Consider the following 144,179-nt stretch of genomic DNA (forward strand, 5'->3'; position numbering starts at 1 on the left):
AAATCGCTGAAAAGGCGAAACGTTTGGATTTATTTCGTAATTTTTGTAAACGTTTGGCTTAAATTGCTAAAAATAGTTTCGTAACATTTTAAATGTTTGGATTAGTTTCTTAACGTTTGGCTCAAATCGCTAAAAGGGTGAAAATTTTGGATTTGTTTCGTAACGTTTGTAAACGTTTGGCTTAAATCGCTAAAAAGGTGAAACGTTTGGCATAAATCGCTAAAAAAGGTGAAACGTTTGTAAACGTTTGGATTAAATCGGTAAAGAGGTGAAATGTTTGGATTTAAATTGCTAAAAAGGTGAAACATATGGATTTGTTTCTTAGCGTCTGTAAACGTTTGGCTTAATTCGCTAAAAAAGTGAAACATTTGGATTTGTTTTGTAACGTTTGTAAACATTTGGCTTAAAACTCTAAAAAGGTGAAACATTTGGTTTTGTTTCGTAAAATTTGTAAGTGATTGGTTTAAATTGCTAAAAAGGTCAAACGCTTGGATTTGTTAAGTACCGTTTGTAAACATTTAGCTTAAATCGATAAAAAGGTGAAACGTTTGGTTTTGTTTCATAACGTTTTTAAACGTTAGGCTTAAATCGCTAAAAAGGTCAAACGTTTGGATTTGTTTCGTACCGTTTGTAAACGTTCGGCTTAAATCGCTAAAAAGGTGAAACTTTTGGTTTTGTTTCGTAACGTTTGTAAACGTTAGGCTTAAATAGCTAAAAAGGTGAAACGCTTGGATTTCTTTCATAGCATTTGTAAATGTTTTGCTTATCTTGCTAAAAAGGTGAAACTCTTGGATTTGTTTCGTAACGTTTGTAAACGTTTGGCTTAAATTACTAAAAAGTTGAAACGCTTGGGTTTATTTCGGAACATTTTTAAACGTTTGGCTTAAATTGCTAAAAAGGTGAAACGCTTGGATTTGCTTCGTAACGTTTGTAAACGTTTGGCTTAAATTGCTAAGAAGGTGAAGCATTTGGATTTGTTTCATAACCTTTGTAAACGTATGGCTTAAATCGCTAAAAAGGGGAAACGTTTGGATTTGTTTCGTAACGTTTGTAAACATTTGGCTTATATCGCTAAAAAGGTGAAACGTTTGGATTTTTTTCGTAACGTTTGAAAATGTTTTAGTATAAATCGCTAAAAAGGTGAAACATTTGGATTTGTTTCGTAACGTTTGTAAACGTTTGGCTTAAATTGCTAAAAGGTGAAACGCTTGGATTTGTTTGGTAACGTTTGTAAACATTTGGCTTAAATTGCTAAAAAGGTGAAACACTTGGATTTGTTTCGTAACGTTTGTAAACGTTTGACTTAAATTGCTAAAAAGGTGAAACGTTTGGATTTGTTTCTTAACCTTTGTAAACGTTTGACTTAAATCGCTAAAAAGGGGAAACGTCTGGATTTGTTTCGTAACATTTGTAAATGTTTGGCTTAAATCGCTAAAAAGGGGAAACATTTGGATTTGTTTCGTAACGTTTGTAAACGTTTGACTTCAATCTCTAAAAAGATGAAATGTTTGGATTTGTTTTGTAACGTTTGTAAACGTTTGGCATAAATCGCTAAAAAGGTGTAATATTTGGGTTTGTTTCGTAACGTTTTAAACGTTAGACTTATATCGCTAAAATGGGTAAACGTTTGGATTTGTTTCGTAACGTTTGTAAACGTTCGGATTAAATACCTAAAAAGTTGAAATGTTTGGTTTTGTTTTGTAACGTTTGTGAAACGTTCGGCTTAAATCGCTAAAAAGGTGAAACATTTCGAATTCTTTCGTAGCGTTTGTAAACGTTTGGCTTATATTGCTGAAAAGGTGAAACACTTGGATTTGTTTCATAACGTTTGTAAACGTTTGGCTTAAATCACTAAAAAGGTGAAACTCTTGGATTTATTTCGGAACGTTTTTAAACGTTTGGCTTAAATTGCTTAAAAGGTAAAACGCTTGGATTTGTTTCGTAACGTTTGTAAATGTTTGGTTTAAATTGCTAAAAAGGTGAATCGCTTGGTTTTGTTTTGTAACGTTTGTAAAGGTTTGGCTTAAATCGCTAAAAATGGGAAACGTTTGGTTTTGTTTCGTAACGTTTGTAAACGTTTCGCTTAAATCACTAAAAACGTGAAACGTTTAAATCACTAAACGTTTGGCTTAAATCGCTATAAAGGCAAAACGTTTTGATTTGTTTCGTAACATTTCTAAACGTTTGGCTTAAATTGCTAAAAAGGTGAATCGTTTATATTTGTTTCGTAACGCTTGTAAACGTTTGACTTAAATCGCTAAACAGGTGAAACATTTGGATTTGTTTCGTATCGTTTGTAAACGTTTGGCATAAATCGCTAAACAGGTGAAACATTTGTATTTGTTTCGTAACCTTTGTAAACGTTTGGCTTATATTGCTAAAAAGGTGAAACGCTTTGATTTGTTTCGTAACGTTTGTAAACGTTTGGCTTATAATACTAAAAAGGACAAAACTTTGGATTATATTGCTAAAAAGGAGAAACGTTTGGATTTAATTCGTAACGTTTGTAAATGTTTGGCTTAAATTTCTCAAAACGTGAAACGTTGGTTTTGTTTCGAAACGTTTGTAAACGTTAGGCTTAAATAGCTAAAAAGGTGAAATGTTTGGTTTTGTTTCGTAATGTTTGTAAACGTTCGGCTTAAATCTCTAAAAAGGGGATACCTTTGGATTTTTTCCGTAATGTTTGTAAATGTTTGGCTAAAATTGCTAAAAAGGGGAAATATTCGGATTTGTTTCGTAACGTTTGTAAACGATTGGTTTTGTTTCGTAATGTTTGTAAACGTTTGGGTTAAATCGCTAAAAATGTGAAACGTTTGGATTTGTTTTGTAATGTTTTAAACGTTTGGTTTTGTTTCGTAACATTTATAAACATTTGGATTTCCAAACGTTTGGCTTAAATTGCTAAAAAGCGGAAACATTTGGATTTGTTTCGTAACGTTTGTAAACGTTTGGCTTAAATTGCTAAAAAGTTGAAACGTTTGGATTTGTTTCGTATCGTTTGTAAAAGTTCGGCTTAAATCGCTAAAAGGTGAAACGATTGGATTTCTTTCATAGCGTTTGAAAATGTTTGGCTTATATTGCTAAAAAGGTGAAACGCTTGGATTTCTTTCGTAACATTTGTAAACGTTTGGCTTAAATTACTATAAAGGGGAAACGCTTGGATTTGTTTCGGAACATTTGTAAACGTTTGGCATAAATTGGTAAAAAGGTGAATCGCTTGGATTTGTTTCGTAATGTCTGTAAATGTTTAGCTTAAATTTCTAAAGAGGTGAAGCATTTGGATTTGTTTCATAACCTTTGTAAACGTTTGGCTTAAATCGCTAAAAAGGAAAAACGTTTGGATTTGTTTCGTAACATTTGTAAACGTTTGGCTTAAATCGCTAAAAAGGTGAAACGTTTGGATTTGTTTCGTATCGTTTGTAAACGTTTTAGTATAAATCGCTAAAAAGGTGAAACGTTTGGATTTGTTTCGTAACGTTTGTAAACGTTTGACTTAAATCGCTAAAAAGGTGAAACGCTTGGATTTGTTTGGTAACTTCTGTAAACGTTTGGCATAAATTGCTAAAAAGGTGAAACGTTTCGATTTGTTTCGTAACGTTTGTAAACGTTTGGTTTAAATTGCTAAAAAGGTGAAACACTTGGATTTCTTTCGTAACATTTGTAAACGTTTGGCTTAAATTACTAAAAAGGTGAAACGCTTGGATTTGTTTCGGAACATTTGTAAACGTTTGGCTTAAATTGCTAAAAAGGTGAAACGCTTGGATTTGTTTCGTAATGTCTGTAAATGTTTGGCTTAAATTTCTTAAGAGGTGAAGCATTTGGATTTGTTTCATAATCTTTGTAAAGGTTTGGCTTAAATCGCTAAAAAGGAGAAACGTTTGGATTTGTTTCGTAACATTTGTAAACGTTTGGCTTAAATTGCTAAAAAGGTGAAACGTTTGGATTTGTTTCGTATCGTTTGTAAACGTTTTAGTATAAATCGCTAAAAAGGTGAAACGTTTGGATTTGTTTTTTAACGTGTGTAAACGTTTGGCTTAAATCGCTAAAAAGGTGAAACGCTTGGATTTGTTCGGTAACTTCTGTAAACGTTTGGCTTAAATTGCTAAAAAGGTGAAACGTTCGATTTGTTTCGTAACGTTTGTAAACGTTTGGCTTAAATTGCTAAAAAGGTAAAACATTTGGATTTGTTTCTTTTCCTTTGTAAACGTTTGGCTTAAATCGCTAAACAGGTGAAATGTTTGGATTTGTTTCGTATCGTTATTTGGATTTGTTTTGTAACCTTTGTAAACGTTTGGCTTATATTGCTAAAAAGGTGAAACGCTTTGATTTGTTTCGTAACATTTGTAAACGTTTGGCTTATATTGCTAAAAAGGAGAAACGCTTGGATTTAATTCGTAACATTTGTAAACGTTTGGCTTAAATTTCTAAAAAGGTGAAACGTTTGGTTTTGTTTCGTAACGTTTGTAAACGTTAGGCTTATATAGCTAAAATGATGAAATGTTTGGTTTTGTCCCGTAACGTTTGTAAACGTTCGGCTTAAATCGCTAAAAAGGGGATACCTTTGGATTTGTTCCGTAACGTTTGTAAAGGTTTGGCTAAAACTGCTAAAAAGGGGAAACATTCGGATTTTTTTCGTAACGTTTGTAAACGATTGATTTTGTTTCGTAATGTTTGTAAACGTTTGGGTTAAATCGCTAAAAATGTGAAACGTTTGGATTTGTTTTGTAACGTTTTAAACGTTTGGTTTTGTTTCGTAACATTTGTAAACGTTTGGCTTAAATCTCTAAAAAGCGGAAACGTTTTGATTTGTTTTTGTAACGCTTGTAAACGTTTGGCTTAAATTGCTAAAAAGTTGAAACGTTTGTATTTGTTTCGTAACGTTTGTAAACGTTTGGCTTAAATTTCTAAAAGGTGAAACGCTTGGATTTGTTTGGTAACGTTTGTAAACATTTGGCTTAAATTGCTAAAAAGGTGAAACACTTGGATGTGTTTCGTAAAGTTTGTAAACGTTTGACTTAAATTGCTAAAAAGGTGAAACGTTTGGATTTGTTTCTTAACCTTTGTAAACGTTTGGCTTAAATCGCTAAAAAGGGGAAACGTTTGGATTTGTTTCGTAACATTTGTAAATGTTTTGCTTAAATCGCTAAAAAGGGGAAACGTTTGGATTTGTTTCGTAGCATTTGTAAACGTTTGACTTCAATCATTAAAAAGGTGAAATGTTTGGATTTATTTCGAAACGTTTGTAAATATTTGGCTTCAATCGCTAAAAAGGTGTAATATTTGGATTTGTTTCGTAACGTTTTAAACGTTAGGCTTATATCTCTAAAATGGGTAAACGTTTGGATTTGTTTCGTAACGTTTGTAAACGTTCGGCTTAAATACCTAAAAAGGTTAAATGTTTGGTTTTGTTTTGTAACGTTTGTAAAGGTTTGGCTTAAATCGCTGAAAATGGGAAACGTTTGGTTTTGTTTCGTAACGTTTGGCTTAAATCGCTAAAAAATGTGAAACGTTCGGTTTCTTTTTGTAACATCTGTAAGCGTTTGGCTTAAATTGCTAAAAAAGTGAAACTCTTGGATTCGTTTCATAACGTTTCTAAATGTTTGGCTTAAATTACTAAAAAGGTGAAACTCTTGGATTTATTTCGGAACGTTTTTAAACGTTTGGCTTAAATTGCTAAAAGGGTAAAACGCTTGGATTTGTTTCGTAATGTTTGTAAATGTTTGGCTTAAGTTGCTAAAAAGGTGAATTGCTTGGTTTTGATACGTAACATTTGTAAAGGTTTGGCTTAAATCGCTGAAAATGTGAAATGTTTGGTTTTGTTTCGTTACGTTTCTAAACGTTTGGCTTAAATCGCTAAAAATGTGAAACGTTTGGTTTTTTTCGTAAAGTCTGTAAGCGTTTGGCTTAAATTGCTAAAAAAGTGAAACACTTGGATTTGTTTTGTAACGTTTGTAAACGTTTGGCTGAAATCCCTAAATAGGTGAAACGTTTGGATTTGTTTCGTAATGTTTGTAAACGTTTGGCTTCAATCGCTAAAAAGGTGAAACATGTGTATTTGTTTCGTAACGTTTGTAAAGGTTTGGCTTAAATTGCTAAAGGGGTGAAACGTTTGGATTTGTTTTGTAACATTTGTAAACGTTTTGCTTAAGTCGCTAAAAAGGTGAAACGTCTGGATTTGTTTTGAAAGTTTGTAAACGTTTCGCTTATTTCGCTAAAAAGGTGAAACGTTTGGTTTTGTTTCGTAACGTTTGTAAATGTTTGGCTTAAATCGTTAGAAATGTGAAACTTTTGTTATTGTTCCGTGGCGTCTATACACGTTTTACTAAAATCGCTAAAAAGGTGTAACGTTTTCGTAATGTTTTTAAACGTTTGGCTTGTATTTGTTTCGTAACCTTTGTAAACGTTTGGCTTAATAGCTAAAAAGGTGAAACGCTTGGATTTGTTTCGTAATGTTTGTAAACGTTTGGCTTAAATTGCTAAAAATATGAAACGTTTGGATTTTTTTATAACGTTTTAAACGTTTGGATTTGTTTCGAAACGTTTGGATTTGTTTTGTAACGTTCGTTAACGTTTGGCTTCAATCACTAAAAAGGGGAAACGTTTGGATTCGTTTTGTAACGTTTGTAAACGTTTGGCCAAAATTGCTAAAAAGGTGAAACACTTGGATTTGTTTCGTAGAGTTTGTAAACATTTGGCTTAAATCGATAAAAAGGTGAAACGTTTGGATTTATTTTGTAATCTCTGTAAACATTCGGCTAAAATCGCTTAAAAGGTGAAACATTTGGTTTTGTTTCGTAACGTTTGTAAACGTTAGGCTTAAATAGCTAAAAAGATGAAATGTTTGGTTTTGTTTCGTAATGTTTGTAAATGATTGGTTTTGTTTCGTAACGTTTGTAGACGTTCGGCTTGAATCGCTAAAAAGGGGATACCTTTGGATTTGTTCCGTAACGTTTGTAAATGTTTGGCTAAAATTTCTAAAAAGGGGAAACATTCGGATTTTTTTCGTAATGTTTCTAAACGATTGGTTTTGTTTCGTAATGTTTGTAAACGTTCGGGTTATATCGCTAAAAATGTGAAACGTTTGAATTTGTTTTGTAACGTTTTAAACGTTTGGTTTTGTTTCGTAACATTTGTAAACGTTTGGCTTAAATCGCTAAAAAGCGGAAACGTTTGGATTTTTTTCGTAGCGTTTGTAAATGTTTGGCTTATATTGCTGAAAAGGTGAAACGCTTGGATTTGTTTTGCAACGTTTGTTAACGTTTGGCTTAAATTACTATAAAGGTGAAACGCTTGGATTTGTTTCGGAACGTTATTAAACGTTTTGCTTAAATTGCTAAAAAGGTAAAACGTAACGTTTGTAAATGTTTGGCTTAAATTACTTACAAGGTGAAACGCTTGGATTTGTTTCGTAACATTTGTAAACGTTTGGCTAAAATCGCTAAAATTGTGAAATGCTTGGATTTGTTTCGTAACGTTTGTAAATGTTTGGCTTAAATTTCTAAAAAAGGGGAAATGTTTGGTTTTGTTTCGTAACGTTTGTAAACGTTAGGCTTAAATTTCTAAAAAGGAGAAATGTTTGGTTTTGTTTCGTAACGCTTGTAAATGTTTGGCTTAAATCGCTAAAAAGGTGAAACGTTTGGATTTTTTTCGTATCGTTTGTAAACGTTTTAGTATAAATCGCTAAAAGGGCGAAACGTTTGGATTTGTTTCGTAACATTTGTAAACGTTTGGCTTAAATTTCTAAAAAGGTAAAACATTTGGATTTGTTTAGTAACCTTTGTAAACGTTTGGCTTATATTTCTAAAAAGGTGAAACGCTTTGATTTGTTTCGTAACGTTTGTAAACTTTTGGCATATATTGCTAAAAAGAAAAAACGTTTGGATTTAATTCGTAACGTTTGTAAACGTTTGGCATAAATTTCTAAAAAGGTGAAACGTTTGGTTTTGTTTCATAACGTTTGTAAACGTTAGGCTTAAATAGCTAAAAAGGTGAAATGTTAGGTTTTGTTTCGTAATGTTTGTAAATGTTCGGCTTAAATCGCTAAAAAGAGGATACCTTTGGATTTGTTCCGTAACGTTTGTAAATGTTTGGCTAAAATTGCTAAAAAGGGGAAACATTCGGATTTGTTTCGTAACGTTTTTAAACGATTGGTTTTGTTTCGTAATGTTTGTGAACGTTTATGTTAAATCGCTAAAAAAGTGAAACGTTTGGATTTGTTTTGTAATCTTTTAAACGTTTGGTTTTGTTTCGTAACATTTGTAAACGTTTGGCTTAAATCGCTAAAAAGCGGAAACGTTTGGATTTGTTTCGTAACGTTTGGCTTAAATTGCTAAAAAGGTGAAATATTTGGATATGTTTCTTAACCTTTGTAAACGTTTGGCTTTAATCGCTAAAAAGGTGAAACATTTGAATTAGTTTCTCAATGTTTGTAAAAGTTTGGCTTAAATCGCTAGAAACAGGAATTGTTTGGTTTTGTTTCGTAACGTTTGTAAACATTTGGCTTATAACGCTAAAAAGGTAAAACATTTGGATTTGTTTTATAACGTTTGTATTAAATCGCTGAAAAGGCGAAACGTTTGGATTTATTTCGTAATTTTTGTAAACGTTTGGCTTAAATTGCTAAAAATAGTTTCGTAACATTTTAAATGTTTGGATTAGTTTCTTAACGTTTGGCTCAAATCGCTAAAAGGGTGAAAATTTTGGATTTGTTTCGTAACGTTTGTAAACGTTTGGCTTAAATCGCTAAAAAGGTGAAACGTTTGGCATAAATCGCTAAAAAAGGTGAAACGTTTGTAAACGTTTGGATTAAATCGGTAAAGAGGTGAAATGTTTGGATTTAAATTGCTAAAAAGGTGAAACATATGGATTTGTTTCTTAACGTTTGTAAACGTTTGGCTTAATTCGCTAAAAAAGTGAAACATTTGGATTTGTTTTGTAACGTTTGTAAACATTTGGCTTAAAACTCTAAAAAGGTGAAACATTTGGTTTTGTTTCGTAAAATTTGTAAGTGATTGGTTTAAATTGCTAAAAAGGTCAAACGCTTGGATTTGTTAAGTACCGTTTGTAAACATTTGGCTTAAATCGATAAAAAGGTGAAACATTTGGTTTTGTTTCGTAACGTTTTTAAACGTTAGGCTTAAATCGCTATAAAGGTCAAACGTTTGGATTTGTTTCGTACCGTTTGTAAACGTTCGGCTTAAATCGCTAAAAAGGTGAAACTTTTGGTTTTGTTTCGTAACGTTTGTAAACGTTAGGCTTAAATAGCTAAAAAGGTGAAACGTTTGGTTTTGTTTCGTAACGTTTGTAAAAGTTTGGCTTAAATTACTAAAAAGTTGAAACGTTTGGATTTGTTTCGTACCGTTTGTAAACGTTCGTCTTAAATCGCATAAAAGGTGAAACGCTTGGATTTCTTTCATAGCATTTGTAAATGTTTTGCTTATCTTGCTAAAAAGGTGAAACTCTTGGATTTGTTTCGTAACGTTTGTAAACGTTTGGCTTAAATTACTAAAAAGGTGAAACGCTTGGGTTTATTTCGGAACATTTTTAAACGTTTGGCTTAAATTGCTAAAAATGTGAAACGCTTGGATTTGCTTCGTAACGTTTGTAAACGTTTGGCCTAAATTGCTAAGAAGGTGAAGCATTTGGATTTGTTTCATAACCTTTGTAAACGTATGGCTTAAATCGCTAAAAAGGGGAAACGTTTGGATTTGTTTCGTAACGTTTGTAAACTTTTGGCTTAAATCGCTAAAAAGGTGAAACGTTTGGATTTGTTTCGTAACGTTTGAAAATTTTTTAGTATAAATCGCTAAAAAGGTGAAACATTTGGATTTGTTTCGTAACGTTTGTAAACGTTTGGCTTAAATTGCTAAAAGGTGAAACGCTTGGATTTGTTTGGTAACGTTTGTAAACATTTGGCTTAAATTGCTAAAGAGGTGAAACACTTGGATTTGTTTCGTAACGTTTGTAAACGTTTGACTTAAATTGCTAAAAAGGTGAAACGTTTGGATTTGTTTCTTAACCTTTGTAAACGTTTGGCTTAAATCGCTAAAAAGGTGAAACGTCTGGATTTGTTTCGTAACATTTGTAAATGTTTGGCTTAAATCGCTAAAAAGGGGAAACGTTTGGATTTGTTTCGTAACGTTTATAAACGTTTGACTTCAATCTCTAAAAAGATGAAATGTTTGGATTTGTTTTGTAACGTTTGTAAACGTTTGGCATAAATCGCTAAAAAGGTGTAATATTTGGGTTTGTTTCGTAACGTTTTAAACGTTAGACTTATATCGCTAAAATGGGTAAACGTTTGGATTTGTTTCGTAACGTTTGTAAACGTTCGGCTTAAATACCTAAAAAGGTGAAATGTTTGGTTTTGTTTTGTAACGTTTGTGAAACGTTCGGCTTAAATCGCTAAAAAGGTGAAACATTTCGAATTCTTTCGTAGCGTTTGTAAACGTTTGGCTTATATTGCTGAAAAGGTGAAACACTTGGATTTGTTTCATAACGTTTGTAAACGTTTGGCTTAAATCACTAAAAAGGTGAAACTCTTGGATTTATTTCGGAACGTTTTTAAACGTTTGGCTTAAATTGCTAAAAAGGTAAAACGCTTGGATTTGTTTCGTAACGTTTGTAAATGTTTGGTTTAAATTGCTAAAAAGGTGAATTGCTTGGTTTTGTTTTGTAACGTTTGTAAAGGTTTGGATTAAATCGCTAAAAATGGGAAACGTTTGGTTTTGTTTCGTAACGTTTGTAAACGTTTGGCTTAAATCACTAAAAACGTGAAACGTTTTAATCACTAAACGTTTGGCTTAAATCGCTATAAAGGCAAAACGTTTTGATTTGTTTCGTAACATTTCTAAACGTTTGGCTTAAATTGCTAAAAAGGTGAATCGTTTATATTTGTTTCGTAACGCTTGTAAACTTTTGACTTAAATCGCTAAACAGGTGAAACATTTGGATTTGTTTCGTATCGTTTGTAAACGTTTGGCATAAATCGCTAAACAGGTGAAACATTTGTATTTGTTTCGTAACCTTTGTAAACGTTTGGCTTATATTGCTAAAAAGGTGAAACGCTTTGATTTGTTTCGTAACGTTTGTAAACGTTTGGCTTATATTACTAAAAAGGAAAAAACTTTGGATTATATTGCTAAAAAGGAGAAACGTTTGGATTTAATTCGTAACGTTTGTAAATGTTTGGCTTAAATTTCTCAAAACGTGAAACGTTGGTTTTGTTTCGAAACGTTTGTAAACGTTAGGCTTAAATAGCTAAAAAGGTGAAATGTTTGGTTTTGTTTCGTAATGTTTGTAAACGTTCGGCTTAAATCTCTAAAAAGGGGATACCTTTGGATTTGTTACATAACGTTTGTAAATGTTTGGCTAAAATTGCTAAAAAGGGGAAATATTCGGATTTGTTTCGTAACGTTTGTAAACGATTGGTTTTGTTTCATAATGTTTGTAAACGTTTGGATTAAATCGCTAAAAATGTGAAACGTTTGGATTTGTTTTGTAATGTTTTAAACGTTTGGTTTTGTTTCGTAACATTTATAAACATTTGGATTTCCAAACGTTTGGCTTAAATTGCTAAAAAGCGGAAACATTTGGATTTGTTTCGTAACGTTTGTAAATGTTTGGCTTAAATAGCTAAAAAGTTGAAACGTTTGGATTTGTTTCGTATCGTTTGAAAAAGTTCGGCTTAAATCGCTAAAAGGTGAAACGATTGGATTTCTTTCATAGCGTTTGTAAATGTTTGGCTGATATTGCTAAAAAGGTGAAACGCTTGGATTTCTTTCGTAACATTTGTAAACATTTGGCTTAAATTACTATAAAGGTGAAACGCTTGGATTTGTTTCGGAACATTTCTAAACGTTTGGCTTAAATTGCTAAAAAGGTGAAACCTTGGATTTGTTTCATAATGTCTGTAAATGTTTGGCTTAAATTTCTAAAGAGGTGAAGCATTTGGATTTGTTTCATAACCTTTGTAAACGTTTGGCTTAAATCGCTAAAAAGGAGAAACGTTTGGATTTGTTTCGTAACATTTGTAATCGTTTGGCTTAAATCGCTAAAAAGGTGAAGCGTTTGGATTTGTTTCGTATCGTTTGTAAACGTTTTAGTATAAATCGCTAAAAAGGTGAAACGTTTGGATTTGTTTCGTAACGTGTGTAAACGTTTGACTTAAATTGCTAAAAAGGTGAAACGCTTGGATTTGTTTGGTAACTTCTGTAAACGTTTGGCTTAAATTGCTAAAAAGGTGAAACGTTTCGATTTGTTTCGTAACGTTTGTAAACGTTTGGTTTAAATTGCTAAAAAGGTGAAACGCTTGGATTTCTTTCGTAACATTTGTATACGTTTGGCTTAAATTACTAAAAAGGTGAAACGCTTGGATTTGTTTCGGAACATTTGTTAACGTTTGGCTTAAATTGCTAAAAAGGTGAAACGCTTGGATTTGTTTCGTAATGTCTGTAAATGTTTGGCTTAAATTTCTTAAGAGGTGAAGCATTTGGATTTGTTTCATAACCTTTGTAAACGTTTGGCTTAAATCGCTAAAAAGGAGAAACGTTTGGATTTGTTTCGTAACATTTGTAAACGTTTGGCTTAAATCGCTAAAAAGGTGAAACGTTTGGATTTGTTTCGTATCGTTTGTAAACGTTTTAGTATAAATCGCTAAAAAGGTGAAACGTTTGGATTTGTTTCGTAACGTGTGTAAGCGTTTGGCTTAAATCGCTAAAAAGGTGAAACGCTTGGATTTGTTTGGTAACTTCTGTAAACGTTTGGCTTAAATTGCTAAAAAGGGGAAACGTTTCGATTTGTTTCGTAACATTTGTAAACGTTTGGCTTAAATTGCTAAAAAGGTAAAACATTTGGATTTGTTTCTTTTCCTTTGTAAACGTTTGGCTTAAATCGCTAAACAGGTGAAATGTTTGGATCTGTTTCGTATCGTTATTTGGATTTGTTTTGTAACCTTTGTAAACGTTTGGCTTATATTGCTAAAAACGTGAAACGCTTTGATTTGTTTCGTAACGTTTGTAAACGTTTGGCTTATATTGCTAAAAAGGAGAAACGCTTGGATTTAATTCGTAACATTTGTAAACGTTTGGCTTAAATTTCTAAAAAGGTGAAACGTTTGGTTTTGTTTCGTAACGTTTGTAAACGTTAGGCTTATATAGCTAAAAAGGTGAAATGTTTGGTTTTGTTCCGTAACGTTTGTAAACGTTCGGCTTAAATCGCTAAAAAGGGGATACCTTTGGATTTGTTACGTAACGTTTGTAAAGGTTTGGCTAAAATTTCTAAAAAGGGGAAACATTCGGATTTTTTTCGTAACGTTTGTAAACGATTGATTTTGTTTCGTAATGTTTGTAAACGTTTGTGTTAAATCGCTAAAAATGTGAAACGTTTGGATTTCTTTTGTAACGTTTTAAACGTTTGGTTTTTTTTTCGTTACATTTGTAAACGTTTGGCTTAAATCTCTAAAAAGCGGAAACGTTTTGATTTGTTTCGTAACGCTTGTAAACGTTTGGCTTAAATTGCTAAAAAGTTGAATCGTTTGTATTTATTTCGTAACGTTTGTAAACGTTTGGCTTAAATTTCTAAAAGGTGAAACGCTTGGATTTGTTTGGTAACGTTTGTAAACATTTGGCTTAAATTGCTAAAAAGGTGAAACACTTGGATGTGTTTCGTAAAGTTTGTAAACGTTTGACTTAAATTGCTAAAAAGGTGAAACGTTTGGATTTGTTTCTTAACCTTTGTAAACGTTTGGCTTAAATCGCTAAAAAGGGGAAACGTTTGGATTTGTTTCGTAACATTTGTAAATGTTTTGCTTAAATCGCTAAAAAGGGGAAACGTTTGGATTTGTTTCGTAGCATTTGTAAACGTTTGACTTCAATCATTAAAAAGGTGAAATGTTTGGATTTATTTCGAAATGTTTGTAAATATTTGGCTTCAATCGCTAAAAAGGTGTAATATTTGGATTTGTTTCGTAACGTTTTAAACGTTAGGCTTATATCTCTAAAATGGGTAAACGTTTGGATTTCTTTCGTAACGTTTGTAAACGTTCGGCTTAAATACCTAAAAAGGTGAAATGTTTGGTTTTGTTTCGTAACGTTTGTAAAGGTTTGGCTTAAATCGCTGAAAATGGGAAACGTTTGGTTTTGTTTCGTAACGTTTGGCTTAAATCGCTAAAAAATGTGAAACGTTTGGTTTCTTTTCGTAACATCTGTAAGCGTTTGGCTTAAATTGCTAAAAAAGTGAAACTCTTAGATTCGTTTCATAACGTTTGTAAATGTTTGGCTTAAATTACTAAAAAGGTGAAACTCTTGGATTTATTTCGGAACGTTTTTAAACGTTTGGCTTAAATTGCTAAAAAGGTAAAACGCTTGGATTTGTTTCGTAACGTTTGTAAATGTTTGGCTTAAATTGCTAAAAAGGTGAATTGCTTGGTTTTGATACGTAACATTTGTAAAGGTTTGGCTTAAATCGCTGAAAATGTGAAATGTTTGGTTTTGTTTCGTTACGTTTCTAAACGTTTGGCTTAAATCGCTAAAAATGTGAAACGTTTGGTTTCTTTTCGTAACGTCTGTAAGCGTTTGGCTTAAATTGCTAAAAAAGTGAAACGCTTGGATTTGTTTTGTAACGTTTGTAAACGTTTGGCTGAAATCCCTAAATAGGTGAAACGTTTGGATTTGTTTCGTAATGTTTGTAAACGTTTGGCTTCAATCGCTAAAAAGGTGAAACATTGGTATTTGTTTCGTAACGTTTGTAAAGGTTTGGCTTAAATTGCTAAAGAGGTGAAACGTTTGGATTTGTTTCGTAACGTTTGTAAACGTTTTGCTTAAGTCGCTAAAAAGGTGAAACGTCTGGATTTGTTTTGAAAGTTTGTAAACGTTTCGCTTATATCGCTAAAAAGGTGAAACGTTTGCTTTTGTTTCGTAACGTTTGTAAATGTTTTGCTTAAATCGTTAGAAATGTGAAACTTTTGTTATTGTGCCGTGGCGTCTATACACGTTTTACTAAAATCGCTAAAAAGGTGTAACGTTTTCGTAATGTTTTTAAACGTTTGGCTTGTATTTGTTTTGTAACCTTTGTAAACGTTTGGCTTAATAGCTAAAAAGGTGAAACGCTTGGATTTGTTTCGTAATGTTTGTAAACGTTTGGCTTAAATTGCTAAAAATATGAAACGTTTGGATTTTTTTATAACGTTTTAAACGTTTGGATTTGTTTCGAAACGTTTGGATTTGTTTTGTAACGTTCGTTAACGTTTGGCTTCAATCACTAAAAAGGTGAAACGTTTTGATTCGTTTTGTAACGTTTGTAAATGTTTGGCCTAAATTGCTAAAAAGGTGAAACACTTGGATTTGTATCGTAGAGTTTGTAAACATTTGGCTTAAATCGATAAAAAGGTGAAACGTTTGGATTTGTTTTGTAATCTCTGTAAACATTCGGCTAAAATCGCTTAAAAGGTGAAACATTTGGTTTTGTTTCGTAACGTTTGTAAACGTTAGGCTTAAATAGCTAAAAAGATGAAATGTTTGGTTTTGTTTCGTAATGTTTGTAAATGATTGGTTTTGTTTCGTAACGTTTGTAGACGTTCGGCTTAAATCGCTAAAAAGGGAATACCTTTGGATTTGTTCCGTAATGTTTGTAAATGTTTGGCTAAAATTGCTAAAAAGGGGAAACATTCGGATTTTTTTCGTAATGTTTCTAAACGATTGGTTTTGTTTCGTAATGTTTGTAAACGTTCGGGTTATATCGCTAAAAATGTGAAACGTTTGAATTTGTTTTGTAACGTTTTAAACGTTTGGTTTTGTTTCATAACATTTGTAAACGTTTGGCTTAAATCGCTAAAAAGCGGAAACGTTTGGATTTTTTTCGTAGCGTTTGTAAATGTTTGGCTTATATTGCTGAAAAGGTGAAACGCTTGGATTTGTTTTGCAACGTTTGTTAACGTTTGGCTTAAATTACTATAAAGGTGAAACGCTTGGATTTGTTTCGGAACGTTATTAAACGTTTTGCTTAAATTGCTAAAAAGGTAAAACGCTTGGATTTATTTCGTAACGTTTGTAAATGTTTGGCTTAAATTACTTACAAGGTGAAACGCTTGGATTTGTTTCGTAACATTTGTAAACGTTTGGCTAAAATTGCTAAAATTATGAAATGCTTGGATTTGTTTCGTAACGTTTGTAAATGTTTGGCTTAAATTTCTAAAAAAGGGGAAATGTTTGGTTTTGTTTCATAACGTTTGTAAACGTTAGGCTTAAATTTCTAAAAAGGAGAAATGTTTGGTTTTGTTTCGTAACGCTTGTAAATGTTTGGCTTAAATCGCTAAAAAGGTGAAACGTTTGGATTTGTTTCGTATCGTTTGTAAACGTTTTAGTATAAATCGCTAAAAGGGCGAAACGTTTGGATTTGTTTCGTAACGTTTGTAAACGTTTGGCTTAAATTTCTAAAAAGGTAAAACATTTGGATTTGTTTAGTAACCTTTGTAAACGTTTGGCTTATATTTCTAAAAAGGTGAAACGCTTTGATTTGTTTCGTAACGTTTGTAAACTTTTGGTATATATTGCTAAAAAGAAAAAACGTTTGGATTTAATTCGTAACGTTTGTAAACGTTTGGCTTAAATTTCTAAAAAGGTGAAACGTTTGGTTTTGTTTCATAACGTTTGTAAACGTTAGGCTTAAATAGCTAAAAAGGTGAAATGTTAGGTTTTGTTTCGTAATGTTTGTAAATGTTCGGCTTAAATCGCTAAAAAGAGGATACCTTTGGATTTGTTTCGTAACGTTTGTAAATGTTTGGCTAAAATTGCTAAAAAGGGGAAACATTCGGATTTGTTTCGTAACGTTTTTAAACGATTGGTTTTGTTTCGTAACGTTTGTAAACGTTTGGCTTCAATCGCTAAAATGGTGAAACGTTTGGATTTGTTTCGTAACGTTTGTAAATTTTTGGCTTCAATCGTTAAAAAGGTGAAACTTTTGGATTTGTTTTGTAACGTTTGTAAATGTTTGGCTTCAATCACTAAAAACGTGAAATATTTGGATTTGTTTCGTAACGTTTGAATACTTTTGGCATAAATCGCTAAAAAGGTGAAACATTTAGATTTGTAACGTAATGTTTTAAACGTTTGACTTAAATCGCTCAAATCGGTAAACGTTTGGATTTGTTTCGTAACGTTTGTAAGCGTTTGGAATAAATTTCTAAAAAGGTGAAATGTTTGTATTTGTTTCGTAAATTTCGTAAATGTTCGGCTTAAATCGCTAAAAAGGTGAAACGTTTTGATTTGTTTCTTTACGTTTGTAAACGATTGGCTTAAATTGGTAAAAAGATGAAACACTTGGATTTGTTTTGTAACATTTGTATACATTTTACTTAAATTACTAAAAAGGTGAAACGCTTAAATTTGTTTCGGAACATTTGTAAACGTTTTGCTTAAATTGCTATAAAGGTGAAACGCTTGGATTTATTTCGTAACGTTTGTAAACGTTTGGCTTATATTGCTAAAAAGGTGAAACGCTTGGTTTTGTTTCGTAACGTTTGTAACTGTTTGGCTTAAATCGCTAAAAATGTGAAACATTTGGATTTGTTTCGTAAGGTTTTAAATGTTTGGTTTTGTTTCGTAACGTTTGTAAACATTTGGCTTAAATCGCTAAAAAGGTGAAACGTTTGGATTTGTTACGTATCGTTTGTAAATGTTTGGCTTAAATCGCCAAAAAGGTGAAACGTTTTGATTTTTTCAGTAACCTTTGTAAACGTTTGGCTTAAATTGCTAAAAAGGTGAAACACTTTGATTTGTGTCGTAACATTTGTAAACGTTTGGATTAAATTGCTAAAAGGAGAAACGCTAGGATTTGTTTTGTAACATTTATAAACGTTTGACTTAAATTGCTAAAAAGGTGAAACGTTTTAATTTGTTTCGTAGCATTTATAAAAGTTTGGCTTAAATCGCTAAAAAGGTGAAACGTTTGGCTAATATCGCTAAAATGGTGAAACATTTGGATTTGTTTCGTAACGTTTGTAAACGTTTGGCTTAAATTGCTAAAAAGGTAAATGCCTGGATTTGTTTCATAACGTTTGTAAATGTTTCGCTTAAATTGCTAAAAAGGGGAAACGCTTGGATTAGTTTTGTTACGTTTGTAAACGTTTGGCTTAAATCGCTAAAAAGGTGAATTGTTTGTATTTGTTTCGTAACGTTTGTAAACGTTTGGCTTAAATCGCTAAAAAGGTGAAACTTTAGGATTTGTTTCGTATCGTTTGTAAATGTTTGGCTTAAATCGCTAAAAAGTGAAACATTTGGATTTAATTCGTAACCTTTCTAAACGTTTGGCTTATATTGCTAAAAAGGTGAAACACTTTTATTTGTTTCGTAACGTTTCTAAACGTTTGGCATTAATTTCTAAAACGATTTAATGCTTGGATTTGTGTTGTAATGTTTGTAAACGTTTGGCTTAAATTGCTAAAAAGGTGCAACACTTGGATTTAATTCGTAACGTTTGTAAACGTTTGACTTAAATTTCTAAAAAGGTTAAACGTTTGGATTTTTTTCGTAACGTTTGTAAACGTTTGGCTTAAATTACTAAAAAGGTGAAACGCTTGGATTTGTTTCGTAGCGTTTGTAAACATTTGGCTTAAATTACTAAAAAGATGAAACGCTTGGATTTGTTTCGCAACGTTTGTAAACTTTGGCTTAAATTGCAAAAAAGGTAAAACGCTTGGATTTGTTTCGTAACGTTTGTAAACGTTTGGTTTAAATTGCTAAAAATGTAATACATTTGGATTTGTTTTATGACCTTTGTAAACGTTTGGCTTAAATTGCTAAAAAGGTTAAACGTTTGGATTTGTTTCGTAATGTTTGTAAACACTTGGCTTAAATCGCTAAAAAGGTTAAACGTTTGGATTTGTTTCGTAACGTTTGTAAAGGTTTGGCTTAAATCGCTAAAAAGGTGAAACGTTTGGATTTGTTTCGTAACGTTTGTAAATGTCTGGCTTCAATCGCTAAAAAGGTGATAACGTTTGGATTTGTTTCGTAATGTTTGTAAATATTTGGCTTCAATCGCTAAAATGGTTAAACGTTTGGATTTGTTTCGTAACGTTTGTAAATGTTTGGCTTATAATTTCTAAAAAGGTGAAGCATTTGGATTTGTTTCATAACCTTTGTAAACGTTTGGCTTAAATCGCTAAAAAGGAGAAACGTTTGGATTTCTTTCGTAACGTTTGTAAACGTTTGGCTTAAATCGCTAAAAAGGTGAAACGTTTGGATTTGTTTCGTATCGTTCGTAAACGTTTTAGTATAAATCACTAAAAAGGGTGAAACGTTTGGATTTCTTTCGTAACGTTTGTAAACGTTTGGATTATATTGCTGAAAAGGTGAAACGCTTGGATTTGTTTTGCAACATTTGTAAACGTTTGACTTAAATTACCAAAAAGGTGAAACGCTTGGATTTGTTTCGGAATGTTTTTAATCGTTTGGCTTAAATTGCTAAAAAGGTTAAACACTTCGATTTGTTTCGTAACGTTTTTAAATGTTTGGTTTAAATTGCTAAAAAGGTGAATTGCTTGGTTTTCTTTCGTAACGTTTATAAAGGTTTGGCTTAAATCACTAAAAATGTGAAACGTGTGGTTTTGTTTCGTGACGTTTGTAAACGTTTGGCTTAAATCGCTAAAAACATGAAACGTTTGAATTTGTTTCGTAACGTTTGTAAACGTTTGACTTAAATCGCTAATAAGGCAAAACATTTTGATTTGTTTCGTAATGTTTGTAAACGTTTGGCTTAAATCGCTAAAAAGGTGAATCATTTGTATTTGTTTCGTAACGTTTGTAAACGTTTGGCTTAAATCGCTAAAAAGGTGAAACGTTTGGATTTGTTTCGTATCGTTTGTAAACGTTTGGCTTAAATCGCTAAAAAGGTGAAACTTTAGAATTTGTTTCGTATCGTTTGTAAATGTTTGGCTTAAATCGCTAAAAAGTGAAACATTTGGATTTAATTCGTAACATTTCTAAACGTTTGGCTTATATTGCTAAAAAGGTGAAACACTTTTATTTGTTTCGTAATGTTTCTAAACTTTTGGCATTAATTTCTAAAACGATTTAATGCTTAGATTTGTGTTGTAATGTTTGTAAACGTTTGGCTTAAATTGCTAAAAAGGTGCAACGCTTGGATTTAATTCGTAACGTTTGAACACGTTTGGCTTAAATTACTAAAAAGGTGAAACGCTTGGATTTGTTTCGTAGCGTTTGGAAACATTTGGCTTAAATTACTAAAAAGGAGAAACGCTTGGATTTGTTTCGCAACGTTTGTAAACTTTGGCTTAAATTGCAAAAAAGGTGAAACGCTTGGATTTGTTTCGTAACGGTTGTAAACGTTTGGTTTAAATTGCTAAAAAGGTAATACATTTGGATTTGTTTCATGACCTTTGTAAACGTTTGGCTTAAATTGCTAAAAAGGTTAAACGTTTGGATTTGTTACGTAATGTTTGTAAACCCTTGGCTTAAATCGCTAAAAAGGTTAAACGTTTGGATTTGTTTCGTAACGTTTGTAAATGTGTGGCTTAAATCGCTAAAAAGGTGAAACGTTTGGATTTGTTTCGTAACATTTGTAAATGTCTAGCTTCAATTGCTAAAAAGGTGATAACGTTTGGATTTGTTTCGTAACGTTTGTAAAGGTTTGGCTTCAATCGCTAAAATGGTTAAACGTTTGGATTTGTTTCGTAACGTTTGTAAACGTTTGGATTTGTTTCGTAACGTTTGTAAACGTTTGGCTTCAATTGCTAAAAAGGTGAAACGTTTGGATTTGTTTCATAACGTTTGTAAATGTTTGGCTTCAATCGCTAAAAAGGTGAAACTTTTGGATTTGTTTCGTAACGTTTGTAAATATTTGGCTTCAATCGCTAAAAAGGTGAAATATTTGGATTTGTTTCGTAAAGTTTGTATACGTTTGGCATAAATCGATAAAAAGGTGAAATGTTTGGATTTGTTTCGTAATGTTTTAAACATTTGACTTAAATCGCTAAAATTGGTAAACGTTTGGATTTGTTTCGTAAGGTTTGTAAGCGTTTGGCATAAATTGCTAAAAAGGTGAAATGTTTGTATTTGTTTCGTAAATTTTGTAAACGTTCGGCTTAAATCGCTAAAAAGGTGAAACATTTTGATTTGTTTCGTAACGTTTGTAAACGTTTGGCTTAAATTGGTAAAAAGGTGAAACACTTGGATTTGTTTCGTAACGTTTGTATACGTTTTACTTAAATTACTAAAAAGGTGAAACGCTTGAATTTGTTTCGGATCATTTGTAAACGTTTGGCTTAAACTGCTAAAAAGTTGAAACGGTTGGATTTGTTTCGTAACGTTTGTAAACGTTTGGCTTATATTGCTAAAAAGGTGAAACGCTTGGTTTTGTTTCGTAACGTTTGTAAAGGTTTAGCTTAAAACGCTAAAAATGTGAAACATTTGCATTTGTTTCGTAACGTTTTAAATGTTTGGTTTTGTTTCGTAACGTTTGTAAACATTTGGCTTAAATCGCTAAAAAGGTGAAACGTTTGTATTTGTTACGTATTGTTTGTAAATGTTTGGCTTAAATCGCTAAAAAGGTGAAACGTTTTAATTTGTACAGTAACCTTTGTAAACGTTTGGCTTAAATTGCTAAAAAGGTGAAACGCTTTGATTTGTGTCATAACGTTTGTAAACATTAGGATTAAATTGCTAAAAAGGAGAAACGCTAGGATTTGTTTTGTAACATTTGTAGTTTGACTTAAATTGCTGAAAAGGTAAAACGTTTGAATTTGTTTCGTAGCATTTATAAAAGTTTGGCTTAAATCGCTAAAAAGGTGAAACATTTCAATTTTTTTCGTACCGTTTGTAAACGTTTGGCTAAAATCGCTAAAAAGGTGAAACGTTTGGATTTGTTTTGTGACGTTTGTAAACGTTTGGTTTAAATTGTTAAAAAGGTGAAATGCTTGGATTTGTTTCAAACGTTTGTAAATGTTTCGCTTAAATTGTTAAAAAGGTGAAATGCTTGGATTAGTTTGGTTAAGTTTGTAAACGTTTGGCTTATATTGCTAAAAAGGTGAAACGCTTGGTTTTGTTTTGTAATGTTTGTCAACGTTGGGCTAAAATCTCTAAAAAGGTGAAACATTTGGTTTTGTTTCATAACGTTTGTAACCGTTGCGTTTATATCGCTAAAAAGGTGAAAGATTTTTATTTGTTTCGTAACGTTTGTAAACGTTCGGCTTAAATTGCTAAAAAGGTGAAACTCTTGAATTAGTTTGGTTACGTTTGTAAACGTTTGGCTTAAATTGAAAAAAAGGTGAAACCTTTGGATTTGTTTCGTCACGTTATTAAACGTTTGGCTTAAATTGCTAAAAAGGTGAAATGTTTGGATTTGTTTCATAACCTTTGAAAACGTTTGGCTTAAATTGATAAAAAGGGGAAATGTTTGGATTTTTTCGTAACGTTTGTAAACGTTTGGCTTAAATTGCTAAAACGCTGAAACACTTTGATTTGTTTTTAGCGTTTATAAACGTTTGACTTAAATCGCTAAAAAGGTGAAACATTTGCATTTGTTTCTTACAGTTTGTCAACGTTTGGCTTTAATCGCCAAAAAGGTGAAACATTTGGATTTGTTTTATACTGTTTGTAAACGTTTGGAAACGTTTGGCTTAAATTGCTTAAAAGGTGAAACGCTTGTATTTGTTTCGTAGCATTTGTTAACGTTTGGCTTAAATTGCCAAAAAACTGAAATGCTTGGATTTGTTTCGTTACGTTTGTAAATGTTTGGCTTAAATTACTAAAAAGGTGAAACGCTTGGTTTTTGTTTCTTACCGTTTGTAAACGTTTGACATATATTGCTAAAAGTGGGAAACGTTTGGATTTGTTTCGTAACATTTGTAAACGTTTGGCTTCAATCGCTAAAAAGGTTAAACGATTGTATTCGTAACGTTTGTAAACGTTTGGCATAAATCGCTAAAAAGGTGAAACGTTTGGATTTGTTTCTTAACGTTTTAAACGTTTGGCTAAAATCGCTAAAATGGGGAAACATTTGGATTTGTTTCGTAACGTTTGTAAATGTTTGGCTTAAATTGATAAAAAGACGAAACGTTTGGTTTTGTTTCATAACGTTTGTAAACGTTGGGTTTAAATCGCTAAAAAGGTGAAACGTTTGGATTTGTTTAGTAACTTTTGTAAACATTTGGCTTAAATTCCTAAAAAGGTGAAACCCTTGAATTTGTTTTGTAACGTTTGCAAATGTTTTGTTAAATTACTAAAAAGGTGAAACACTTGGATTTGTTTCAAAACGGTTGTAAACGTTTGGCTTAGATTGCTAAACTGTTGAAACGCTTGGATTTGTTTCGTAACGTTTGTAAACGTTTGGCTTAAATTGCTAAAAAGGTGAAACGCTTGGTTTTATTTCGTAACGTTTGTATAGGTTTGGCATAAATCGCTAAAAATGTGAAACATTTGGTTTTATTTCTTAACGTTTTAAACGTCTGGTTTTGTTGCATAACGTTTGTAAACGTTTGGCTTAAATCGCAAAAAAGGAAAACGTTTGGATTTGTGTCGTAACATTTGTAAACGTTTGGCTTAAATTGCTATAAAGGCGAAACGTTTGGATTTGTTTTGTAACGTTTGTAAACGTTTGGCTTAAATCACTATAAAAGTGAAACGTTTAGATTTGTTTCAAACTGTTTGTTAATATTTTTCTTAAATCGCTAAATGTTTCACCTTTTTAGCGATTTAAGCTAAACGTTTCACCTTTTTAGAGATTTAAGCCAAACGTTTACAAACGCTACGAAACAAATCCAAACGTTCCCCCTTTTTAGCAATATAAGACAAAAGTTTACAAACGTTTACGAAACAAATCCAAGCGTTTCAACTTATTAGCAATTGAAGCCAAATGTTTACTAACTTTACGAAACAAATCCAAGCGTTTCACCTTTTTAGCAATTTAAGCCAAACGTTTACAAACGTTATGAAACAAATCCAAACGTTTCCCATTTTTAGCAATTTAAGCCAAACATTTGAAATGCCACGAATAGAAAACTGCATTAAGCATTGAGTATGATCACTAATTAAATGAGAAAAAAATAATTGATACATGCATTTAACACATTTATCACGACATTAAATGATTAAGGTTGAATGCAACTCTTACGGGATGAGAGCTGTCATCACCCTGGTGCACAATTATGTAAAAATAAATTTTATCAGTAAGATTTTTTAAGAAAAAATGTTGTGTTATAAACTCGTGCGTTATATTGTGAAAACGGTGTTTAAAAGGTTATTAAATTTCAAACGGTTTTGAAATTTTTACTTGGTTGGAAACTAGACAAATACTCTGTGATGATGGTGGTGATTTAAGAGAAATTGCAATGTAAGGGTTTGTTTTATATTGATGGAGTATCCGTATTTGATAAATAAGAGCTATGGTTATAAGGTTGCACTCGAGGTTTAGTTGTGGTAAGTGCGGGAAAAATATTGAGTTCGGATTAAAGAATTGCATCAGCTTAGAATATATAATTTGAGGATTTTTGTTTTGAGGAAATTGGTTATGCTCTGCGTGCTAATTTACACTAAAAGACTTAAAAGGAATTTTGCTTTTACAATTCGATTTTATTTAAAAAATATCGGTACTAGTATGGGAATATTTTATAAACGAAGAGCTTCTTATTTGCAAAACTTTATTTTGTTGAGAAAGAGGTGAAATTTTGTCAGTTTTGACTAAAAGTGGATTTTAAAGATTCTTCTAAATAAACGATTTTATAAATCGTGATTTTTTTTGTGAAAGTAAGGTTTGGTTATGATTTCAAAATGAGACTATTTTATTATATGGGTGCGTTTATGAAACTAGAAGAATTTTTCAACGAATTAATTATTTTTGGTTAAAAATGAAATTAAACTGATGACGTTAGTAATTTCAAATTAAAGGCGGATGGTATTATTATATATTTTGTGGTTTCGAAAAGCATTTTCTATAATATTTTTGTATTTGATCTAAATGATCTTCGGTCGGATTCGAGGTGTTAGTAATTTAAAATTGGAGGATGAAAATTTTTGTTATTAGATGTTTGAATTATGTATTCTTTAGATTGGTCGAACCGTAACGATTTAAAAGGTGTTTAGTTTTCAGCCGTTATTTGTGAGAGCATATTTAATCAGGATGACATTTAGATTTGCTGTTAAGTTTTCTCATATGAGGTATCTAGTGTTGTGACCATTATAAGAGATATATGGATATAGACGTTAAGGAATGTAAGATTTTTTTTCAGTGGAGAGTGTTTGAAGATTTTCAGTTTGTAGCATTGGAGTTTGACTTAGTAAGTTTGAATTCTGGGTTTGACTTTACACTTGTAGTGTTCATTTTGATAGTTGAGTTTATTTTCTTGAATTTTTTTCTCCTCGTTTAACGTGTTGGTTATTTTCCGGTTGGAAATAATTTCTAACCCGTTTGTACATGATGTTTGAGAAGTCGTCTGAGGTAACAAATTGTTGAGCTTAGAATTTTTCCTGTTTACGTGTGGTGATCTTTCGAGTTTTCATATCAGTTTTAAATTCAGGGTCGTATTTATTTAGGTTAAGGAGGATGTAACACCCCATTTATTTTCAGCGTATTTTCTGTTAAATTATGTTTGTTTTGCTTTGACTCTCCTAAGTCGTCATTATGGTAGGATTACACTTGGGTAAGAGTTTGGTTTAATCTATTGAGATTGCGGTGGTGTTTTTGCTTAGGTTGAACTAAGCAGTTTTTATTTAGTTTCCGTTGAATTATCTCCTAACCGTAAGGTGATTTGTGGAATCGGAAATTGTTATGCGTAATTATTCTCTTTTGTTTCGTTAAGGAGCGTTACTCTGTATTTTGAATTACGTGTGATTTTATGCGTGCTATAATTGTTTTTATTTGATTTTGGTTTTGTTGTAAATTCGAGAACGGATTTTTAATAAGTTGGGGAGAATGTAATATCCGTATTTTTGAATTTTTTTTTAAATTTTAAATTTTGCATTACGTCGAGTTTAAGTAATATATTTTTACTTAATATTATTTGAGTCGTTCGTTGATTCAGTCGTAGTTCGATTCATGTTCGGTTTGTATTATTAAATTTTGGCCCATGCATAATGTTTATTCAAAAATAAAAAGAAAATAGCCCATGCATAAAAACCCATGCAATTTCTTTATTAAAATTTCACGTATTAAATGGCCCAAGGCCAAATTCATTAAGCCTTATATTAGTTTCATCAATTTAGTAGCTTTAGCCTTACTCTGCAATACCTTTTTTTCCCTCTTATTTTGTTGGATTAAAACCGTTGTTTTACCCTAATATTTCATCATACGTTAATCAAACCCTACTCGTCCTTCTTACTCCAAAATCTCTGAAATTCCTTGTGTCATTCATCCTTCAAAACTCTGGCGTTATCGGTAAGTCTTTGTACTTAATAATTTCAGTTTGCTTATAATCAACACCTCCGTATATTGAATCGTTCTCTTTCGTTTTAGCGTTATATTTGAATCTGTTTCGTCCTAGTTGTAATAGACACGTGCCTCTACGATTCTCATCTTTGTTTTTGCCGATCGGTACGTAAATCACTTCGCTATCGTCGCCGTCGTCTCAACGTCTTTATTTATTATTAACTACCACTATTTTGTATTGTTCCGCCGAATCCTTAATTTCTTTGGCCATGATTTGTTACTTAAATGATATTAGTTTCTGTTTTGGGTTGTTAATTGTTTATGCATTCGGTTGAAATTGTCTCATCGTAAGTGGAATTTAAATTTTAGTTATGAAATTGTTATTGTTTTAAAACCTGTGTTCGGTGTTGGCTCTGTATTCTCTTTTGTTTAAATTTGTTGAAGATGGTATTGTTTATGTGTTTGGCGGGCTGGGCTTAGTTCAAAGGAGAAGTCAAGTTGTTATGGGTATTTCCACCTTGGAAATAATTGTTTCAAAATAATGTTTTAATTGGACTTATTTGTTTATAACAGAAAGTGGTGACTAAATGGCAAATATGGTCACTTATTCTTTTACTTTTAAACCAATTTATTCCTTAAGTTAAATATTACCTATTGATTACTGATTTTTATTTTAATTTGAGAATTTTCATTTTAAATTGAAAGTTTGACAATTTGATTATATTATTTTTTAAAATATAAAAATAATTTTTATTTATTATTAAATTAATTATTATTATCATTGTAAATGGAAAAGTGGATATTTATTATTAGTCTAAAATTTTATAAATTCTCGATTGATAATTATTATTTTGAGACTTGGGCTTACCGTGCCAATTTGGCTAAATTTATAATTTAATTTTTAATTGTTTATTTAGTTATTTTAGCGAAGTATTTTGTCGGTGTTTTTCGATTACTTGAGTTTCAAGCTATTGAGTTCCATTTGAATATTTGATTAATATTTTATCAAATTATAATTATAACTATGAATTATAATTATGGATTAATGGTTGGGTCGGGTTAGACTTGGGTCGCCCGACATGTGGGTTAAGCTTGATAGTTTTTTTTTGAAAATCGGCTAATCCACTATTTTGAGGAATTGGTTTTAATTACTATTTAAATATTATTTGAGTAATATTTTCAGATTGGATTTTAAGTGTGAACTCAATAGACTTGAATTGTTTCACAGCATTATAAATTATTTGAGAATTGTGTTTTCGTGACTCTTATCTGTCTTATTTATTTTGTGCTAGTCCCATGTGGTGTCTAGTACTCTCTAGAGTTAGGGGTTGATTTTAATATTGGTTTTACTTTGTTCTTAGACTCGTCGACTATGCATGCTTCGGAGTCGATTAAGGTTTTGTCGCTTGCAAGGTTTTCACGTGGATTAGCAAGCTGTGAGTTATAGTGCTATTTACCGCTTTATTAAGTACCACAATTTATTTTAGTATTATAAAGTTTTCGAATTGTTTTAAGCGATTATGGATCTGGAGTGAAACGAGCTACTCGATAGGCTTGTATCGAGACTGTGTGCACCGGTAAGTACTCTGGGATCGGCAAACTAATGTTTTGCTTACGCTGGTATATGACGAGGATTTGTTCCCGTCCACTTTGGGTTTTTCAGTATGCTATGTCATACTTACGCTGGGATCATTTCAATACTGTTATTCCATAATCTTACATATATTAGTATAAAAGGATTTTGTAATACCCCAAAATGTTTAATTATCTAATTGGACCACGTGTCCAGTTTGGATTTGTCAGAGTGGCGAAATCGGAAAGATTTTGATAAAATTAAGATAAATAACTTTTAATAGGTCGGTTTTAGGAAAAACAATTAGGCGGAAATCAAGGTTATATTTCAATTCTAAAGTTAGAATTGGAATTAAAAGGAAAAATGTTAAGAGAAGTTCAAAATAAAGTACAAAGACCAAAGTGGTAACTTAGCCACTTCGTGTCGAAAATGGAAATTTGTAGGATTCGACGGGAAAATAGTAATATTGAGTTTCGTATTATTTATTGGATATAAATAATACGTATAAGTTATAATAAAAGGATTTATCGATTTAGTTATAGATTAAATCGTACGAAAGAAAAGTTTAAAAGATAAATGATAATGAATAAAAAGAACAAGGATCAAAGTGAGATTTTGACCTTAATATATAAGGTTTGAGATATGAATGAAGGAAACAGAAGAATGATCGAGAGAATTGGAAAGTAATCGCCGAATATCGTCGTTTCGTCGCCGTTTCGCCGTTCGACATCCGTTTCGAGCGATTTTCGCGGCAAACTCTTCGGAATTGAAAGCTCTATCAATCCTAACCTCTTTTTCAAGGTAATATTTCATGGTTTGATGTTAAATTCGAAGGATAGTGGGCTGTTTTGTATAGAAAATTGCGTTCGAATCGTACGGTTAGGAATCGAGTTGTTTTTAACGTTTTTGAGTTGTAAAATGATACGATAAGTGTTTAAATGAGGTGGGTATGTATTGGTGTGAGTTTAGGGAGTTTTAGAGCCCCGGAAATGGTCCGGAAGCGCTGGAAAAACGCTGCACACGTTGGTGCACGACGTGCTGCACTTTAGCACGTCGTGCTGGTGCGCGACGTGCGCCACAAGGGTGAACGACGTGCACCACAAGGGGTGCACGACGTGCACCATGAAGGGCACGACGTGCCCTTCATAAAAATTGAAGGGCACGACGTGCCAAGCTGGCACGACGTGCCCCACTTCGACGCCGATCTCCAGGGGACTTCCGGGAGCGAAAATGAGCTCCTGATAGCTTGATTTGAGTGTGGAACTCAATCAAATGTCCTGAAATGGATGTAAAATATTATAGAATTGAATGATAATATGATAAGTAAGAAGTCGGTTAAGAAAGTTATTTAATTCCCAAGTACGAGGAGTAGTACTCGATAAGTCGTAAGTACGACTAAGGATCATCGAGTTTTTAAGCAAACTAGAAGTGGAATCTAATCAACTTAAACTTAGAACTTAAAAATATTATACATATAAACATGAAATCTACGTCTAACTATTAGAAGTTTTATCAGACACGTCAGCAAGCAGTGGGGTCAGCATAAGTGGATTAGTACGAGCATACCACCACATCGACTTCATAATAGAGTGGATAGCGGTCACTGTGAGTTGCACTTTACTTTCGTGTATTATCGATTAATATTATTTTGATATCATATTATATATATATATACTGTTTATATGCATCACACTATATATATATATATATATATATATATGAATTGTTGATATGCTACATGTTTTGAATAAGTTTTATGTACGAGAACCTAGTATACGATCCAACGAAACTAGCTACCTATTGGGTGTCAATAGGCTGTGTGATCACCAGTAATTGAGTCAGTCTAGCGTGTCTGACTATGAGATATGATTTGAGATGCATGCATGATTTGATTATGAAAGCTATGATATGGATGCGATACGAGAGTGAACTCGGTTACAGTGTAACCTGAGCCCCGTATCTAGTAGGTTGGACCTACCAGTGGGTTGGACCCACTACTTTGGGATTAAGAGATATGTCCTGACTGACGTGGTAGAGTGTGAGCATTCCCGGTCGGACTATTGGAATCAGTATGATTTGAACAATAGAGAATTATGTTATGTTTCAAAATTTTAGTTTCGAAAGGATCGAGTACTTGTTCATATGTATTTTTATATTGATATTGATTTGAAATGCGATGCTATGTTTTTATAATAGTATCGTTAGTAAACTGCGAACTCCCTCAGTATTTTCTCAAATACTGACCCCTCACCTTTGATGTCTTTCAGGTACTTAGAGTGTGAACTTAGCTAGAAGCTAGTTTTGGGATCCGGAAGTCAGCCACGTATGTATAGTTCTTTGACTTCCGTAGTGCTGTAGTAGTGGTCCCGCGTAGACAGAGTCGTAGCCTAGACAGCAGTACATTTTGATTGTACATATTATTTGCTGTCTAGTTTATGTTTTTGTAGGCTACGTGTATTATATGTGGTTCACGGCCCCAGATGCCGGTGACATGATCTGAGACACTAACTGATGTATATAGTACCGCGAGGCCAGTTCGTACGGGGTACGGTAACTAGAGCCCGCGAGGTTAATAGAACAGTTAGTGTAAATGTTTTTATATATATATATATATATATATATATATATATATATATATATATATATATATATATATGTTATAAATGTGATTGCTTCCGTGATTATATATTATTTGTTAATTATTGCGAAAAAATATTAGTGATTTGAGGCTTGCTATGGGTTCCAGAACTCAATCAAATATTTTGGGTCGTGACAGATTTGTTTAAAGGGTTTTGAACTTAATAAATGTAAATAGTATTATGAACTCATCTCAGTATATCTTACCCCCGTTGTTTTCCCATTTTCAAGGTTTATTATTTCGAGCGAGTTTGCTGATCTCCGAATCTTTTTATTCCCTGGAGTTTTATTTTCTTTTAATAAATTGTCAAACTACTTTTATTTTTAGACCGCAGTAGTAAATTAAAAGTCTATATTATTCTTGTCTGTTTGTCGGATTTGTCTGACTGGCTTGATTTTATGCTTTGGCACTACTATTGTTTAACTCTGTTTTTTTTAATGGAAGTACTTATATTTAAACTGTTAGTTTAGGTTGGAGTCTCTGTTGCCCCCGATCATTGGATTTTCTGCAGGTTTATTAAATTGGTTGTTTTCCGCAACGCATGCTACAGGTTTCAGTATGACCATACCCATACCCTAGCGCCGGTCGCGATCCATGAAATTGGATAGTGACAGTAAAGTTTTAAACGTTCGGCTTAAATAGCTAAAAATGTGAAATATTTGGTTTTGTTTCGTAACGTTTGTAAACGATTGGCTTTGTTTCGTAATGTTTGTAAACGTTTGGGTTAAATTGCTAAAAATGTGAAACATTTGGATTTTTTTTGTAATGTTTTAAACGTTTGGTTTTGTTTCTTAACGTTTGTAAACATTTCGCTTAAATCGCTAAAAAGGTGAAACATTTGGATTTGTTTCGTAACGTTTGTAAATGTTTGGCTTAAATTGATAAAAATTTGAAACGTTTGGATTTGTTTCGTAACGTTTGTAAACGTTCGGCTTAAATCGCTCAAAAGGTGAAACATTTGAATTTCTTTCGTAGCGTTTGCAAACGTTCGGCTTATATTGCTAAAAAGGTGAAACGCTTGGATTTTTTTTGAAACGTTTGTAAACATTTGGCTTAAATTACTAAAAAGGTGAAACGCTTGGATTTGTTTCAGAACATTTGTAAACGTTTGGCTTAAATTGCTTAAAAGGTGAAACGCTTGGATTTGTTTCGTAACGTTTGTAAATGTTTGGCTTAAATTGCTAAAAAGGTGAAGCATTTTGATTTGTTTCATAACCTTTGTAAATGTTTGGCTTAAATCGCTAAAAAGGAGAAACGTTTGGATTTATTTCGTAACGTTTGTAAACGTTTGGCTTAAATCGCTAAAAAGGTGAAACGTTTGGATTTGTTTCGTATCGTTTGTAAACGTTTTAGTATAAATCGCTAAAAAGGGAAAACGTTTGGATTTGTTTCGTAACATTTGTAAATATTTGGCTTAAATTGCTAAAAGGTGAAACACTTAGATTTATTTCGTAACTTTTGTAAACATTTGGCTTAAATTGCTAAAAATATGAAACGTTTGGTTTTGTTCCGTAAAGTTTGTAAACGTTTGACTTAAATGGCTAAAAAGGTGAAACGTTTGGATTTGTTTCTTAACCTTTGTAAACGTTTGGCTTAAATCGCTAAAAAGGTGAAACATTTGGATTTGTTTCGTAACATTTGTAAATGTTTGGCTTAAATCGCTAAAAAGGGGAAACATTTGGATTTGTTTCGTAACGTTTGTAAACGTTTGACTTCAATCTCTAAAAAGGTGAAATATTTGGATTTGTTTCGTAACGTTTGTAACGTTTGGCATAAATCGCTAAAAAGCCAAACGTTTTGTTTTGCTTCGTAACATTTTATACGTTTGGCTTAAATCGCAAAAAAGGGAAAACGTTTGGATTTATTTCGTAACGTTTGTAAACGTTTGGCTTAAATTTCTAAAAAGGTGAAACATTTGTATTTGTTTCTTAACCTTTGTAAACGTTTGGCTGTAATTGCTAAAAAGGTGAAACATTTGAATTAGTTTCTCAATATTTGTAAAAGTTTGGCTTAAATCGCTAGAAACGGGAAACGTTTGGTTTTGTTTTGTAACGTTTATAAACATTTGGCTTATAAAGCTAAAAAGGTAAAACATTAGGATTTGTTTTGTAACGTTTGCATTTATTTCGTAATGTTTGTAAACGTTTGGCTTAAATTGCTAAAAAAGGTTTCCTAACATTTTAAATGTTTGGATTAGTTTCGTAACGTTTGTAAACGTTTGGCTCAAATCGCTAAAAGGATGAAAATTTTGGATTTGTTTCGTAACGTTTGTAAACGTTTGGCTTAAATCGCTAAAAAGATGAAACGTTTGGCATAAATCGCAAAAAAGGTGAAACTTTTGTAAACGTTTGGATTAAATCGGTAAAGAGGTGAAATGTTTGGATTTAAATTGCTAAAAAGGTAAAGCGTATGGATTTGTTTCTTAACTTTTGTAAACGTTTGGCTTAAATCGCTAAAAAGGTGAAACATTTGGATTTTTTTTGTAACGTTTGTAAACATTTGGCTTAAAACTCTAAAAAGGTGAAACATTTGGTTTTTATTCGTAACATTTATAAGTGTTTGGTTTAAATTGCTAAAAAGGCGAAACGCTTGGATTTTTAAAGTACCGTTTGTACACATTTGGCTTAAATCGCTAAAAAGGTGTAACGTTTGGATTTGTTTCGTACCGTTTGTAAACGTTCGGCTTAAATCGATAAAAAGGTGAAACGTTTGGTTTTGTTTGGTAACGTTTTTAAATGTTAGGCTTAAATCGCTAAAAAGGTGAAACGTTTGGATTTGTTTCGTACCGTTTGTAAACTTTCGGCTTAAATCGCTAAAAAGGTGAAACTTTTGGTTTTTTTCGTAACGTTTGTAAACGTTAAGCTTAAATAGCTAAAAAGGTGAAACATTTGGTTTTGTTTCGTAACGTTTGTAAACGTTTGTCTTAAATTTGTAAAAAGTTGAAACGTTTGGATTCGTTTCTTATCGTTTGTAAACGTTCATTTTAAATCGCTAAAAAGGTGAAACGTTTGGATTCCTTTCATAGCATTAGTAAATGTTTGGCTTATGTTGCTAAAAAGATGAAACTCTTGGATTTGTTTCGTAACGTTTGTAAACGTTTGGCTTATATTACTAAAAAGGTGAAACGCTAGGGTATATTTCGGAACATTTTAAAACGTTTGGCTTAAATTGCTAAAAAGGTGAAACGCTTGGATTTGCTTCGTAACGTTTGTAAATGTTTGGCTTAAATCGCTAAGAAGGTGAAGCATTTGGATTTGTTTCATAACCTTTGTAAATTTTTGGCTTAAATCGCTAAAAAGGGGAAACGTTTGGATTTGTTTCGTAACGTTTGTAAACATTTGGCTTAAATCGCTAAAAAGGTGAAACGTTTGGATTTGTTTTGTAATGTTTGTAAATGTTTTAGTATAAATCGCTAAAAAGGTGAAACATTTTAATTTGTTTCGTAACGTTTGTAAACGTTTGGCTTAAATTGCTAAAAGGTGAAACGCTTGGATTTGTTTGGTAACGTTTGTAAACATTTGGCTTAAATTGCTAAAAAGGTGAAACACTTGGATTTGTTTCGTAACGTTTGTAAACGTTTGACTTAAATTGCTAAAAAGATGAAACGTTTGGATTTGTTTCTTAACCTTTGTAAACGTTTGGCTTAAATCGCTAAAAAGGTGAAACGTTTGGATTTGTTTTGTAACATTTTTAAATGTTTGGCTTAAATCGCTAAAAAGGGGAAACGTTTGGATTTGTTTCGTAACGTTTGTAAACGTTTGACTTCAATCTCTAAAAAGATGAAATGTTTGGATTTGTTTCGTAACGTTTGAAACGTTTGGCATAAATAGCTAAAAAGGTGTAATATTTGGATTTGTTTCCTAACGTTTTAATCGTTAGGCTTATTTCGGTAAAATGGGTAAACGTTTGGATTTGTTTCGTAACGTTTGTAAACGTTCTGCTCAAATACCTAAAAAGGTGAAATGTTTGGTTTTGTTTCGTAACGTTTGTAAAACGTTCGGCTTAAATCGCTAAAAAACTGAAACGTTTCGAATTCTTTCGTAGCGTTTGTAAACGTTTGGCTTATATTGCTGAAAAGGTGAAACACTTGGATTTGTTTCATAACGTTTGTAAACGCTTGGCTTAAATTACTAAAAAGGTGAAACTCTTGGATTTATTTCGGAACATTTTTAAACGTTTGGCTTAAATTGCTAAAAAGGTGAAACGCTTGGATTTGCTTCGTAACGTTTGTAATTGTTTGGCTTAAATTGCTAAGAAGGTGAAGCATTTGGATTTGTTTAATAACCTTTGTAAACGTTTGGCTTAAATCGCTAAAAAGGGGAAACGTTTGGATTTGTTTAGTAACGTTTGTAAACATTTGGCTTAAATCGCTAAAAAGGTGAAACGTTTGGATTTGTTTTGTAACGTTTGTAAATGTTTTAGTATAAATCGCTAAAAAGGTGAAACATTTGAATTTTTTTCGTAACGTTTGTAAACGTTTGGCTTAAATTGCTAAAAGGTGAAACGCTTGGATTTGTTTGGTAACGTTTGTAAACATTTGGCTTAAATTTCTAAAAAGGTGAAACACTTGGATTTGTTTCGTAACGTTTGTAAACGTTTGACTTAAATTGCTAAAAAGGTGAAACGTTTGGATTTGTTTCGTAACGTTTGAAACGTTTGGCATAAATAGCTAAAAAGGTGTAATATTTGGATTTGTTTCGTAACGTTTTAATCGTTAGGCTTATTTCGGTAAAATGGGTAAACGTTTGGATTTGTTTCGTAACGTTTGTAAACGTTCTGCTCAAATACCTAAAAAGGTGAAATGTTTGGTTTTGTTTCGTAACGTTTGTAAAACGTTCGGCTTAAATCGCTAAAAAACTGAAACGTTTCGAATTCTTTCGTAGCGTTTGTAAACGTTTGGCTTATATTGCTGAAAAGGTGAAACACTTGGATTTGTTTCATAACGTTTGTAAACGCTTGGCTTAAATTACTAAAAAGGTGAAACTCTTGGATTTATTTCGGAACATTTTTAAACGTTTGGCTTAAATTGCTAAAAAGGTGAAACGCTTGGATTTGCTTCGTAACGTTTGTAATTGTTTGGCTTAAATTGCTAAGAAGGTGAAGCATTTGGATTTGTTTCATAACCTTTGTAAACGTTTGGCTTAAATCGCTAAAAAGGGGAAACGTTTGGATTTGTTTAGTAACGTTTGTAAACATTTGGCTTAAATCGCTAAAAAGGTGAAACGTTTGGATTTGTTTTGTAACGTTTGTAAATGTTTTAGTATAAATCGCTAAAAAGGTGAAACATTTGAATTTTTTTCGTAACGTTTGTAAACGTTTGGCTTAAATTGCTAAAAGGTGAAACGCTTGGATTTGTTTGGTAACGTTTGTAAACATTTGGCTTAAATTTCTAAAAAGGTGAAACACTTGGATTTGTTTCGTAACGTTTGTAAACGTTTGACTTAAATTGCTAAAAAGGTGAAACGTTTGGATTTGTTTCTTAACCTTTGTAAACGTTTGGCTTAAATCGCTAAAAAGGTGAAACATTTGGATTTGTTTCGTAACATTTGTAAATGTTTGGCTTAAATCGCTAAAAAGGGGAAACGTTTGGATTTGTTTCGTAACGTTTGTAAACGTTTGACTTCAATCTCTAAAAAGATGAAATGTTTGGATTTGTTTCGTAACGTTTGTAAACGTTTGGCATAAATCGCTAAAAAGGTGTAATATTTGGATTTGTTTCGTAACGTTTTAAACGTTAGGCTTATTTCGCTAAAATGGGTAAACGTTTGGATTTGTTTCGTAACGTTTGTAAACGTTCTGCTTAAATACCTAAAAAGGTGAAATGTTTGGTTTTGTTTCGTAACATTTGTAAAACGTTCGGCTTAAATCGCTAAAAAACTGAAACGTTTCGAATTCTTTCGTAGCGTTTGTAAACGTTTGGCTTATATTGCTGAAAAGGTGAAACACTTGGATTTGTTTCATAACGTTTGTAAACGTTTGGCTTAAATTACTAAAAAGGTGAAACTCTTGGATTTATTTCGGAACGTTTTTAAACGTTTGACTTAAATTGCTAAAAAGGTAAAACACTTGGATTTGTTTCGTAACGTTTGTAAATTTTTGGTTTAAATTGCTAAAAAGGTGAATTGCTTGGTTTTGTTTCATAACGTTTGTAAAGGTTTGGCTTGAATCGCTGAAAATGTGAAACGTTTGGTTTTGTCTTGTAATGTTTGTAAATGTTTGGCATAAATCACTAAAAACGTGAAACGTTTAAATTTTAGTTCGTAACGTTTATAAACGTTTGGCTTAAATCGCTATAAAGGAAAATTGTTTTGATTTGTTTCGTAACATTTCTAAACGTTTGGCTTAAATCGCTAAAAAGGTGAATAGTTTATATTTGTTTCGTAACGTTTGTAAACGTTTGGCTTAAATCGCTAAACAGGGGAAACGTTTGGATTTGTTTCGTATCGTTTGTAAACGTTTGGCTTAAATCGCTAAAAAAGTGAAAAATTTGGATTTGTTTCGTAACCTTTGTAAACGTTTGGCTTATATTGCTAAAAAGGTGAAACGCTTTGATTTGTTTTGTAACGTTTGTCAACGTTTGGCTTATATTGCTAAAAAGGAGAAACGTTTGGATTATATTGCTAAAAAGAAGAAACATTTGGATTTAATATGTAACGTTTGGCTTAAATTTCTTAAAAGGTGAAACGTTTGGTTTTGTTTCGAAACGTTTGTAAACGTTAGGCTTAAATAGCTAAAAAGGTGAAATGTTTGGTTTTGTTTCGTAACGTTTGTAAACGTTCGGCTTAAATTGCTAAAAAGGGGATACCTTTGGATTTGTTCCGTAACGTTTGTAAATGTTTGGCTAAAATTGCTAAAAAGGGGAAACATTCGGATTTGTTTCGTAACGTTTGTAAACGATTGGTTTTGTTTCGTAATGTTTGTACAACGTTTGGGTTAAATCGCTAAAAATGTGAAACGTTTGGATTTGTTTTGTAATGTTTTAAACGTTTGGTTTTGTTTCGTAACATTTGTAAACATTTGGCTTAAATCGCTAAAAAGCGGAAACGTTTGGATTTGTTTCGTAACGTTTGTAAACGTTTGGCTTAAATTGCTAAAAATTTGAAACGTTTGGATTTGTTTCGTATCGTTTGTAAAAGTTCGGCTTAAATCGCTAAAAGGTGAAACGATTGGATTTCTTTCATAGCGTTTGTAAATGTTTGGCTTATATTGTTAAAAAGGTGACACGCTTGGATTTCTTTCGTAACATTTGTAAACGTTTGGCTTAAATTACAAAAAGGTGAAACGTTTGGATTTGTTTCGGAACATTTTTAAACGTTTCGCTTAAATTGCTAAAAAGGTGAAACGCTTGGATTTGTTTCGTAATGTTTGTAAATGTTTGGCTTAAATTTCTAAAAAGGTGAAGCATTTGGTTTTGTTTCATAACCTTTGTAAACGTTTGGCTTAAATCGATAAAAAGGATAAATGTTTTGATTTGTTTCGTAACGTTTGTAAACGTTTGGCTTAAATCGCTAAAAAGGTGAAACGTTTGGATTTGTTTCGCATCGTTTGTAAACGTTTTATTATAAATTGCTAAAAAGGTGAAACGTTTGGATTTGTTTCGTAACGTTTGTAAACGTTTGGCTTAAATTGCTAAAAGGTGAAACGCTTGGATTTGTTTGGTAACGTTTGTAAACGTTTGGCTTAAATTGCTAAAAAGGTGAAACGTTTCGATTTGTTCCGTGACGTTTTGTAAACGTTTGGCTTACATTACTAAAAAGGTAAAATATTTGGATTTGTTTCTTTTCCTTTGTAAACGTTTGGCTTAAATTGCTAAAAAGGGGATACGTTTGGATTTGTTCCGTAACGTTTGTAAATGTTTGGCTAAAATTGCTAAAAAGGGGAAATGTTCGGATTTGTTTCGTAACGTTTGTAAACGCTTGGATTTGTTTTGCAACGTTTGTAAATGTTTGGCTTAAATTACTATAAAGGTGAAACGCTTGGATATGTTTCGTAACGTTTGGCTTAAATTGCTAAAAAGGTAAAATGCTTAGATTTGTTTCGTACCGTTTGTAAATGTTTGGCTTAAATTACTAAAAAGGTGAAACGCTTGGATTTGCTTCGGAACATTTGTAAACGTTTGGCTTAAATTGTTAAAAAGGTGAAATGCTTGGATTTGTTTCGTAACGTTTGTAAATGTTTGGCTTAAATTTCTAAAAAAGGGGAAACGTTTGGTTTTGTTTCGTAACGTTTGTATACGTTAGGCTTAAATTTCTAAAAGGAGAAATGTTTGGTTTTATTTCGTAACGTTTGTAAACGTTAGGCTTAAATCGCTAAAAAGGTGAAACGTTTGGATTTGTTTCGTATCGTTTGTAAACGTTTTAGTATAAATCGCTAAAAAGGTGAAACATTTGGATTTGTTTCGTAACGTTTGTAAATGTTTGGCTTAAATTGCTAAAAAGGTAAAACATTTGGATTTGTTTCTTAACCTTTGTAAACTTTGGCTTAAATCGCTAAACAGGTGAAACGTTTGGATTTGTTTCGTATCGTTTGTGAAAGTTTGGCTTAAATCATTAAAAAAGTGAAATATTTGGATTTGTTTAGTAACCTTTGTAAGCGTTTGGTTTATATTGCTAAAAAGGTGAAACGCTTTGATTTGTTTCGTAACGTTTGTAAACGTTTGGCTTATATTGCTAAAAAGAAGACATGTTTGGATTTAATTCGTAACGTTTGTAAATGTTTGCCTTAAATTTCTAAAAAGGCAAAACGTTTGGTTTTGTTTCCTAACGTTTGTAAACGTTAGGCTTAAATAGCTAAAAAGGTGAAATGTTTGGTTTTGTTTCGTAACGTTTGAAAATGTTTGGCTTAAATTACTAAAAATGTGAAACGCTTGTATTTGTTACGGAATATTTGTAAACGTTTGGATTAAATTGCTAAAAAGGTGAAACGCTTGGATTTTTTTCGTAACTTTTGTAAATGTTTGGCTTATAATTTCTAAAAAGGTGAAGCATTTGGATTTGTTTCATAACCTTTGTAAACGTTTGGCTTAAATCGCTAAAAAGGTGAAACGTTTGGATTTGTTTCGTATCGTTTGTAAACGTTCGGCTTAAATCGCTAAAAGGTGAAACGTTTGGATTTCTTTCATAGCATTTGTAAATGTTTGGCTTATATTGCTAAAAAGGTGAAACGCTTGGATTTGTTTCGTACCGTTTGTAAACGTTTGGCTTAAATTACTAAAAAGGTAAAATGCTTGGATTTGTTTCGGAACATTTGTAAACGTTTGGCTTAAATTGCTAAAAAGGTGAAACGTTTGGATTTGTTCCGTAACGTTTGTAAATGTTTTGCTAAAATTGCTAAAAAGGGGAAACATTCAGATTTGTTTCGTAACGTTTGTGAACGATTGGTTTTGTTTCGTAATGTTTGTAAACGTTTGGGTTAAATCGCTAAAAATGTGAAACGTTTGGATTTGTTTTGTAATGTTTTAAACGTTTGGTTTTGTTTCATAACATTTGTAAACGTTTGGCTTAAATCGCTAAAAAGCAGAAACGTTTGGATTTGTTTCGTATCGTTTGTAAACGTTCGGCTTAAATCGCTAAAAGGTGAAACGTTTGGATTTCTTTCATAGCGTTTGTAAATGTTTGGCTTATATTGCTAAAAAGGTGAAACGCTTAGATTTGTTTCGTAACGTTTGAAAAAGTTTGGCTTAAATTACTAAAAAGGTGAAATGCTTGTATTTGTTACAGAATATTTGTAAACGTTTGGTTTAAATTGCTAAAAAGGTGAAACGCTTGGATTTATTTCGTAATGTTTTTAAATGTTTGGCTTATAATTTCTAAAAAGGTGAAGCATTTGGATTGGTTTCATAACCTTTATAAACGTTTGGCTTAAATCGCTAAAAAGGAGAAACGTTTGGATTTGTTTCGTAACGTTTGTAAACGTTTGGCTTAAATCGCTAAAAAGGTGAAACGTTTGGATTTGTTTCGTATCGTTTGTAAACGTTCGGCTTAAATCGCTAAAAGGTGAAACGTTTGGATTTCTTTCATAGCGTTTGTAAATGTTTGGCTTATATTGCTAAAAAGGTGAAACGCTTGGATTTGTTTCGTACCGTTTGTAAATGTTTGGCTTAAATTACTAAAAAGGTGAAATGCTTGGATTTGTTTCGGAACATTTGTAAACTTTTTGCTTAAATTGCTAAAAAGGTAAAACGTTTGGATTTGTTCCGTAACGTTTGTAAATGTTTGACAAAAATTGCTAAAAAGGGGAAACATTCGGATTTGTTTCGTAACGTTTGTAAACGATTGGTTTTGTTTCGTAATGTTTGTAAACGTTTGGGTTAAATCGCTAAAAATGTGAAACGTTTGGATTTGTTTTGTAATGTTTTAAACGTTTGGTTTTGTTTCGTAACATTTGTAAACGTTTGGCTTAAATCGCTAAAAAGCGGAAACGTTTGGATTTGTTTCGTAACGTTTGTAAACGTTTGGCTTAAATTGCTAAAAAGTTGAAACGTTTGGATTTGTTTCGTATCGTTTGTAAACGTTCGGCTTAAATCGCTAAAAGGTGAAACGTTTGGATTTCTTTCATAGCGTTTGTAAATGTTTGGCTTATATTGCTAAAAAGGTGAAACGCTTAGATTTGTTTCGTAACGTTTGAAAACGTTTGGCTTAAATTACTAAAAAGGTGAAACGCTTGTATTTGTTACAGAATATTTGTAAACGTTTGGATTAAATTGCTAAAAAGGTGAAACGCTTGGATTTATTTTGTAACGTTTGTAAATGTTTGGCTTATAATTTTTAAAAAGGAGAAGCATTTGGATTTGTTTCATAACCTTTATAAACGTTTGGCTTAAATCGCTAAAAAAGAGAAACGTTTGGATTTGTTTCGTAACGTTTGTAAACGTTTGGCTTAAATCGCTAAAAAGGTGAAACGTTTGGATTTGTTTCGTATCGTTTGTAAACGTTCGGCTTAAATCGCTAAAAGGTGAAACGTTTGGATTTCTTTCATAGCGTTTGTAAATGTTTGGCTTATATTGCTAAAAAGGTGAAACGCTTGGATTTGTTTCGTACTGTTTGTAAATGTTTGGCTTATATTGCTAAAAAGGTGAAATGCTTGGATTTGTTTCGGAACATTTGTAAACGTTTGGCTTAAATTGCTAAAAAGGTGAAACGTTTGGATTTGTTTCGTAACATTTGTAAATGTTTGGTTTAAATCGTTGAAAAGGTGAAACGTTTGGATTTGTTTCAAAACGTTTGTAAAGGTTTGGATTTAATCGCTAAAAAGGTGAAATCTTTGGATTTGTTTCGTAACGTTTGTAAACGTTTGCCATAAATACCTAAAAAGGTGAAATGTTTGGATTTGTTTCGTAACGTTTTAAACGTTTGGCTTAAATTGCTAAAATGGGTAAACGTTTGGATTTGTTTCGTAACGTTTGGATTTGTTTCGTAACATTTGTAAACGATTGGCTTAAATTGCTAAAAAGGTGAAATGTTTGGTTTTGTTTCGTAACGTTTGTAAAACGTTCGGGTTAAATCGCTAAAAAGGTGAAACGTGTCGATTTCTTTCGTAACGTTTGTAAACGTTTGGATTATATTGCTGAAAAGGTGAAACGCTTGGATTTGTTTTACAACATTTATAAACGTTTGGCTTAAATTACTAAAAACCTGAAACGCTTGGATTTATTTCGGAACGTTTTTAAATGTTTGGCTTAAATTGCTAAAAAGATAAAACACTTGGATTTGTTTTGTAACGTTTGTAAATGTTTGGTATAAATTGCTAAAAAGGTGAATTGCTTGGTTTTGTTTCGTAACGTTTATAAAGGTTTGGCTTAAATCGCTGAAAAATGTGAAACGTGTGGTTTTGTTTCGTAACGTTTGTAAACGTTTGGCTTAAATCGCTAAAAACGTGAAACGTTTGAATTTGTTTCGTAACGTTTGTAAACGTTTGGCTTAAATCGCTACTAAGGCAAAACATTTTGATTTTTTTCGTAATGTTTGTAAACGTTTGGCTTGAATCGCTAAAAAGGTGAATCATTTGTATTTGTTTCGTAACGTTTGTAAACGTTTGGCTTAAATCGCTAAAAAGGTGAAAAGTTTGGATTTGTTTCGTATCGTTTGTAAACGTTTGGCTTAAATCGCTAAAAAGTGAAACATTTGGATTTGTTTCGTAACCTTTGTAAACGTTTGGCTTATATTGCTAAAAAGGTGAAACGCTTTTATTTGTTTTGTAACGTTTGTAAACATTTGGCATTAATTTCTAAAAAGATTTAATGCTTGGATTTGTGTTGTAATGTTTGTAAACGTTTGCCTTAAATTGCTAAAAATGTGCAACGCTTAGATTTAATTCGTAACGTTTGAAAACGTTTGGCTTAAATTTCTAAAAAGGTTAAACGTTTGGATTTGTTTCATAGCGTTTATAAACGTTTGGCTTAAATAGCTAAAAAGGGGAAACGTTTGGTTTTATTTCGTAACGTTTGTTAACGTTTGGCTTAAATCACTAAAAATGGGAAACGTTTGGCTTTTTTTCGTAACGTTTGTAAACGTTTGGCTTAAATTGCTAAAAAAGGTGAAACGCTTGGATTTGTTTCGTAACGTTTGTAAACTTTGGCTTAAACTGCAAAAAATGTGAAACGTTTGGATTTGTTTCGTAACGTTTGTAAACGTTTGGATTAAATTGCTGAAAAGGTAAAACATTTGGATTTGTTTCATGACCTTTGTAAACGTTTGGCTTATATCGCTAAAAAGGTTAAACGTTTGGATTTGTTTCGTAATGTTTGAAAACATTTGGCTTAAATCGCTAAAAAGGTTAAATGTTTGGATTTGTTTCGTAACGTTTGGCTTAAATACCTGAAAAGGTGAAACGTTTGGATTTGTTTCGTAACGTTTGTAAATATTTGGCTTCAATCGCTAAAAAGGTGAAACGTTTGGATTTGTTTCGTAACGTTTGTAAATGTTTGGCTTCAATCACTAAAAAGGTGAAATATTTGGATTTGTTTCGTAACGTTTATATACGTTTGGCATAAATCGCTAAAATAGGTAGACGTTTGGATTTTTTTCGTAACGTTTGTAAGTGTTTGGCATAAATTGCTAAAAGGGTGAAATGTTTGTATTTGTTTTGTAAATTTTGTAAACGTTCGGCTTAAATCGCTAAAAAGGTGAAACGTTTTGATTTGTTTCGTAACGTTTGTAAACGATTTGCTTAAATTGGTAAAAAGGTGAAACACTTGGATTTGTTTCGTAACGTTCGTATACGTTTTACTTAAATTACCAAAAAGGTGAAACGCTTAAATTTGTTTCGGAACATTTGTAAACGTTTTGCTTAAATTGCTAAAAACGTGAAACGCTTGGATTTGTTTCGTAACGTTTGTAAACGTTTAGCTTATATTGCTAAAAAGGTGAAACGCTTGGTTTTGTTTCGTAACGTTTGTAACTGTTTGGCTTAAATCGCTAAAAATGTGGAACATTTGGATTTGTTTCGTAAGGTTTTAAATGTTTGCCTTTGTTTCATAACGTTTGTAAACATTTGTCTTAAATCGCTAAAAAGGTGAAACGTTTGGATTTGTTACGTATCGTTTGTAAATATTTGGCTTAAATCACCAAAAACGTGAAACGTTTTGATTTGTTTCGTAACCTTTGTAAACGTTTGGCTTAAATTGGTAATAAGGTGAAACGCTTGGATTTGTGTTGTAATGTTTTTAAACGTTTGGCATAAATTGCTAAAAAGGTGTAATGCTTGGATTAAATTTGTAACGTTTGTAAACGTTTGGCTTAAATTTCTAAAAAGGTTAAACTTTTGGATTTTTTTCGTAGCGTTTATAGACGTTTGGCTTAAATCGCTAAAAAGGGGAAACGTTTGGTTTTGGTTCGTAACGTTTGTTAACGTTTGGCTTAAATCTCTAAAAAGCGGAAATGTTTGGATTTTTTTCGTAACGTTTGTAAACGTTTGGCTTAAATTACTAAAAAGGTGAAACGCTTGGATTTGTTTCGTAGCATTTGTAAACGTTTGGCTTAAATTATTAAAAATGTGAAACGCTGTGATTTGTTTCGCAACGTTTGTAAACTTTTGCTTAAATTGCAAAAAAGGTGAACCGCTTGGATTTGTTTCGTAACGTTTGTAAACGTTTGGTTTAAATTGTTAGAAAGGTAATACATTTGGATTTGTTTCATGACCTTTGTAAACGTTTGGCTTAAATTGCTAAAAAGGTAAAACGTATGGATTTGTTTCGTAATGTTTGTAAACGTTTGGCTTAAATCGCTAAAAAGGTTAAACGTTTGGATTTGTTTCATAACGTTTGTAAACGTTTGGCTTAAATCGCTAAAAAGGTGAAACGTTTGGATTTGTTTCATAACGTTTGTAAATGTCTGGCTTCAATCGCTAAAAAGGTGAAACGTTTGTAAAAGTTTGGCTTGAATCGCTAAAAAGGTTAAACGTTTGGATTTGTTTCGTAACGTTTGTAAATGTTTGGCTTTAATCGCTAAAAATATGAAACGTTTAGATTTGTTTCGTAACGTTTGTAAATGTTTGACTTCAATCGTTAAAAAGGTGAAATATTTGGATTTGTTTCGTAACGTTTGTATACGTTTGGCATAAATCGCTAAAAAGGTGAAATGTTTGGATTTGTTTTGTAATGTTTTAAACGTTTGACTTAAATCGCTAAAATAGGTAAACGTTTGGATTTTTTTCGTAACGTTTGTAAGCGTTTGGCATAAATTGCTAAAAAGGTGAAATGTTTGTATTTGTTTCGTAAATTTTGTAAACGTTCGGCTTAAATCGGTAAAAAGGTGAAACATTTTGATTTGTTTCGTAACGTTTGTAAACGTTTGGCTTAAATTGGTAAAAAGGTGAAACACTTGGATTTGTTTCGTAACTTTTGTATACGTTTTACTTAAATTACTAAAAAGGTGAAACGCTTGAATTTGTTTCGGAACATTTGTAAACGTTTGGCTTAAATTGCTAAAAAGTTAAAACACTTGGATTTGTTTCGTAACATTTGTAAACGTTTGGCTTATATTGCTAAAAAGGTGAAACGCTTGGTTTTGTTTCGTAACGTTTGTAAAGGTTTGGCTTAAATCGCTAAAAATGTGAAACATTTGGATTTGTTTCGTAACGTTTTAAATGTTTGGTTTTGTTTTGTAACGTTTGTAAACATTTGGCTTAAATCGCTAAAAAGGTGAAACGTTTGGATTTGTTACGTATCGTTTGTAAATGTTTGGCTTAAATCGCTAAAAAGGTGAAACGTTTTGATTTGTAAAGTAACCTTTGTAAACGTTTGGCTTAAATTGCTAAAAACATGAAACGCTTTGATTTGTGTCGTAACGTTTGTAAACATTTGGATTAAATTGCTAAAAAGGAGAAACGCTAGGATTTGTTTTGTAACATTTGTAATCATTTGACTTAAATTGATGAAAAGGTGAAACGTTTGAATTTGTTTCGTAGCATTTATAAAAGTTTGGCTTAAATCGCTAAAAAGGTGAAAAATTTCGATTTTTTTCGTACCGTTTGTAAACGTTTGGCTAAAATCGCTAAAAACGTGAAACGTTTGGCTTAAATTTCTAAAAAGGTGAAATGCTTGGATTTGTTTCGTAACGTTTGTAAACGTTTCGCTTAAATTGCTAAAAAGGTTAAATGCTTGGATTAGTTTGGTTACGTTTGAAAACGTTTGGCTTAAATTGCTAAAAAGGTGAAACGCTTGGTTTTGTTTCGTAATGTTTGTCAACGTTGGGCTAAAATCTCTAAAAAGCTGAAACATTTGGTTTTGTTTCATAACGTTTGTAAACGTTCCGTTTATATCGCTAAAAAGGTGAAACATTTTGATTTGTTTCGTAACGTTTGTAAACGTTAGGCTTAAATTGCTAAAAAGGTGAAACTCTTGAATTTGTTTCGTAACATTTGTAAACTTTTGGCTTAAATTGAAAAAAGGTGAAACCCTTGGATTTGTTTCGTCACGTTATTAAACGTTTGGCTTAAATTGCTAAAAAGGTGAAATGTTTGGATTTGTTTCATAACCTTTGAAAACGTTTGGCTTAAATTGCTAAAAAGGGGAAACATTTGGATTTTTTCGTCACGTTTGTAAACGTTTGGCTTAAATTGCTAAAAAGGTGAAACATTTGGATTTGTTTCTTAGCGTTTGTAAACGTTTGGCTTAAATTGCTAAAAAGGTGAAACATTTAGATTTGTTTCTTACAGTTTGTCAACGTTTGGCTTTAATTGCCAAAAAGGTAAAACGTTTGGATTTGTTTCGTACTGTTTGTAAAAGTTTCGAAACATTTGGCTTAAATTGCTAAAAAGGTGAAACGCTTGTATTTGTTTCGTAGCGTTTGTTAACGTTTGGCTTAAATTGCTAAAAAACTGAAATGCTTGGATTTGTTTCGTTACGTATGTAAACGTTTGGCTTAAATTGCTAAAAAGGTGAAACACTTGGTTTTTGTTTCTTACCGTTTGTAAACGTTTGACATATATTCTTAAAAATGAGAAACATTTGGATTTGTTTCGTAACGTTTGTAAACGTTTGGCTTCAATCGCTAAAAAGGTGAAACGATTGGATTCATAACATTTGTAAACGTTTAGCAGAAATCGCTAAAAAGGTTAAACGTTTGGATTTGTTTCTTAACATTTTAAACGTTTGGCTAAAATTGCTAAAATCGAGAAACATTTGGATTTGTTTCGTAACGTTTGTAAATGTTTGGCTTAAATTGATAAAATGGCGAAACGTTTGGTTTTGTTTCGTAACGTTTGTAAACGTTGGGTTTAAATTGCTAAAAAGGTGAAACGTTTGGATTTGTTTCGTAACGTTTGTAAACGTTTGGCTTAAATTCCTAAAAAGGTGAAACCCTTGAATTTGTTTTGTAACGTTTGCAAACGTTTTGTTAAATTACTAAAAAGGTGAAACGCTTGGATTTGTTTCAAAACGGTTGTAAACACTTGGCTTAGATTGCTAAAAAGTTGAAACGCTTGGATTTGTTTTGTTAAGTTTGTAAACGTTTGCCTTAAATTGCTAAAAAGGTGAAACGCTTGGTTTTATTTCGTAACGTTTGTATAGGTTTGGCATAAATCGCTAAAAATGTGAAGCATTTGGTTTTATTTCTTAACATTTTAAACGTCTGGTTTTGTTTCATAACGTTTGTAAACGTTTAGCTTAAATCGCAAAAAAGGGAAACGTTTGGATTTGTTTCGTAACGTTTGTAAACGTTTGGCTTAAATTGCTAAAAAGGCAAAACGTTTGGATTTGTTTTGTAACGTTTGTAAACGTTTGGCTTAAATCGCTATAAAAGTGAAACGTTTAGATTTGTTTCATACTGTTTGTTAATATTTGGCTTAAATCGCTAAATGTTTCACCTTTTTAGCGATTTAAGCTAAACGTTTCACCTTTTTAGCGATTTAAACCAAACGTTTACAAACGCTACGAAACAAATCCAAACGATCCCCCTTTTTAGCAATATAAGGCAAAAGTTTACAAACGTTACGAAACAAATCCAAGCGTTTCAACTTATTAGCAATTGAAGCCGAATGTTTACTAACTTTACGAAACAAATCCAAGCGTTTCACCTATTTAGCAATTTAAGCCAAACGTTTACAAACGTTATTATCACGGCCCATTTTCATGAATCGTGACCGGCGCTAGGGTATGGGTATGGTTGTACCAAAAGCCGTAGCTAGCCTTGCGGAAAACCAATTTATAACATTTAAAACAATGTACCTGCAGAAAACCACATGCTCGGGGGCAACCGAGACTTCAGCCTAATCTAGCAGTACAGAATAACAGTATATATTTAAAGTACGCTTGTCTCAAAATAATCTCCAACGGTATGGCAATATAATATAATACTATAAACAATGTAATCATGCCAAAGTTGATAAAACATTAGTTGGTCCAAACCAACAAACAATAATCTAAAATATAAATGTAAGACTATAACATGAATACTTTGATAATACTACTGCGGTCTAAGAGTTTAAAACAGTTCGACTCTTTTATTCTGAAAATAAAATAAAAACCTCCGAGAATGAAGAAACGGAGATCGACCAAAGCTCAAATCATAAACCTGGAAAATTTGGGAAAACAACGGGGTCAGATTTACTGAGTTGAGTTTATATAACCATTTACATTTATTAAGTTAAAAACCTTTAAAATGTTTAATAAAACATTTTCATTATGGATTATCAATGAAACCCTAAAGCACAATTCTAAATCCATTGTCGTGTCGGTGAGACGTATCTCAATAACCGATCCCCGACTATCACTTAATAAATAGTGAGCACAGGAGACGTATCTTCCACCGGTGCTCTCACTAAGGTGAGACGTATCTCAAACCTACCTCAATACCATAATCATTACCGGTGCGCATGCAGTCCTGATGATGCCCATCGAGTAGCACGTTCCAAATCGAATCCAGAATGCCGAAAACAGTTCAAAAGCTGTTTATGCATATACATATACAAAATATAACATTTTCTTAATAAAGAGGTAAATATAGATATAAACTCACGGCTTGCTATTCCACGTGAAACTTGACAAGCAATCTAACTCTGGTTCCTCTCTGAAGTACGAACAGTCGACGGGTCTAAATAAAATATTAAAATCATAATTAAAATCAGACCCTAACTCTAAAGAGTACTAGACACAACATAAGACTAGCACACACAACAACAAGCCAACATATAATCAAACACATAAGATAAAAACGTATTAAAACTATAACCCAAGTTATAGAAATTGAACCATATAAGTTATATATATTAAATTACGATTCAAGTAATTTATTAAACAATTTAATTTAACCCAAGTTAAAATTCATATCAGTGAGTCAGCCTAGTTATTAAAAACTACCAAGCTTCTTCCCACTTGTCGGGCGACCATAGTTTAACCCAAAACAAAACTTATTAAATTTATAAAACCGAGTTTATAAATTAAAATTCTTTAATAAAATAATTATCTATTTTAAAAATAGAATTCAATATCTTGCAATTTAAGTAACCTAAGTTACAACCCAAAAGTTAACCATTTTAAGCTTATAAAAGTTTAGGGACTAAACTGTACTTTAGCCAATTAGGGACTAAACTGTACTTTAGCCAATTAGGAACTAAACTGTACTTTAGCCAATTAGATACCCGAAAACAAATTAATTACTTTTGTTATAATTAAACCAAAGCATAAAGTTTCTAACCCAAAAACTTACTTAATTAAATTATAAAAACGTTCAGGGGTTAAATTGTAATTTAGCCAAATTCGACATTTCGATTAAAATTAAATATAATTACCCGAGTAATTAAATTAAATTAAGTTATAAAATATTTAAAATAATCAAATTGTCTATTAAATTCAAACTAGTTCATATTTTTATCGAAACCAAATTCAATTGTTAAAACTAACTTAAAGGATTCAATTGATTTCAATAAAACAATTTGGTGACCATACATGATAATTAACCATCTTCAACAATTTGAATACCATCAAGTTCATGCTTCTACCGCCCATAACAACTCATGGAGGAAAGGTAATCTAATGCTAAGTTTTCACTCCATTTTCTTATAATGAACCAAACATTAAATCTATATCATGAATCCTACAATTTAATCACAGCAATTAATCTTAAAACATATCTTAATTAACAAGAAAAACTCAAGAACAAGTTTCTGTAAACGTAACAATTCACGGCGAATCGAACGGTTTCAATGACGATGATTTATCACGACTCAACAATTCAATCTACATCCTATTCATTATAGATTACAAGAATTCGATCTAAGGCAGCTGAATCAAAACAGAAAAAGAACGGCAGAAAGTAGCAAGAACACGTCGAAATCGAAACGGCGATAAACGGAGAAATCCTTACGTACCTTATAGATTCCGAAACGTAGGGATCGAAGAGAACGTTGAGTCGATGTGAATCGTCGAAGAACAATCAAAATATATCTAAAACAATATGATAGAAATCAAGAACCGTATTTTGGCGGTATCGTACTTTAAACGAAGAAACAAAGAAGAGTAACGAAGACCTACCGGATTGGAACGAACGGAAGGGATGATGATGGAGTTTCAGATTCGTTTAGAGGAAAGACGGCTGGTTTGATTTGTGATGAAAGTATTAGGTTTTGAATGTTATGAGAAACGTGAACAATCACGTAAGTATAAGGGTGAGGGGCTGAGTTCAGTTGCTGCACAAAGCAGCTTAAGTCTCGTACGAGACACTCAGTCTCGTACGAGACTCCTTCAAAAAAACAAAGGGTCTCGTACGAGACCATGTGTTTTGTTTAAAGGTCTCGTTTGAGACCCTTAAGCAAAACATAATTTTTTTTTTAAATCTCCTCTTTTAAAATTTAACAAACCTAATTAAAACTTTAACTAATCCAAATTTACTCGGACAACAACGAAAACACCGAAATCGAAAACGATTCGGATTTGAACTAAAAACTCATCGGAAAATTAGAAATTTTTACGGGGTATTACATTCTCCCCAATTTAATAAAAATTCGCCCACGAATTTAAACACAAGCAATAAAACATAACAACACACCAAACCTAGAAACAACTCACTAAATTGCATAAATAACAATACACGCACCTCAAGGAAAAAGGAAAGGATAACGTTTCCGCACATCGGGCTCCGTCTCCCAAGTGCACTCCTCAATAGAATGATTTCGCCACAGAACTTTGACTATCGGAATCTCCTTGTTCCGTAACCTACGCACTTGCGTATCGACAATCTCAACTGGCTGTTCCTCATAGGACAACTCCTGGTCAATCTCAACGCTCTGAGGCACAATCACATGTGAAGGATCTGAGATGCACTTTCTCAGCATAGAAACATGAAATACAGGATGCACCAAAGACATGTCTGGCGGCAGAACCAGACGATAAGCCACAGCTCCAATCCTCTCTGAAATCTCATAGGGACCAATGTATCTCGGTGCCAACTTTCCCTTGACACCAAAACGAACCACGCCTTTCATAGGCGAAACCCGAAGAAACACAAAGTCTCCCACCTAAAACTCGATGTCATTCCTCTTCGGATCTGCATAACTCTTATGCCGACTAAAAGCTGTCTCACAACCTCCGTTTTATCAACGGTACCTTCTCTGAGGTAATATGAATAATCTCAGCACCAGACAACTTCCGCTCGCCGACCTCTTCCCAGCAGATAGGAGATCGACACTTGCGTCCGTACAGAGCCTCATAAGGTGCCATCTCAATGCTCGCATGGTAACTGTTGTTGTAAGAAAACTCAATCAACGGCAAATGAGTATCCCAGCTACCCTTAAAATCAAGAATGCACATCCTGAGCATGTCTTCCAAAGTCTGAATAGTCCTCTCAGACTGACCGTCAGTCTGAGGATGAAAAGCTGTACTGAAGTCCAAACGAGAACCCAAGGACTCCTGTAACGCTTTCCAGAACCTCGAAGTGAAAACAGATCCTCTGTCAGAAACAATCGAAACTGGTACACCATGCAAACTGACAATCCTGTCGATGTACAACTGAGCCAACTTCGAAGCAGGATACGAAACCTTGATCGGAAGGAAATGAGCTGACTTAGTCATACGGTCAACTATCACCCAGATGGAATCGTACCCTTGTCGAGTACGTGGTAACCCAACAACAAAGTCCATGGCAATCCGCTCCCACTTCCACTCTGGAATAGGTAGTGGCTGTAGATAGCCAAAAGGTCTCTGATGTTCCAGCTTCATATGCTGGCAAGTTAGACACTTGGAAACGTACTCTGCAACATCTTTCTTCATTCTCCACCAATACGTACCCTTGAGGTCATTGTACATCTTGGTAGACCCCGGATGAACACTGTAAGCTGATCTATGCGCTTCCTCCAGAATCCGGTCTCTCAAACCATCTGAATCCGGAACGCACAGTCTAGAACCAAACCTGAGAACTCTGTCAGCAATAACAAACTCAGAATTCCCGTCGAGATGGATCTCATCCATAATCCGTTTCAATTGTGGATCCTCAGCTTGTAAAACTTTAATCCTATCAATGAAAACCGGCTGCACTTGCAGATGTGCCAACAGACCACCATTCTGAGAAACCTGAAAACCGTAGCCCGAAGCTATCAAACCATGCCACTCCCTAACCATGGGTCTACGTCCAACCTCAGAAATATGGGCCAAACTGCCCGAAGACTTGCGACTCAACGCATCGGCTACCACATTAGCCTTACCAGGATAGTACTAAATAGTACAGTCGTAGTCTTTCAGCAATTCTAGCCACCTCCTCTGTCTCAGATTGAGCTCTCGCTGATCAAAGATGTACTTCAGACTCTTGTGATCAGTGAAGATCTCGCTAGTCGCACCGTACAAGTAGTGCCTCCAGATCTTCAGAGCAAAAACCACAACAACTAACTCCAAGTCATGTGTAGGGTAATTCACCTCGTGCTTCTTCAGCTGACGAGAACCATAGGCGATTACATGTCCATGTTGCATCAACACGCAACCTAAGCCAATCCGAGAAGCATCGCAGTATACAGTAAAACCCTCAATGCAAGAAGGCAACGCCAAAACAGGAGTTGTAGTCAGAATCTCCTTCAGCTTCTCGAAACTTGCCTCACACTCGTCGGTCAACTCAAACTTAACACCCTTCTGTGTCAGTTTAGTCAAAGGTGCAGATATTCGAGAGAAATCCTGCACGAACCGAAGGTAGTAGATAGCTAACCCAAGAAAACTCCTAATCTCGGTAACTGACCTCGGCCTCTGCCAATTCATAACCGCCTCAATCTTCTTCGGATCAACCTTGATCCCATCCTTCGACACCACGTGTCCTAAGAAGGTAACCTGTTCGAGCCAAAACTCGTACTTTGAGAACTTAGCATACTACTGATGCTCTCGCAACGTCTGCAGTATAGTCCTCAAGTGATAAGCATTCTCCTCCTCACTCCGAGAATAAATCAGGATGTCATCAATGAAGACGATAACAAACTGATCTAAAAACGGCTTGAAGACCCGATTCATCATGTCCATAAACGATGCTGGTGCGTTAGTCAACCCAAACGACATGACTAGAAACTCGAAATGCCCATAACGCGTTCTGAAAGCAGTCTTAGGCATATCGACGTCCCGAATCCGAAGTTGATGATAACCGGATCTCAAGTCAGTCTTGGAAAAGCACTTCGCACCCTGCAACTGATCAAACAAGTCCTCGATGCGAGGAAGAGGATATCTGTTCTTGATGGTAGCCTTATTCAACTGCCTGTAGTCGATACAAAGCCGAAAGGAACCATATTTCTTCTTAACAAACAAAACTGCAGCACCCCACGGAGAAGTACTCGGTCTGATGAAGCCACTGTCCAACAGTTCTTGCAACTGCTCTTTCAACTCCTTCAGCTCAGCAGGAGCCATCCGATACGGTGGTATCGAAATAGGACCAGTTCCAGGAACAACGTCAATGCAGAACTCGATATCCCGATCAGGTGGTAATCCAGGCAACTCCTCTGGAAAAACGTCAGTGAACTCATTCACTATAGGGACAGTATTCATACTGCCCACCTCAGCATCCATGTCTCGAACCACAGCTAAGAAAGCTTGACAACCCTTACTCATCATCCACTTTGCCTTGATCGCAGAAATTAGATTCTTCGGTGTCTCTGCCTTCTCCCATTGAAAAGAAAAGGGCAGATCACCTGGAATCCGAAACTCAACCGACTTCCCTTGGAAGTCGATCGAAGCATAATGGCATGCCAGCCAATCCATCCCCAAAATTACGTCAAACGAAAGTACATCAAAAACAACTAAATCAGCACGTAAATCTCTTCCATGGATCACCACGGAACACAATGGATACACAATATCCACCACTATACAATCAGACAAAGGAGTAGAAACAGATAAAGGTTCACTCAAACTCGTTGGTGTTACACCCAACTTAGCATCAAAACACGTAGACACAAAAGAGTGGGTTGCACCCGCATCAAATAAAACAAGAGCATCTACGAAAGAAATCTGAAGAGTACCTTGCACCACTGCGTTAGATGCATGAGCATCCTGAGGAGTCAAGGCGAAAACTCTGGCCTGACCCTAACTCTACTGCTGAGAGCTCTACCCGGTACCATAGCTGCTAGAACCTCTACCACCGTTGCCATGGACTCCAAAACCACGCCCTCCAGAACCTCGGCCCCGCTGGCCACCAAAAGAAGCAGCAGGTTGAGAAAACCCTGCTGGTGCAGAGAACGCTGGTCTCTGACTCTGATAGGATGGCTGAGCGACACTAGCTGCCGACATCTGCTGCCCAGATGCCTGACACTCTCTAGCAAAGTGACCCGGCTGGCCACAAGTAAAACAACCCCCTGGTGCTAAACGACACTCGCCTGGATGTCGACGTTTGCAATTCTGGCAGAAAGGAAAACTAGCACCTCCACTGTTACCACGCCCAAAACTGCGGCTACTACCGCTGTTGCCTGAACTGTAGGTGTATGGCTGATATTTTTCCTGACACCCCTCTTCTTGTTCTTGTACTGAGAAGGTGCCGATTGGTAGCCACCACCACCACCACTCTGCTGTCCATGGCCAGAAGACTTCTTGGTCTGAGAAGGACCAGAAATATCCCCAAACTGCAATAATGAGCTCTCCATACGCCGAGCACTGTCTTCTACGTCTGTAAAGTCTCTGCGCGTCTCAGTCAGCAAACTCACAAAATCTCGCCCTAAGCCTTTTACGTATCTGTTGTTCACCCTTGGCTGATCTGTCTGCAAGTCCGGAGCGAACCGACCCAACCTCACGAACTCTGTCGTGTACTCGGATACCGACCTATCATCCCTAGTAAGTGAAAGCAACCTGTCTCTGTGAACCTCTGTCACTGAAAACGGCAAGAAGAAAGCTCTGAATCTCGCCACAAACTGAGCCCAAGAGATGGTAGCCATGTCAGCATGAACATAGCCACGAAACCAGTCCCCAGCTGAACCCTTCATGTATATCTCGACTAGAACGACGGTCTGACGCTCAGTAGCCTGAAGTCGCCGAGCATTCTGCTCAACCTCCTCGAGAAAATCCAGCGCGTCTCCAGAACCGTCAAACTCAGTTGGCTTCAGCCTCATGTAGGCCAATACCAGATCCCTATCAGTGGTTCAGACACCACCAACTACTGCACCACCAGCCTGTGGTTGCTGTTGCTGAGCAATCTGACCCAAAACCGCATACTAATCCTGCAAAGCGACCTGTCCCGCTTGCAGCTGAACCTGGTTGAGTTGTAACGCAGCGACTCCAGCCAAAAATGTTGAAGTCGAAATCGTCCAACTCAGGTTGTGCCGTACCTGGTGCTTGAGCACCCCCTGCAGCACCGCGTCCTACGCCTCTGCCTCTACCTCTGCCAGCTTGGCCTCGGCCATCACGACCTCGACCAGCTCGACCCCGACCAGCTGGGCCTCTGCCTGCTAGTCCTCTACCAGCATGAACCTCTGGTTCATTCTGATCCACCTCCATTGAGATCGCGTCATCAGCCTCAGCATTTTGCTGAGCCGCAGCACGAGTAGGAGTATTCATTCCTAAGAATGAAACAAGAAAATTTTTAAATAACACAGCAAATTTCATACCCAAGCATGAAATAGAACAAGCACCAATTAAGATTTCCCGAGAAATCAACAACGATAAAAATTTATTCACTCAAGTGAAAATAACAATATATCAAGCAATACATCAATTAACAGACATAATTGACTCATGACATTCCTATAGGTGTAGGCAGAAAGTTTTGAAAACAAAAGATGACGTTTCAAAGACAAGACTCAAATCCTAATTCCGCAGTAGTTCCTAGGGAAAATTATCCACTTAACATGCCAAACAATAAACACTTAACTTTTAAAAGGCCTTGGTTTGAAACTAAAGCTCTGATACCAAGTTTGTCACGACCCATTTTCATGAATCGTGACCGGCGCTAGGGTATGGGTATGGTTGTACCAAAACCCGCAGCTAGCCTTGCGGAAAACCAATTAATAACATTTAAAAGAATGTACCTGCAGAAAACCACATGCTCGGGGGCAACCGAGACTTCAGCCTAATCCAGCAGTACAGAATAACAGCATATATTTAAAGTACGCTTGTCTCAAAATAATCTCCAACAGTATGGCAATATAATATAATACCATAAACAATGTAATCATGCCAAAGTTGATAAAACAATAGTTGGTCCAAACCAACAAACAATAATCTAAAATATGAATGTAAGACTATAACATGAATACTTTGATAATACTACTGCGGTCTAAGAGTTTAAAACAGTTCGACTCTTTTATTCTGAAAATAAAATAAAAACCTCCGAGAATGAAGAAACGGAGATCGACCAAAGCTCAAATCATAAACCTGGAAAATTTGGGAAAACAACGGGGTCAGATTTACTGAGTAGAGTTTATATAACCATTTACATTTATTAAGTTAAAAAGGTTTAATAAAACATTTTCATTATGGATTATCAATGAAACCCTAAACCACAATTCTAAATCCATTGTCGTGTCGGTGAGACGTATCTAAATAACCGATCCCCGACAATCACTTAATAAATAGTGAGCCCAGGAGACGTATCTTCCACCGGTGCTCTCACTAAGGTAAGACGTATCTCAAACCTACCACAATACCATAATCATTACCGGTGCGCACGCAGTCCCGATGATGCCCATCGAGTAGCATGTTCCAAATCGAATCCAGAATGCCGAAAACAGTTCAAAAGCTGTTTATACATATACATATACATATACAAAATATAACATTTTCTTAATAAAGAGGTAAATAGAGATATAAACTCATTGCTTGCTATTCCACGTGAAACTTGACAAGCAATCTAACTCTGGTTCGCCTCAGAAGTACGAATAGTCGACGGGTCTAAATAAAATATTAAAATCATAATTAAAATCAGACCCTAACTCTAAAGAGTACTAGACACCACATAGGACTAGCACACACAACAACACGCCAACGTATAATCAAACAGATAAGATTAAAACGTATTAAAACTATAACCCAAGTTATAGAAATCGAACCATATAAGTTATATATATTAAATTACGATTCAAGTAATTTATTAAACAAATTAATTTAACCCAAGTTAAAATTCATATCAGTGAGTCAGCCGAGTTATTAAAAACTACCAAGCTTCTTCCCACTTGTCGGGCGACCATAGTCTAACCCAAAACAAAACTTATTAAATTTATAAACCCGAGATTATAAATTAAAATTCTTTAATAAAATAATTATCTATTTTAAAAAGAGAATTCAATATCTTGCAATTTAAGTAACCTAAGTTACAACCCAAAAGTTAACCATTTTAAGCTTATAAAAGTTTAGGGACTAAACTGTACTTTAGCCAATTAGGGACTAAACTGTACTTTAGCTAATTAGGGACTAAACTGTACTTTACCCAATTAGGGACTAAACTGTACTTTACCCAATTAGATACCCGAAAACAAATTAATTACTTTTGTTATAATTAAACCAAAGCATAAAGTTTCTAAAGCAAAAACTTACTTCATTAAATTATAAAAACGTTCAGGGGTTAAATTGTAATTTAGCCAAATTCGACATTTCAATTAAAATTAAATATAATTACCCGAGTAATTAAATTAAATTAAGTTATAAAATATTTAACATAATCAAATTGTCTATTAAATTCAAACTAGTTCAAGTTTTTATCGAAACCAAATTCAATAGTTAAAACTAACTTAAAGGATTAAATTGATTTCAATAAAACAATTTGGTGACCATACATGATAATTAACCATCTTCAACAATTTGAATACCATCAAGTTCATGCTTCTGCCGCCCATAACAACTCATGGAGGAAAGGTAATCTAATGCTAAGTTTTCACTCCATTTTCTTATAACGAACCAAACATTAATTCTATATCATGAATCCTACAATTTAATCACAACAATTAATCTTAAAACATAACTTAATTAACAAGAAAAACTCAAGAACAAGTTTCTGTAAACGTAGCAATTCACGGCGAATCGAACGGTTTCAATAACGATGATTTATCACGACTCAACAATTCAATCTACATCCTATTCATTATAGATTACAAGAATTCGATCTAAGGCAGCTGAACAGAAAGTAGCAAGAACACGTCGAAATCGAAACGACGATAAATGGAGAAATCCTTACGTACCTTATAGATTCCGAAACGTAGGGATCGAAGAGAATGTTGAATCGATGTGAATCGTCGAAGAACTATCAAAATATATCTAAAACATTATGATAGAAATCAAGAACCGTATTTTGACGGTATCGTACTTTAAACGAAGAAACAAAGAAGAGTAACGAAGACCTACCAGATTGGAACGAACGGAAGGCATGATGATGGAGTTTCAGATTCGTTTAGAGGAATGACGGCTGGTTTGATTTGTGATGAAAGTATTAGGTTTTGAATGCTATGAGAAACGTGAACAATCACGTAAGTATAAGGGGGAGGGGCTGAGTTCAGTTGCTGCACAAAGCAGCTTAAGTCTCGTACGAGACACTCAGTCTCGTACGAGACTCCTTCAAAAAAACAAAGGGTCTCGTACGAGACCATGTGTTTTGTTTAAGGGTCTCGGTTGAGACCCTTAAGCAAAACATAAAACTTTCTTTTTTGTTTTCTTAAAAATCTCCTCTTTTAAAATTTAACAAACTTAATTAAAACTTGGGTTTATTCCTAAAAAAATCACGAACTTTACACGAAGTTTCATTTTAATCATGAACTTTAAAAGTTGTCATTTAAATGCACGAACTTTCATTTTGTTTCAAATCTATCGCCAAAGTAAAATACGATGTATTTTATCGAACCAAAAATTCCTAATCCTATATACTCTAACTAAAAGATAATAAGATTTAATGTCGATTTATAATTTGGGTCTTTCATTAATGGTTTATTGAAGAATTTAGTCAACAAAAATACACTGAAATGATAGATTTGAAACAAAATGAAAGTTCGTGCCTTTAAATGGCAACTTTTAAAGGTCATGATAAAAATGAAACTTCGTGTAAATTTCGTGATTTTTTTAGAATTAACCCTTAAAACTTTAACTAATCCAAATTTACTCGGAAAACAACGAAAACACCGAAATCGAAAACGATTCGGATTTGAACTAATAACTCATCGGAAAATTAGAAATTTTTACGGGTTATTACAGTTATGAAACAAATCCAAGCGTTTCCCATTTTTAGCAATTTAAGCTAAACATTTACAAACGTTAAGAAACAAATCCAAGCGTTTCAACTTATTAGCAATTGAAGCCAAATGTTTACAAACTATACGAAACAAATCCAAACGTTTCAACTTTTTAGCAATTTCAGTCAAACGTTTACAAACATTTTGAAACAAATCCAAACGTTCCCCTTTTTAGTGATTTAAGCCAAACAATCACAAAGGTTATCAACCAAATCCAAATGTTTCACCTTTTTAGCAATCTAAGCCAAACGTTCAAACATTACGAAACAAATCCAAGCGTTTCACCTTTTTAGCAATTTAAGCCAAATGTTTACAAACGTTACGAAACAAATCCAAGCGTTTCACCTTTTTTGCAATTTAAGCAAAATGTTTACAAACGTTACAAAACAAATCCTAGCGTTTCAACTTTTTAGCAATTTAAGCCAAACGTTTACAAATGCTATAAAACAAATCCAAATGTTTCACCTTTTTAACAATTTAAGCCAAACGTTTACAAACGTTATGAAACAAATCCAAGCATTTCCCATTTTTTAGCAATTTAAGCCAAACGTTTACAAACGTTAAGAAACAAATCCAAGCGTTTCAACTTATTAGCAATTGAAGCCAAACGTTTACAAACTATACGAAACAAATCCAAGCGTTTCACCTTTTTAGCAATTTCAGTCAAATGTTTACAAACGTTACGAAAAAAATCCAAGTGTTTCCCATTTTTAGCAATTTAAGCCAAACGTTTAGAAACGTTAAGAAACAAATCAAAGCGTTTCAACTTATTAGCAATTGAAGCCAAACGTTTACAAACTATACGAAACAAATCCAAGCGTTTCACCTTTTTAGCAATTTCAGTCAAACGTTTACAAATGTTTGGAAAGAAAACCAAACGTTTCCCCTTTTTAGTGATTTAAGCCAAATGTTCACAAAGGTTATGAAACAAATCCAAATGTTTCACCTTTTAAGCAATATAAGCCAAAAGTTCAAACGTTACGAAACAAATCCAAGCGTTTCACCTTTTTAGCAATTTAAGCGAAACGTTTACAAACGTTACGAAATAAATCCAAGTGTTTCACCTTTTTTGCAATTTAAGCCAAATGTTTACAAACGTTACGAAACAAATCCTAGCGTTTCACCTTTTTAGCAATTTAACCCAAACGTTTATAAATGCTATAAAACAAATCCAAACGTTTCACCTTTTTAGCAATTTATGCGGATCGTTTACAAACGCTATGAAACAAAACCAAACGTTTCACCTATTTAGCGATTTTAGCGGATCGTTTACAAATGTTACGAAACAAAACAAAACGTTTCACCTATTTAGCGATTTTAGCCAAATGTTTACAAACGTTACGAAACAAATTCACACGTTTTCTCATTTTATCGATTTCAGCCAAACGTTTAAAATGTTACGAAACAAATCCAAACGTTTCACCTTTTTAGCGATTTAAGCCAAAAGTTTATAAACGTTACGAAAGAAATCCAAAAATTTCACCTTTTTAGCGATTGAAGCTAAACGTTTACAAACGATACGAAACAAATCCAAACGTTTCCCATTTTTAGCAATTTAAGCCAAACGTTTACAAACGTTACGAAACGAAACCAAGCGTCTCCCCTTTTCAGCAATTTAAGCCAAACATTTACAAACGTAACGAAACAAATCCAATAGTTTCACCTTTTTAGCAATTTAAGCCAAACGTTTACAAACGTTAGGAAACAAATCCAAGTGTTTCTGTAACACCCACATTTGAATATCATATAGTTATGCTCATGCATTTCATTCATTTTGACGATTAAGAATAAGTCTCACTCATAAGAATTTACGTGAGCATTTAAACATATGATTGATATATAATTAAATGGAATAATGGGGGTTTGTTCAATGCAATAACTATTTAAAATGAATAATAGTAAATATAACGACAAACAAATATATTAGAACTAAATTGTATTGAAAGCACGTCGGTAAAACTTAATTTGTTTGGTTACCATGAAATGAAATAAACTAAAAGGGTTAAGTTGGAGTTTAATTATATTTCAAGGATTATATCAGATGTTTGTATTGGAAGATAATTGTATGAAACTAATTCTATTTTAGTTGAGTGAAACCTTATGTATAAGTTAAATATCACCTCTTTAGCTATATTTTCTTCATTTATCTAAACAAGAGAGAAGGAAGAGTAAGAAAGTGATGAAAACCTAAATCTAACTCCAGCCATAAGATCAATTACTCTATAATTAAAGTTTGAATCAAGAAAGAAGAAATTTGGTAGGTAATTTAAGGTGTTTTGGTTGATTAGGTTAGGGTTCTTCATGTTTATGCATGATTCCTGCATATATCCGAAAATTTTGTTTGTGTTGTTTATATCATAAACCGAGTTATACAAGTCCAAATTGATTGATTCTTGATTCTATGGAAACTATAGCCAGTATACTACAATTGTTATTCTTTGTGTTTCATCATTTGAAGTCTTTATGATAGCCTATTATTCCATAACATTTTGTAGCTGGGTCTGCCTATACAGCCTGATAGGATGTCACCAAAATATGAATATCTCATTGTTTAGAGATCTAATTAAGTTGGTATGTTTTGGTATAACTTCACCGAAGGGTTTTATCAAATTGTAATTCTATTGATCTGTGGATCAATTTCAAGGCAGGGTATATGTTCTGCCTACTTTGTAGAATTATGGCTGCAACATTAGCTACTTGTGAAATTGATAAAATGAGATATATATATCCAAATGATACCATTTTTGATTCTATGGATTCTTAAGGATGTATACTAAAACTGTTTAGTTTTGACAAAAGACTAATTCTGTCATTTGAATGGTGTATAAGGATAGAACATTTAGTTGTGCACTATGTTTTGACAGTTTAACCTAGTTGTATTGTAATTTGCATAATCTGGTTTATTGTAATCCAATTGATGTAAATCCAATTGGAAATGAAACTAGACTCAAAGTTTCAGGACTTCTATCAATAGTTTGCATAAATGATGTTTGTGTTAGGATTTGTACCTATTTGAAATTGGTACATGAAATATGCCTAGCAAAGAAGATTGTTATTACTAGTTTGCCTATTTATATAAATTATCAAAATAGTTATTCCTTGTGAATAAATTGAGATTTGTATATGTTAATAGGTACTTATATACCAGAAGGTAATGCAACGGACAAGCCTGGAACTTCACGGGTTTGAGACTCGGTGAATTGAGTAAGTGAATAGATAGTGTTATACTTGGTAATTACGTTTGTTTGCAATTGCAAGTGTGTGTTGATTTGAGACGTAAATGCGCTTGCGAATTATGGTTGAATTATTGGTGTAAGTTATGTTTTGGTTTTGAGAATCATGTCATGCTTATGTTTGGATATTCAATGAGAATTAAGATAGTCGTTGGTTGCCTAATTGGCGATTCGGGCCAACGACGTGAGATTAAGTTATTGGTTGCCTAAAGGGCGATTTGGGCCAATAACGTATGTTGGTTGCCTATATGGCGATTTGGGCCAACATGAGATTTATGCGCATATTGAATATCCTTCTGTAAGCTTGATGTTGATTGGAAATGTGAGAATATGTTTGGTTTGAATTGAACATTGGATTACTATGTTTGTTGTGGTTATTGCGTATGTTGAATGGATAATTGCTTGAGTTATATTTTAGCTACTTGGAATGCTTGTGAATGTGTATATTTAGTATGCATACATCTATTTGCTTATTGAGTTGCAGGCTCACCCCTCCGCGTTATTTTTTTTTCAGGATACAAAGAGTTGCATTGAGTCGACATTTGCATCTGATAGAGGTTTCAGGTGGGCCAATGGAGAGTTCATTGCACGTGCATATGTTTTGAAGTGTTTATGTGTATAAGATTGATATCAAAACTTTTGTACTAAGAGTTATTGTATAAAGTTATGTATAAGTGTTTGATGTGAGATATTTTGAATGTTACGGTTATGCGATAAGTTAATACTTTTGTGTCGTAACATGAAATATATGAAATGGATTATGTTGTGTTTGTCATAACATTATGAGTAAATAATATTTTAATTAAGAAGGTGTGACAGTTTCACCTTTTTTGCAATTTAAGCCAAACGTTTACAAACGTTACGAAACAAATCTAAACGCTTCACCTTTTTAGATATTTAAGCCAAACGATTACAAATGGTACGAAACAAATCCAAACGTTTCCCCTTTTTAGCGATTTGAGCCAAACGTTTATAAACGCTACAAAAAAATCCAAACGTTTCACCTTTTTAGCAATTTAAGCCAAACGTTTACAAAGGTTATGAAACAAACCCAAGCGTTTCTCCTTTTTAGCAATTTAAGCCAAACGTTTACAAACGTTACAAAACAAATCAAAGCGTTTCTCCTTTTTTGCAATTTAAGCATAATATCTACAAAGGCTACGAAACAAGTCCAAACTTTCACCTTTTTAGCAATTTAAGCATAACGTTTACAAACGATACGAAACAAATCCAAACGTTTCACCTTTTTAGCGATTTAAGCCAAACGTTTACAGAGGTTACGAAACAAATCCAAACATTTCCCCTTTTAGCGATTAAAGCCAAACGTTTACAAACGTTATGAAACAAATCCAAACGTTTCGCCTTTTTAGTGATCTAAGCCAAACGTTTACAAACGTTACGAAACATATCCAATCGTTTTGCCTTTTTAGCAATGTAAGCCAAACGTTTACAAACATTACGAAATAAATCCAAACATTTTATCTTTTTAGCGATTTAAGCCAAACGTTTACAAACGTTATGAAACAAAACCAAACGTTGAAAACGTTACGAAACAAATCCAAACGTTTCACATTTTTAGCGATTTAAGCCAAACCTTTACAAACGTTACTAAACAAAACCAAGCGTTTCAACTTTTTAGCAATTTAAGCCAAACGTTTACAAACGTTACAAAACAAATTCAAGCATTTCACCTTTTTAGCTATTTAAGCCAAACGTTTACAAACGTCACAAAACAAATCAGAGCGTTTCATCTTTTTAACAATTTAAGCCAAACGTGTACAAAGGATATGAAACAAATGCAAATGTTTCACCTTTTTAGGAATTTAAGCCAAACGTTTACTAACATTACGAAACAAATCCAAGCGTTTCACCTTTTTTAGCAATTTAAGCCAAACGTTTACAAATGTTACGAAACAAATTCAAACGTTTCCCATTTTAGCGATTTAAGCCAAATGTTTAAAACGATTCAAAACAAATCCAAATGTTTCCCCATTATTGTGATTTAAGCCAAACATTTAAAACGTTATGAAACAAATCCAAATTTTGTGGCGATTCATGCCAAACGTTTACAAACGTTATGAAACAAATCCAAACGTTTCACCTTTTCGGCGATTGAAGCCAAACGTTTACAAAAATTACGAAACAAATCCAAACGTTTAACCTTTTTAACGAAATAAGACAAACGTTTAAAAACGTTACAAAACAAATCTAAATGTTTCCCCTTTTTAGCGGTTTAAGTCAAACGTTTACAAAGGTTATGAAACAAATCCAAATGTTTCACCTTTTTAGCAATTTAAGCCAAACGTTTACAAACTTTACAAAACAAATCCAAGCGTTTTACCTTTTTAGAAATTTAAGCCAAACGTTTACAAACGTTACAAAACAAATCCAAGCATTTCACCTTTTTAGTAATTTAAGCCAAACGTTTACAAACATTACAAAACAAATCGTAGTGTTTCACCTTTTTAGCAGTTTAAGCCAAACGTTTACAAAGGTTACAAAACAAATCCAAGCATTTCACCTTTTTAGTAATTTAAGCCAAAGGTTTACAAACGTTACAAAACAAATCCAATCATTTCACCTTTTTAGTAATTTAAGCCAAACGTTTACAAACATTACGAAACAAATCGTAGCGTTTCACTTTTTTAGCAGTTTAAGCTAAACGTTTACAAAGGTTACAAAACAAATCCAAGCGTTTTACCCTTTTAGAAATTTAAGCCAAACGTTTACAAACGTTACAAAACAAATCCAAGCATTTCACTTTTTTAGTAATTTAAGCCAAACGTTTACAAACATTACGAAACAAATCCAAACGTTCAACCTTTTTAGCGATTGAAGCCAAACGTTTACAAAAATTACTAAAAACAAATCCAAACGTTTCCCCTTTTTAGCAATTTAAGCAAAACGTTTACAAACCTAAAGAAACAAAACCAAAAGTTTCACATTTTTAGCGATTTAATCCAAACCTTCACAAACGTTACGAAACAAAACCAAACTTTTCACATTTTTAGAGATTTAAGCCAAACCTTTACAAATGCTATAAAACAAAACCAAGCGTTTCATCTTTTTAGCAATTTAAGCGACACGTTTACAAACGTTACGAAACAAATCCAAGCATTTCACCTTTTTAACAATTTAAGCCAAACGTTTACAAACATTCAGAAATAAATCAAAACGTTTAACTTTTTTAGCAATTGAAGCCAAACGTTTACAAACGGTACGAAACAAATCCAAATGTTTCACCTTTTTAGCGATTTAAGGCAAACATTTATACACGCTACGAAACAAATCCAAATGTTTCTCCTTTTTAGCGATTTAAGCCAAACGTTTACAAACGCTACAAAACAAATCCAAGCGTTTCTCCTTTTTAGTAATTTAAGCAAAACTTTTACAAACGTTACGAAACAAATCAAAGCGTTTCACCTTTTTAGCAATTTAAGCCAAACGTTTACAAAGGTTACGAAACAAATCCAAACGTTTCCCCTTTTTAGCGATTTAAGCCAAACGTTTACAAACGATACGAAACAAATCCAAATGTTTCACCTTTTTAGCGATTTAAACCAAATGTTTACAAACGGTACGAAACAAATCCAAATGTTTCACCTTTTTAGCGATTTAAGGCAAACATTTATACACGCTACGAAACAAATCCAAATGTTTCTCCTTTTTAGCGATTTAAGCCAAACGTTTACAAACGCTACAAAACAAATCCAAGCGTTTCTCCTTTTTAGTAATTTAAGCAAAACTTTTACAAATGTTACGAAACAAATCAAAGCGTTTCACCTTTTTAACAATTTAAGCCAAACGTTTACAAAGGTTACGAAACAAATCCAAACGTTTCACCTTTTTAGCGATTTAAGTCAAACGTTTACAAACGATACGAAACAAATCCAAATGTTTCACCTTTTTAGCGATTTAAACCAAATATTTACAAATGATATGAAACAAATCCAAACGTTTCACCTTTTTAGCGATATAAGCCAAATGTTTACAAACGTTATGAAACAAATCAAAACGTTTCACTATTTAGCGATTTAAGCCAAACGTTTACCAACGTTGCAAAACAAATCCAAACGTTTAGCCTTTATAATGATGTAAGCCAAACGTTTACCAATGTTACGAAACAAATCCTATTGTTTCACCTTTTTAGCGATTTAAGCCAAATATTTATGAACGTTACGAAACAAAACAAAACGTTTACAAACGCTACAAAACAAAACCAAGCGTTTCACCTTTTTAGCAATTTAAGCCAAACGTTTACAAACTTTCCAAAATAAATCCAAGAGTTGCACCTTTTTAGTAATTTAAGCCAAATGTTTATAAACGATACGAAACAAATCCAAACATATCCCTTTATTAGCAATTTAAGCCAAACGTTTACAAACGTTATGAAACAAATCCAAACGTTTCCCCATTTTAGCGATTTAAGCCAAACGTTTAAAACATTACGTAAGAAATCCAAATGTTTCCCCATTATAGCGATTTAAGCCAAACATTTAAAACGTTACGAAACAAATCCAAATATTTTGGCGATCTATGCCAAACGTTACGAAACAAATCCAAACGTTCAACATATTTAGCGATTGAAGCCAAACGTTTACAAAAATTACGAAACAAATTCAAACGTTTCACCTTTTTAGCTATTTAAGCCAAACATTTACAAACGTTACGAAACAAATCCAAACGTTTCACCTTTTTAGCGATTTAAGCCAAACGTTTACAAAGATTATGAAACAAATCCAAATGTTTCACCTTTTTAGCAATTTAAAGCCAAACGTTTACAAACGTTACGAAACAAATCAAAGCATTTCACCTTTTTTAGCAATTTAAGCCAAACGTTTACAAAGGTTATGAAACAAATCCAAACGTTTCACCTTTTTAGAGATTTATGCCAAATGTTTACAAACGATACGAAACAAATCCAAATGTTTCACATCTTTAGCGATTTAAACCAAATTTTTACAAACGATAGGAAACAAATCCAAACGTTTCACCTTTTTAGCGATTTAAGCCAAATGTTTACAAACGTTACGAAACAAATCAAAACGTTTCACTTTTTAGCGATTTAAGCCAAACGTTTACCAACGTTACGAAACAAATCCAAACGTTTAGCCTTTATTGTGATGTAAGCCAAACGTTTACCAACGTTACGAAACAATCCTAATGTTTCACCTTTTTAGCGATTCAAGCCAAACGATTACAAACGTTGCGAAACAAAACAAAACGTTTACAAACGCTACGAAACAAAACCAAGCGTTTCACCTTTTTAGCAATTTAAGCCAAACGTTTACAAACTTTCCGAAACAAATCCAAGTGTTGCACCTTATTAGTAATTTAAGCCAAACGTTTCGAAACAAATCCAAGCGTTTCACCTTTATTAGCAATTTAAGCCAAACGTTTACAAACGTTATGAAACAAATCCAAACGTTTCCCCATTATAGCGATTTAAGCCAAACATTTAAAACGTTACGAAAAATATCCAAATATTTTGGCGAGTTATGCCAAACGTTTACAAACTTTACGAAAAAATCCAAACAATTCACCTTTTTAGCGATTGAAGCCAAACGTTTACAAAAATTACGAAACAAATCCAAAAGTTTGACCTTTTTAGCAATTTAAGCCAAACGTTTACAAACGTTACGAAACAAATTCAAATGTTTCACCTTTTTAGCGATTTAAGCCAAACGTTTACAAAGGTTATGAAACAAATCCAAATGTTTCACCTTTTTAGCGATTTAAGCCAAACGTTTACAAAGGTTATGAAACAAATCCAAATGTTTCACCTTTTTAGCAATTTAAGCCAAACGTTTACAAACATTACAAAACAAATCCAAGCGTTTGACCTTTTTAGAAATTTAAGCAAACGTTTACAAACGTTACAAAACAAATCCAAGTGTTTCACCTTTTTAGTAATGTAAACCAAACGTTTACAGACGTTACGAAACAAATAGTAGCATTTCACCTTTTTAGCAGTTTAAGCCAAACGTTTACAAAGGTTATGAAACAAATCCAATTGTTTCACCTTTTTAGCAATTTAAGCCAAACGTTTACAAACGTTCCGAAACAAATTCAAGCGTTTCATCTTTTTAGCAATTTAAGCTAAACGTTTATAAACGTTACGAAACAAATCAAAACGTTTCCTCTTTTTAGCGATTTAAGCCAAACGTTTACAAACGTAAAGAATCAAAACCAAACGTTTAAAATGATACGAAACAAATCTACGCGTTTCACATTTTTAGCGATTTAATCCAAACCTTACAAACGTTACGAAACAAAACAAAACGTTTAAAAAGTTACGAAACAAATCCAAACGTTTCACATTTTTAGCGATTTAAGCCAAACCTTTACAAACGTTAGGAAACAAAACCAAGTGTTTCATCTCTTCAGCAATATAAGCCACACGTTTACAAACGTTACGAAACAAATCCAAGCGTTTCACCTTTTTAACATCTTATGCCAAACCTTTACAAACGTTCCGAAACATGTCAAAACGTTTCACCTTTTAAGCGATATAAGCCAAACGTTTACAAACGGTACAAAACAAATCCAAACGTTTCCCCTTTTTTGCTATTTCAGCCAAACGTTTACAAACGCTACGAAACAAATCAAAAGCGTTTCACCTTTTTAGAAATTTAAGCCAAACATTTACAAAGGTTACGAAACAAATCCAAACATTTCACCTTTTTAGCGATTTAAGCCAAACGTTTACAAACTATACGAAACAAATCCAAATGTTTCTCATTTTTAACGATTTAAACCAAATCTTTACAAACGATATGAAACAAATCCAAACGTTTCACATTTTTAGCGATTTAATCCAAATGTTTACAAACATTACGAAACAAATCAAAACGTTTCACTTTTTACCGATTTAAGCTAAACGTTTACCAACGTTACGAAACAAATCCAAACGTTTAGCCTTTATAGTGATGTAAGCCAAACGTTTACCAACGTTACGAAACAAATCCTAATGTTTCACCTTTTTAGGGATTTAAGCCAAACGTTTACAAATGTTATGAAACAAAACAAAACGTTTACAAATGCTACGAAAAAAACCAAGCGTTTCACCTTTTTAGAAATTTAGGTCAAACGTTTACAAACGTTCCGAAACAAATCCAAGAGTTGCAACTTTTTAGTAATTTAAGCCAAATGTTTATTAACGTTACGAAACAAATTCAAGGGTTCCACCTTTTTTAGCAATTTAAGCCAAACGTTTACAAACGCTACGAAACAAATCCAAATTTTTCCCCATTTTAGCGATTTAAGGCAAAGGTTTAAAACGTTACGAAACAAACCTAAATGTTTCCCCATTATAGCGATTTAAGCCAAACATTTAAAACGTTACGAAACAAATCCAAATATTTTGGTAATTTATGCCAAACGTTTACAAACATTACGAAACAAATCCAAACGTTTTACCTTTTTAGCGATTGAAGCCAAACGTTTACAAAAATTACTAAACAAATCCAAACGTTTCACCTTTTTAGCGATTTAAGCCAAACGTTTACAAACATTTCAAAAAAAATCCAAACTTTTCACCTTTTTAGCGATTTAAGCCAGACGTTTACAAAGGTTATTAAACAAATCCAAATGTTTCACCTCTTTAGCAAATTAAGCCAAACGTTTACAACGTTACGAAACAAGTCCAAACGTTTCATCATTTTAGCAATTTAAGCCAGACGTTTATAAACGTTACGAAACAAATCAAAACGTTTCCTCTTTTTAGGGATTTAAACCAAATGTTTACAAACGTAAAGAAAGAAAACCAAACGTTTAAAATGATACGAAACAAATCCAAACATTTCACATTTTTCGCGATTTAATCCAAACCTTTACAAACGTTACGAAACAAAACCAAATGTTTAAAAAGTTACAAAACAAATCCTAACGTTTCACATTTTTAGGGATTTAAGACAAACCTTTACAAACGTTACGCAACAAAACCAAGCGTTTCATGTTTTCAACAATATAAGCCACATGTTTACAAACGTTACGAAACAAATCCAAGCATATCACCTTTTTAACAATTTAAGCCAAATATTTACAAACCTTCCGAAACAAATCAAAGCGTTTAACCTTTTTAGCAATTTAAGCCAAACCTTTCCAAACGTTACGAAACATGTCAAAACGTTTCCCCTTTTAAGCGATATAAGCAAAACATTTGCAAACGGTACAAAACAAATCCAAACGTTTCCCCTTTTTAGCGATTTAAGCGAAACGTTTATAAACGCTACGAAACAAATCTAAACGTTTCTCCTTTTTAGCGATTTAAGCCAAACGTTTTCAAACGTTACAAAACAAATCCAGTTTCTCTTTCTTAGCAATTTAAGCCAAACGTTTACTAACGTTACGAAACAAATCAAAAGCGTTTCACCTTTTTAGAAATTTAAGCCAAACGTTTACAAAGGTTACGAAACAAATCCAAACATTTCACCTTTTTAGCGATTTAAGCCAAACGTTTACAAACGATACGAAACAAATCCAAATGTTTCACATTTTTAGCGATTTAAACCAAATCTTTACAAATGATATGAAACAAATCCAAACGTTTCACCTTTTTAGCGATTTAATCCAAATGTTTACAAACGTTACGAAACAAATCAAAACGTTTCACTTTTTACCGATTTAAGCTAAACGTTTACCAACGTTACGAAACAAATCCAAACGTTTAGCCTTTATAGTGATGTAAGCCAAATGTTTACCAACGTTTCGAAACAAATCCTAATGTTTCACCTTTTTAGCGATTTAAGCCAAACGTTTACAAACGTTACGAAATAAAACAAAACGTTTACAAACGCTACGAAACAAAACCAAGAGTTTCACCTTTTTAGCAATTTATACCAAACGTTTAAAAACTTTCCGAAACAAATCCAAGCGTTGCACCTTTATTAGCAATTTAAGCCAAACCTTTATAAACGATATGAAACAAATCCAAACGTTTCCCCATTTTAGCGATTTAAGCCAAACGTTTAAAACATTACGAAACAAATCTAAATGTTTCCCCATTATAGAGATTTAAGCCAAACATGTAAAACGTTACGAAATAAATCCAAATATTTTGGCGATTTATGCCAAACGTTTACAAACGTTACGAAACAAATCAAAACATTTCACCTTTTTAGCGATTGAAGCCAAAGTTTTCAAAAATTACGAAACAAATCAAAACGTTTCCCCTTTTTAGCGATTTAAGCCAAACGTTTACAAACGTTACGAAACAAATCCACACGTTTCACCTTTTTAGCGATTTAAGCCAGATGTTTACAAAGGTTATGAAACAAATCCAAAGGTTTCGCCTTTTTAGCAATTTAAGCCAAACGTTTACAAACGTTATAAAACAAATCCAAGTGTTTGACCTTTATAGAAATTTAAGCAAAACGTTTACAAACGTTACAAAACAAATCCAAGCGTTTCACCTTTTTAGTAGTGTAAACCAAACGTTTACAAACGTTACGAAACAAATCCTAGCGTTTCATGTTTTTAGCAGTTTAAGCCAAACGTTTTACGAAGGTTATGAAACAAATCCAAATGTTTCACCTTTTTAGCGATTTAAGCCAAACGTTTACAAACGATCCGAAACAAATCCAAGCGTTTCATCTTTTTAGCAATTTAAGCAAAACGTTTATAAACGTTACGAAACAAATCAAAACGTGTCCTCTTTTTAGCGATTTAAGCCAAACGTTTACAAACGTAAAGAATCAAAACCAAATGTTTAAAACGATACAAAACAAATCTAAACGTTTCACATATTTAGCGATTTAAGCCAAACGTTTACAAACGTAAAGAATCAAAACCAAACGTATAAAACGATACGAAACAAATCTAAACGTTTCAGATTTTTAGCGATTTAAGCCAAACCTTTACAAACGTTACGAAACAAAACCAAGCATTTCACCTTTTTAGCAATTTAAGCCAAACGTTTACAAACATTACGAAACAAATCGTAGTGTTTCACCTTTTTAGAAATTTAAGCCACACATTTACAAACGTTACGAAACAAATACAAGCGTTTCACCTTTTTAACAATTTAAGCCAAACGTTTACAAACGTTCCGAAACAAATCAAAGCGTTTAACCTTTTTAGCAATTTAAGCCAAACCTTTACAAACGTTACGAAACATGTCAAAACGTTTCACCTTTTAAGCGATATAAGCCAAAGGTTTACAAACGGTACAAAACAAATCCAAACGTTTCGATTTAAGTCAAACGTTTATAAACGCTACGAAACAAATCCAAACGTTTCTCCTTTTTAGCGATTTAAGCCAAACGTTTACAAACGTTACTAAACAAGTCCAAGCGTTTCTCCTTTTTAGCAATTTAAGCCAAATGTTTACAAACTTTACGAAACAAATCAAAGCGTTTCACCTTTTTAGCGATTTCAGCCAAACGTTTACAAAGGTTACGAAACAAATCCAAACGTTTCACCGTTTTAGCGATTTAAGCCAAACGTTTACAAACGATACGAAACAAATCCAAATGTTTCACCTTTCTAACGATTTAAGACAAAATTTACAAACGATTGAAACAAATCCAAACGTTTCACCTTTTTAGCGATTTAAGCCAAATGTTTACAAACGTTACGAAACAAATCAAAACATTTCACTTTTTAGCGATTTAAGCGAAACCTTTACCAACGTTAAGAAACAAATCCAAACGTTTAGCCTTTATTGTGATGTAAGCCAAACGTTTACCAACGTTACGAAACAAATCCTAATGTTTCACCTTTTTAGAGATTTAAGACAAACGTTTACAAAAGTTACGAATCAAAACAAAACGTTTACAAATGCTACGAAACAAAACTAAGCGTTTCACCTTTTTAGCAATTTAGGCCAAACGTTTCCAAACATTCCGAAACAAATCCAAGCATTGCAACTATTTAGTCATTTAAACCAAACGTTTATGAACATTACGAAACAAATCCAAGGGTTTCACCTTTTTTAGCAATTTAAGCCGAACGTTTACAAAAGTTACGAAACAAATCCAAACTTTTTCCCATTTTAGCGATTTAAGCCAAACGTTTAAACCGTTATGAAACAAATCCAAATGTTTCCCCATTATAGCGATTTAAGCCAGACATTTAAAACGTTACGAAACAAATCCAAATATTTTGGCGATTTATGCCAAACGTTTACAAACGTTACGAAACAAATCCAAACGATTCCCCTTTTTAGCGATTGAAGCCAAACGTTTACAAAAATTACGAAACAAATCCAAACGTTTCACCTTTTTAGCAATTTAAGCCAAACGTTTACAAACGTTACGAAACAAATTCAAACGTTTCCCCTTTTTAGCAATTTAAGCCAAATGTTTACAATGGTTATGAAACAAATCCAAATGATTCACCTTTTTAACAATTTAAGCCAAACGTTTGCAAACGTTACAATACAAATCCAAGCGTTTGACCTTTTTAGAAATTTAAGCCAAACATTTACAAACGTTACAAAACAAATCCAAGCGTTTCACCTTTGTAGTAATGTAAACCAAACGTTTACAAACATTACGAAACAAATCCTAGCGTTTCACCTTTTTAGCAGTTTAAGCCAAATGTTTACAAAGGTTTTGAAACAAATCCAAATGTTTCACCTTTTTAGCAATTTAAGCCAAACGTCTACAAACATTACGAAACAAATCCAACTGTTTCATCTTTTTAGTAATTTAAGCCAAACGTTTATAAACGTTACGAAACAAATCAAAACGTTTCCTCTTTTTAGCGATTTAAGCCAAACGTTTACAAACGTAAAGAAACAAAACCAAACGTTTAAAATGATACGAAACAAATCCAAACGTTTCACAATTTTAGCGATTTAATCCAAACCTTTACAAACGTTACGAAACAAAACCAAATGTTTAAAAAGTTACAAAACAAATCCAAACGTTTTACATTTTTAGCGATTTAAGACAAACCTTTACAAACGTTACGAAACAAATCCGAGCGTTTCATCTTTTCAACAATATAAGCCACACGTTTACAAACGTTACGAAACAAATCCAAGCATTTCACCTTTTTAACAATTTAAGCAAAATATTTAAAAACGTTCAGAAACAAATCAAAGTGTTTACCCTTTTTAGCAATTTAAGCTAAACCTTTACAAACATTACGAAACATGTCAAAACGTTTCACCTTTTAAGCGATATAAGCCAAACGTTTACAAACAGTACAAAACAAATCCAAACGTTTCGCCTTTTTAGAGATTTAAGCCAAACGTTTATAAACGCTACGAACCAAATCCAAACGTTTCTCCTTTTTAGCGATTTAAGCCAAACGTTTACAAACGTTACAAAACAAATCCAAGCGTTTCTCCTTTTTTGCAATTTAAGCCAAACGTTTACAAACGTTACGAAACAAATCAAAGCGTTTCCGCTTTTTAGCAATTTAAGCCAAACGTTTATAAAGGTTACGAAACAAATCCAAACGTTTCACCGTATTAGCGATTTAAGGCAAACGTTTACAAACGGTACGAAACAAATCCAAATGTTTAATCTTTTTAGCGATTTAAGCCAAATGTTTACAAACGATAAGAAAAAAATCCAAACGTTTCACCTTTTTAGCGATTTAAGCCAAATGTTTACAAACGTTACGAAACAAATCAAAACATTTCACTTTATAGCGATTTAAGCCAAACATTTACCAATGTTACGAAACAAATCCAAACGTTTAGCCTTTATAGTGATGTAAGCCAAACGTTTACCAACGTTACGAAACAAATCCAATTGTTTCAACTTTTAAACGATTTAAGCCAAACGTTTACAAACGTTATGAAACAAAACAAAACGCTCACAAACGCTACGAAACAAAACGAAGCGTTTCACCTTATTAGCAATTTAAGCCAAATGTTTACAAAGATTTCGAAACAAATCGAAGCGTTGCACATTTTTAGTAATTTAAGCCAAACGTTTATAAACGTTCCGAAAGAAATCAAAGAGTTTAACCTTTTTAGCAATTTATGCCAAACCTTTACAAACGTTACGAAACAAATCTAAACGTTTCATCTTTTAAGCGATATAAGCCAAACGTTTTCAAACGATACAAAATAAATCCAAACGTTTCCCCTTTTTAGCGATTTAAGCCAAACATTTACAAACGCTAAGAAACAAATCCAAACGTCTCTCCTTTTTAGCGATTTAAGCCAAACGTTTACAAACGTTACAAAACAAATCCAAGCGTTTCTCCATTTTAGCAATTTAAGCCAAACGTCTATAAACGTTACGAAACAAATCAAATCGTTTCACCTTTTTAGAAATTTAAACCAAACGTTTACAAAGGTTACGAAACAAATCCAAACGTTTCCCCTTTTTAGCGATTTAAGCCAAACGTTTACAAACGTTACGAAACAAATCAAAGCGTTTAACCTTTTTAGCAATTTAAGCCAAACGTTTACAAAAGTTACAAAACAAATACAAACGTTTCCCCGCGAATTAAGCCAAACGTTTACAAACGATACGAAACAAATCCAAATGTTTCACCTTTTTAGCAAATTAAGCCAAATGTTTACAAACGATTGAAACAAATACAAACGTTTCACCTTTTTAGCAATTTAAGCCAAATGTTTAAAAAACGTTACGAAACAAATCAAAACGGTACACTTTTTAGCGATTTAAGCCAAACGTTTACCAACGTTAAGAAATAAATCCAAACGTTTAGCCTTTATAGTGATGTAAGCCAAACGTTTACCAACGTTACGAAACAAATCCTAATGTATAACCTTTTTAGCGATATAATCCAAACGTTTAGAAACGTTACGAAACAAAACAAAACGTTTACAAATGCTACGAAACAAAACCAAGCGTTTCACCCTTTTAGCAATTTAGGCCAAACGTTTACAAACGTTACAACTTTTTAGTAATTTAAGCCAAATGTTTATTAACGTTACGAAACAAATCCAAGGGTTTCACCTTTTTTAGCAATTTAAGCTAAACGTTTACAAACGTTACGAAACAAATCCAAACTTTCCCCATTTTAGTGATTTAAGCCAAACGTTTAAAACGTTGCGAAACAAATCCAAATGGTTCCCCATTATAGCGATTTAAGCCAAACATTTAAAACGTTACGAAACGATTCCAAATATTTGTGCGATTTATGCCAAACGTTTACAAACATTACGAAACAAATCCAAATGTTTCACGTTTTTAGCGATTGAAGCCAAATGTTTACAAAAATTACGAAACAAATCCAAACGTTTCACCTTTTTAGCTATTTAAGCCGAAAGTTTACAAACTTTACGAAACAAATTCAAACGTTTCATCTTTTTAGCGATTTAAGCCAAACGTTAACAAAGTTTATGAAACAAATCTAAATGTTTCACCTTTTTACAAATTTAAGCCAAACGTTTACAAACTTTACAAAATAAATCCAAGCGTTTGACCTTTTTAGAAATTTAAGCCAAACGTTTACAAACGTTACAAAAAAAATTCAAGCGTTTCACCTTTTTAGTAATGTAAACCAAACGTTTACAAACTTTACGAAACAAATCCTAGCGTTTCACCTTTTTAGCAGTTTAAGCCAAACGTTAACAAAGGTTTTGAAACAAATTCAAACATTTCACCTTTTTAGCAATTGAAGCCAACATTTACAAAAATTACGAAACAAATCCTAACGTTTCACCTTTTTAGCGATTTAAGCCAAACGTTTAGAAACGGTACAAAACAAATCCAAACGTTTCACCTTTTTAGCGATTTAAGCCAAACGTTTATAAACGCTACGAAACAAATCGAAACATTTCTCCTTTTTAGCGATTTAAGCCAAACGTTTACAAACGTTACAAAACAAATCCAAGTGTTTCTCCTTATTAGCAATTTAAGCCAAACATTTACAAACGTTACGAAACAAATCAAAGCGTTTCCCCTTTTTAGCAATTTAAGCCAAACATTTACAAAGGTTACGAAACAAATCCAAACGTTTCACCGTTTTAGCGATTTAAGCCAAACGTTTACAAAAAAAATCCAAACGTTTCACCGTTTTAGCGATTTAAGCCAAACGTTTACAAAACAAATCCAAATGTTTCACCTTTTTAGCGATTTAAGATAAATGTTTACAAACGATATGAAAAAAATCCAGACGTTTCACCTTTTTAGCAATTTAAGCCAAATGTTTACAAACGTTACGAAACAAATCAAAATGTTTCCCTTTTTAGCGATTTAAGCCAAACGTTTATTAACGTTACGAAACAAATCCAAACGTTTACCCTTTATAGTGATGTAAGCCAAACGTTTACCAACGTTACAAAACAAATCCTAATGTTTCACCTTTTAAACGATTTGCCAAACGTTTACAAACGTTATGAAACAAAACACAACGTTTACAAACGCTAAGAAACAAAACCAAGAGTTTCACCTTTTTAGCAATTTAAGCGAAACGTTTACAAACTTTCCGAAACAAATCGAAGCGTTGCACATTTTTAGTAATTTACGCCAAACGTTTATAAATGTTACGGAACAAATCCAAGCGTTTCACCTTTATTAGCCATTTAAGCCAAACGTTTACAAACGTTACGAAACAAATCCAAACGTTTCCCCATTTTAGCGATTTAAGCCAAACGTTTAAAACTTTACGAAACAAATGCAAATGTTTCCCATTATAGCGATTTAAACAAAACAATTAAAACGTTACGAAACAAATCCAGATATTTTGTCGATTTATGCCAAACGTTTACAAACGTTATGAAACAAATCCAAACGTTTCACCTTTTTATAAATTTAAGCCAAACGTTTACAAATGTTACAAAACAAATCCAAATGTTTCACCGTTTTAGCGATTTAAGCCAAACGTTTACAAAACAAATTCAAATATTCACCTTTTTAGCGATTTAAGCCAAATGTTTACAAACGATATGAAAAAAATCCAGACGTTTTACCTTTTTAGAGATTTAAGCAAAATGTTTACAAACGTTACGAAACAAATCAAAACTTTTCACTTTTTAGCGATTTAAGCCAAACGTTTACCAACGTTACGAAACAAATCCAAACGTTTATCCTTTATAGTGATGTAAGCCAAACGTTTACCAACGTTACGAAACAAATCCTAATGTTTCACCTTTTAAACGATTTAAGACAAACGTTTACAAACGTTATGAAACAAAACAAAACGTTTACAAACGCTACGAAACAAAACCAAGCGTTTCTCCTTTTTAGCAATTTAAGCCAAACGTTTACAAACTTTCCGAAACAAATCGAAGCGTTGCATATTTTTAGTAATTTAAGCCAAATGTTTATAAATATTACGAAACAAATCCAAGCGTTTCACCTTTTTTAGCCATTTAAGCCAAACGTGTACAAACTTTACGAAACAAATCCAAACGTTTCCCCATTTTAGCGATTTAAGCCAAACGTTTAAAACTTTACGAAATAAATCCAAATGTTTCCCATTATAGCGATTTAAGCCAAACATTTAAAACGTTACGAAATAAATCCAGATATTTTGTCGATTTATGCCAAACGTTTACAAACGTTACGAAACAAATCCAAACGTTTCACCTTTTTAGCGATAGCCAAACGTTTACAAAAATTACGAAACAAATCCAAACGTTTCACCTTTTTAGCGATTTAAGCCAAATGTTTACAAACGTTACGAAACAAATCCAAATGTTTCCCCTTTTTAGCGATTTAAGCCAAACGTTTACAAAGGTTATGAAACAAATCCAAATGTTTCACCTTTTTACCAATTTAAGCCAAACGTTTACAAATGTTACAAAACAAATCCAAGCGTTTCACCTTTTTAGTAATTTAAGCTAAACATTTACAAACGTTACGAAACAAATCAAAGCGTTTCACCTTTTTAGAGATTTAAGCCAAATGTTTACAAAGGTTACAAAACAAATCCAAACGTTTCACCTTTTTAGCGATTTAAACCAAACGTTTACAAAGGATACGAAACATAATGACAACGTCAAGGGTATATGTGATAGTTTTTCAAGGTCAGGCTATAAACGAAATAAAAATTAAAGGTGGGTGGTTTTTATGTAATTAAGCCTTAAACAAATCCAAATATTTCACCTTATTAGCAATTTAAGCCAAACGTTTACAAACGTTACGAAACAAATCCAAGCGTTTCATCTTTTTAGCAATTTAAGCAAAACGTTTATAAACGTTACCAAACAAATCAAAACGTTTCCTCTTTTTAGTGATTTAAGCCAAACGTTTACAAACGTAAAGAAACAAAACCAAACGTTTAGAACGATACGAAACAAATCCAAACGTTTCACATTTTTAGCGATTTAATACAAACCTATACAAACGTTACGAAACAAAACTAAACGTTTAAAAAGTTACGAAACAAATCCAAACGTTTCACATTTTTAGCAATTTAAGCCAAACCTTTACAAACGTTACGAAACAAAACCAAGCGTTTCATCTTTTTAGCAATTTAAGCCACACGTTTACAAAATTTCCGAAACAAATCGAAGCGTTGCACATTTTTAGTAATTTATGCCAAACGTTTATAAACGTTCCGAAAGAAATCAAAGAGTTTAACCTTTTTAGCAATTTATGTCAAACCTTTACAAACGTTACGAAACAAATCCAAATATTTCACCTTTTTAGCTATTTAAGCCAAATGTTTACAAACGTTGAGAAACAAATCAAAACGTTTCACTTTTTAGCGATTTAAGCTAAACGTTTACAAACGTTACGAAACAAATCCAAACGTTTAGCCTCAATAGTGATTTAAGCCAAACGTTTACCAACGTTACGAAACAAATCCAAATGTTTCACCTTTTTAGCGATTTCAGCCAAACGTTTACAAACGTTACAAAACAAAACAAAACGTTTACAAACGCTACGAAGCAAAACCAAGCGTTTCACCTTTTTTAGCAATTTAAGCCAAACGTTTACAAACGTTCCGAAACAAATCCAAGCGTAGCACCTTTTTAATAAATTAAGCAAAACGTTTATGAACTTTACGAAACAAATCCAAGTGTTTCACCTTATTAGCAATTTAAGCCAAACGTTTACAAACGTTACGAAAGAAATCCAAACGTTTCACCTTTTTAGCGATTTAAGCCGAACGTTTACAAATGTTACGAAACAAAACCAAACATTTCACATTTTTAACAATTTAAGCCAAACGTTTACAAACGTTGCAAAACAAATCCAAACGCTTCCCCATTTTAGCGATTTAAGCCAAACGTTTAAAACTTTATGAAACAAATCCAAACATTTCACCTTTTTAGCGATTTATGGCAAACATTTACAAACGTTATGAAACAAATCCAAACGTTTCACCTTTACAGCGATTGAAGTTAAACGTTTAAAAACTTTACGAAACAAATCCAAACGTTTCACCTTTTTAGAGAATTAAGCCAAAAGTTTATAAATGTTACGAAACAAATCCAAACGTTTCACCTTTTTCGCGATTTAAGCCAAACGTTTACAAAGGTAATAAAACAAATCCAAACGTTTCCCCTTTTTAGCAGTTAAGGCCAAACGTTAACAAACCTTTTTGGCGGTTTATGCCAAACGTTTACAAACATTACGAAACAAATTCAAACGTTTCACCTTTTTAGTGATTGAAGCCAAACGTTTACAAACGATACGAAACAAATCCAAATGTTTCACCTTTTAAGCGATTTAAGCCAAACGTTTACAAATATTACGAAACAAATCTAAATGTTTCGCCTTTATAGAGATTTAAGCCAAACAATTACTAACGTTGCGAAAGAAATCCAAATGTTTCCCCTTTTAGCGATATAAGCCAAACGTTTACAAACGTTACGAAACAAAACCAAACATTAAAAACGTTACGAAACAAATCCATACGTTTCACATTTTTTGCGATTAAACCAAACCTTTACAAACGTTACGAAACAAAACCAAGCGTTTTTCATTTTTAGTAATTTAAGCCAAACCTTTACAAACGTTCCGAAACAAATCCAAACGTTTCACCTTTTTAACGATTTAAGCCAAACGTTTACAAAGCTTACGAAACAAATCCAAACGTTTCGCTTTTTTAGCAATTAAAGCCAAACGTTTACAAACCTTATTAGCGATTTATGCCAAACGTTTACAAACAATACAAAACAAATCAAAACGTTTCCCCTATTTAGCGATTGAAGCCAAACGTTTACAAACGTTACGAAAAAAATCCAAACATTTCACCTTTTTAGCAATTTAAGCCGAAAGTTTACAAACGTTACGAAACAAATCGAAACATTTCACCATTTTAGCGATTTAAGACAAATGTTTACAAAGGTTATGAAACAAATCCAAACGTTTCACTTTTTTAGCAATTAAAGCCAAACGATTACAAAGGTTAAGAAACAAATCCAAATGTTTCACCTTTATAGAATTTTAAGCCAAACGTTTACAAATGTTAAGAAACAAATCCAAGCGTTTCATCTTTATAGAAATTTAAGCCAAACATTTACAAATTTAAACGTTTCCACTTTTTAGCGATTGATGCCAAACGTTTCACCTTTTTAGGGATTGAAGCCAAACGTTTACAAACGTTACGAAGAAAATCTAAACGTTTTACCTTTTTAGCGATCGAAGCCAAATGTATACAAACGTTACGAAACAAATCCAAACATTTCACCTTTTTAGCGATGTAAGCCAAACGGTAACAAAGGTTATGAAACAAATCCAAACGTTTCACCTTTTTAGCAATTTAAGCCAAACATTTACAAAGGTTAAGAAACAAATCAAAATGTTTCACCTTTTTATCAATTTAAGCCAAACGTTAACACACATTACGAAACAAATCCAAGCGTTTCATCTTTTTAGTGATTGAAGACAAATGTTTACAAACGTTACGAAACAAATCCAAACATTCCACGTTTTTAGCGATTTAAGCCAAAAGTTTACAAACATTATGAAACAAATCCAAACATATAGCGATTTAAGCCAAACATTTACAAAGGTTATAAAATAAATCCAAACATTTCACCTTATTAGAAATTTAAGCCAAACGTTTACAAAGGTTAAGAAACAAATCAATATGTTTCACCTTTTTAGCAATTTAAGCCAAACGTTTACAAACGTTACGAAACAAATCCAAGCGTTGCACCTTTTTAGCAATTTAAACCAAACGTTTACAAACGTTACGAAACAAATCCAAACGTTTCACCTTTTTAGCGATTTAAGCCAAACGTTTACAAAAGTTACGAAACAAATCCAAACGTTTCACCTTTTTAGCGATTTAAGCCAAACGTTTACAAACCTTACAAAACAAATCCAAACGTTTCGCCTTTTTAGCAATTTAAGCCAAATGTTTACAAACGATATGAAACAAATCCAAATGTTTCACCTTTTAAGCGATATTAGCCAAACGTTTTCAAACGGTACAAAACAAATCCAAACGTTTCACCTTTTTAGCGATTTAAGCTAAACATTTACAAACGCTACGAAACAAATCCAAACGTTTCTCCTTTTTAGCGATTTAAGCCAAACGTTTACAAACGGTACAAAACAAATTCAAGCGTTTCTCTTTTTTAGCGATTTAAGCCAAACATTTACAAACGTTACAAAACAAATCAAATCGTTTCACCTTTTTAGCAATTTAAGCTAAACGTTTACAAAGGTTACGAAACAAATCCAAACGTTTCACCTTTTTAGCGATTTAAGCCAACGTTTACAAACGTTACGAAACAAATCAAAGCGTTTAACCTTTTTAGCAATTTACGCCAAACGTTTACAAAGGTTACGAAACAAATCCAAACGTTTTACCATTTTAGCAATTTAAGCCAAACGTTTACAAACTATATGAAACAAATCGAAATGTTTCACCTTTTTAGCGATTTAAGCCAAATATTTCACCTTTTTAGTGATTTAAGCCAAACGTTTACCAACATTACGAAACAAATTCAAACGTTTCCCCTTTTTAGAGATTTAAGCGAAACGTTTACAAACGTTACGAAACAAAATAAAATGTTTCACCTTTTTATCAATTTAAGCCAAACGTTTACAAACATTACGAAACAAATCCAAGCGTTTCATCTTTTTAGCGATTGAAGCCAAACGTTTACAAACGTTACGAAACAAATCCAACATTTCACGTTTTTAGCGATTTAAGCCAAAAGTTTACAAACATTATGAAACAAATCCAAACATTTCACCTTTATAGCGATTTAAGCCAAACATTTACAAAGGTTATAAAACAAATCCAAACGTTTCACCTTATTAGCAATTTAAGCCAAACGTTTACAAAGGTTAAGAAACAAATCAAAATTTTCACCTTTTTAGCAATTTAAGCCAAACGTTTACAAACATTACGAAACAAATCCAAGCGTTGCACCTTTTTAGCAATTTAAGCTAAACATTTACAAACGCTACAAAACAAATCCAAACGTTTCTCCTTTTTAGCGATTTAAGCCAAACGTTTACAAACGGTACAAAACAAATTCAAGCGTTTCTCCTTTTTAGCGATTTAAGCCAAACATTTACAAACGTTACAAAACAAATCAAATCGTTTCACCTTTTTAGCAATTTAAGCCAAACGTTTACAAAGGTTACGAAACAAATCCAAACGTTTCACCTTTTTAGCGATTTAAGCCAACGTTTACAAACGTTACGAAACAAATCAAAGCGTTTAACCTTTTTAGCAATTTACGCCAAACGTTTACAAAGGTTACGAAACAAATCCAAACGTTTTACAATTTTAGCAATTTAAGCCAAACGTTTACAAACTATATGAAACAAATCGAAATGTTTCACCTTTTTAGCGATTTAAGCTAAATATTTCACCTTTTTAGTGATTTAAGCCAAACGTTTACCAACATTACGAAACAAATTCAAACGTTTCACCTTTTTAGCGATTTAAGCGAAACGTTTACAAACGTTACGAAATAAAATAAAATGTTTCACCTTTTTATCAATTTAAGCCAAACGTTTACAAACATTACGAAACAAATCCAAGCGTTTCATCTTTTTAGCGATTGAAGCCAAACGTTTTCAAACGGTACGAAACAAATCCAACATTTCACGTTTTTAGCGATTTAAGCCAAAAGTTTACAAACATTATGAAACAAATCCAAACATTTCACCTTTATAGCGATTTAAGCCAAACATTTACAAAGGTTATAAAACAAATCCAAACGTTTCACCTTATTAGCAATTTAAGCCAAACATTTACAAAGGTTAAGAAACAAATCAAAATTTTCACCGTTTTAGCAATTTAAGCCAAACGTTTACAAACGTTATGAAACAAATCCAAGCATTGCACCTTTTTAGCAATTTAAGCCAAACGTTTACAAATGTTACGAAACAAATCCGAACGTTTCACCTTTTTAGCAAATTAAGCCAAACGTTTACAAACCTTACGAAACAAATCCAACTGTTTCACCTTCTTAGCGATTTAAGCCAAACGTTTACAAACGCTACGAAACAAATCCAAACATTTCACCTTTTTAGCGATTTAAGCCAAACGTTTTCCAACGTTACAAAAAAAATCCAAACGTTTCACCTTTTTAGTGATTTAAGGCAAACGTTAACAAACTTTGCGAAACAAATCCAAACCTTTCACCTTTTTAGCAATTTAAGCCAAACGTTTACAAACGTTACAAAACAAATTCAAACCTTTCTCCTTTTTAGCAATTTAAGGCAAACATTTAGAAACGTTACGAAATAAATCCAAACGTTTCCCCTTTTTAGCGATTTAAGCCAAACGTTTAAAACGTTACGAAGCAAAACAAAATGATTAAAATGTTACGAATCAAATCCAAACGTTTCATATTTTTAGCGATTTAGGACAAATGTTTACAAACGTTACGTAACCAAACCAAACGTTTCACATTTTTAGCAATTTAAGCCAAATGTTTACAAAAGTTACGAAACAAATCCAAGCGTTTCACCTTTTTAGCAATTTAAGCCAAACGTTTACAAATGTTACGAAACAAATCCAATCGTTTCACCTTTTTAGCGAATTAAGCCAAACGTTTACAAACCTTACGAAATAAAAACAAACGTTTAACCTTTTTTGCGATGTAAGCCAAATCTTTAAAACATTACAAAATAAACTGAAACATTTACAAACATTACGGAACAAAAACATACGTTTCACATTTTTAGCGATTGAAGCCAAACGTTTACAAATGTTACGAAACAAATCCAAACGTTTCCCTATTTTAGCGATATAAGCCAAACGTTTACAAACGTTACGAAACAATTCTAAACGTTTCACATTTTTCGCGATTTAAGCCAAACATTTACAAACGTTACGAAACAAATCCAAACGTTTACAAACATTACGGAACAAAAACAAGATTTTAACATTTTTAGCAATTTAAGCCAAACGTATACAAACGTTACGAAATAAATCCAAACGTTTCACCTTTTTGGCGATTGAAGCCAAACATTTACAAACGTTAAGAAACAAATCCAAATGTTTCCCCATTTTAGCGATTTAAGCAAAACGTTTACCAACATTACGAAACAAATTCAAACGTTTCACCTTTTTATAGATTTAAGCGAAACGTTTACAAACGTTACGAAACAAAATAAAATGTTTCACCTTTTTATCAATTTAAGCCAAACGTTTACAAACATTACGAAACAAATCCAAGCGTTTCATCTTTTTAGCGATTGAAGCCAAACGTTTACAAACGTTACGAAACAAATCCAACATTTCACGTTTTTAGCGATTTAAGCCAAAAGTTTACAAACATTATGAAACAAATCCAAACATTTCACCTTTATAGCGATTTAAGCCAAACATTTACAAAGGTTATAAAACAAATCCAAACGTTTCACCTTATTAGCAATTTAAGCCAAACGTTTACAAAGGTTAAGAAACAAATCAAAATTTTCACCTTTTTAGCAATTTAAGCCAAACGTTTACAAACATTACGAAACAAATCCAAGCGTTGCACCTTTTTAGCAATTTAAGCCAAACGTTTACAAATGTTACGAAACAAATCCGAACGTTTCACCTTTTTAGCAAATTAAGCCAAACGTTTACAAACGGTACAAAACAAATTCAAGCGTTTCTCCTTTTTAGCGATTTAAGCCAAACATTTACAAACGTTACAAAACAAATCAAATCGTTTCACCTTTTTAGCAATTTAAGCCAAACGTTTACAAAGGTTACGAAACAAATCCAAACGTTTCACCTTTTTAGCGATTTAAGCCAACGTTTACAAACGTTACGAAACAAATCAAAGCGTTTAACCTTTTTAGCAATTTACGCCAAACGTTTACAAAGGTTACGAAACAAATCCAAACGTTTTACAATTTTAGCAATTTAAGCCAAACGTTTACAAACTATATGAAACAAATCGAAATGTTTCACCTTTTTAGCGATTTAAGCTAAATATTTCACCTTTTTAGTGATTTAAGCCAAACGTTTACCAACATTACGAAACAAATTCAAACGTTTCACCTTTTTAGCGATTTAAGCGAAACGTTTACAAACGTTACGAAATAAAATAAAATGTTTCACCTTTTTATCAATTTAAGCCAAACGTTTACAAACATTACGAAACAAATCCAAGCGTTTCATCTTTTTAGCGATTGAAGCCAAACGTTTTCAAACGGTACGAAACAAATCCAACATTTCACGTTTTTAGCGATTTAAGCCAAAAGTTTACAAACATTATGAAACAAATCCAAACATTTCACCTTTATAGCGATTTAAGCCAAACATTTACAAAGGTTATAAAACAAATCCAAACGTTTCACCTTATTAGCAATTTAAGCCAAACGTTTACAAAGGTTAAGAAACAAATCAAAATTTTCACCGTTTTAGCAATTTAAGCCAAACGTTTACAAACGTTATGAAACAAATCCAAGCGTTGCACCTTTTTAGCAATTTAAGCCAAACGTTTACAAATGTTACGAAACAAATCCGAACGTTTCACCTTTTTAGCAAATTAAGCCAAACGTTTACAAACCTTACGAAACAAATCCAACTGTTTCACCTTCTTAGCGATTTAAGCCAAACGTTTACAAACGCTACGAAACAAATCCAAACATTTCACCTTTTTAGCGATTTAAGCCAAACGTTTTCAAACGTTACAAAAAAAATCCAAACGTTTCACCTTTTTAGTGATTTAAGGCAAACGTTAACAAACTTTGCGAAACAAATCCAAACCTTTCACCTTTTTAGCAATTTAAGCCAAACGTTTACAAACGTTACAAAACAAATTCAAACCTTTCTCCTTTTTAGCAATTTAAGGCAAACATTTAGAAACGTTACGAAACAAATCCAAACGTTTCCCCTTTTTAGCGATTTAAGCCAAACGTTTAAAACGTTACGAAGCAAAACAAAATGATTAAAATGTTACGAATCAAATCCAAACGTTTCATATTTTTAGCGATTTAGGACAAATGTTTACAAACGTTACGTAACCAAACCAAACGTTTCACATTTTTAGCAATTTAAGCCAAATGTTTACAAAAGTTACGAAACAAATCCAAGCGTTTCACCTTTTTAGCAATTTAAGCCAAACGTTTACAAATGTTACGAAACAAATCCAATCGTTTCACCTTTTTAGCGAATTAAGCCAAACGTTTACAAACCTTACGAAATAAAAACAAACGTTTAACCTTTTTTGCGATGTAAGCCAAATCTTTAAAACATTACAAAATAAACTGAAACATTTACAAACATTACGGAACAAAAACATACGTTTCACATTTTTAGCGATTGAAGCCAAACGTTTACAAATGTTACGAAACAAATCCAAACGTTTCCCTATTTTAGCGATATAAGCCAAACGTTTACAAACGTTGCGAAACAATTCTAAACGTTTCACATTTTTCGCGATTTAAGCCAAACATTTACAAACGTTACGAAACAAATCCAAACGTTTACAAACATTACGGAACAAAAACAAGATTTTAACATTTTTAGCAATTTAAGCCAAACGTATACAAACGTTACGAAATAAATCCAAACGTTTCACCTTTTTGGCGATTGAAGCCAAACATTTACAAACGTTAAGAAACAAATCCAAATGTTTCCCCATTTTAGCGATTTAAGCAAAACGTTTACCAACATTACGAAACAAATTCAAACGTTTCACCTTTTTATAGATTTAAGCGAAACGTTTACAAACGTTACGAAACAAAATAAAATGTTTCACCTTTTTATCAATTTAAGCCAAACGTTTACAAACATTACGAAACAAATCCAAGCGTTTCATCTTTTTAGCGATTGAAGCCAAACGTTTACAAACGTTACGAAACAAATCCAACATTTCACGTTTTTAGCGATTTAAGCCAAAAGTTTACAAACATTATGAAACAAATCCAAACATTTCACCTTTATAGCGATTTAAGCCAAACATTTACAAAGGTTATAAAACAAATCCAAACGTTTCACCTTATTAGCAATTTAAGCCAAACGTTTACAAAGGTTAAGAAACAAATCAAAATTTTCACCTTTTTAGCAATTTAAGCCAAACGTTTACAAACGTTACGAAACAAATCCAAGCGTTGCACCTTTTTAGCAATTTCAGCTAAACGTTTACAAACCTTACAAAACAAATCCAAACGTTTCGCCTTTTTAGCAATTTAAGCCAAATGTTTACAAACGATACGAAACAAATCCAAATGTTTCACCTTTTAAGCGATATTAGCCAACGTTTTCAAACGGTACAAAACAAATCCAAACGTTTCACCTTTTTAGCGATTTAAGCTAAACATTTACAAACGCTACGAAACAAATCCAAACGTTTCTCCGTTTTAGCGATTTAAGCCAAACGTTTACAAACGGTACAAAACAAATTCAAGAGTTTCTCCTTTTTAGCGATTTAAGCCAAACATTTACAAACGTTACAAAACAAATCAAATCGTTTCACCTTTTTAGCAATTTAAGCTAAACGTTTACAAAGGTTACGAAACAAATCCAAACGTTTCACCTTTTTAGCGATTTAAGCCAACGTTTACAAACGTTACAAAACAAATCAAAGCGTTTAACCTTTTTAGCAATTTACGCCAAACGTTTACAAAGGTTACGAAACAAATCCAAACGTTTTACCATTTTAGCAATTTAAGCCAAACGTTTACAAACTATATGAAACAAATCGAAATGTTTCACCTTTTTAGCGATTTAAGCCAAATATTTCACCTTTTTAGTGATTTAAGCCAAACGTTTACCAACATTACGAAACAAATTCAAACGTTTCACCTTTTTAGCGATTTAAGCGAAACGTTTACAAACGTTACGAAACAAAATAAAATGTTTCACCTTTTTATCAATTTAAGCCAAACGTTTACAAACATTACGAAACAAATCCAAGCGTTTCATCTTTTTAGCGATTGAAGCCAAACGTTTACAAACGTTACGAAACAAATCCAACATTTCACGTTTTTAGCGATTTAAGCCAAAAGTTTACAAACATTATGAAACAAATCCAAACATTTCACCTTTATAGCGATTTAAGCCAAACATTTACAAAGGTAATAAAACAAATCCAAACGTTTCACCTTATTAGCAATTTAAGCCAAACGTTTACAAAGGTTAAGAAACAAATCAAAATTTTCACCTTTTTAGCAATTTAAGCCAAACGTTTACAAACGTTACGAAACAAATCCAAGCGTTGCACCTTTTTAGCAATTTCAGCTAAACGTTTACAAACCTTACAAAACAAATCCAAACGTTTCGCCTTTTTAGCAATTTAAGCCAAATGTTTACAAACGATACGAAACAAATCCAAATGTTTCACCTTTTAAGCGATATTAGCCAACGTTTTCAAACGGTACAAAACAAATCCAAACGTTTCACCTTTTTAGCGATTTAAGCTAAACATTTACAAACGCTACGAAACAAATCCAAACGTTTCTCCGTTTTAGCGATTTAAGCCAAACGTTTACAAACGGTACAAAACAAATTCAAGAGTTTCTCCTTTTTAGCGATTTAAGCCAAACATTTACAAACGTTACAAAACAAATCAAATCGTTTCACCTTTTTAGCAATTTAAGCTAAACGTTTACAAAGGTTACGAAACAAATCCAAACGTTTCACCTTTTTAGCGATTTAAGCCAACGTTTACAAACGTTACGAAACAAATCAAAGCGTTTAACCTTTTTAGCAATTTACGCCAAACGTTTACAAAGGTTACGAAACAAATCCAAACGTTTTACCATTTTAGCAATTTAAGCCAAACGTTTACAAACTATATGAAACAAATCGAAATGTTTCACCTTTTTAGCGATTTAAGCCAAATATTTCACCTTTTTAGTGATTTAAGCCAAACGTTTACCAACATTACGAAACAAATTCAAACGTTTCACCTTTTTAGCGATTTAAGCGAAACGTTTACAAACGTTACGAAACAAAATAAAATGTTTCACCTTTTTATCAATTTAAGCCAAACGTTTACAAACATTACGAAACAAATCCAAGCGTTTCATCTTTTTAGCGATTGAAGCCAAACGTTTACAAACGTTACGAAACAAATCCAACATTTCACGTTTTTAGCGATTTAAGCCAAAAGTTTACAAACATTATGAAACAAATCCAAACATTTCACCTTTATAGCGATTTAAGCCAAACATTTACAAAGGTAATAAAACAAATCCAAACGTTTCACCTTATTAGCAATTTAAGCCAAACGTTTACAAAGGTTAAGAAACAAATCAAAATTTTCACCTTTTTAGCAATTTAAGCCAAACGTTTACAAACGTTACGAAACAAATCCAAGCGTTGCACCTTTTTAGCAATTTAAGCTACACATTTACAAACGCTACGAAACAAATCCAAACGTTTCTCCGTTTTAGCGATTTAAGCCAAACGTTTACAAACGGTACAAAACAAATTCAAGCGTTTCTCCTTTTTAGCGATTTAAGCCAAACATTTACAAACGTTACAAAACAAATCAAATCGTTTCACCTTTTTAGCAATTTAAGCCAAACGTTTACAAAGGTTACGAAACAAATCCAAACGTTTCACCTTTTTAGCGATTTAAGCCAACGTTTACAAACGTTACGAAACAAATCAAAGCGTTTAACCTTTTTAGCAATTTACGCCAAACGTTTACAAAGGTTACGAAACAAATCCAAACGTTTTACCATTTTAGCAATTTAAGCCAAACGTTTACAAACTATATGAAACAAATCAAAATGTTTCACCTTTTTAGCGATTTAAGCCAAATATTTCACCTTTTTAGTGATTTAAGCCAAACGTTTACCAACATTACGAAACAAATTCAAACGTTTCACCTTTTTAGCGATTTAAGCGAAACGTTTACAAACGTTACGAAACAAAATAAAATGTTTCACCTTTTTATCAATTTAAGCCAAACGTTTACAAACATTACGAAACAAATCCAAGCGTTTCATCTTTTTAGCGATTGAAGCCAAACGTTTACAAACGTTACGAAACAAATCCAACATTTCACGTTTTTAGCGATTTAAGCCAAAAGTATACAAACATTATGAAACAAATCCAAACATTTCACCTTTATAGCGATTTAAGCCAAACATTTACAAAGGTAATAAAACAAATCCAAACGTTTCACCTTATTAGCAATTTAAACCAAACGTTTACAAAGGTTAAGAAACAAATCAAAATTTTCACCTTTTTAGCAATTTAAGCCAAACGTTTACAAGCGTTACGAAACAAATCCAAGCGTTGCACCTTTTTAGCAATTTAAGCTAAACATTTACAAACGCTACGAAACAAATCCAAACGTTTCTCCATTTTAGCGATTTAAGCCAAACGTTTACAAACGGTACAAAACAAATTCAAGCGTTTCTCCTTTTTAGCGATTTAAGCCAAACATTTACAAACGTTACAAAACAAATCAAATCGTTTCACCTTTTTAGCAATTTAAGCCAAACGTTTACAAAGGTTACAAAACAAATCCAAACGTTTCACCTTTTTAGTGATTTAAGCCAACGTTTACAAACGTTACGAAACAAATCAAAGCGTTTAACCTTTTTAGCAATTTACGCCAAACGTTTACAAAGGTTACGAAACAAATCCAAACGTTTTACCATTTTCGCAATTTAAGCCAAACGTTTACAAACTATATGAAACAAATCGAAATGTTTCACCTTTTTAGCGATTTAAGCCAAATATTTCACCTTTTTAGTGATTTAAGCCAAACGTTTACCAACATTACGAAACAAATTCAAACGTTTCACCTTTTTAGCGATTTAAGCGAAACGTTTACAAACGTTACGAAACAAAATAAAATGTTTCACCTTTTTATCAATTTAAGCCAAACGTTTACAAACATTACGAAACAAATCCAAGCGTTTCATCTTTTTAGCGATTGAAGCCAAACGTTTACAAACGTTACGAAACAAATCCAACATTTCACGTTTTTAGCGATTTAAGCCAAAAGTTTACAAACATTATGAAACAAATCCAAACATTTCACCTTTATAGCTATTTAAGCCAAACATTTACAAAGGTAATAAAACAAATCCAAACGTTTCACCTTATTAGCAATTTAAGCCAAACGTTTACAAAGGTTAAAGAACAAATCAAAATTTTCACCTTTTTAGCAATTTAAGCCAAACGTTTACAAACGTTATGAAACAAATCCAAGCGTTGCACCTTTTTAGCAATTTAAGCTAAACATTTACAAACGCTACGAAACAAATCCAAACGTTTCTCCGTTTTAGCGATTTAAGCCAAACGTTTACAAACGGTACAAAACAAATTCAAGCGTTTCTCCTTTTTAGCGATTTAAGCCAAACATTTACAAACGTTACAAAACAAATCAAATCGTTTCACCTTTTTAGCAATTTAGTCCAAACGTTTACAAAGGTTACGAAACAAATCCAAACGTTTCACCTTTTTAGCGATTTAAGCCAACGTTTACAAACGTTACGAAACAAATCAAAGCGTTTAACCTTTTTAGCAATTTACGCCAAACGTTTACAAAGGTTACGAAACAAATCCAAACGTTTTACCATTTTAGCAATTTAAGCCAAACGTTTACAAACTATATGAAACAAATCGAAATGTTTCACCTTTTTAGCGATTTAAGCCAAATATTTCACCTTTTTAGTGATTTAAGCCAAACGTTTACCAACATTACGAAACAAATTCAAACGTTTCACCTTTTTAGCGATTTAAGCGAAACGTTTACAAACGTTACGAAACAAAATAAAATGTTTCACCTTTTTATCAATTTAAGCCAAACGTTTACAAACATTACGAAACAAATCCAAGCGTTTCATCTTTTTAGCGATTGAAGCCAAACGTTTACAAACGTTACGAAACAAATCCAACATTTCACGTTTTTAGCGATTTAAGCCAAAAGGTTACAAACATTATGAAACAAATCCAAACATTTCACCTTTATAGCGATTTAAGCCAAACATTTACAAAGGTAATAAAACAAATCCAAACGTTTCACCTTATTAGCAATTTAAGCCAAACGTTTACAAAGGTTAAGAAACAAATCAAAATTTTCACCTTTTTAGCAATTTAAGCCAAACGTTTACAAACGTTACGAAACAAATCCAACCGTTGCACCTTTTTAGCAATTTAAGCTAAACATTTACAAACGCTACGAAACAAATCCAAACGTTTCTCCGTTTTAGCGATTTAAGCCAAACGTTTACAAACGGTACAAAACAAATTCAAGCGTTTCTCCTTTTTAGCGATTTAAGCCAAACATTTACAAACGTTACAAAACAAATCAAATCGTTTCACCTTTTTAGCAATTTAAGCCAAACGTTTACAAAGGTTACGAAACAAATCCAAACGTTTCACCTTTTTAGCGATTTAAGCCAACGTTTACAAACGTTACGAAACAAATCAAAGCGTTTAACCTTTTTAGCAATTTACGCCAAACGTTTACAAAGGTTACGAAACAAATCCAAACGTTTTACCATTTTAGCAATTTAAGCCAAACGTTTACAAACTATATGAAACAAATCGAAATGTTTCACCTTTTTAGCGATTTAAGCCAAATATTTCACCTTTTTAGTGATTTAAGCCAAACGTTTACCAACATTAGGAAACAAATTCAAACGTTTCACCTTTTTAGCGATTTAAGCGAAACATTTAGAAACGTTACGAAACAAAATAAAATGTTTCACCTTTTTATCAATTTAAGCCAAACGTTTACAAACATTACGAAACAAATCCAAGCGTTTCATCTTTTTAGCGATTGAAGCCAAACGTTTACAAATGTTACGAAACAAATCCAACATTTCACGTTTTTAGCGATTTAAGCTAAAAGTTTACATACATTATGAAACAAATCCAAACATTTCACCTTTATAGCGATTTAAGCCAAACATTTACAAAGGTTATAAAACAAATCCAAACGTTTCACTTTATTAGCAATTTAAGCCAAACGTTTACAAAGGCTAAGAAACAAATCAAAATTTTCACCTTTTTAGCAATTTAAGCCAAACGTTTACAAACATTACGAAACAAATCCAAGCGTTGCACCTTTTTAGAAATTTAAGCTAAACATTTACAAACGCTACGAAACAAATCCAAACGTTTCTCCTTTTTAGCGATTTAAGCCAAACGTTTACAAACGGTACAAAACAAATTCAAGCGTTTCTCCTTTTTAGCGATTTAAGCCAAACATTTACAAACGTTACAAAACAAATCAAATCGTTTCACCTTTTTAGCAATTTAAGCCAAATGTTTACAAAGGTTACGAAACAAATCCAAACGTTTCACCTTTTAAGCGATTTAAGCCAACGTTTACAAACGTTACGAAACAAATCAAAGCGTTTAACCTTTTTAGCAATTTACGCCAAACGTTTACAAAGGTTACGAAACAAATCCAAACGTTTTACCATTTTATTAATTTAAGCCAAACGTTTACAAACTATATGAAACAAATCGAAATGTTTCACCTTTTTAGCGATTTAAGCTAAATATTTCACCTTTTTAGTGATTTAAGCCAAACGTTTACCAACATTACGAAACAAATTCAAATATTTCACCTTTTTAGCGATTTAAGCGAAACGTTTACAAACGTTACGAAATAAAATAAAATGTTTCACCTTTTTATCAATTTAAGCCAACCGTTTACAAACATTACGAAACAAATCCAAGCGTTTCATCTTTTTAGCGATTGAAGCCAAACGTTTACAAACGGTACGAAACAAATCCAACATTTCACGTTTTTAGCGATTTAAGCCAAAAGTTTACAAACATTATGAAAAAAATCCAAACATTTCACCTTTATAGCGATTTAAGCCAAACATTTACAAAGGTTATAAAACAAATCCAAACGTTTCACCTTATTAGCAATTTAAGCCAAATGTTTACAAAGGTTAAGAAACAAATCAAAATTTTCACCTTTTTAGCAATTTAAGCCAAACGTTTACAAACGTTATGAAACAAATCCAAGCGTTGCACCTTTTTAGCAATTTAAGCCAAACGTTTACAAATGTTACGAAACAAATCCGAACGTTTCACCTTTTTAGCAAATTAAGCCAAACGTTTACAAACCTTACGAAACAAATCCAACTGTTTCACCTTCTTAGCGATTTAAACCAAACGTTTACAAACGCTACGAAACAAATCCAAACATTTCACCTTTTTAGCGATTTAAGCCAAACGTTTTCAAACGTTACAAAACAAATCCAAACGTTTCACCTTTTTAGTGATTTAAGGCAAACGTTAACAAACTTTGCGAAACAAATCCAAACCTTTCACCTTTTTAGCAATTTAAGCCAAACGTTTACAAACGTTACAAAACAAATTCAAACCTTTCTCCTTTTTAGCAATTTAAGGCAAACATTTAGAAACGTTACGAAACAAATCCAAACGTTTCCCCTTTTTAGCGATTTAAGCCAAACGTTTAAAACGTTACGAAGCAAAACAAAATGATTAAAATGTTACGAATCAAATCCAAACGTTTCATATTTTTAGCGATTTAGGACAAATGTTTACAAACGTTACGTAACCAAACCAAACGTTTCACATTTTTAGCAATTTAAGCCAAATGTTTACAAAAGTTACGAAACAAATCCAAGCGTTTCACCTTTTTAGCAATTTAAGCCAAACGTTTACAAATGTTACGAAACAAATCCAATCGTTTCACCTTTTTAGAGAATTAAGCCAAACGTTTACAAACGTTACGAAATAAAAACAAACGTTTAACCTTTTTTGCGATGTAAGCCAAATCTTTAAAACATTACAAAATAAACTGAAACGTTTACAAACATTACGGAACAAAAACATACGTTTCACATTTTTAGCGATTGAAGCCAAACGTTAAGCCAAACGTTTACATATGTTACGAAACAAATCCAAACGTTTCCCTATTTTAGCGATATAAGCCAAACGTTTACAAACGTTGCGAAACAATTCTAAACGTTTCACATTTTTCGCGATTTAAGCCAAACATTTACAAACGTTACGAAACAAATCCAAACGTTTACAAACATTACGGAACAAAAACAAGATTTTAACATTTTTAGCAATTTAAGCCAAACGTATACAAACGTTACGAAATAAATCCAAACGTTTCACCTTTTTGGCGATTGAAGCCAAACATTTACAAACGTTAAGAAAAAAATCCAAATGTTTCCCCATTTTAGCGATTTAAGCAAAACGTTTATAAACGTTACGAAACAAAACCAAACATTTACAAACGTTACTAGACAAATCCAAATGTTTACAAACGTTACGAAACAAATCCAAACGTTTTCCAATTTTAGCGATTTAAGCCAAACGTTTAAAAACGTTACGAAACAAATGCAAATGTTTCACCTTTTTAGCTATTTAAGCCAAACGTTTACAAACGTTATGAAACAAATGAAACGTTTCCCCATTTTAGCGATTTAAGCAAAACGTTTACAAAAGTTACGAAAAAATCCAAACATTTCCCCTTTTTTTGCGATTGAAGCGAAACGTTTACAAACATTACAAAACATATCCGAACATTTTACCTTTTTAGCGATATATGCCAAACGTTTACAAACGTTACGAAACAAATCCCAGCGTATCACCTTTATAGCAATATAAGTTAAACCTTTACAAACGTTACGAAACAAATCCAAATGTTTCACCTTTTTAGCGATTTAAGTCAAACGTTTACAAAAGTTACGAAACAAATCCAAATGTTTCCCCATTTTAGCGATTTATGTGAAATGTTTAAAAAGTTACGAAACAAATCAAAACATTTCACCTTTTAGCGATTTAAGCCAAACTTTTCACCTTTTTAACGATTTAAGCCAAACGTTTACAAATGCTACGAAACAAATCCAATATATTTTTTTTATCTTTATAGCGATTAAAGCCAAACGTTTACAAATATTTCGAAACAAATTCAAACGTTTCTCCTTTTTAGCGATTTACGCCAAACGTTTACAAATGTTTCGAAACAAATCCAAGCGTTTCACCTTTTTAGTAATTTAAGCCAAACATTTACAAATGATACAAAAAAAATCCAAGCATTTCACCTTTTTAGCAATTTAAGACCAACGTTTACAAACGATACGAAACAAATCCAAACGTTTCACATTTTTAGCTACTTAAGCCGAAAGTTTACAAAGTTTACGGAGCAAAACAAAATGATTAAAATGTTACGAATCAAATCCAAACGTTTCATATTTTTAGCGATTTAAGACAAATGTTTACAAACGTTACGTAACCAAACCAAACGTTTCACATTTTTAGCAATTTAAGCCAAATGTTTACAAAAGTTACGAAACAAATCCAAACGTTTTACCTTTTTAGCGATTTAAGCCAAACGTTTACAAAAGTTACGAAACAAATCCAAACGTTTCACCTTTTTAGCGATTTAAGCCAAACGTTTACAAACCGTACAAAACAAATCCAAACGTTTCGCCTTTTTAGCAATTTAAGCCAAATGTTTACAAACGATACGAAACAAATCCAAATGTTTCACCTTTTAAGCGATATTAGCCAAACGTTTTCAAACGGTACAAAACAAATCCAAACGTTTCACCTTTTTAGCGATTTAAGCTAAACATTTACAAACGCTACGAAACAAATCCAAACGTTTCTCCTTTTTAGCGATTTAAGCCAAACGTTTACAAACGGTACAAAACAAATTAAAGCGTTTCTCTTTTTTAGCGATTTAAGCCAAACATTTACAAACGTTACAAAACAAATCAAATCGTTTCACCTTTTTAGCAATTTAAGCCAAACGTTTACAAAGGTTACGAAACAAATCCAAACGTTTCACCTTTTTAGCGATTTAAGCCAACGTTTACAAACGTTACGAAACAAATCAAAGCGTTTAACCTTTTTAGCAATTTACGCCAAACGTTTACAAAGGTTACGAAACAAATCCAAACGTTTTACCATTTTAGCAATTTAAGCCAAACGTTTACAAACTATATGAAACAAATCGAAATGTTTCACCTTTTTAGCGATTTAAGCCGAATATTTCACCTTTTTAGTGATTTAAGCCAAACGTTTACCAACATTACGAAACAAATTCAAACGTTTCACCTTTTTAGCGATTTAAGCGAAACGTTTAGAAACATTACGAAACAAAATAAAATGTTTACCTTTTTATCAATTTAAGCCAAACGTTTACAAACATTACGAAACAAATCCAAGCGTTTCATCTTTTTAGCGATTGAAGCCAAACGTTTACAAACGTTACGAAACAAATCCAACATTTCACGTTTTTAGCGATTTAAGCCAAAAGTTTACATACATTATGAAACAAATCCAAACATTTCACCTTTATAGCGATTTAAGCCAAACATTTACAAAGGTTATAAAACAAATCCAAACGTTTCACCTTATTAGCAATTTAAGCCAAACGTTTACAAAGGTTAAGAAACAAATCAAAATTTTCACCTTTTTAGCAATTTAAGCCAAACGTTTACAAACATTACGAAACAAATCCAAGCGTTGCACCTTTTTAGCAATTTAAGCTAAACATTTACAAACGCTACAAAACAAATCCAAACGTTTCTCCTTTTTAGCGATTTAAGCCAAATGTTTACAAACGGTACAAAAAAAATTCAAGCGTTTCTCCTTTTTAGCGATTTAAGCCAAACATTTACAAACGTTACAAAACAAATCAAATCGTTTCACCTTTTTAGCAATTTAAGACAAACGTTTACAAAGGTTACGAAACAAATCCAAACGTTTCACCTTTTTAGCGATTTAAGCCAACGTTTACAAACGTTACGAAACAAATCAAAGCGTTTAACCTTTTTAGCAATTTACGCCAAACGTTTACAAAGGTTACGAAACAAATCCAAACGTTTTACCATTTTAGCAATTTAAGCCAAACGTTTACAAACTATATGAAACAAATCGAAATGTTTCACCTTTTTAGCGATTTAAGCTAAATATTTCACCTTTTTAGTGATTTAAGCCAAACGTTTACCAACATTACGAAACAAATTCAAACGTTTCACCTTTTTAGCGATTTAAGCGAAACGTTTACAAACGTTACGAAATAAAATAAAATGTTTCACCTTTTTATCAATTTAAGCCAAACGTTTACAAACATTACGAAACAAATCCAAGCGTTTCATCTTTTTAGCGATTGAAGCCAAACGTTTACAAACGGTACGAAACAAATCCAACATTTCACGTTTTTAGCGATTTAAGCCAAAAGTTTACAAACATTATGAAACAAATCCAAACATTTCACCTTTATAGCGATTTAAGCCAAACATTTACAAAGGTTATAAAACAAATCCAAACGTTTTACCATATTAGCAATTTAATCCAAACGTTTACAAAGGTTAAGAAACAAATCAAAATTTTCACATTTTTAGCAATTTAAGCCAAACGTTTACAAACGTTACGAAACAAATCCAAGCGTTGCACCTTTTTAGCAATTTAAGCCAAACGTTTACAAATGTTACGAAACAAATCCGAAAGTTTCACCTTTTTAGCAAATTAAGCCAAACGTTTACAAACCTTACGAAACAAATCCAACTGTTTCACCTTCTTAGCGATTTAAGCCAAACGTTTACAAACGCTACGAAACAAATCCAAACATTTCACCTTTTTAGCGATTTAAGCCAAACGTTTTCAAACGTTACAAAACAAATCCAAACGTTTCACCTTTTTAGTGATTTAAGGCAAACGTTAACAAACTTTGCGAAACAAATCCAAACCTTTCACCTTTTTAGCAATTTAAGCCAAACGTTTACAAACGTTACAAAACAAATTCAAACCTTTCTCCTTTTTAGCAATTTAAGGCAAACATTTAGAAACGTTACGAAACAAATCCAAACGTTTCCCCTTTTTAGCGATTTAAGCCAAACGTTTAAAACGTTACGAAGCAAAACAAAATGATTAAAATGTTACGAATCAAATCCAAACGTTTCATATTTTTAGCGATTTAGGACAAATGTTTACAAACGTTACGTAACCAAACCAAACGTTTCACATTTTTAGCAATTTAAGCCAAATGTTTACAAAAGTTACGAAACAAATCCAAGCGTTTCACCTTTTTAGCAATTTAAGCCAAACGTTTACAAATGTTACGAAACAAATCCAATCGTTTCACCTTTTTAGCGAATTAAGCCAAACGTTTACAAACGTTACGAAATAAAAACAAACGTTTAACCTTTTTTGCGATGTAAGCCAAATCTTTAAAACATTACAAAATAAACTGAAACGTTTACAAACATTACGGAACAAAAACATACGTTTCACATTTTTAGCGATTGAAGCCAAACGTTTACAAATGTTACGAAACAAATCCAAACGTTTCCCTATTTTAGCGATATAAGCCAAACGTTTACAAACGTTGCGAAACAATTCTAAACGTTTCACATTTTTCGCGATTTAAGCCAAACATTTACAAACGTTACGAAACAAATCCAAACGTTTACAAACATTACGGAACAAAAACAAGATTTTAACATTTTTAGCAATTTAAGCCAAACGTATACAAACGTTACGAAATAAATCCAAACGTTTCACCTTTTTGGCGATTGAAGCCAAACATTTACAAACGTTAAGAAACAAATCCAAATGTTTCCCCATTTTAGCGATTTAAGCAAAACGTTTACCAACATTACGAAACAAAACCAAACATTTACAAACGTTACTAGACAAATCCAAATGTTTACAAACGTTACGAAACAAATCCAAACGTTTTCCCATTTTAGCGATTTAAGCCAAACGTTTAAAAACGTTACGAAACAAATGCAAATGTTTCACCTTTTTAGCTATTTAAGCCAAACGTTTACAAACGTTATGAAACAAATGAAACGTTTCCCCATTTTAGCGATTTAAGCAAAACGTTTACAAAAGTTACGAAAAAATCCAAACATTTCCCCTTTTTTTGCGATTGAAGCGAAACGTTTACAAACATTACAAAACAAATCCGAACATTTTACCTTTTTAGCGATATATGCCAAACGTTTACAAACGTTACGAAACAAATCCCAGCGTATCACCTTTATAGCAATATAAGTTAAACGTTTACAAAAGTTACGAAACAAATCCAAATGTTTCCCCATTTTAGCGATTTATGTGAAATGTTTAAAAAGTTACGAAACAAATCAAAACGTTTCACCTTTTTAGCGATTTAAGCCAAACTTTTCACCTTTTTAACGATTTAAGCCAAACGTTTACAAACGCTACGAAACAAATCCTATATATTTTTTTATCTTTATAGCGATTAAAGCCAAACGTTTACAAATATTTCGAAACAAATCCAAACGTTTCTCCTTTTTAGCGATTTACGCCAAACGTTTACAAAAGGTTTGAAACAAATCCAAGCGTTTCACCTTTTTAGTAATTTAAGCCAAACATTTACAAATGATACAAAAAAAATCCAAGCATTTCACCTTTTTAGCAATTTAAGACCAACGTTTACAAACGATACGAAACAAATCCAAACGTTTCACATTTTTAGCTACTTAAGCCGAAAGTTTACAAACTTTACGAAACAAAACCAAGTATTTCATCTTTTTAGCAATTTAAGCCAAACTTTACAAACATTACGAAACAAATCCAAATATTACACCTTTTTAGCAATTTATGCCAAACGTTTACAAACGTTACAAAACTAATACAAACGTTTCACCATTTTAGCGATTGAAGCCAAATGTTTACAAACGTTACGAAATAAATCCAAACGTTTCACTTTTTTAGCGATTTAAGCCAAACTTTTACAAACGATACGAAACTAATTCAAACGTTTCCCCTTTTTAGCGATTTAAGCCAAATGTTTACAAAGATTATGAAATAAATCCAAATGTTTCACCTTTTTAGCGATTTAAGTCAAACGTTTATAAAGGTTACGAAACTAATCCAAGCGTTTCATCTTTTTAGCAATTTAAGGCAAACGTTTACTAACGCTACGAAACAAATCCAAACGTTTATCTTTTTTAGCGATTTAAGCCAAACGTTTACAAACGTTACGAAATAAATCCTAACGTTTCACCTTTTTAGCGATTTAAGCAAAATGTTTAAAAACGTTACCAAACAAATCCAAACGTTTCACCTTTTTAGCGATTTAAGCCAAACGTTTACAAACATTACGAAGCAAATCCAAACGTTTCACCTTTTTAGCGATTTAAGTCAATCGTTTACAAACATTACGAACCAAATCCAAACGTTTCGCCTTTTTAGCAATCTTAGCCAAAGGTTTAGAAACGTTACGAAACAAATCCAAACATTTCAACTTTTTAGCGATTTAAGCGAAACGTTTACAAACGTTACGAAGCAAAATAAACGTTTAAAACGTTACAAAACAAATCCAAACGTTTCATATTTTTAGCAATTAAAGCCAAACGTTTATAAACGTTACGAAACAAAACCAAGTGTTTCACCTTTTTAGCAATTTTATTAAAACGTTTGCAAACGTTACAAAACAAATCCAAGCGTTTCACCTTTTTATCAATTTAAGCCAAACGTTTACAAACGTTACGAAACAAATCCAAGCGTTTCACATTTTTAGGAATTTAAGCTAAACGTTTATAAACGTTACAAAACAAATCCAAGAGTTTCACCTTTTTGGAAATTTAAGCCAAACGTTTACAAAAGTAACGAAACAAATCCAAACGTCTTAGCTTTTCAGCGATTTAAGCCAAACATTTACAAACGTTACGAAACAAATCCAAACGTTTCACCTTTTCAGCGATTTAAGCCAAACGTTTTCAAACGTTACAAAACAAATCGAAACGTTTCACCTTTTTAACGAATTAAGCCAAACTTTTACAAATGTTGCAAAACCAATCCAAACGTTTCGCCTTTTTAGCGATTTAATCCAAACGTTTACAAACATTACGACACAAATCCAAACGTTTTGCCCTTTTAGCAATTTAAGCCAAACGTTTACAAACGTTACGAAACAAATCCAAAAGTTTCACATTTTTAGCGATTTAAGCCAAACGTGTACAAACGTTACGAAACAAAACCATGTGTTTCACCTTTTTAGCAATTTAAGCCAAACGTTTACAAACGTTAAAATACAAATCCAAACGTTTCACAGTTTTAGCGATTTAACCCAAATGTTTACAAACGTCACGAAAAAAAACAAGCGTTTCACTTTTTTAGCAATTTAAACCAAAAGTTTACAAACGTTACAAAACAAATCCAAGCGTTTTACCTTTTTATCAATTTAAGCCAAATGTTCCGAAACAACTTCAAACGTTTCACATTTTTAGGAATTTCAGCTAAACGTTTACAAACGTTACAAAACAAATCCAAACTTTCCAACTTTTTAGCGATTTAAGCCGAACGTTTACAAACGTTATGAAACAAATCTAAATGTTTCACCTTTTTAGCGGTTTTTGACAAATGTTTACGAACGTTACGAAGCAAATCCAAGTGTTTTCCCTTTTTAGCGAATTAAGCCAAACGTTACCAACGTTACAAAACAAATCCATGTGTTTCACCTTTTTAGCGATTCATGCCAAACGTTTACAAACTTAACGAAACAAATCAAAACGTTTCACCTTTTTAGCGATTGAAACCAAACGTTTACGAGCATTGCAAAACAAATCCAAACGTTTCCAATTTTTAGAAATTTAAGCAACATATTTTCAAACGTGACGAAATAAAAATCAAGCGTTTCACCTTTTTTTGCAATTTAAGCAAAACTTTTACAAACGTTACGAAAAAAATCCAAGCGTTTTACCTTTTTAGCAATTTAAGCGAAACGTTTACAAACGTTACGAAACAAATCCAAGCGTTTCCCCTTTTTATCAATTTAAGCCAAACATTTACAAACGTTAGGAAATAAATCCAAGCGTTTCACCTTTTTAGCAAGTTAAGATAAACGTTTACAAACGTTATGAAACAAATCGAAGCATTTCACCTTTTTAGCAATTAAAGCCAAACGTTTACAAACGCTACGAAACAAAACAAAATATTTCATCTTTTTAGCGATTTAAGCCGAACGTTTACAAACATTACAAAACAAAACCAAACGTTTCACCTTTTTATTGATTTTAGCCAAACGTTTACAAACGTTACGAAACAAATTCAAACGTTAACCCATTTTAGCAATTTAAGCCAAACGTTTAAAACGTTACGAAAAAAATCCAAACATTTCACATTTTTAGCAATTTAAGCCAAAGGTTTGCAAACGTTACGAAACAAAACCAAGCGTTTCACCTTTTTAGCAATTTAAGACAGATGTTACGAAAAAAATCTAAGCGTTTCCACCTTTTTAGCAATTTAACCCAAACATTTAGAAACGTTACGAAAGAAATCCGAACTTTTCACCTTTTTAGCGATTTAAGCCAAACGTTTACAAACGGTACGAAACAAATCCAAACGTTTCACCTTTTTAGCGATTTAAGCAAAAGATTTATAAACGCTACGAAACAAATCCAACGTTTCACCTTTTTAGCAATTTAAGCCCAACGTTTACAAACGTTTTGAAACAAATCCATGCGTTTCTCCTTATTAGGAATTTAAACCAAACGTATACAAAAGTTACGAAACAAATCAACACGTTTCACCTTTTTAGCAATATATGACAAACGTTAACAAAGGTTATGAAACAAATCCAAACATTTCACCTTTTTAGCGATTTAAGACGAAAGATTACAAACGGAACGTAACAAATCCAAACGTTTCACCTTTTTAGCGATTTAAGCCAAATGTTTACAAACGTTACAAAACAAATCCAAACGTTACACCCTTTTATGGATTTAAGCCAAACGTTTACAAATGTTATTAAACTAATCCAAGCGTTTCATCTATTTAGCAATTTAAGCCAAACGTTTACAAACGTTACGAAACAAATCCAAACGTTTCACATTTTTAGCGATTTAAGCCAAACGTTACGTAACAAAGCCAAGTGTTTCACCTTTTTAGCAATATAAGCAAAACGTTTACAAACGTTAAAATACAAATCGAAGCGTTTCACATTTTTAGCAATTTAAGCTCAACGTTTACAAACGTTAAGAAACAAATCCATGCGATTCTTCTTTTTAGCAATTTAAGCCAAACCCATACAAAAGTTACGAAAAAATCAAAGCGTTTCACCTTTTTAGCAATTTAAGCCAAACTTTTAAAAAGATTATGAAACAAATCTAAACGTTTTACCTTTTTAGCGATTTAAGACGAAAGATTACAAACGTTACAAAACAAATCCAAACGTTTCACCTTTTTAGCGATTTAAGCCAAACGTTTACAAAAGTTACGAAACAAATCCAAACGTTTTCCTTTTTTAGCTATTTAAGACAAACGTTTACAAACCTTACATAACTAATCCAAACGTTTCGCCCTTTTAGCAATTTAAGCCAAACGTTTACAAACGATGCGAAAGAAATCCAAACGTTTCACATTTTTTGCGATTTAAGCCAAACGTTTACAAACATTACGAAACAAAACCAAGCGTTTCACCTTTTTAGCAATTTAAGCTAAATGTTTACAAACGTTAAAATACAAATCCAAGCGTTTCACATTTTTAGCGATTTAAGCCAAATGTTTACAAACAATACGAAAAAAAAACAAGAGTTTTACCTTTTTAGCAATATATAAACGTTACAAAATGAATCCACATTTCTATCAATTTAAGCCAAATGTTTACAAATGTCCTGAAACAACTCTAAACGTTTCCCATTTTTAGGAACTTAAGCTAAACGTTTACAAACGTTACAAAAAAAAACCAAACTTTTCACCTTTTTAGCGATTTAAGCCGAACGTTTACAAATGCTATGAAACAAATCCAAACGTTTCACCTTTTTAGCGATTTATCTCAAACGTTTACAAATGTTACGAAGCAAATCCAAGCATTTCCCCTTTTGGCGATTTAAGCCAAAAGTTACAAACGTTACGAAACAAATCCATATGTTTCACCTTTTTAGTGATTCATGCAAAACGTTTACAAACTTTACGAAACAAATCAAAACGTTTCCCCTTTTTAGCGATTGAAGCCAAACCTTTACAAACGTTGCGAAACAAATCCAAACGTTTCCAATTTTTAGCAATATAAGCAAAATATTTACAAAAGTAACGAAACAAAAATCAAATGTTTCACCTTTTTAGCAATTTAAGCTAAACCTTTACAAACGTTACGAAAAAAATCCAAGCGTTTTACCTTTTTAAAAATTTAAGCCAAACGTTTACAAACGTTACGAAGCAAATCCAAACAAATTACCTTTTTAGCGATTAAAGCCAAACATTTACAAACGCTACGAATCAAATCCAAACATTTCACCTTTTTAGCGATTTCAGCCAAACGTTTACAAACGCTACGAAACAAATCCAAACGGTTCACCTTTTTAGTGATGTAAGCCAAACGCTTACAAACTTTACAAAACAAATCCAAGCGTTTCACATTTATTGCAATTTAAGGCAAACGTTTATAAACGTTACGAAACAAATCCAAGCGTTTCACCTTTTTAGCAATTTAAGCCAAACGTTTACTAACGTTACGAAAAAAATCTAAACGCTCTCACCTTTTTAGCGATTTAAGCCAAACATTTACAAAGGTTACTAAACAAATCCAAATGTTTTACCTTTTTAGCAATTTAAGCCAAACGCTTAAAAACGTTACGAAACAAATCCTAGCGTTTCACCTTTTCAGCAATTTAAGCCAAACATTTACAAACGTTACGAAACAAATCCAAGCGTTTCACCTTTTTAGCAAATTAAGCTAAACGTTTACAAACGTTATGAAACAAATGCAAGCGTTTCACCTTTTTAGAAATTTAAACCAAAGTTTTACAAACATTACGAAACAAAACAAAATGTTTCACCTTTTTAGCGATTTAAGCCTAACATTTACAAATGTTACGAAACAAAACCAAAGGTTTCATCTTTTTAGCGATTTTAGCCAAACGATTACAAACGTTATGAAACAAATTCAAACGTTTCCCTATTTTAGCGATTTAAGCCAAACGTTTAAAATGTTACGAAACAAATCCAAACATTTCATATTTTTAGCAATTTAAGCCAAAGGTTTGCAAACGTTACGAAACAAAACCAAGAGCTTCACCTTTTTAGCAATATAAGCCAAACGTTACGAAAAAAACCCGAGCGTTTCACCTTTTTAGCAATATAAGCCAAACGTTACGAAATAAATCCAAGCGTTTCCACCTTTTTAGCAATTTAAGCCAAACGTTTACAAACATTACGAAACAAATCCAAACTTTTTACCTTTTTAGCGATTTAAACCAAATGTTTACAAATGGTACGATACAAATCCAAACGTTTCACCTTTTTAGTGAATTAAGCCAGACATTTAGAAACTCTACGAAACAAATCTAAACGTTTCACCTATTAAGCAATTTAAGCCAAATGTTTACAAAGGATATGAAACAAGTCCATGCGTTTCTTGTTTTTAGCAATTTAAGCCAAATGTATACAAAAGTTACGAAATAAATCAAAGCAATTCACCTTTTTAGCTGTTTAAGCCAAACGTTTACAAAGGTTATGAAACAAATCCAAATGTTTCATCTTTTTAGCGATTTAAGCCGAACGATTACAAACGATACGAAACAAATCCAAACGTGTCCCCTTTTTAGCGATTTAAGCCAAACGTTTACAAACGTTACAAAACAAATCGAAACGTTTCACCTTTTTAGCAATTTAAGCCAAACGTTTACAAACGTTACGAAACAAATCCAAATGTTTCACGTGTTTAGCTATTTAAGCCAAACGTTTACAAACGCTACGAAACAAAACCAAACGTTTAAAACGTTACAAAACAAATCCAAACGTTTCCCCTTTTTAGCGATTTAAGCCAAACGTTTACAAACGCTACAAAACAAATCCAAACGTTTCGCCTTTTTAACGTTTTAAGCCAAACATTTACAAACATTACGACCCAAATCCAAACGTTTCGCCTTTTTAGCAATTTAAGCCAAACGTTTACAAACGTTATGAAACAAATCCAAACGTTTCACATTTTTAGCTAGTTACAAACGTTACGAAACAAAACCAAGTGTTTCACCTTTTTAGCAATTTAAGCCAAACGTTTACAAACATTAAAATACAAATCCAAGCGTTTCACATTTTTAGCGATTTAAGCCAAACATTTACAAACGTTATGAAACAAATCGAAGCGGTTCACCTTTCTAGCAAATTAAGCTAAACATTTACAAACGTTACGAAAGAAATCCAAGCATTTCACCTTTTTAGCAATTTAAGCCAAACGTTTACAAACATTACGAAACAAAACAAAATGTTTCACCTTTTTAACGATTTAAGCCGAATGTTTACCAACGTTACGAAACAAAACCAAACGTTTCACCTTTTTATGGATTTAAGCCAAACGTTTACAAATGTTATTAAACTAATCCAAGCGTTTCATCTATTTATCAATTTAAGCCAAACGTTTACAAACGTTACGAAACAAATACAAACGTTTCACCTTTTTAGTGATTTAAGCCAAATGTTAACAAAGGTTAGGAAATAAAACCAAACGTTTCACCTTTTTAGCAATTTAAGCCAACCGTTTACAAACTTTACAAAACAAATCCAAACGTTTCACCTTTTTAGCGATTTAAGCCAAACGTTTACAAAGGTTAGGAAATAAAACCAAACGTTTCACCTTTTTAGCGTTTTAAGCCAAACGTTTACAAACATTACGACCCAAATCCAAACGTTTCGTCTTTTTAGCAATTTAAACAAAACGTTTACAAACGTTACGAAACAAATCCAAACGTTTCACATTTTTAGCGATTTAAGCCAAACGTTTACAAACGTTACAAAACAAAGCCAAGCGTTTCACCTTTTTAGCAATTTAAGCAAAACGTTTACAAACGTTAAAATACAAATCCAAGCGTTTCAAATTTTTAGAAATTTAAGCCCAACGTTTACAAACGTTAAGAAACAAATCCATGCGTTTCTCCTTTTTAGCAATTTAAGCCAAACGTATACAAAAGTTACGAAAAAAATCAAAGCGTTTCACCTTTTTAGCAATTTAAGCCAAACTTTTAAAAAGATTATGAAACAAATCCAAACGTTTTACCTTTTTAGCGATTTAAGACGAACGATTACAAACGTTACAAAACAAATCCAAACGTTTCACCTTTTTAGCGATTTAAGCCAAACGTTTACAAAAGTTACGAAACAAATCGAAACGTTTAACTTTTTTAGCTATTTAAGCCAAACGTTTACAAACCTTACATAACTAATCCAAACGTTTCGCCTTTTTAGCAATTTAAGCCAACCGTTTACAAACGATGCGAATGAAATCCAAACGTTTCACATTTTTAGCGATTTAAACCAAACGTTTACAAACGTTACGAAACAAAACCAAGCGTTTCACCTTTTTAGCAATTTAAGCCAAGCGTTTACAAACGTTAAAATACAAATCCAAGCGTTTCACATTTTTAGCGATTTAAGCCAAATGTTTACAAACGATACGAAAAAAAACAAGAGTTTGACCTTTTTAGCAATATATACCAAACGTTTACAAACGTTACAAAACAAATCCACAATTTTATCAATTTAAGCCAAACGTTTACAAACGTCCTGAAACAACTCTAAACGTTTCCCATTTTTAGGAACTTAAGCTAAACGTTTACAAACGTTACAAAAAAAAAACCAAACTTTTCACCTTTTTAGCGATTTAAGCCGAACGTTTACAAATGCTATGAAACAAATCCAAACGTTTCACCTTTTTAGCGATTTATCTCAAACGTTTACAAATGTTACGAAGCAAATCCAAGCATTTCCCCTTTTGGCGATTTCAGCCAAACGTTACAAACGTTACGAAACAAATCCATATGTTTCACCTTTTTAGTGATTCATGCAAAACGTTTACAAACTTTATGAAACAAATCAAAACGTTTCCCCTTTTTAGCGATTGAAGCCAAACGTTTACAAACGTTGTGAAACAAATCCAAACGTTTCTAATTTTTAGCAATATAAGCAAAACATTTACAAAAGTAACGAAATAAAAATCAAATGTTTCACCTTTCTAGCAATTTAAGCTAAACCTTTATAAACGTTACAAAAAAATCCAAGCGTTTCACCTTTTTAGCAATTTAAGCCAAACGTTTATAAACATTACGAAACAAATCCAAACAATTCACCTTTTTCGCGATTTAAGCCAAACAAACGGTAAAAAACAAATCCAAATGTTTCACCTTTTTAGCGATTAAAGCCAAACATTTACAAACGCTACAAAACAAATCGAAACATTTCACCTTTTTAGCGATTTAAGCCAAACGTTTACAAACGCTACGAAACAAATCCAAACGGTTCACCTTTTTAGCGATGTAAGACAAACGTTTACAAACTTTACTGACCAAATCCAAGTGTTTCACATTTATAGCAATTTAAGCCAAATGTTTAGAAACGTTGCGAAACAAATCCAAGTGTTTCACCTTTTTAGCAATTTAAGCCACACGTTTACTAACGTTACGAAAAAAATCTAAACGTTTTCACCTTTTTAGCGATTTAAGACAAACGTTTACAAAGGTTACGAAAAATATCCAAATGTTTCACCTTTTTGGCGAATTTAAGCCAGACGTTTAGAAACGTTACGAAATAAATCCAAGCGTTTCACCTTTTTAGCAATTTAAGCCAAACATTTACAAACGTTACGAAACAAATCCAAGCATTTCACCTTTTTAGCAAATTAAGCTAAACGTTTACAAACGTTACGAAACAAATGGAAGCGTTTCACCTTTTTAGCAATTTAAGCAAAATGTTTACAAACATTACGAAATAAAACAAAATGTTTCATCTTTTTAGCTATTTAAGCCGAACGTTTCCAAACGTTACGAAACAAAACCAAAGGTTTCACCTTTTTAGCGATTTTAGTCAAACGTTTACAAACGCTACGAAACAAATTCAAACGTTTCTGTAATAACCTAAATTTTGAGGTATTACGTGTAGTGCCACGAAGCATAATTGTAAAGATTAAGAACGAGAATATCAAATTAGGATTGGATAATAAGTACTTAGTTTGAAGCGGGTCTATTGGAATTATCGTAAAATAATAATTTAAATGGAAAACTATTATGCGATAAATTGGATTTAATCGATACAAAAAGGAAATAAAATAAAATAAGTTGGAAAGTCAGAGCGAATAATATTCACGCCAAGGTCCATGAAATATTATTAATAAACGATCGTCAAAATTTCGTAAGTATACGAAATCGTTTTAGAAGATAGTTTGACGATTAGTTAAGAATAAGGGTTAAAGTGCAAATTAGCCACTTTAAGGACTAAAGTGGACTTTTAACCACAAACTTTCGGAGGAAGTTGTGTTTTACTCTATTTTCTCAAGATAAGAAAATAATATCGATAAAGTTGTTACTGATAGTCATTAAAATGAAAATTGGACGAAAAAGTGAGAAAAAGTGCAAGTAAACTCAAAATGGAAATTTGAGCGTTTTTGGCCAAAATTGCCAAAATAAATTATTGGAAATTGATATTATAAGATATGAGACTAATGTTATTTATTTGGGAAATAAATAATACGGAATTTATCGAGAATCGAATGATTAAGCGATCGATGGACTAAATTGGTCGAAATAAAAGTTATAAAGTGAAAGTTGAGGAGGTGGCAAAGTGAGGGACTAAATGAGACCTTTGTCATAAATATATATACCCATTTCATTTGATTTAAGATCAGAATCAACACATTTTTGAGTCTCAAATTCGTTCTCCTTTTTCCTTTGATGATCAACATATGCAAAGATTTCAATCCTCCATAACTTCCTCGTTTCTCTACGGAATTGGACAATTCTTGCGGCCACGGAACGAGGAGAAGGAGAGCTACTGATCTAGCCCTATTATTCAAGGTAAAAAATAACAACTTGAGGTTAGGGTTTCTAAGTTTTATTTCGGTTTTAGAGTTAATTAAGGGTTTTGGTGTAATTGATGTTCATATGAGTTTATAAGCTTTCATGGAAGATTGTTGATGGTGAATTTAAGCCTTGAAGCTTCGGCATAGGGACAACATCCAAGGTGAGGTATTTTCTGAAATTGATGATGGTTAGTCTATGTTGACAATTGTGTGAAGTTTAGGTGTTTGATGAACTGACTATATGATTTATGTAGAATTGTTAAAATTCTTGATTGAATTTTGACATATGAATGGGCTAAGTGTTTCGGGCCCTAATCTAGTTGATGCTATGAGATTTAATTGATAAGTTATGAGTGTTCAATTGAAGTTATATAGCTGAATCTAGATTGAGTTTGAAGCAAGATTGATTGAGTTAGAGTTGATGCAATAATAATGCATGAATAGTTGGCTATGTGGATGAATTCAAGCCTTGATGTTTTGTTAAGGTTTAAGTCATGGATTGGTATGTGTATGTTTGTTGACGGTGTCTGAGTTGTGATGTTGTAAAAGGATGGTTTTGATGGATTTTAGGTATCATTGCATAATAAGATTACGATTAAAAGTTACGCAAACTAGTTAACGAAATTGCATAAAACTGTCCTGGAAAACAGCGATATTGCAAAGGCAATATCTCGGGCTGTATAGGTCCAAATCAAGTTCAGTTTGTTGGAACGGAAACTTTGAAATATTAGCTATAATTATATAGTTTAAGTTTTCTCTAATTCTGCCTCTAAACTGCTCATAAAAGGCAGAACATTATGTTGTGCAATCTGCCCTGCACTTGTAAACAGCTCCAAGGAAATAACTTCTGAGCTTGTTTTCGACACCTTCGGGTGCAATTCATGGTCTGAGACCTAAACGAAAGTTGTAGGCGGCGTTCTAAACTTTAGGAATGTCGATTTCGTTCAGGTGTCAACCTATTTTAGATAAGCGTTTTTAATGACCGAAGTATGTTGATCGAACTAGTTTTAGATGCGTAATCGTAATTAGATTTGTTATTAATTCGTAGCGCTATCGAATTTGCGTAGACTCGACGAAGCGACTATCGACAAGGCTCGAGGGGAACGGATCGAGATGTCTTCGTGTTTATTTGAATAATTTGGATAGCAAGTGGTGAGTACACTTTAAATTACTCGCTAATATTCGTAAAGCTACGTATTTTAATACGAAAGCTATACGAATATTTTTATGTTTAAATGTATGTTATTAAAATGCATATATATGTATGTTTTGAAAAAGATGTTTTATTGTATTGTGCCATTTTGATAATAATACAAGTACATGAAAAGAGTATAAATGTTAAAGTACCGGGGAAGGGTAAAACAACATAATACGAAGTCAAACATCAAATAATATACGAGAAAAGTATAGTACATTCCTATATGTACTATTATTCATATACTTATAAAGAAACATAGTACGTTCCTGTACGTACTTTTAATTATAATGAATACCCATACGTGCGTGTGTTATAGATGTATGTTGTAGATTGTTTTGTGCATGTCATGGTCCATAAAGGATCAAGAAAACCAAAGATGAAATATCAAAACGACTAACTTATGTAATAAGAAAATGTACTATGGTATATCCAATAATAAGAATTTGAGATACGAGGTTGAACTCGATAGAACTATCACGGGACCTGTATCTCATCCATTCTCGATAATAGTCCTCGGGACTCATACGAAATAAAAAGTAAGTGTGATACATCGAGAATCAATACGAAACAAGATCGAGACACAATGTGAACAAACTTTCCTATTAAATGACAATAGGAATTATATGAATCGACAGTTAAGTTCAAAAGACTTGCAGGGTGCAGAGTCTGAATGCAGACACGAAGGTAACTCGGTTGAACTATCTCGGGACCTGTGTCTGGTGAGTAACTCGATTGAACTATCTCGGGACTCACAACTTGGGATTAAGTAGTGGCATGAGTAACTCGGTCGAACTATCTCGGGACTGTGCCACATGGTTGAAGGTAACTCGGTTGAACTATCTCGGGACCCAACCATAAGGATCAAGTTTCAAGGGACTTGCCAATGATTTAACTCGATTCAGAATCATGATGATATAACCTAAGATTTAAGATTCGGTCGAAAACTAATGAAACAAAACAAGAAAAGAAAAATATCAATACCATAATAAGAAATCAAAGATGTCAAATACGTATAAACTATAAGTTTATGAAATAAACAAAGAGCTATGAAGGAAAGTAAAGAGGGTATGCAATATGATTTCAAAAGAGTATTTTCTATATATAATATGGGTTTTCAACGGTTTTAACCCTTTATGTGATATTGCGTGTAATTTGGTGAACTCACTCAGTTTTATACTGACCCCGTTACTCCTCCCATTTTTCAGGGATAGCATGATATGATTTGGAAAGTCAAGCTTCCGAAGTTTTAATTCTCGGAAGTCATTTGCACAAGAAGTGAAAGAAGGTTTTCATTCTAGCGGTCCGCAGTAGTCTAGATGTTTTTGTCTATGTATTTGTACAATGCGTTTTAACTCTCATGTTTTTGTAAAATGGGGTCACATGTATTTTGATATATAAAATATGATTTGATTTGCGAAAAATTTACACAGGTTTTTAGGCTTGCTACAGGTTTCGGAGCTACCACTCCCATTCCCTAGCGCCGGTCGCGACACATAAATTTGGGTCGTGACAGTTTCCCCATTTTAGCGATTTAAGCCAAACGTTTAAAACGTTACGAAACAAATCCAAACATTTCATATTTTTAGGAATTTAAGCCAAAGGTTTGCAAACGTTGCGTAACAAAACCAAGCGTTTCACCTTTTTTAGCAATATAAGCCAAACGTTAAGAAACAAAACCAAGTGTTTCACCTTTTTAGCAATATAAGGCAAACGTTACGAAACAAATCCAAACGTTTCCACCTTTATAGCAATTTAAGCCAAACGTTTACAAACGTTACGAAACAAATCCAAACTTTTCACCTTTTTAGAGATTTAAGCCAAACGTTTACAAATGGTACGAAACAAATCCAAACGTTTCATCTTTTTAGCGAATCAAGCCAAACGTTTAGAAATGCTACGAAACAAATCCAAACGTTTCGCCTTTTAAGAAATTTAAGCCAAACGTTTACAAACGATATGAAACAAGTCCATGTGTTTCTCCTTTTTAGCAATTTAAGCCAAACGTATACAAAAGTTACGAAATAAATTAAAGCGTTTCACCTTTTTAGCAATTTAAGCCAAACGTTTACAAAGGTTATGAAACAAATCCAAACGTTTCATCTTTTTATCGATTTAAGCCGAACGATTACAAACGATACGAAACAAATCTAGACGTTTACCCTTTTTAGCGATTTAAGCCAAACGTTTACAAACGCTACAAAACAAATCGAAACGTTTCACCTTTTTAGCGATTTAAACTAAACGTTTACAAACGTTACGAAACAAATCCAAATGTTTCACTTTTTTAGCGATTTAAGCCAAACGTTTACAAATGCTACGAAACAAAACCAAATGTTTACAAACATTGCAAAACAAAACCAAGCGTTTCAACTTTTTAGCAATTTAAGCCAAACGTTACGAAACAAATCCAAGCGTTTCACCTTTTTAGCAATTTAAGCCAAACGTTTACAAATGTTCTGACACAAATGCAAGAGTTTCCCTTTTTTTTAGCGATTTAAGCCAAACGTTTACACAAGTATGAAACAAATCAAATCGTTTCACCTTTTTAGCGATTTAAGCCAAACGTTTACAAAGGTTACAAAACAAATCCAAAGTTTTCACCTTTTTAGCGATTTAAGCCAAACGTTTACAAAAGTTATGAAACAAATCGAAACGTTTCACCTTTTTAAAGATTTAAGCCTGACGTTTACAAACGCTACGCAACAAAACCAAACGTTTAAAACGTTACTAAATAGATCAAACGTTTCACATTTTTAGCTATTTAATCCAAACGTTTATAAAATTACGGAAAAATCCAAATGTTTCAACTTTTTAGCAATTTAAGCCAAATGTTTACAAACGCTACGAAACATAACCAAACGTTTAAAACATTATGAAACAAATCCAAACGTTTAACCTTTTGGTGATTTAAGCCAAACGTTTACAAAAGTATGAAACAAATTTAAATGTTTCCCCTTTTTAGCAATTTAAGCCAAACATTTAAAAACGTTATGAAACAAATCCAAACGTTTCACCTTATTAGCGATTTAAGCCCAACGTTAAAATCGCTAAAAAGGCGAAACGTTTGGATTTGTTCGTAATGTTTGCGAATGTTTGGATTTGTTTTGTAACATTTTGTAAATGTTTGGCTTAAATCTCTAAAAAGGTGAAACGTTTGGATTTGTTTCGTAATGTTTGTAAAGGTTTGGCTTAAATCGCTAAAAAGGTGAAACGTATGGATTTGTTTCGTAAAGTTTGTAAATGTTTGGCTGAAATCGCTAAAAAGTTGACGTTTGGATTTGTATCGTAACGTTTGTAAACGTTTTGCTTAAATCGCTAAAAAGGTGAAACGCTTGGATTTGTTTCGTAACGTTTATAAACGTTTGGCTTGAATTGCAAAAAATGTGAAACGCATGGATTTGTTTCGTAACGTTTGTAAACATTTGGCTTAAATTACTAAAAACGTGAACCATTTGCATTTGTTTCATAACCTTTGTAATCATTTGGCTTAATACCCTAAAAAGGTGAAATGTTTGGATTTGTTTCGTATCGTTTGTAAAAGTTTGACTTAAATCGCTAAAAAGGTGAAACGTTTGGATTTATTTCATAACGTTTATAAACGTTTGGCTTCAATTGCTAATAAGGTGAAACGTTTTGTTTTGTTTGGTAACGTTTGTAAACGTTTGGCATAAATCGCTAAAAAGGTGAAACATTTGGATTTGTTTGTTAACGTTTGTAAACGTTTGGCTTAAATCGCTAAAAAGGTGAAACATTTGGATTTGTTTCGTAACGTTTGCAAACGTTTTGCTTAAATCGCTAAAAAGGCGAAACGTTTGGATTTGTTCGTAATGTTTGCGAATATTTGGATTTGTTTTGTAATATTTTGTAAACGTTTGGCTTAAATCTCTAAAAAGGTGAAACGTTTGGATTTGTTTCGTAACGTTTGTAAAGGTTTGGCTTAATTCGCTAAAAAGGTGAAACGTATGGATTTGTTTCGTAACGTTTGTAAATGTTTGGCTGAAATCACTAAATAGGTGACACGTTTGGATTTGTATCGTAACGTTTGTAAACGTTTTGCTTAAATCGCTAAAAAGGTGAAACGCTTGGATTTGTTTCGTAACGTTTATAAACGTTTGGCTTGAATTGCAAAAAAGGTGAAACGCATGGATTTGTTTCGTAACGTTTGTAAACATTTGGCTTAAATTACTAAAAAGGTGAACCATTTGCATTTGTTTCATAACCTTTGTAAACGTTTGGCTTAATACGCTAAAACGGTGAAACGTTTGGATTTGTTTCGTATCGTTTGTAAAAGTTTGACTTAAATCGCTAAAAAGGTGAAACGTTTGGATTTGTTTCATAACGTTTGTAAACGTTTGGCTTCAATTGCTAAAAAGGGGAAACGTTTTGTTTTGTTTGGTAATGTTTGGCATAAATCGCTAAAAAGGTGAAACATTTGGATTTGTTTGGTAACGTTTGTAAACGTTTGGCTTAAATCGCTAAAAAGGTGAAACGTTTGGATTTGTTTCGTAACGTTTGTAAACGTTTGGCTTAAATAGCTAAAAATGTGAAACATTTGGATTTGTTTCGTAATATTTGTAAACGTTTGGCTTCAATAGTTACAAATGTGACACGTTTGGATTTGTTTCCTAACGTTTGTATAAGTTTGGCATAATCGCTAAAAAGGTAAAATGTTTTGATTTGTTTTGTAAAGTTTGAAAAGTTTGGCTTAAATCACTAAAACGGTGAAACGATTGGATTTCTTTCGTAACGTTTGTAAACGTTTAGCTTGAATTGCTAAAAAGGCAAAACGTTTGGATTTGTTTCTTAACGTTTGTAAACGTTTGGCATAAATTGCTAAAAAGGTGAAACACCTGGTTTTGATCGTAACGTTTGTAAGGGATTGGATTTGTTTCATAACGTTTTAAACGTTTTGTTTTGTTTCGTAAGTTTATAAACGTTTGGCTGAAATCGCTTAAAAGGTGAAACGTTTGGATTTTTTTCTTAACGTTTGTAAATGTTTGGCTTAAATTATTAAAAAGGCGAAACATTTGGATTTGTTTCGTAACATTTGGTAAACATTTGGTTTATTTCGCTAAAAAGGTGAAACATTTGGATTTGTTTTGTAATCTATGTAAATCTTTGGCTTAAATCTCTAAAAAGGTGAAACTTTTGGATTTGTTTTGTAATGTTTGTAAACGTTTGGCTTAAATAGCTAAAAAGGGGAAACGTTTGGTTTTGTTTCGTAACGTTTGTAAACGTTTAGCTTAAATTGCTAAAAAGGTGAAACGTTTGGATTTGTTTCGTAATATTTTTAAACGTTTGGCTTACTTTGCTAAAAAGGGGAACCGCTTAGATTTGTTTCGTAACGTTTGTAAACGTTTGGCTTAAGTTGCTAAAAAGGTGAAACGCTTGGATTTGTTTCGAAACGTTTGTAAACGTTTGTCTTAAATTTCTAAAAAGGTGAAACGCTTGGATTTGTTTCGTAACATTTGTAAAGGTCTGTCTTAAATTGTTAAAAAGGTGAAACATTTGGATTTGTTTCTTAACCTTTGTAAACGTTTGGCTTATATCACTAAAAAGGTGAAACGTTTGGATTTCTTTCGTAACGTTTGTAAACGTTTGGCTTAAATCGCTGAAAAGGTGAAACGTTTGAATTTGTTTCGTAATGTTTGTAAACGTTTGGCTTCAATTGTTAAAAAGATGAAACGTTTGGATTTGTTTCGTAACGTTTGTATAAGTTTGGCATAAATCGCTAAAAAGGTGAAATCTTTTGATTTGTTTCGTAAAGTTTGAAACGTTTGGCTTAATTCGCTAAAAAGGGGAAACGTTTGGATTTGTTTCGTATCGTTTGTAAACGTTTCGCTTAAATTGCTAAAAAGGTGAAACATTTGGCTTAAATTGCTAAAAAGGTGAAATGCTTGGTTTTGTTTCGTAACATTTGCAAGGTTTTGGCTTAAATCGCTAAAAATATGAAACGTTTGGTTTTGTTTCGTAACGTTTTAAACGTTTGGTTATGTTTCGTATCTTTTGTAAATGTTTGGCTTAAATAGCTAAACAAGTGAAACTTTTGGATTTGTTTCGTAACGTTTGTAAACGATTGGCTTAAATTGCTAAAAAGGGGAAACGTTTGGATATGTTTCATAACGTTTATAAACATTTGGTTTAAATCACTAAAAAGGTGACACGTTTGGATTTTGTTTTTGTAACGTTTGGCTTAAATCGTTAAAAAGGCAAAACGTTTGGATTTGTTTCATAATGTTTTCAAATGTTTGGCTTAAATTGCTAAAAATGCGAAACGTTTGGATTTGTTTTGTAACATTTTGTAAACGTTTGGCTTAAATCTCTAAAAAGGTGAAACGTTTGGATTTGTTTCGTGACGTTTGATAAGGTTTGGCATAAATCGCTAAAAAGGTGAAACGTATGGATTTGTTTCGTAACGTTTGTAAACGTTTGGCTTAAATCGCAAAAAAGGTGACACGTTTGGATTTGTATCGTAGCGTTTGCAAATGTTTTGCTTAAACTGCTAAAAAGGTGAAACGCTTGGATTTGTTTCATAACGTTTATAAATGTTTGGCTTGAATTGCTAAAAAAGTGAAACGCTTGGATTTGTTTCGTAACGTTTGTAAACATTTGGCTTAAATTGCTTAAAAGGTGAACCATTTGCATTTGTTTCATAACCTTTGTAAATTTTTAAGGTGAAACGTTTGGATTTGTTTCGTATCGTTTGTAAAAGTTTGGCTTAAATCGCTAAAAAGGTGAAACGTTTGGATTTGTTTCATAATGTTTGTAAACGTTTGGCTTCAATTGCTAAACGTTTGGATTTGTTTTGTAACTTTTGTAAACGTTTGGCTTAAATCGCTAAAAAGGTGAAACGTTTGGATTTGTTTCGTAACGCTTGTAAACGTTTGGCTTAAATCGCTAAAAATGTGAAACGTTTGGATTTGTTTCGTAATATTTGTAAACGTTTGGCTTCAATAGTTAAAATGGGGAAACGATTGGATTTGTTTTGTAACGTTTGTATAAGTTTGCCATAAATCGCTATAAAGGTGAAATGTTTTAATTTGTTTCGTAAATTTTGAAATGTTTGGCTTAAATCGCTAAAAATATGAAACGATTGGATTTCTTTCGTAACGTTTGTAAACGTTTGGCTTGAATTGCTAAAAAGGTGAAACGTTTGGATTTGTTTCATAACGTTTGTAAACGTTTGGCATAAATTGCTAAAAAGGTGAAACTCCTGGTTTTGTTTCGTGACGTTTGTAAGGGCTTGGATTTGTTTCATAACGTTTTAAACGTTTTGTTTTGTTTCGTAAGGGTTATAAACGTTTGGCTTAAATTGCTAAAAAGGTGAAACGTTTGGATATGTTTCATAACGTTTATAAACGTTTGGCTTAAATCACTAAAAAGGTGAAACAATTGGATTTATTTTGTAACGTTTGTAAACGTTTGGCTTAAATCGCTAAAAAGGCAAAACGTTTGGATTTGTTTCGTAATGTTTGCACATGTTTGGCTTAAATTGCTAAAAATGCGAAATGTATGGATTTGTTTTGTAACATTTTGTAAACGTTTGGCTTAAATCTCTAAAAAGGTGAGACGTTTGGATTTGTTTCGTGACGTTTGATAAGGTTTGGCATAAATCGCTAAAAAGGTGAAACGTATGGATTTGTTTCGTAACGTTTGTGAACGTTTGGCTTAAATTGCAAAAAAGGTGACACGTTTGGATTTGTATCGTAACGTTTGCAAACGTTTTGCTTAAATCGCTAAAAAGGTGAAACGCTTGGATTTGTTTCATAACGTTTGTAAATGTTTGGCTTGAATTGCTAAAAAGGTGACACGTTTGGATTTGTATCGTAACGTTTGCAAACGTTTTGCTTAAATCGCTAAAAAGGTGAAACGCTTGGATTTGTTTCATAACGTTTATAAATGTTTGGCTTGAATTGCTAAAAAGGTGAAACGCTTGGATTTGTTTTGTATCGTTTGTAAACATTTGGCATAAATTGCTAAAAAGGTGAACCATTTGCATTTGTTTCATAACCTTTGTAAATGTTTAAGGTGAAACGTTTGGATTTGTTTCGTATCGTTTGTAAAAGTTTGGCTTAAATCGCTAAAAAGGGGAAACGTTTGGATTTGTTTCATAATGTTTGTAAACGTTTGGCTTCAATTGCTACACGTTTGGATTTGTTTTGTAACTTTTGTAAACGTTTGGCGTAAATTGCTAAAAAGGTGAAACATTTGGATTTATTTCTTAACCTTTGTAAACGTTTGGCTTAAATCGCTAAAAAGGTGAAACGATTGGATTTGTTTCGTAACGTTTGTAAACGTTTGGCTTAAATCGCTAAAAATGTGAAACGTTTGGATTTGTTTCGTAATATTTGTAAACGTTTGGCTTCAATAGTTAAAAAGGTGAAACGTTTGGATTTGTTTTGTAACTTTTGTATAAGTTTGGCATAAATCGCTAAAAAGGTGAAATGTTTTGATTTGTTTCGTAAATTTTGAAACATTTGGCTTAAATCACTAAAAAAGTGAAACGATTGGATTTTTTCGTAACGATTGTAAACGTTTAGCTTGAATTGCTAAAAAGGTGAAACGTTTGGATTTGTTTCGTAACGTTTGTAAACGTTTGGCATAAATTGCTCAAAAGGTGAAACACCTGATTTTGTTTCGTAACGTTTGTAAGGGTTTGGATTTGTTTCATAACGTTTTAAACTTTTTGTTTTGTTTCGTAAGTTTATAAAGGTTTGGCTTAAATCGCTTAAAAGGTGAAACGTTTGGATTTGTTTTGTAACGTTTGTAAATGTTTGGCTTAAATTATTAAAAAGGCGAAACATTTGGATTTGTTTCGTAACATTTGGTAAATATTTGGCTTATTTCGCTAAAAGGGTGAAACATTTGGATTTGTTTCGTAACCTTTGAAATCTTTGGCATAAATCTCTAAAAAGGTGAAACTTTTGGATTTGTTTTGTAACGTTTGTAAACGTTTGGCTTAAATAGCTAAAAAGGGGAAACGTTTGGTTTTGTTTCGTAACGTTTAGCTTACATTGCTAAAGAGGTGAAAAGTTTGGATTTGTTACATAATGTTTGTAAACGTTTGGCTTAATTTGCCAAAAAGGGGAACCGCTTGGATTTGTTTCGTAACGTTTGTAAACGATTGGCTTAAATTACTAAAAAGGTGAAATGTTTGGATTTGTTTCGTAATGTTTGTAAACGTTTGGCATAAATTGCTAAAAAGGTAAAACACCTTGCTTTGTTTCGTAACGTTTGAAAGGGTTTGGATTTGTTTCATAACGTTTTAAATGTTTTGTTTTATTTCGTAAGGTTTATAAACGTTTGGCTTAAATCGCTTAAAAGGTGAAACGTTTGGATTTGTTTCGTACCGTTTGTAAATGTTCGGTTTAAATTTCTAAAAAGGTAAAACATTTGGATTTGTTTCGTAACATTTGGTAAGCATTTGGCTTATTTCGCTAAAAAGGTGAAACGTTTGGAATTGTTTCGTAGCGTTTGTAAATCTTTGGCTTAAATCTCTAAAAAAGTTAAACATTTGGATTTGTTTTGTAACGTTTTTAAATGTTTGGCTTAAATTGCTAAAAAGGTGAAACGTTTGGTTTTGTTTCGTAACGTTTGTAAACGTTTAGCTTAAATCGCTAAAAAGGTGAAAAGTTTGGATTTGTTTCGTAATGTTTGTAAACGTTTGGCTTAATTTGCTAAAAAGGGGAAATGCTTGGATTTATTTCGTAACGTTTGTAAACGTTTGGCTTAAATTGCTAAAAACGTGAAACGCTTTGATTTTTTTTTAAACGCTTGTAAACGTTTGTCTTAAATTGCTAAATAGGTGAAACGCTTGGATTTTTTTCGTAGCATTTGTAAACGTTTGGCTTAAATCGCTAAAAAGGTAAAACGTTTGGATTTGTTTCGTAACGTTTGTAAACGTTTGGCTTAAATCGTTGAAAAGGTGAAAAGTTTAGATTTGTTTTGTAATGTTTGTAATCGTTTGGCTTCAATCGTTAAAAAGGTGAAACGTTTGGATTTGTTTCGTAACGTTTGTATAAGTTTGGCATAAATCGCTAAAAAGGTGAAATGTTTTGATTTGTTTCGTAAAATTTGAAACGTTTGGCTTAAATCGCTAAAAAGAGGAAACAAACAACGTTTGTAAACGTTTGGCTTAAATTGCTAAAAAGATGAAATATTTGGATTTTTTGTAAACGTTTGGCTTAAATTGCTAAAAAGGTGAAACGTTTGGATTTTTTTCGTAACGTTTATAAACGTTTTGCTTAAATTGCTAAAAAGGTAAAACGTTTGAAATTTCGTAACGTTTGTAAACGTTTGGCTTAAATTGCTAAAAAGGTGAAATGATTGGATTTGTTTCGTAACTTTTGTAAATGTTTGGCTTAAAATCGCTAAAAAGGTGAAACTTTAGGGTTTGTTTCGTGATGTTTGTAAGCGTTTGACTTTAATCGCTAAAAATTTGAAACGTTTGGATTTATTTCGTAACGTTTCCAAAACGTTTGGCTTAAATCGCTAAAAAGGTGAATCGTTTTAAATTTCGTAACGTTTGTAAACGTTTGGCTTAAATTGCTAAAATGGGGAAACGCTTGGATTTGTTTCGCAACGTTTGTAAATATTTGGCTTATATTGCTAAAAAGGTGAAATGTTTGGAATTGTTTCGTAACGTTTGTAAACGTTTGGCTTAAATTGCTAAAAAGGTGACAAGTTTTGATTTGTTTCGTAACCTTTGTAAACTTTTGCCTCAAATCGCTAAAAAAGTGAAACGTTTGGTTTTGTTTCATAACCTTTGTAAAAGTTTGCCTTAAATCGCTAAAAGGTGAGACGTTTGCATTTGTTTTGTAACGTTTGTAAACTTGTTGTTTAAATTGCTAAAAAAGTGACACGTTTGGATTTGTTTCGTAACCTTTGTAAACATTTGGCTTAAATCGCTAAAAAGGTGAAACGTTTGCATTTTTGTCGTAACGTTTGTAAATGCTTGGCTTAAATCACTAAAAAGGTGAAACGTTTGGATTTATTGCATAACGTTTGTAACGTTTGGCTTAAATCGATAAAAAGTTGAAACGTTTGGATTTGTTCCGTAAGGTTTGAAAATGTTCGGCTTATATCGCAAAAAAGGTGAAATGTTTGGTTTTGTTTCGTAACGTTTGTAAACGTTCGGCTTAAATCGCTAAAAAGGTAAAACGTTTGGATTTGTTTTGTAACGTTTGTAAACGTTTGGCTTAAATCGCTAAAAAAGTGCAACGTTTAGATTTATTTCGTAACGTTTGTAAACATTTGGCATAAATCGCCAAAAAGGTGAAACGTTTGGATTTGTTTTGTAACATTTGTAAACGTTTGGCATAAATCGCTATAAGGTGAAATGTTTGGATTTGTTTCGTAACGTTTGTAAACGTTTGGCTTAAATTACTTCAAAGGTTAAACACTTGAATTTGTTCCGCAACGTTTGTAAACGTTTGGGTCAAATTGCTAAAAAGGTGAAACGCTTGGATTTATTTCGTAACGTTTGGCTTAAATTGCTAAAAAGATGAAACAATTGGTTTTGTTTTGTAGCGTTTGTAAGGTTTTGGCTTAAATCGCTAAAAATACGAAATGTTTGGATTTGTTTCTTAATGTTTTAAATGTTTGGTTTTGTTTTGTAACGTTTGAAAATGTTTGGCTTAACTTGCTAAAAAGGTGAAACGTTTGGATTTGTTTCGTAAAGTTTGTAAACGTTTAGCTTAAATTGCTAAAAAGGTGAAACGTTTGGATTTGTTTCGTAACGTTTGTAAACGTTTGGCTTAAATCGCTAAAAAGGTGAAAAGTTTTGATTTGTTTCGTAATGTTTGTAAACATTTGGCTTAAATCGCTAAAAAGGTGAAAAGTTTGAAATTTTTAACGTTTGTAAACATTTGGCTTAAATTACTAAAAAGCTGAAACGCTTGGATTTGTTTCGTAACGTTTGTAAATAATTTGCTTAAATTGCTAAAAAGGTGAAACGTTTGGATTTGTTTCGTGACGATGTTTCGTTTTGTTTCGTAACGTTTGTAAACGTTCAGCTTAAATCGCTAAAAATGGGAAACGTTTGTATTTATTTGGTAACATTTGTAAACGTTTGGCTTAAATCGCTAAAAAGGTGAAACATTTGGATTTGTTTCGTAACGTTTGTAAACGTTTGGCTTAAATTGCTAAAAAGGTAACACGTTTTGATTTGTTTCGTAACCTTTGTAAAAGTTTGGCGTAAATCGCTAAAAAGGTGAAACGTTTAATTTTGTTTCCTAACCTTTGTAAACGTTTGGCTTAAATCGCTAAAAAGGTGATACGTTTGGATTTGTTCCGTAACGTTTGTAAACGTTTTGCTTAAATTGCTAAAAAAATGAAATGTTGGGATTTGTTTTGTAATGTTTGTAAACGTTTGGCTTAAATCGCTAAAAAGATGAAGCGTTTAGATATGTTTCGTAACGTTTGTAAATGTTTGGCTTAAATCGCTAAAAAGATGAAACGTTTGGATTTGTTCCGTAACATTTGAAAATGTTTGGTTTAAATTGCAAAAAGGTGAAACGTTTGGTTTTGTTTCGTAATGTTCAGCTTAAATCGCTAAAAAGGTGAAATGTTTGGATTTGTTTGTAACGTTTGTAAACGTTTAGCTTAAATCGCTAAAAAGGTGAAACGTTTCGATTTGTTACCTAACGTTTGCAAACGTTTGGCTTAAGTTTCTAAAAATGTGAAACATTTGTATTTGTTTCGTAACGTTTTAAACGTTTGGTTTATATTGCTAAAAAGTTGAAATGCTTTGATTTGTTTCGTAACGTTTGTAAACGTTTGGCTTCAATTATTAAAAAGGTGAAACGCTTGGATTTGTTTCGTAACGTTTGTAAACATTTGTAAACATTTGGCATAAGCTAAAAAGCTGAAACGCTTGGATTCGTTTCGTAACATTTGTAAACGTTTGGCATAAATCGCTAAAAAGGTGAAACGTTTGGATTTGTTTCGTAACGTTTTAAACGTTTGGCTTAAATAGCTAAAAAGGTGAAATGTTTGGATTGTTTTTGTAACGTTTTTAACGTTCGACTTAAATCACTAAAACGGTTAAACGCTTGGATTTGTTTCGTAACGTCTGTAAACGTTTGGCTTAAATTGCTAAATAGCTGAAACGCTTGGATTTGTTTCGTAACGTTTGTAAACGTTTGGCTTAAATTACTAAAAAGGTGAAACGCTTGAATTTTTTTCGGAACGTTTGTAAACGTTTGGCTTAAATTGCTAAAAAGGGGAAATGTTCTGATTTGTTTCGTAACGTTTGTAAACTTTTGGCTTAAATTGCTAAAAAGGTGAAACGCTTGGTTTTGTTTCGTAACGTTTGTAAGGGATTGACTTAAATCGCTAAAAATATGAAACGTTTGGATTAGCTTTGTAACGTTTTAAATGTTTGGTTTTGCTTCGTAACGTTTATAAACGTTTGGTTTAAATCGCTAAACAGGTGAAATGTTGGGATTTCTTTCATAGCGTTTGTAAACGTTCGAGTTAAATGGCTAAAAAGGCGAAACGTTTGGATTTGTTTCGTAACGTTTGTAAACGTTTGGCTTAAATTCCTAAAAAGGTGAAACATTTGGATTTGTTTCGTAACGTTTGTAAACATTTGGCTTAAGTCGCTAAAAAGGTGAAACGTTTGAAATTCTTTAAACGTTTGTCTTAAATTCCTAAAAAGATGAAATGCTTGGATCTGTTTCGTAACGTTTGTAAATATTTGGCTTAAATTGTTAAAAAGGTGAAACGATCAGATTTGTTTCGTAACGTTTTAAACGTTTGGTTTTGTTTCGTAACGTTTATAATCATTCGGCTTAAATCGCTAAAAATGTGAAACGTTTGTATTTGTTTCGTAACGTTTGTAAAAGTTTGGATTAAATGGCTAAAAAGGGGAAACGTTTCTATTTTTTTCGTAACGTTTGTAATCGTTTGGCTTAAATTGCTAACTAGGGGAAACGTTTGGTTTTGTTTCATAACCTTTGTAAACGTTTGGCTTAAATCGCTAAAAAAGTGATACGTTTGGATATGTTTCGTAACGTTTGTAAACATTTTGCTTATATTGCTAAAAAGGTGAAACATTTGGATTTGTTTCGTAACGTTTGTAAACGTTTGGCTTAAATTGCTAAAAAGGTGAAACGTTTGGATTTATTTCGTTAAATCGCTAAAAAGTGAAACGTTTGGATTTGTTCTGTAACGTTTGAAAACGTTTGGCTTAAATCGCAAAAAAGGCGAAACATTTGGTTTTGTTTCGTAAGATTTATAAACGTTCGGCTAAATTCACTAAAAAGGTGAAACGTTTGCATTTGTTTCGTAACGTTTTAAACGCTTGGTTTTGTTTCGCAATGTTATAAATGTTTGGCTTAAATCGCTAAAAAGGTGAAACATTTGGTTTTGTTTCGTAACGTTTGTAAACATTTCAATTTTTTTGGTAACGTTTGTTTCCTAACATTTCAAACATCTGGTTTTGTTTCGTAATGTTTGTAAACGTTTGTCTTAAATTGCTAAAAAGGTGAAACGTTTTATTTTATTTCGTAATGTTTGTAAACGTTTAGCTTAAATTAATAAAAAGGTGAAACGTTTGGATTTGTTTCGAAACGTTTGGGTTCAATCCCTAAAAAGGTGAAATATTTATTTTTGTTTTGTAACGTTTTAAAGGTTTGGTTTAAATTGCTAAATTAGTGAAACGCTTGGATTTATTTCGTAACATTTGTAAACATTTTACTTAAATTGCTAAAAAGTTGAAACGCTTGGATTTCTTTCATAACGTTTGTAAACGTTTGGCTTAAATCGCTAAAAGGTAAAACGTTTGGATTTGCTTTGTATCGTTTGTAAACGTTTGGCTTAAATCGCTAAAAAGATGAAACATTTGGTTTTGTTTAGTAACCTTTGTAAACGTTCAGCTCAAATCGATAAAAAGCTGAAACGGTTGGATTTGTTTTGTAACGTTATAAACGTTTGCATTTGTTTCGAAACATTTGTATTTGTTTCGTAACGTTTTAAACACTTGGTTTTGTTTCGTAATGTTATAAACGTTTGGCTTAAATTTCTAAAAAGGTGAATCGTTTGTTTTTTTTCATAACGTTTGTAAACGTTCGGCTTAAATCGCTAAAAAGTTGAAACATTTGGTTTTGTTTCGTAATATTTGTAAACATTTCGATTTGTTTCGTAACGTTAGTTTTGTAATGTTTCAAACATTTTATTTTGTTTCGTAACGTAGGTAAACGTTTGTCTTAAATCGCTAAAAAGGTGAAACGTTTTGTTTTATTTCGTAATGTTTGTAAACGTTTGGCTTAAATTGCTAAAAAGAGGAAACGTTTGGATTTCTTTCGTAACGTTTGTAAACGTTTGGGTTCAATCGCTACAAAGATGAAACATTTGGATTTGTTTCGTAACGTTGGTAAACATCTGCCTTAAATCGCTCAAAATGTGAAACGTTTGGTTTTGTTCCGTAACGTTAGTAAACGATTGGCTTAAATTTCTAAAAACGTGAAACGCTTGGTTTTGTTTCCTAACATTTGTAAACGTTTGGCTAAAATTGCTATAAAGGTGAAACACTTGGATTTATTTCGTAAAGTTTGTAAATGTTTGACTTTGTTTTGTAACGTTTGTAAACGTATGGCTTAAATCGCTAAAGAGGTGAAACGTTTGAAATTTCTTCGTAACGTTTTACACGTTTGGATTTGTTTAGAAACGTTTGGATTTGTTTTGTAACATTTGCAAACGTTTGAATTCAATCACTAAAAAGGGGAAACCTTTGGATTTGTTTCGTAACGATTGTAAACGTTTGGCTTAAATTGCCAAAAAGGTGAATTGCTTGGATTTGTTTCGTAACGTTTGTAAATGTTTTGCTAAAATTACTAAAAAGGTAAATAGCTAAAAAGGTTGGATTTGTTTTGTAACATTTGTAAACGTTTGACTTAGATTGCTAAAAAGGTGAAACGCTTGGATTTGTTTCGTAACGTTTGTAAACGTTTGGCTTTAATTGTTAAAAAGGTGGAACGCTTGGATTTGTTTCAAAACGTTTGTAAACGTTTGGCTTAAATTGCTAAAAAGGTGAAACCCTTAGTTTTGTTTCATAACGTTTGTAAATGTTTGGCTTAAATCGCTAAAAATGAGAAACGTTTAGATTCATTTCATAATGTTTGTAAACGTTTGGCTTAAATGGCTAAAAAGGTGAAACGTTTGGATTTGTTTCATAAAATTTGTAAACGTCTGGCTTAAATCGCTAAAAAGGTGAAACGTATGGATTTGTTTCATTACGTTTGTAAACATTCGGCTTAAATCGCTAAAAAGGTTAAACGTTTGGATTTTTTTCGTAACATTTGTAAACGTTTGGCTTAAATCGCTAAAAAGGTCAAACGTTTGGATTTGTTTCGTAACGTTTGTAAATGTTTGACTTAAATCGCTAAAAAGGTGAAAATTTTAGATTTGTTTCATAACCTTTGTAAACGTTTGGCTTAAATCGCTAAACATGTGATACATTTTGATTTATTTCATACTTTTGTAAACTTTTGGCTTAAATTGCTAAAAAGGTGAAACACTTGATTTTTTACGAAACGTTTATAAACGTTAGGCTTAAATTGCTAAAAAGGTGAAACGCTTAGATTTGTTTCGTAACCTTTGTAAACGTTTGGCTTAAGTTGCTAAAAAGGTGAAACGCTTAATTTTGTTTCGCAAATGTTTGTAAACATTTGGCTTAAATCGCAAAAAATGTAAAACATTTGGATTTGTTTCGTAACGTTTTAAACGTTTCGCGTTGTTTCGTAGCGTTTGTAAACGTTTGGCTTTAATCGTTAAAAAGGTGAAACATTTGGATTTGTTTCGTAATGTTTGTAAACGTTTGGCTTAAATCGCTAAAAAGGTGAAACGTTTGTATTTGTATCGTAACGTTTGAGAACGTTTGGCTTAAATCTCTAAAAAGGTAAAACGTTTGGATTTGTTTCGTAATGTTTGTAAACGTTTGGCTTAAATCGATAAAAGGGGAAACATTTGGATTTGTTTCATATCGTTTGTAAACGTCCCGCATAAATCCCTAAAAAGGGGAAACGTTTGGATTTATTTCTTATCCGTTGTAAACGTTAGCTTAAATAGCTAAAAAGGTGAAACGCTTTGATTTGTTTCGTAACGTTTGTATACGTTTGGCTTAAATTTCTAAAAAGGAGAAACGCTTAGATTTGTTTCGTAACATTTGTAAACGTTTGGCTTAAATTGCTAAAAAGGGGAAACGTTTGGATTTGTTTCGTAGCGATTATAAATGTTTGGCTTAAATCGCTAAAAATGTGAAACATTTGGATTTTTTTCGTACTGTTTGTAAACGTTTGCCTTAAATTGCTAAAAAGATAGAAGGTTTGGATTTGTTTCGTAACGTTTGTAAACGTTGTGCTTAAATTGCAAAAAGGTGGAAACGCTTGGATTTGTTTCATAACGTTTGGCTTAAATTGCTAAAAAGTTGAAACGCTTGGTTTTGTTTCGTAACTTTTGTAAACGTTTGGCTTAAATTGCTAAAAAGGCGAAACGTTTGGATTCGTTTCGTACCGTTTGTAAACGTTTGGCTAATATCGCTAAAAATGTGAAACGTTTGGATTTGTTTCATACTTTTATAAACATTTGGCTTAAATCGCTAAAAAGGTGAAACATTGTTTCGTAACGTTTGTAAACATTTGGCTTAAATTGCTAAAAAGGTGAAACGCTTGATTTTGTTCGTAACGTTTATAAACGTTTGGCTTAAATTGCTAAAAGGGCGAAACACTTGGATTTGTTTCATAACGTTTGTAAACGTTTTGCTTAAATTGCTAAAAAGGTGAAACACAGGTTTTGTTTCATAATGTTCGTAAACGTTTGGCTTAAATCGCTAAAAATGGGAAACGTTTGGATTTGTTTAGTAACGTTTTAAACGCTTGGTTTTGTTTCGTAGTGTTTGTAAATGTTTGGTTTAAATCTCTAAAAAGGTGATACATTTGGATTTGTTTCGTAATGTTTGTAAACGTTGGGCTTAAATCGCTAATAAGGTGAAACGTTTGGATTTGTTTCATAGCGTTTGTAAATGTTTGGCTTAAATTGCTAAAAAGGGGAAACATTTAAATTTGTTTCATACTTTTGTAAACGTTTGGCTTAAATCACCAAAAGTTTAAACGTTTGGATTTGTTTCATAATGTTTTAAACGTTTGGTTATGTTTCGTAGCGTTTGTAAACATTTGGCTTAAATCGCTAAAAAGTTGAAACATTTGGATTTGTTCCGTAATTTTATAAACGTTTGGATTAAATAGCTAAAAATGTGAAACGTTTGATCTATTTCGTAACATTTTAAACGTTTGGTTTTGTTGCGTAGCGTTTGTAAACGTCAGGCTTAAATCTTTAAAAAGGTGAAACGTTTCGATTTGTTTCATAACGTTTGTAAACGTTTGGCTTAAATCGCTAAAAAGGTGAAAACTTTGGATTTGTTTTGTAACCTTTGTAAACGTTTGGCTTAAATCGCTAAAAAGGTGAAACGATTTGATTTGTTTCATACTTGTGTAAACGTTTGGCTTAAATCGCTAAAAAAAAGGGAAACTCTTGCATTTGTGTCAGAACATTTGTAAACGTTTGGCTTAAATTGCTAAAAAGGTGAAACGCTTGGATTTGTTTCGTAACGTTTGGCTTAAATTGCTAAAAAGTTGAAACGCTTGGTTTTGTTTTGCAATGTTTGTAAACATTTGGTTTTGTTTCGTAGCATTTGTAAACGTTTGGCTTATATCGCTAAAAAAGTGAAACATTTGGATTTGTTTCGTAACGTTTGTAAACGTTTAGTTTAAATCGCTAAAAAGGCGAAACGTTTCGATTTGTTTTGTAGCGTTTGTAAACGTTTGGCTTAAATCGTTAAAAAGGGTAAACGTCTAGATTTGTTTCGTATCGTTTGTAATCGTTCGGCTTAAATCGCTAAAAAGATGAAACATTTGGATTTGTTTCATAACCTTTGTAAACGTTTGGCTTAAACTGCTAAAAATGTGAAACGCTTTGATTTATTTCGTAACTTTTGTATACGTTTGGCTTAAATTGCTAAAAAAGAGAAACACATGGACTTGTTTCATATCGTTTGTAAACGTTTGGCTTAAATTTCTTAAAAGGCGAAACGTTTGGATTTGTTTCGTAGCATTTCTAAACGTTTGGCTTGATTCGCTAAAAAGATGAAACGTTTGGATTTGTTTCGTACCATTTGTAAACGTTTGGCTTAAATCTCTAAAAAGGTGAAAAGTTTGGATTTGTTTCGTAACGTTTGTAAACGTTTGGCTTAAATTGCTATAAAGGTGGAAACGCTTGGATTTGTTTCGTAACGTTTGCCTTATATTGCTAAAAAGGTGAAACGCTTGGTTTTGTTTCTTAACGTTTGGCTTATATTGCTAAAAAAGGTGAAACGCTTGGTTTTGTTACGCAACGTTTGCAAACCTTTGGCTTAAATTGCTAAAAATATGAAATGTTTGGATTTGTTTCGTAACGTTTTAAACGTTTGGCTTAAATCGCTAAAATGGGGAAACGTTTGAATTTGTTTCGTAGCGTTTGTAAACGTTTGACTAAAATCGTTAAAAAGGTGAAACCTTTGGTTTTGTTTCGTAACGTTTGGAAACGTTCGGCTTAAATCGCTAAAAAGGTGAAACATTTTGTTTTGTTTCGTAATGTTTGTAAACGTTTGGCTTAAATTGCTAAAAAGGTGAAACGCTTCCATTTGTTTCGTAACGTTTGTAAACGTTTAGCTTAATTTGCTAAAAAGGTGAAACGCTTGGATTTGTTTCGTAATGTTTGTAAATGTTCGGCTTAAATTGCTAAAAAGGTGAAACGCTCTGATTTGTTTCGTAACGTTTTTAAACGTCTGGCTTAAATTCGCCAAAAAGAAGAAACATTTGGATTTTTTTCGTAACCTTTGTAAATGTTTGGCTTAAATCGCTAAAAAGGTGAAAACGTTTAGATTTTTTTCGTAACGTTAGTAAACGTTTGGCTTAAATTGCTAAAAAGGTGAAACACTTGGATTTGTTTCGCAACGTTTCTAAACATTTGGCTTAAATTGCTAGAAATGTGAAACACTTGGATTTGTTCCGTAAAGTTTGTAAACGTTTGTCTTACATCGCTAAAAAGGTGAACCGTTTGGATTTGTTTCGTAGCATTTGTAAACGTTTGGCTTAAATCGCTAAAAAGGTGAAACGATTCGATTTGTTTCGTAGCGTTTGTAAACGTTTGGCTTTAATCGCTAAAAAGGTGAAACATTTGGATTTGTTTTTTACCTTTTGTTTGGCTTAAATCGCGAAAAAGGTGAATTGTTTGGATTTGCTTCGTAATGTTTGTAAACGTTTGGCTTAAATTGCTAAAAAGGTGAAACGCTTTTTTTTTGTAACGTTTATAAAGGTTTAGCTTAAATTGCTAAAAAGGTGAAACATTAGATTTTTATTTCGTTACGTTTGTAAATGTTTTGCTTAAATTGCTAAAAATTGGAAACGTTTGGATTTGTTTCGCAACATTTGTAAACGTTTGGCTTCAATCGCTAAAAAGGGGAAACGTTTTGATTTGTTTCGTAAAGTTTGTAAACATTTTGCATGAATCGCTAAAAAGGTGAAACATATGGATTTGTTTCGTAACGTTTGTAACTTTTGGCTTAAATCGCCAAAAAGGGGAAACGCTTGAATTTGCTTCGTAACGTTTGTAAATGTTTGGCATAAATCGGTAAAAAGGGGAAACATTTGGATTTGTTTCATAACATTTGTAAACGTTCGGCTTATATCGCTAAAAAGGTGAAAAGTTTGGATTTGTTTTGTAACGTTTGTAAACGTTTAGCTTAAATTCCTAAAAATGGGAAACATTTGGAGTTGTTTAGGAACGTTTGTAAACGTTTGGCTTAAATTGACAAAAAGGTGAAACGCTTGGATTTGTTTTGTATCGTTTGTAAACGTTTGGTTTATATTGATAAAAATGTGAAACACTTGTTTTTTTTCGTACCGTTTGTAAACATTTGGCTTAAATCCCTAAAAATGTGAAACTCTTGGATTTGTATTTTAACATTTGTAAACGTTTGGCTTAAATTGCTAAAAAGGTGAAATGCTTGGTTTTGTTTCATAACGTTTGTAAACGTTTGGCTAAAATCGCTAAAAATGTGAAACGTTTGGATTTGTTTCGTAACGTTTGAAACGTTTGTCTTAAATTGCTAAAATGGCGAAACGTTTGGATTTGGGTCGTAATGTTTATAAACGTTTGGCTTAAATAGCTAAAAAGGAGAAACGTTTGGATTTGTTTTGTAACGTTTGTAAACGTTTGGCTTAAATCGCTAAAAAGGTAAACGTTTGGATTTGTTTTGTAATGTTTTAAACGTTTGGTTTTGTTTCGTAGCGTTTGTAAACGTTTGGCTTAAATCGCTAAAAACGTGAAATATTTGTATTTATTTTGTAACGCTTGTAAACGTGTGGCTTAAATCGCTAAAAAGGTCGATTTATTTTGTAACATTTGTAAAAGTTTGGCTTAAATCTCTAAAAAGGGGAAACATTTGGATTTGTTTCGTATCGTTTGTAATGATTCGGCTTAAATCGCTAACATGAAACGTTTGGATTTGTTTCATAACCTTTGTAAACGTTTGGGTTAAATTGCTAAACAGGTGAAACGCTTTGATTTATTTCGTAACTTTTGTATACGTTTGGCTTAAATTTCTAAAAAGTAGAAACGCATGGATTTGTTTCATATCGTTTGTAAACGTTTGGCTTATATTGCTAAAAAAGTAAAACGTTTGGATTTGTTTCGTAGCGTTTCTAAACGTTTGGCTTAATTCGCTAAAAAGGTGAAACGTTTGGATTTGTTTCGTACCATTTGTAAACGTTTGGCTTAAATTGTTAAAAAGGTGGAAACGCTTGGATTTGTTTCGTAACGTTTGACTTATATTGCTAAAAAGGTGAAATGCTTGGTTTTGTTTCATAATGTTTTAAACGTTTGGCTTAAATCGCTAAAATGGGGAAACGTTTGAATTTGTTTCGTAACGTTTGTAAATGTTTGGCTAAAATCGCTAAAAAGGTGAAACGTTTGGTTTTGTTTCGTAACGTTTGTAAACATTCGGCTTAAATCGCTAAAAAGGTGAAACATTTTGTTTTGTTTCGTAATGTTTATAAACGTTTGGCTTAAATTGCTAAAAAGGTGAAATGCTTGGATTTCTTTCGTAACGTGTGTAAACGTTTAGCTTAATTTACTAGAAAGGTGAACCGCTTCGATTTGTTTCGTAACGTTTGTAAATGTTTGGCTTAAATCGCTAAAAATGTGAAACGCTTGGATTTTATTTTAACGTTTGTAAACGTTTGGCTTAAATTGCGAAAAAGGTGAAACGCTTGGTTTTGTTTCGTAACGTTTGTAACTCGCTAAAAATATGGAACGTTTGGATTTGTTTCATAATGTTTGTAAACGTTTGGCTTAAATTGCTAAAAAGGCGAAACGTTTGGATTTTAGTCGTAATGTTTGTAAACGTTTGGCTTAAAACGTTAAAAAGGCGAAACGTTTGGATTTGTTTTGTAACGTTTGTAAACGTTTTGGCTTAAATCGCTAAAAAGGGGAAACGTTTGGATTTGTTTTGTAATGTTTTAAACGTTTGGTTTTGATTCGTAGCATTTGTAAACGTTTGGCTTAAATCGCTAAACAGGTGAAACATTTGGATTTGTTTCGTAACGTTTGTAAACGTTTGGCTTAAATCGCTAAAAAGGTGAAACGTTTCGATTTGTTTTGTAACGTTTGTAAACGTTTGGCTTAAATCTCTAAAAAAGGGACACGTTTGGATTTGTTTCGTATTGTTTGTAATCGTTCGGCTTAAATCGCTAAAAAGATGAAACATTTGGATTTATTTCATAACCTTTGTAAACGTTTGGCTTAAACTGCTAAAAAGGTGAAACGCTTTGATTTATTTCGTAACTTTTGTATACGTTTGGCTTAAATTGCTAAAAAGGAGAAACGCATGGACTTGTTTCATATCTTTAGTAAACATTTGGCTTAAATTGCTTAATAGGTGAAACGTTTAGATTTGTTTCGTAGCGTTTCTAAATGTCTGGCTTAATTCGCTAAAAAGGTGAAACGTTTGGATTTGTATCGTACCATTTGTTTACGTTAGGCTTAAATCGCTAAAAAGGTAAAAAGTTTGGATTTGTTTCGTAACGTTTGTAAACGTTTGGCTTAAATTGTTAAAAAGGTGGAAACGCTTGGATTTATTTCGTAACGTTTGGCTTATATTGCTAAAAAGGTGAAATGCTCGGTTTTTTTCGTAACGTTTGGCTTATATTGCTAAAAAGGTGAAGCGCTTGGTTTTGTTTCGTAACGTTTGCAAACCTTTGGCTTAAATTGCTAAAAATATGAAATGTTTGGATTTGTTTCGTAACGTTTTAAACGTTTGGCTTAAATCGCTAAAATAGGGAAACGTTTGTAAACGTTTGGCTAAAATTGCTAAAAAGGTGAAACCTTTGATTTTGTTTCTTAACGTTTGTAAACGTTAGTCTTAAATCGCTAAAAAGGTGAAACATTTTGTTTTGTTTCGTAATGTTTGTAAAACTTTGGTTTAAATTTCTAAAAAGGTGAAACGCTTGCATTTGTTTCGTAACGTTTGTAAACGTTTAGCTTAATTTGCTAAAAAGGTGAAACGCTTGGATTTGTTTCGTAACGTTTGTAAATGTTTGGCTTAAATTGCTAAAAAGGTGAAACGCTAGAATTTGTTTTGTAACGTTTTTAAGCGTTTGGCTTAAATTGCTAAAATGGTAAAACATTTGGATTTGTTTAGTAACCTTTGTAAACGTTTGGCTTAAATCGCTAAAAAGGTGAGAACGTTTAGATTTTTTTCGTAACGTTAGTAAACGTTTGGCTTAAATTGCTAAAAAGGTGAAACGCTTGGATTTGTTTCGTAACGTTTGTAAACGTTTGTCTTAAATTGCTATAAATGTGAAACACTTGGATTTTTTTCGTAAAGTTTGTAAACGTTTGGCTTACATCAGTAAAAAGGTGAACCGTTTGGATTTGTTTCGTAGCGTTTGTAAACGTTTGGCTGAAATCGCTAAAAAGGTGAAACGTTTGGATTTGTTTCGTAGCGTTTGTAAATGTTTGGCTTTAATCGCTAAAAAGGTAAATTGTTTGGATTTGCTTCGTAACGTTTGTAAACGTTTGGCTTAAATTTCTAAAAAGGTGAAACGCTTGGATTTTTTTCGTAGCGTTTGTAAAGATTTAGCTTAAATTGCTAAAACGGTGAAACATTTGATTTTTATTTCGTTACTTTTGTAAATGTTTTGCTTATATTGCTAAAAATTGGAAACGTTTGGATTTGTTTCGCAACATTTGTAAACGTTTGGCTTCAATCGCTAAAAAGGGGAAACGTTTTGATTTGTTTCGTAAAGTTTGTAAATGTTTTGCATGAATCACTAAAAAGGTGAAACATATGGATTTGTTTCATAACGTTTGTAACATTTGGCTTAAATCGCCAAAAGGGAGAAATGCTTGGATTTTCTTCGTAACATTTGTAAACGTTTGAGATAAATCGCTAAAAAGGTGAAACGTTTGGATTTGTTTCATAGCATTTGTAAACGTTCGGCTTAAATCGCTAAAAAGGTGAAAAGTTTGGTTTTTTTGTAACGTTTGTAAACGTTTAGCTTAAGTTCCTAAAAATGGGAAACATTTAGAGATGTTTCAGGACGTTTGTAAACGTTTGACTTAAATTGATAAAAATGTGGATTTGTTTTGTAACGTTTGTAAACGTTTGGTATATATTGCTAAAAAGGTGAAACTCTTGTTTTTTTTCGTATCGTTTGTAAACATTTGGCTTAAATCGCTAAAAATGTGAAACTCTTGGATTTGTATTTTAACATTTGTAAACGTTTGGCTTAAATTGCTAAAAAGGTGAAACGCTTGGTTTTGTTTCGTAACGTTTGTAAACGTTTGGCTTAAATCGCTAAAAATGTGAAACGTTTGGATTTCTTTCGCATCGTTTGTAAACGTTTGGCTTAAATTGCTAAAATGGCGAAACGTTTGGATTAGTTATGTAAGGTTTGTAAATGTTTGGCTTAAATAGCTAAAAATGTGAAACGTTTGGATTTGTTTCGTAACGTTTGTAAATGTTTTGTTTAAATTGTTAAAAAGGCGAAACGTTTGGATTTGGGTCGTAATGTTTGTAAACGTTTGGCTTAAAACGCTAAAAAGGTGAAACGTTTGGTTTTATTTCCTAACCTTTGTAAACATTTGGCTTAAATCCCTAAAAAGGTGAAACGTTTAGATTCTTTTTGTAAAGTTTGTAAACGTTTGGCTTAAATTGCTAAAAAGGTGAAACGTTTGGTTTTATTTCCTAACCTTTGTTAACGTTTGGCTTAAATCGCTAAAAAGGTGAAACGTTTGTATTTGTTTCGTAACGTTTGTAAACGTTTGGCTTAAATTGCTAAATAGATGAAACGCTTGGATTAGTTTAATAACATTTGTAAACGTTTGGCTTAAATCCATAAAAAGGTGAAACGTTTGGTTTTGTTTTGTAACGTTTGTAAACATTCGGCTTAAATCGCTAAAAAGGTGAAACATTTTGTTTTGTTTCGTAATGTTTGTAAACGTTTGGCTTAAATTGCTAAAAAGGTGAAATACTTGGATTTCTTTCGTAACGTTTGTAAACGTTTAGCTTAATTTGCTAGAAAGGTGAACCGCTTCGATTTGTTTCATAACGTTTGTAAATGTTTGGCTTAAATCGCTAAAAATGTGAAACGCTTGGATTTGTATTTTAACGTTTGTAAACGTTTGGCTTAAATTGCTAAAAAGGTGAAACACTTGGTTTTGTTTCGTAACGTTTGTAACTCGTTAAAAATGTGAAACGTTTGGATTTGTTTCGTAACGTTTGTAAACGTTTGGCTTAAATTGCTAAAAAGGCAAAACGTTTGGATTTGGGTCGTAATGTTTGTAAACGTTTGGCTTAAAACGTTAAAAAGGCGAAACGTTTGGATATGTTTTGTAACGTTTGTAAACGTTTGGCTTAAATCGCTAAAAAAGGGAAACGTCTGGATTTGTTTTATAACATTTTAAACGTTTGGTTTTGTTTCGTAGCGTTTGTAAACGTTTGGCTTAAATAGCTAAACACGTGAAACATTTGGATTTGTTTCGTAACATTTGTAAACGTTTGGCTTAAATCGTTAAAAAGGTGAAACGTTTCGATTTGTTTTGTAACGTTTGTAAACGTTTGGCTTAAATCGCTAAAAAGGGGACACGTTTGGATTTGTTTCGTATCGTTTGTAATCGTTCCGCTTAAATCGCTAAAAAGATGAAACATTTGGATTTGTTTCAAACCTTTGTAAACGTTTGGCTTAAACTGCTAAAAAGTTGAAACGCTTCGATTTATTTCGTAACTTTTGTATACGTTTGGCTTAAATTGCTAAAAAGAAGAAACGCATGGACTTGTTTCATATCCTTTGTAAACATTTGGCTTAAATTGCTTAATAGGTGAAACGTTTGGATTTGTTTCGTAGCGTTTCTAAATGTCTGGCTTAATTCGCTAAAAAGGTGAAACGTTTGGATTTGTATCGTACCATTTGTAAACATTTGGCTTAAATCGCTAAAAAGGTAAAAAGTTTTGATTTGTTTCGTAACGTTTGTAAACGTTTGGCTTAAATTGTTAAAAAGGTGGAAACGCTTGGATTTATTTCGTAACGTTTGGCTTATATTGCTAAAAAGGTGAAGCGCTTGATTTTGTTTCGTAACGTTTGCAAACCTTTGGCTTAAATTGCTAAAAATATGAAATGTTTGGATTTGTTTCGTAACGTTTTAAACGTTTGGCTTAAATCGCTAAAATAGGGAAACGTTTGAATATGTTTCGTAACGTTTGTAAACGTTTGGCTAAAATTGCTAAAAAGGTGAAACCTTTGATTTTGTTTCATAACGTTTGTAAACGTTAGTCTTAAATCGCTAAAAAGGTGAAACATTTTGTTTTGTTTCGTAATGTTTGTAAAACTTTGGTTTAAATTTCTAAAAAGGTGAAACGCTTGCATTTGTTTCGTAATGTTTGTAAACGTTTAGCTTAATTTGCTAAAAAGGTGAAACGCTTGGATTAGTTTCGTAACGTTTGTAAATGTTTGGCTTAAATCGCTAAAAATGTGAAACGCTTGGATTTGTATTTTAACGTTTGTAAACGTTTGGCTTAAATTGCTAAAAAGGTGAAACACTTGGTTTTGTTTCGTAACGTTTATAACTCGCTAAAAATGTGAAACGTTTGGATTTGTTTCGTAACGTTTGTAAACGTTTGGCTTAAATTGCTAAAAAGGCGAAACGTTTGGATTAGGGTCGTAATGTTTGTAAACGTTTGGCTTAAAACGGTAAAAAGGCGAAACGTTTGGATATGTTTTGTAACGTTTGTAAACGTTTGGCTTAAATCGCTAAAAAAGGGAAACGTTTGGATTTGTTTTATAACATTTTAAACGTTTGGTTTTGTTTCGTAGCGTTTGTAAACGTTTGGCTTAAATAGCTAAACACGTGAAACATTTGGATTTGTTTCGTAACGTTTGTAAACGTTTGGCTTAAATCGTTAAATAGGTGAAACGTTTCGATTTGTTTTGTAACGTTTGTAAACGTTTGGCTTAAATCGCTAAAAAGGGGACACGTTTGGTTTTGTTTCGTATCGTTTGTAATCGTTCTGCTTAAATCGCTAAAAAGATGAAACATTTGGATTTGTTTCATAACCTTTGTAAACGTTTGGCTTAAACTGCTAAAAAGTTGAAGCGCTTCGATTTATTTCGTAACTTTTGTATACGTTTGGCTTAAATTGCTAAAAAGAAGAAACGCATGGACTTGTTTCATATCCTTTGTAAACATTTGGCTTAAATTGCTTAATAGGTGAAACGTTTGGATTTGTTTCGTAGCGTTTCTAAATGTCTGGCTTAATTCGCTAAAAAGGTGAAACGTTTGGATTTGTATCGTACCATTTGTAAACATTTGGCTTAAATCGCTAAAAAGGTAAAAAGTTTGGATTTGTTTCGTAACGTTTGTAAACGTTTGGCTTAAATTGTTAAAAAGGTGGAAACGCTTGGATTTATTTCGTAACGTTTGGCTTATATTGCTAAAAAGGTGAAATGCTCGGTTTTTTTCGTAACGTTTGGCTTATATTGCTAAAAAGGTGAAGCGCTTGATTTTGTTTCGTAACGTTTGCAAACCTTTGGCTTAAATTGCTAAAAAAATGAAATGTTTGGATTTGTTTCGTAACGTTTTAAACGTTTGGCTTAAATCGCTAAAATAGGGAAACGTTTGAATTTGTTTCGTAACGTTTGTAAACGTTTGGCTAAAATTGCTAAAAAGGTGAAACCTTTGATTTTGTTTCATAACGTTTGTAAACGTTAGTCTTAAATCGCTAAAAAGGTGAAACATTTTGTTTTGTTTCGTAATGTTTGTAAAACTTTGGTTTAAATTTCTAAAAAGGTGAAACGCTTGCATTTGTTTCGTAATGTTTGTAAACGTTTAGCTTAATTTGCTAAAAAGGTGAAACGCTTGGATTAGTTTCGTAACGTTTGTAAATGTTTGGCTTAAATCGCTAAAAATGTGAAACGCTTGGATTTGTATTTTAACGTTTGTAAACGTTTGGCTTAAATTGCTAAAAAGGTGAAACACTTGGTTTTGTTTCGTAACGTTTGTAACTCGCTAAAAATGTGAAACGTTTGGATTTGTTTCGTAACGTTTGTAAACGTTTGGCTTAAATTGCTAAAAAGGCGAAACGTTTGGATTAGGGTCGTAATGTTTGTAAACGTTTGGCTTAAAACGGTAAAAAGGCGAAACGTTTGGATATGTTTTGTAACGTTTGTAAACGTTTGGCTTAAATCGCTAAAAAAGGGAAACGTTTGGATTTGTTTTATAACATTTTAAACGTTTGGTTTTGTTTCGTAGCGTTTGTAAACGTTTGGCTTAAATAGCTAAACACGTGAAACATTTGGATTTGTTTCGTAACGTTTGTAAACGTTTGGCTTAAATCGTTAAAAAGGTGAAACGTTTCGATTTGTTTTGTAACGTTTGTAAACGTTTGGCTTAAATCGCTAAAAAGGGGACACGTTTGGTTTTGTTTCGTATCGTTTGTAATCGTTCTGCTTAAATCGCTAAAAAGATGAAACATTTGGATTTGTTTCATAACCTTTGTAAACGTTTGGCTTAAACTGCTAAAAAGTTGAAACGCTTCGATTTATTTCGTAACTTTTGTATACGTTTGGCTTAAATTGCTAAAAAGAAGAAACGCATGGACTTGTTTCATATCCTTTGTAAACATTTGGCTTAAATTGCTTAATAGGTGAAACGTTTGGATTTGTTTCGTAGCGTTTCTAAATGTCTGGCTTAATTCGCTAAAAAGGTGAAACGTTTGGATTTGTATCGTACCATTTGTAAACATTTGGCTTAAATCGCTAAAAAGGTAAAAAGTTTGGATTTGTTTCGTAACGTTTGTAAACGTTTGGCTTAAATTGTTAAAAAGGTGGAAACGCTTGGATTTATTTCGTAACGCTTGGCTTATATTGCTAAAAAGGTGAAATGCTCGGTTTTTTTCGTAACGTTTGGCTTATATTGCTAAAAAGGTGAAGCGCTTGATTTTGTTTCGTAACGTTTGCAAACCTTTGGCTTAAATTGCTAAAAATATGAAATGTTTGGATTTGTTTCGTAACGTTTTAAACGTTTGGCTTAAATCGCTAAAATAGGGAAACGTTTGAATTTGTTTCGTAACGTTTGTAAACGTTTGGCTAAAATTGCTAAAAAGGTGAAACCTTTGATTTTGTTTCATAACGTTTGTAAACGTTAGTCTTAAATCGCTAAAAAGGTGAAACATTTTGTTTTGTTTCGTAATGTTTGTAAAACTTTGGTTTAAATTTCTTAAAAGGTGAAACGCTTGCATTTGTTTCGTAACGTTTGTAAACGTTTAGCTTAATTTGCTAAACAGGTGAAACGCTTGGATTAGTTTCGTAACGTTTGTAAATGTTTGGCTTAAATCGCTAAAAATGTGAAACGCTTGGATTTGTATTTTAACGTTTGTAAACGTTTGGCTTAAATTGCTAAAAAGGTGAAACACTTGGTTTTGTTTCGTAACGTTTGTAACTCGCTAAAAATGTGAAACGTTTGGATTTGTTTCGTAACGTTTGTAA

Source organism: Mercurialis annua, linkage group LG3 (genome assembly GCF_937616625.2).
Source record: "Mercurialis annua linkage group LG3, ddMerAnnu1.2, whole genome shotgun sequence".
In the NCBI taxonomy this organism is placed as follows: domain Eukaryota; kingdom Viridiplantae; phylum Streptophyta; class Magnoliopsida; order Malpighiales; family Euphorbiaceae; genus Mercurialis; species Mercurialis annua.